At 33.5% G+C, this 144,179-nt stretch overlaps 1 protein-coding gene across 3 annotated transcripts; it reads left to right on the forward strand.

The window, feature by feature from the left end:
- Positions 1-44,193: 44,193 nt before the first annotated feature.
- On the forward strand, positions 44,194-97,190 carry SLC35B3 (solute carrier family 35 member B3). 3 transcript variants are annotated; one of them, XR_007949393.1, is made up of 11 exons: positions 44,372-44,650; positions 62,122-62,403; positions 66,325-66,446; positions 69,384-69,538; positions 72,289-72,396; positions 74,905-75,002; positions 82,432-82,524; positions 82,952-83,063; positions 91,705-91,838; positions 92,800-92,869; positions 94,116-94,129. XR_007949393.1 is itself a non-coding variant. In XM_051970714.1 (10 exons), the coding sequence occupies exons 2-10, from the start codon at positions 62,203-62,205 to the stop codon at positions 94,264-94,266; spliced, it is 1,110 nt and encodes a 369-aa protein (XP_051826674.1). In that variant the 5' UTR covers positions 44,194-44,324; positions 62,122-62,202; the 3' UTR covers positions 94,267-97,190. The 3 variants fall into 3 exon arrangements, 2 of the variants coding, with proteins under 2 accessions (XP_051826674.1, XP_051826673.1); XM_051970714.1 differs by lacking the exons at positions 44,372-44,650; positions 91,705-91,838 and adding an exon at positions 44,194-44,324 and having other exon boundaries at positions 94,116-97,190; XM_051970713.1 differs by lacking the exon at positions 91,705-91,838 and having other exon boundaries at positions 44,394-44,650; positions 94,116-97,190.
- The last annotated feature ends 46,989 nt before the right edge of the window (positions 97,191-144,179 follow it).

Consider the following 144,179-nt stretch of genomic DNA (forward strand, 5'->3'; position numbering starts at 1 on the left):
ACTCTTCTCTCATTAACCTCCACCCCTGCAGGTGCACTCAGGCTAGGGCAGCATTCCATTCCACTATTTTGTTCTATTACATTCTGACCACTCCCATTAGGATTCAACTAAACTAATAGGTCCAAATATTTTAACCAAAGTTCTTATGGTTTGCTAATACAGATTAAGCTATTTCTAATTTTAAAAAGATCTGAAATTCATTGTACGAAGCTCCCAAAGGGGAAATTTCTTTTTTAACAGTATAAATAGTCTTCTCTGTGACTTATAGTCTTAAGACAGATGTAAGGGGTACTGGAAAGTTAAGTGAATTACCCAAGTAACATGTATCAAAAAAAAGATTTTAACTCAGATCTTCCAGATGGAGGCTAGCTCTCTAGATACTCTATCATGCTGTTTTTCACTTCATCTAATTTAGGCCATTATGCTGTTGGCATAATATTAGTTATTGATTATAGCAAGTAATTTTTTCCAACATTCTTATCCATAGTAAATTATATGAGCTGCTATTACTAATCATGACCTCCCAAATAAAGTCCAAACACCTCAGTAAGTCTCTTTCTCTTTCCAAGAACTTCCCCCTTATTCTCTTACAAGTAGCCTGTGCTCAGTGCTCAGATTATTCCCCAAAGTTGCACACTTCATCTTCACTTTGTTTTTCCTTTTATGCCTAGTAGGGTCTCTATCCAACTATACCCATGAAGATGCTAACCACCTTTTAGGATATCTCTTTTCACCTCCTCCATGAAGCCTTTCTTATTGCATCTAAATAGAATACCACAGCACTTATTATCTCCTCAGTGATGCATATTCTACTTTATTTATGCAATGGTTCTTTTACTGAAGCTTGCCTTTACATAGTGAATAGAATTCTGAGCTTGGAGTCAGGAAGACTTGAAAGACTCACAGAAAACTTGCTAAAATTTAACTATCGAGTTATAGACTGGCTGTGATCTGTATTTCACCTTGGCAGAACTTTCTATTGAATCATAAAGACTATTAGAGTAGGAAAAGACCTTAGCAATTAAGTAGTACAACTCTCTCATTTTACAGAAGAGGAAATTTAGGATCATATAGGTAAAGTGATTGATCTAAAATATTTAAATCCAGACTTGGTTACTCCCTATATTCTCTTAAATGACTTAATCACTTAACCTCGGGGCCTCATCTATGAAATGAAAAGTTTCTATTTGATGGCCTTCAAAGTCCCTTCCTGTCCTGAATCTATAATCCTATGTTTCCCTAATAGATTGTAATTCAATTTTATTTTACATTATCCTACATTATTTAAAGACAATGAGTATGTCTCATTCATTTTATAACTCTCCCAAATAATAGCCTACAAATAGTAAGTAAGCACTTAATAAATATCTGTTGGATCAAACAAATCCTGGAAATAACTTAACTAGTATATATAAATAGTCTTAAGTGAAAAGTCCTAATATTAATATGATCACTTGATCAACTAGAATTTATTAAGTACCTATTACATGCCAGACACTGTACTAAGTATAGGGGATACCAAAAAAAGGGAAAAAACAGTCCCTGTTCTCAATGAATTCACAGTCTAATGGGAGAAAATTTGCAAATAACTATACAAAACTTCTATATGTATGTGTATGTGCATATGTATTATGTAAAAGTATGTACACATTAAATATGTGTATATATGTATACATTATGGATATTATGTATATGTGTTTATATTAAATATACACGTTTTATTTCAGTCATGTATGAATCTTTGTGATGTCATTTGGGGTTTTCTTGGCAAAAATACTGGAGTGGTTTGCTATTTGGTTTGCTATTTCCTTCTCTACTTCATTTATAGATGAGAAAACTGAGGCAAAAAGGATTAAGTGACTTTCCCAGAGTCATTCAGCCAGTGTCTGAGGCCAGATTTGAATTCAGAAGAAGCCAGACTCTGATTGAATGACTCTGGGAAAGTCATTTTATCCTGTTTATCTCAGTTTCCCTCATCTATAAAATGAGCTGAAAACGCAAATGGCAAACTAGTCCAGTAACTTTGTCAAGGAAACCCAAAATGGGGTCACATAGAATCAGATACAACTGAAAAACAACTGAACAACAAATATATACTTATGTGTCTATATTGGGTGTATATATATATTTGTATATATACAATAATAGTTATACATTCTTATGTTTGTTTTTTAGACATATTTCAAGACACTCCAGTTAAACCTTTTTGTGAATGTTTCAGGGTAAAATATTTTTCCCCTTTATGATTTCATGGCAATTGTTCCACAAACCAAGTCACATGGTATTCTTTTATAACATGCCTCATTGAGATATCACCTAAAATAAGCCATTGTTAAAATGTCACAGAATTAAGCTACTTGATTTACCCTTTAGCAGTAACTATCCATAGATAGTTACTTTCCAAAAGTAAAAGGCATGGATGGCATTTCAGAATTGAAATATGTTTTGTGTATCTATATATGTATGTATACATACATACCTGCTCTGAGATTGTCTCCAAGTTATGATATATACAATATGATAAATTGGAGTTTTTTTCAGAGGGAAAACACTAAGAATAACCATATAATAATATGTTATCTCTAACAATAAGAGTATCCAATGAAATATCTTTAGTCTCCAGAAGGAATCCAGGTATCCATTCATTGTGCACACTACAGAGCACTACACAGCAAAAGTAACTGGTTTTCATTCCCTTTGAAATCCTGTAACTTGATTCTGAGTGACACTGCTGTCTATCCCAGCCTTACTCCAGATGGAGGTTGCAGGAATAAGGTCACTGTATGTTTAATGCTGTTTTTTTTCCCTTGACTATTTATTTATCCTGCCAACAAGTGCTACTTGAAAAAAATCCATTACCAAATTGTGTTCACAAGTTATCAGTGATTAACTCTGAAATAAATACCATGTACTGAACCTTTGGAAAGTAACTATCCAGTTGCTTAATCCCTATTCAGAGATTAAGAATTGTCACTCAGAGCATGAAGTAAAAACAGTTGGTAAATCAAGTGGTTTATTTCTATGGCATTTTGCAATGGCTGGTTTTCGATGACATCTCAATCAGGTATGACATAAAAGGAACACCATATGATTTGGTTTATGGAGCAGTCACCATGATGGAATCATGAAAAAGAAAAATATCATATTCTGAAATCTTCACAAAAGGCTTACTTTTAGTCAGGATTTCTTAAAATGTTTTTTTAATTGAATATAACATGTCATTTCCATAAGAATTTATAGCTATTGTTATTAATAGAGGCTTTTTATTCTAAGATATGGACACAGACAACATGTCTGGAGATATGGAGGGAATTCTGATCTAGATATTTCTTGACCCTTATCCCAACCCACTATGACTAAATTTTTTTTCAAAAAGTATTTTCAATTACTAGATCAAGAAGAGAAACTAAAAAGCTATCACCCCTTTGCTCTTCTACTTCCATTTTGGGAATGATCTACTATATGTCAAACTTGGATATGCCAAGCCATTACACTTCACCATCTGGTTAACCTTATCAGGAAAGCACTAGAAAATAGATCCAGAGCATTACAGTTTCATCTGTGCTACAGAGTTATCCCAGCCATAAAGAGTTACCCAAAACTGAGATAAATTGTTATGGAGACTGGAAATGGGTTGCATTAACTGCACATGATTGAATTCAAGCAAGAGTACCGCACCTGCAACAAACCACAGTGCATGATGTTAGGAATAAGGATACAATTGAAGAATCACAAATGCTGTACATTCAGCTGGCTTAACTAGTTATATTTTCCCATCTTATAACCTGACACACATCAAATATTTCTAAATGTAAATGAATTGGGGTTTAAAGCTGAACAGCGCCAGTTTTAGAGGACAGGACATCTCTGTGTGCAGTTGACCGTGTTACTGCAATGCAATTTAAAGCCTACATTTTTCCATTCTTTTCTGGGTCAGATATTGCATAAAGTAAAAGCCAGAAAACTGTCAAGCATAAAATTGAAATAAAAACAAAAGCTTCTGTAAGCAGAAGAAAAGACTGCCAAAATTCTTGGATTCACTTAAGACATAAGAAAGGAACCACACACAAAAATACCCAAACTACTACTTTTTTTAAGATTGTATTTCTATATTTCAGCACAGGCTGTATCCCTCTCTAAATGCCCAGGAAATTTTACCTATACTGATTCTAACCTGGGTCAGATCATTAGATCATCTATCTATAGGTAACCTGGTGGCATTCCTATATGGAAGCTTACCATATTAACCATGAACTTAGTGTAAATACCCAACAACCTAGATCTCCACAGCTCAAAAGTCCACAGCTCAAGTGACCCATTTGCCTCAGAATCCCTGGCAGCTGGAATTAGAGCATTCACTGCCATATTCAGCCTATATTGTCCCCATAGAGCCTCCAGAGATTAGGAAAAATAATCAATTCCCAAAGTTCTGTTTAAGTTGAAGAAATACAAAGCTTTCTTGTTTATTTTACCCTTGTCCCTATCTCCTAAAATTGTCTTGTATTTCCTTAACACATACATGTTTAAGGATAGGATTTAGAATATATACAGAGAAGTCATTTGGGGGATGAAAATTTGCTGAAACTAAAACACAAAATAAATAAGCTAGACATTGATAATTGAGAATTGATTATCTGATGTATTTCAGGAATAGTAATCTCATTTCCCTTGTAGTTTACCATTGTGATAGTTCAAAAAAATGATGTTAGTATTCTTCTTCCTACAATGGATATATAGATATAAAATTACATTCAGACTCTACATACCAGAGTACATCATGTCACTCTCAACCAGTGTCATGGCTTTTTTTTTTCCGTTCATGCCCATAGAATTCCAAGAACTTTCAAAATGCATTACCATGCAAATATCTTGGGTGCCTTTACTACACATTTATATTGCAAGGTAATCAATAAATTATTATTTCAATATTTATTGGAATCTCAGAATAAGAAAGAAGATAGATTACACAAATCCATCTTAGTTGATTAATGGAGACTCCAGCAAAAGGCACACACTGATGGAGTGGGTCAGTATGCAGACTATATTACTGAATATTTCAGCCAGGGCTGTAAATATAGTATCTGTTTCTCTTAGGGACTGTCACACTGAGTGCAGTATAAAAGGCAATAAATTTCAACAGATTAATTAACTCTTTGGTTACTGGGGCTGTGTGTCACCGATCCTGGCACCTAATAAAAAATCCTTTAATGCCAAGACATAAAGAAGGGCCTCTTTGGAAATGAGTTATTAACAGCATTTCGTGAATAGATGGAGAAATTGTAGGCTAGCCATTTAAGTGTCATAAAGTGCAGCAAAGGCTGCTGGAGGCCTCTGAGGGACGCCAGGCAATACCATAACAATCAAATCTGAGATGGAAGAGGGATTGAGCTGTCCACTCAGAATTTTTATATTGTCAAAGAGCAGCGAGGAAATAATGTGATCAAGAAGTGAATTAACCTTGTGTGTGAAAGAAAGGGGATGATCTGATGGAAAAGGCCGTAAAGTAAAACTCACTCCATAATGCCTCCATTGCAGGCTAGTCATGAGGGGCCCCTAATGTCTGCAGGCTGTCACTGAACAGATCCAACCCTCTAAGTACTATAAACCCATTACCTGCATTAGATTGTAATTGGAATACATTTATTCACGCTTTTTTAGTTCTTTGGGGTCCCAGTGTTGTAGACCCACAGAGCATTAATTCCTATAAATGTTCTGCCTTTTGCCGACTCCTGCAAAGAACTAGACAGGCTTCTGTGGCAATTAATACTCAGTGAGGGAGGAAGGAATTGCTGTATATACAGCACAAGATTTGTATCCATTTTCTGTGTCATACAATATTGTTTAATTTAGAGCCCTAGGTGCTGCCTCCCCCAAAACACTCTCTGGGTGTATTCTGATAAATGTATAAATGTCAAAGTAGAAGAAAAGAAAAAAAAAAACTTCCAGCTATTTCCTCTCTCTCTCTCCCTCTCTCCTTCTCTCTCTCTCTCTCTCTCTCTCTCTCTCTCTCTCTCTCTCTCTCTCTCTCTCTCTCTCTCTCTCTCTCTTTCTAACTTCTAACAGGCAGAAAATGGTAAATGCCAAAAGCTAACAAATTGTTTTCTAAGTAATCTTTGAAAGTCAGTCTGTCATGAGGCAGATCTCATTTTCTCTGATTAGCTTGCTTCTGAATATAAGGTCATTTTAAGACTCACTCAGAACTCACTGTGCTCTGTAACTCAGAAACCTGCAACAGCCAATTGTTTAACTTATTCCCATAGCCTTTCTTTTTGGCATTTTATTTTTTTAATTTATTTTGTATTTTATTTTCCCCCAATTACATATAAACACTATTTTTAACATTCATTTTCAAAATTTTGATTTCCAAATTCTCTCCCTGCCTCCCTTCCTATGTCCCTCTTTGAGAAAGCAAGCAATTCTATGTAGGTTATATATATAAATAACATATATATATGTATGTATATTTTATATATATACATATATCTACACACATATAATATATACATATATATGCAAATAATGTAATCATGATTATGTAATCATGCAAAACATATTTCCATATTAGTCATGTTGTAAAAGAAAATATAGACCCCCCAAAATTGAAAGAAAAATAAAGTTTAAAAAGTATGCTTCAATCTGTATTCAGACACCATAAATTCTTTGTCTGAGAAAGAATAACATTTTTCATCATAAATTCTTCAGAGCAGTCTTGGACCATGATATTGCTGAGAATATCTAACTGATTGACAGCTGATCATCTTACTTCATACTTGTTACTTTGTATACAGAACATTCACTTTGCATCAGCTCATGTAAGTCTTTCCAGATTTTTCAGAGAGCATTCTGCTCATCATTTCTTATAACACAAGAGCAGTCCATCATGATCCCATGGCACAATTTTTCAGCCATTCCCCAATTGAAGGACACATTCCCAGTTTCCAACTCCCTTGCCATCAGAAAAGTGCTGCTATAAATATTTCTATATGTAGATCCTTCTCTCCCCCTTTTAAAATCTCTTTTTGTATATAGATCTAGTAATGGCACTGCTAAGTCAAAGGGTATGCATAGTTTTATAGTCCTCTGGGCATAGTTCAAAATTGCTCTAAAGAATGGTTGAATGAATTCACAAATCCACCAACAATGCATTAATATCTCATTTTTCCCACATCCCCACCAACATTCCATTTCCTTATCTTTCCTATTAGCTAATTTAATTGGCATGAGTAATAACTCAGAATTATTTCAATTTGCATTCCTCCAACCAATAGCAATTTAGAGCACTTCTCATATGGCTATAAATAGGTTTGATTGTCTCATCTGAAACTGTTCATATCTCTTAATCATTTATCAATTGAGGAATAGCTCCTATTTTTATAAATTTGATTCAATTATCTATATACTTAAAAATGAGGTCTTTATCAGAGAAATTTGCTTTAATTTTTTCACAGTTATGATTGCTAAATAAATATATTTCCTTCCATCTATCTCTCCCTCATTTATTCTATCTCCTTTCACCCCATCCTTCTTCAAGCATTTTGCTTCTGATTATTTCCTCCCCCAAATTGCTCTCCCTTCATATCACCCCTCCTCTTTCTCTTTCCTTTTTCTCTCCTATTTTCCTGTAAGGTAAAGTAGATTTCTACACCCAATTGAGTGTGTATACTATTCCCTCTTTGAGCCAATTTTGATGAGAATAATATTTACTCAGTGTCCCTTACCCCCCTTATCTTCCTCTCCACCATAAAAGTTTTTCTTTGGCTCTTTTATGTGAGATAATTTGGCCCATACTACCCACTCCATTTCCTGTTCTTTCAGTACATCCCTTCACCCCTTAAACTTTCTTTTAAATAACATTCCTTCAAATTTGGCTCACATGGGTGTCTTCTGTGTATATATACTCCTTCCAACTGTCCTAACAAATGAGAAAATTCTTATGAGTTATAAGTATCCTCTTCTCATGCAAGAATATTTAACCTTATTAAGTCTTTTATGATTTCCCTTGCCTATTTACCTTTGTATGCTTTGTATTTAGAAGTTTGTATTTAGAAGTCAAATTTTTTTATTCATCTCAAGTCTTTTCATCAAGAAAATCCTCTATTTCATTGAAAATTAATTTTTCTCTTGAAGGATTATACTCAGTTTTGGTAGGTGATTTTTGGTGTAATTCTAAATTCCTTTGCCTTCCAGAATATCATATTTCAAGCCATGCAATCCTCGAAAGTAGGAGTTGTAGATCTTGTGCTATCCTGACTGTGGCTCCACAAAACTTTCTGATTGTTTCCAATATTTTCTCTTTGACCTGAGAGCTCTGGAATTTGGCTATAATATTCCTGGGATTTTTAATTATGAGATCTCTTTCAGAGATCATTGGTGGGTTCTTTTTATTTACCCTCTGGTTTTAGAATATCAGGGAAGTTTTCCTTGATCATTTCTTGAAAGATAGTGTCTAGGCTCTTTTTTATCACAGTTTTCAGGTAATACAATAAATTTTTAAAAAAATTATCTCTCTCAGGTCTATTTTCCAGGTCAGTTGTTTTTTTCCCCCAATGAAATGTTCCATGTTATCTTCTTCATTTTTGGTTTTGTTGTATTGTTTCTTGATTACTCATAAAGCAACTACCTTAAATTTGCTCTATTCTAATATTTAAGGAATCCATTTCTGAGGCAGCTAAATGGTTCAGTGTATAAATCCCTAAAATCTACCTTAAAATCAGTAGGAGCTAAGTCCAAATACTGCCTCAGACACGTCACACTTCATAGCTGTGTGACCTGGGCAAGTCACTCATCTCCAAATGCCACATACACACACAAAGATTATTTTCTTCAATGGACTTTTGTACCTCTTTTTCCATTCTACTTTTTAAGGCATTCTTCTTTCCCCATTAGCTTTTTGTACTTCTTTTACCATTTGGCCTATTCTGTTTTTTAAGGTGTTATTTTCTTCAGTATTTTTTCTGTATGTCTCCTTTACCAAACTATTGGCTTGTTTTTCATGTTGTTGTTGGTTTTTTTTTTTTTTTTTTTTTTTTTTTTGCTTCATTCTCATTTCTCTTCCCAATTTTTCCTCCACCTCTCTTATTTGATTTTCAAAATCCTTTTTGAGATCTTCAGTGTCATAGGACCAATTTTTTTTTTTTGGAAGTTTTGGATGTAGGAACTTTGCCTTTGTTATATTCTTCTGATTGTGTATTTTGATCTTCCTTGTCATCATAGTAACTTTCTATGGTCAGAATTTTTTTCTGTTATTTATTCATTCTTTCTAGTCTATTTCTTGACTTTTCTTTATTAAAGTGAGATTTTGCTTCTATTATGGAGGGTGCATTGTCCCAAGTTCCCGGGATTTTGTCCTTCTATTTTCAGAACTAGTTCTAAGGACTTATAAGTTTTCAATTCTTCTGGTTGTATGAGGTGCTTTTACTTCTCTCCCAGTCTGTGCCTGGTGTGTAAGTGACCACAAGCACTCTTTCCTGTTCTCTTACTGTGACAAATATCTCTCCTTCACTGTAGCTATAAGCTCTGATGTGCTAGTGCTCCTCCAAAGACTGCCACCAAGGACTACAGCCCAGATCTGCATATGGGCAAAACAACAAAGTCCTGTCCTCCAGTGCCAGCAAGGAACCTCCTGTAATTTCTGTCTCTGGTCTGAGAACTCCGAAAGCAACTACTGCCATTGGTAAGTTCCTAAGGCCTGCTTCTAGTTAGCTGGAACGCTGTTTGCATTGATGCAGCCTACACTGGACTACACTTTACTGTCACCCAGGTACAATTGACCTTTTCTGTCAGCCTTTTAATTTGTCTTTGCTGAAAAATAATCTCACACCATTTTTTGGTTGATTCTGCTGTTTAAAAAATTATTTAAAGTTGTTTGGAGGTATTTTGCAGAGAGATCAAACAAGTAACTGCCTTTTCTCTACCCTCTTAGCTCTACCTCTATAGCCATACTTCTTTACCCCATAACTAGCCATTCATGTTCATCGGTGGTAAGATAGATATTTTGTAAATGTTTTAACATTTTTCAGTTCAGTCTCCTAATGATATTTTAGGAATATTTATATTATTTGTATTTTGTTAGTATTATTTGTGTAGCATTCTGAAATATTATTTGATAAATTATTATTACTGGGCAATAATTATATATTACATCTATTTATAAGCTACTTGGCAAGCCAAAGAATAACTCCTTTACTGATCATGTCTGGATAATTAAGGAAAAAAATAAGGGAGGGAAGGAAAAAGGAAGGAAAGGAAAAAGGGAGAGAGGGAAGTAGAAAGAAAAGAAGAAAGGAAAAAAGGTTCAGATTGAGAAGGGAAAATGCAAGATTCTGATGAGAAACGGGAATGTAGGGGATCTTGCAGTGCCAGACCTCAAACTGCATTGCAAAGCAGCAATTATTAAAACAACTTGGTACAATCAATCAGTGGAACAGTTTATATTGTACATATGGTATTTTCTTAGCATTTAATAAACAAAAAGACTACCTACTAAAATAAGAGCATACTATTTGACAATAAATAAGTTTAAAAAATCCATTTCTGGGAAATTTAGATAGTTGTAAGGAAGAAATCAGATTAGATCAGATTTAGATCAACATTGCACAGCATATACTAAGTTCCAACTCAGTTTGTTACCAAGATGTAAAAGATCATATTATAAACAAATTAGAAAAATGTGTAAATATCAAATCAGATCTATTAGGAGAAAGAAGAAAAGTTCTTGAACAATCGAGCAATAGAGAGGATCACAGAAAGTAAAACTTAATAATTTTGATTATATAATATTAAAAAGCTTTTGCATATACAATTTAGTAAGGCTAAGATTAAAAGGAAAACAATTGACAAGGAAAAATCTTAAGATAAAAGTCTCATATGAAGACATAGAAGTAATTAAATTTATAAGAAAAAAAGATATTTCCTAGTTGATGAAAGATATGAAACAGATGGTTTTCAAAGAAAGAAACCCAAGCTATCTATTGCTATATGAAAAAAAAATGCTACAAATCATTATTTATTGAAGAAAGAGAAATCAAAACTACTCTGAGATTCTACTTGATACCCATCAGAGTGGCAAAAATGACAAAAAATAAAAATTACTAGACATTGTGGAAAAACAGGCACATTAATGTATCCTGGTGAACCTGGGGTTACATTCTGGTATAACAGAATATGTATAACCATTCTGAAAATGAATTTGGAATTTTACACAAAAAGTTACTAATTATGCCCTTTGGCCCAACTATATCAAATATATGCTCAAGTCCAAAAGAGGTCAGAGAAATAAGAAAAAATTCAATATGTACAAAATATGTATAAAAGCTCTTTATTTGTGGTAGGAAAAAAAGAAAAACTAAAAACTAAGAGCATGTCAAAAATTGAAGAATGGTTAAATAAGATGTAGCATATGAATGTGATGGAACTATTATTAAGCTGTAAGAAATGAATAAATAGATGATTTCAAAGACATTCAATGACTGTGGGCCATACCTATGGGGCAGGCATCCCAGGGCATTCTAAGGACTTGTGGCCCTTGCCATCAAACCAATTCCTATACCTTTAGGACTTCTGCCTTTCCATCTGCCATGGGGCTGAACTTTCTTATGCATTGTGTTTTACAGTTATTTTTGAGCTGCTTGAGAAAAAGAACTAGCTTCTGGTTTCATTCTTGTCCTCAACGCAGTGCTTAATATAGACAAATAACTAAATAAACATTTGTTCAGAGATTCATTTTCATTTAAAAACATTATGAAATATATTGAAACCAAAATAAATAATATAAAGAAATATAATTATTTAAATTTAATTTGATATTTGGTGTTTACATGATACCAAAATTCCAAAGAAAATTTAAAACAATTATTAATGAACTAATTATCTTGGTATAGAGCCTAAAAACACTCCCTAGCATCAGAAAGATGTGGGTTCAAGTCCTGACTTTAAAATTTACTGTATATTCAAGAACAAGTTACTTAACTTCTCAGTGTACTAAGAGATATAGACTGAATACTTTTTTTCTTAATATTTACTTTTTAAATTCAATTTTGTTTTACATTCAACTACAAAATCTCTTTCACTCCTTCTTTTGCTGAGAAAGCAAAAAAAAATTATTACAAACATGAATAGTGAGCAAAACCAACTTATACATTAACCATATTCTCTCCCCCTCAAAAAAAAAGTCATGGTTTGTAACGAGTCCATCAACTGTCTAAAGATATGTAACATACTTCACCAATGAATAGTCTGGAATTGTAGTTGGTCAAGATATTAATGGTATTACTAAGAGTTTCTAAGTTTTCCAAAATTGTTTATATTTATTTTATTTATATTTTACGTTTATTGTTATTATATATAATTGTCCTCTTATTCCTGCTTAATATGCTTTACATAAGTTCATTCAAGTGTTCCTAGGATTCTCTAAAATTCAATCCTTCACCATTTTTTAGAACATAAATGTGTGGACTTGTGATGGAGAGAGCCATCTGCGTCCAGAGGAGACTTAAGGAACTGAGAGTGGATCGCAAAATTCTCATGTACCAGAATAAGTACAACCATTCTGAAAAGTAATTTGGAATTATATACAAAAAGTTACTAATAATGCATGCCCTTTGGTACAATTATATCTATACATGCCCAAGTCCAAAAGAGATGAAAAGAATAGGGAAAAGTTAAATATGTACAAAATATGTATAAGAGTTCTGTCTACTTTTTGTTATTGTTTATTTGCTTTTTGTTTTCTTTCTCATCTTTTTTCCCCTTTTTTGATCTAATTTTTCTTGTGCAGCATGACAAATGTAAAAACATGATAGAAGAATTGTACATGTTTAACATATATTGGATTAAGGGAAAGGATGAGGAAAGAGAGGGTGAAAATGTGAAACATAAGGTTTTGCAATAGTAAATTTTGAAAACCATTTTTGCATATATTTTTAAAATAAAAAGCTATTATTTAAAATTATGAGAAAATTTATGAGAAAAATTATCTGGGATCTTAGAATTTATCAAAAGCTAGGCTATTGCTTTGATTCTATACATTATAGACCTAATTTGGTCCACTGGTTAACCTCTCTACTTCTTATCCAATACCAAATTGTTTTGATAACTACAGCTACAGATATTGATACTGACCCGTTCCTCCCCATTTTTTAAAATTCTCTTAATATTAATGACCTTTTTTGTTCCTTCAGATAAATTTCTTATTTTTTCTAGCTCTATAAAGTATAAAGTAAACTTCTGGTGGTTTGATTGGTTGAGCACTGTATAAGTAAATCTCAGCCTACTCATGAGGAATTAATATTTCTCCAATCATTTAGATCAATTTTTATCTGTGGAAGGAATGTTTTATAATTGTGTTCATACAGTATGTATATGAATATCTTAGCTGGTAGACTCCCAAATATTTTACATTTTTATGGTTATATTTTAAATGAAATTTATTTATCTCTCTTCCAGATGGATTTTGCTGGTAATATACAAAATTCTGGTTTGTGTTAATATAGTTTATATTCTTTAACTCTGATGAAACTTAATTATTTTAATTAGTTTTTAAGTTTACTTTCTAGGGTTCTATGAGTAAACTGTCATATGATCTGCAAAAAGTGATAGATTTGTTTCCTTTGTGAATTTACTCATTTCTTCAATTTTTTTCCTGTCTTATTATTATCATCTAATTGTTATTACTAGCATTTACCAGCACTCTATTTAATAATAATGGTGAGAATGGATACCTTACTTTATTCTGATTTTTTTTTTTGGAAAGGTCTCTAGCTGATGATGCTGGCTCTAGGTTTTTGATAGATACTATTTATCTTAGACATGGTCTATTTCTATGTTTTCTAGTATTTTTAAGTGCAATTGATAGTGTGTTATCAAATGCTTTTTCTGCATTATAATTATAATCTGATTATAATCATATTATTTTTGTTGTTTTGATAATAACCTGAACCAATTATGTTTATAGTTTTTCTGACATTGAAATGCATTTCTGGCATAAATCCAGTCTATCCATGGTGTATGATCTTTGTCATAGTCATTGTCATAGTTTCTTTATTAATATGTATGTATGTGAATATGTGGATACATATATATATGTGTATATATATATATATTATATATATATATATATATATATATATATATACAATACTTATATTAATTTATTATCTATGCTACTACCTTTCCGCAAAATGAAGTTTCTCTGTTTATGTCTCAGTTAGGTCTATTTTTTAATTTTGTTTTCTATGAAATAATGATTATTCTCCCTGTCTTTTTTCCTTCAGCAGAATCAGAAGATTCTGCTATAGTCCCTTATTTTATTTCTGTGTGTCCTCTTTCAAATGTTTCTTATAAACAGTGTATTATTGGATTTTAATTTCTAATCCATTCTGCAATCCTCTTAGGTTTTATAGGTAAATTTATCCAATTCATATTATTATGATTATTAAATATATATTTCCCTCAATCCAAATTTCTTATACTTCTTTATTGTTGTTTCCCACCCTCTCTTTATTTGGATTCTTACTAATTCCTCTTTTAATAATTTTCTCTCCTATTTCTCTATCAAATGTATTTCTGTATTCAATTGTGCATATACGAATTCCTCCTTCTTTGAACAGTTCAGATAAGAAAAAGAATTTGTTTGTTGCCTGAGCTTACTACTCTATCTTCTTTAATACATATAGACTTCTGGAATTAGAGTAGGCAATGAGGAAACCAAACTATCACTCTTTGCAGATGATATGATGGTATACCTAGAGAACCCCAGAGATTCTACTAAAAAGCTATTAGAAATAATTCATAATTTTAGCAAAGTAGCAGGATACAAAATAAATCCCCATAAATCCTCAGCATTTTTATACATCACCAACAAAATCCAACAGCAAGAGATACAAAGAGAAATTCCATTCAGAATAATTTGATAGCATAAAATATTTGGGAATCTATCTACCAACGGAAAGTCAGGAATTATATGAGCAAAATTACAAAAAAGTTTCCACACAAATAACATCAGACTTAAATGATTGGAAAAATATTAAGTGCTCTTGGATAGGCTGAGTGAATATAATAAAGATGACAATACTCCCTAAACTAATCTATTTATTTAGTGCTATACCAATCAGACTTCCAAGAAAATATTTTAATGATCTAGAAAAAATAATAACAAAATTCATATGGAACAATAAAAAGTCGAGAATCTCAAGGGAATTAATGAAAAAAAAAAATCAAATGAAGATGGCCTAGCTGTACCTGATCTAAAATTATATTATAAAGCAGCAGTCACCAAAACCATTTGGTATTGGCTAAGAAATAGATTAGTGGATCAGTGGAAAAGGTTAGTTTCACAAGACAGAATAGTCAACTATAGCTATCTAGTGTTTGACAAACCCAAAGATCCTAACTTTTGGGATAAGAATTCATTATTTGATAAAAACTGCTGGGATAACTGGAAATTAGTATGGCAGAAATTAGGCATGGACCCACACTTAACACCATATACCAAGATAAGATCAAAATGGGTCCATGACCTAGGCATAAAGAACGAGATTATAAATAAATTAGAGGAACATAGGATAGTTTATCTCTCAGACTTGTGAAGGAGAAAGAAATTTGTGACCAAAGATGAACTAGAGACTATTACCGATCACAAAATAGAAAATTTTGATTATATCAAATTAAAAAGCCTTTATACAAACAAAACTAATGCAAACAAGATTAGAAGGGAAGCAACAAACTGGGAAAACATCTTCACAGTTAAAGGTTCTAATAAAGGCCTCATTTCCAAAATATATAGAGAATTGATTCAAATTTATAAGAAATTGCCATTCTCCAATTGATAAATGGTCAAAGGATATGAACAGACAATTTTCAGATGATGAAATTGAAACTATTACCACTCATATGAAAGAGTATTCCAAATCATTATTGATCAGAGAAATGCAAATTAAGACAACTCTGAGATACCACTACACACCTGTCAGATTGGCTAACATGACAGGAAAAAATAATGATGAATGTTGGAGGGGATGCGGGAAAACTGGGACACTGATGCATTATTGGTGGAACTGTGAACGAATCCAACCATTCTGGAGAGCAATCTGGAATTATGCCCAAAAAGTTATCAAATTGTGCATGCCCTTTGATCCAGCAGTGTTTCTATTGGGCTTATACCCCAAAGAGATACTAAAAAAGGGAAAGGGACCTGTATGTGACAAAATGTTTGTGGCAGCCCTATTTGTAGTGGCTAGAAACCGGAAATTGAATGGATGCCCATCAATTGGAGAATGGCTGGGTAAATTGTGGTATATGAATGTTATGGAATATTATTGTTCTGTAAGAAATGACCAGCAGGATGAATACAGAGAGGACTGGCGAGACTTACATGAACTGATGCTAAGTGAAATGAGCAGAACCAGGAGATCACTTTACACTTCGACAACGATATTGTATGAGGATGTATTCTGATGGAAGTGGATTTCTTTGACAAAGACTCAGTTTCAATTGATAAATGATGGACAGAAAACAGCTACACCCAAAGAAAGAACACTGGGAAATGAATGTGAACCGTTTGCATTTTTGTTTTTCTTTCCGGGTTGTTTTTACCTTCTGAATCCAATTCTCCCTGTGCAACAAGAGAACTGCTCAGTTCTGCAAACATATATTGTATCTAGGATATACTGCAACATATCTAACATATATAGGATTGCTTGCCATCTAGGGGAAGGGGTAGAGGGAGGGAGGGGAAAAATCGGAACAGAAGCGAGTGCAAGGGATAATGTTGTAAAAAAAAAAAAAATTACCCTGGCATGGATTCTGTCAATATAAAGTTATTATAAAACAAAATAAAATATTTAAATATATATATATATATATATAGACTTCTGCTTGTACATCTATTTTATGTTAGAAATGGTCACCATTCTTTCTCTCCTTTTCATATTCCCCACAATGTGTTTCTCTTCCACTTTCAGGCCTTATCTACTTAGATATCTTCTATGACTCCTGAAGATAATAGATAGTTGTAGGTATACTTTCCCCATGTAAGGTTTAAGTGTCTTTAGTTCCTTATTTACCTTTATATGTTTCTCTTGACTTCTTAGTTTGTATGTCAAATTTTCTCTCTCTACTCTTTTGTAGTAGTGGCTGCTAATTCTTATGTGATACTGTGATTCCTCAATAACCTGAATTCTTTATGAGTGCTTGCAGCATTCTCCCCTACTACCTCCCCAAACTACACACACACACATTTTGACTTGGGTATTTCTGGAGTTTGATTATAATATTCCTAAGAACAATTTATTTCAGTAGGTGACTGGTTAATTCTTTCAGTTTCTTACTTTACCCTTCTAGTTATGAGATTTGGCAAGTTTACTTTTATCATTTCTTGAAATATGATCTCTATACTCTGTTTTGGCCATGGCTTTCACATAGGCCAGTGATTTTTAAATGATCTTTCCTCAGTCTGCTTCGTAGAGCAATTGTTTTTCCTATGAAATATCTCCTTTTTTTTCTATTTTTCCGTCCTTTTAACTTTATTTTAATCTTTTTATGTGTAATGTAGTTAGTAGCTTTTATATAGTTAATCCTTATTTTCAGGGAGTTAGTTTTGGGGAGAAGGTTATTTGTATCTCTTGTTCCAAAGTGTTCATTCTCTTTACCATCTTTCTTCCATAGTTTACATTTATTTTCCTAGTTATTTACTCTACTACTCTCATTTAGAGAGGTAGGTAGTACAGTGGGTAAAGCACCAAGCCTAGAGTCAGGAAAATCTGAATTCAAACCCAATTCAGACACATACTAGCTATGGAACCCTGAGCAAATCACTTAACCCTATTTGCCTCAGTTTCCTTATCTGTAAAATGAGCTGAAAAAAGAAATGGCAAACCATTACAGTATCTTTGCCAAGAAAATCTCAAATAGGGTCTCAAAAGGTTGGACATGAAAAATGAAACAGCATTCTCATTTAATTTTTAAATTTTTTTTTTGTCAAAAAACAAAACAAAACAAAACAACCTATGGCTTTGATATCGTCCAGAAATTTTGGTTACACTTATCCAAACTACATTTTTTTTTTCTTTGAGGCTTGGCTTATATTTTAGTTGTTTCCTCCTTCTAGATTTACGTCTTGAACTTCTCTATTGCCATAATAACTCTTTGTGATGGGATTCCTTTTTGTTTGTTCATTTTTTAGGCTATCTCTATCCTATTTTATCCTATCTAGTCTATGGACTTTATGTAAGAGATGGGCTCTGTGTATTTCGGGGCAGGAGAGGATATCTGAATTCAGTTTTTATTCTTGCAACTTCTTGCTGCTTCCATGACTCAATCAGGAGACCTTCAAGTTTTCAAGCAAAATAATGTAATTAAGGGCAAAGTATATTCACTGCCCACCTGGTTTGAATTCTGTACACTTTTGATTCAGGTTTGGGCCTTTCAGCTTGTTCTTGGTTGGAAGTTTCAGTTCACTGTTGTTGGATTCAGTCACTATTAGCCCACCTAGAAACTCTACAACTTCAGATTAACTAAACTATAGGTTTCCCTTTGGAATTTCTACCTTGATTAATATACTTGAGGCTAGAACTGAGTCCTTGCTCTGCTTTTAGGATCAGAATCACATAGTTACTGTTTGTTTCTGAACTCCCTCCTAGCTACTACTCTCTGACCACTACTCTCTGCCAGCTCTAAATGCAGGACTCCTCCTCAGTCTTCTCAGGATCTTTAACCTAGAATTGGGTAGTATACAATAGAGCTGCCAAAGATATCTATTCCCATACTCTTTGCTAATTCAGTGATCCCTAGGGATCTCTTCCTATCTCAGTACCCAGATTCAGTCTTCTTTCAGTCCTTAAGATCTAGAATACTCCAGGTTTATTATTTTTCTGATCAGATCCTGAACCCAGTGTCCATAAATCTATCTGTACTTTGGAAGAAAAATGACTATGACTTTTTCTGATCAAAATTCAGTTTGGTATGCTTTCTAGATCTTTCTAGATCTTTGGGGAGGTTTGATGGGGCTGCTGAGCTGTGCTTCTTCCCACTACTCAGCCTATTTCCTTCTATCTCACAAACTGCATAAAAATCACAAAACAAACTTTTTTTTCAAAACATTTTATCATGAGACATTTTTTATACTTCAGTTTCTGGAATATATCAACCATATTAACATTAATTTCTATCCCCTCTAAAACATACATCTGTCTCTTAACCTTTCAGACAGCTTATAACCTCACACAATATGCATCATGACTACATTAAATTTTACTTGTCCAAGTTCATAACGATATAATTTAGTATTATATTTTGTGGTTCAGATGACAAATGCTATAGGAATTTAAAGGGAGATTAAGATTAGAACAGATAATGAAGGATTTGTGAAAAAGAAGCAATTTAAACTTAAACTTAAAAAATCAGCAGATTCCTTAGCTCTATTCCAAGTCTTTTTTTTTTTTACCTGCCCTAATTAATCTAACACATTCTGGCCCTACCTTACATCTATCACTGAATATCCTGCCCATTGGTCTGGGTCAAAGAGATTTCATCAGAGACGCTGATCTGCAGCTGTCTTTCATTCTCTCCCTCTGGGGGCACCAAGCCTGGAACAATATACTTGAGCAAGAAATCCAACCACTCCATACTTCAGAGTTATCTATCACCTATTCATGGAGAATAGTCTGTGATATAAAGCTGGGACAAATGGTTACTACTTGTGTGTCTAAAAGAATGTGAAGAAAATAATTTTGCATGCTTTACTTTGTAAAAAATGAGCAAAATTTGAATTTTAAAAATGAGAATGAGAAAAAAAATATTTCATCAAAATCAAAGGTTCTGGAATGAACATGGTGTATTCCTGAAACACGAGAAAATTGATAATGACTATACTGACCATTCATTCAAAAGAGATATATTAAGAAACCACTAGGTCCAAGTGTGTATGCCACACAAAGAATGATACAAAGATATACATAGGCATTGCCCTTACCCAATTTAGTGTTGCTATTCAAGGAAAGCAGAGTAACAGATGTAAAAAGACTATTTAAGCCATGGAATGGAAGAAGAAAACATCCAACTCTGTACACTTCCCTTAATCTTTCTCATTTTTCTTTTTATTACTTAAGTAACACAGTTTCACCATCAACCATGCAGTTTTGAACTGACAAGATCAAAATCTTTTATGTGAAGTTTCCACCACCAACATCCCTGCCAATTATAGATATGGTCTAAATCAAAAAAAAGGCAAAAGATGCTAACTTGGCTGATTCTGATTATTTTTTCATTGTAAAATTAATAAAAATCCCCTTCCCTTAGAAATTCCAAAAATGTAGAAGTAAAACTCAAAATAGGGCATTTTTGCCTATTTTGAAACTTGATGTGCAGACTGAGAAATCCATACTAGACAGTCATGCAAACCCAGTATCTGTTTTCACCCTAGAGCTTCAAACCATCCTTTTCATCCTACTTTTTTTTGCCTGACCTCTAACTTTAAGAATGAGTCTTGAGAATGTTGAAATAGGAAAGCACAATGATTGCTGGGATAGTCTTATGCATAGAAGCATCTTAATCAGCTTTTTATCTTAGGTATGCTTTTATGTATGGTTTCAAGTTAATTCTATGGAATTGGTACATACATTTAGGGATATAATCTCATTTGGAAAATTTGGAAAAGTTAAATATTTTGAGTTCACTACCAATTCTAGCAAAACCAATAAGTAACATTTTCAATAAAACTATGAGGTTAAAGACCAGAACCATTTTTCTACAGACAAATCTTATTGCTAGTCTGATGAACATAAATTATCCATAGAAAATACAGCCAATTTTTGTCCTCTGCCAATAATGAATGTCAATATATCATTGGCTAACAATAAAATCATCTAATCAGTTACTGTATCACTGACAGATGGAAATTTACAGACATTAGCACAGTACCTGCCACAAATGTCCAGTAGTAAACCTATTTATGTAGCATTTGTAATGCAATGATTATAACTGAAGGGATACAAATTGCAAAAGCTAAATGTGCCTGCTAAATGTTAAATCAGAATCATAGAACTGGAAGGGAACTTAGAAATTATTTATGTTTTGTTCAGTGGAATTGGTGAAGACTTTAGAGGCAAAGTACCTAGGTTCAAATCCCAGATCTGTCACTTACTCCCTGGGTGATCTTAGGCAAATCATTTGAACTCAGTTCTTCCATCTGTAAAAATGAAAGGATTAAATCAAATCACCTTCATTATCCACCACAAAATCCATGAGTTTATGAAATCCTTTACTCTACTAATAAAGAAAATGAGGCCTAAAGAAGAGATTAGTGACATCTAAGATCACAATTTAAACAAGGACAAAAACAATGTTTCAGCACCAACTATATATGAGAAATTGGTACCAGTAGCCAAGAGGACAAGGCACCAAGATACTCCTTTTTTAGAAACAGGTCTAATACTTATTAACTACATTATAGAATTAAAAGGGGATTAAACTATTACCTTCAAACATGCATTTTTGTTCATTTTCACTTGCAAATGAATAATTTCCAAGGCTATTCCAAATGGCCACATGTATTAATACCTCCAAAATCAGGACACATCAACTATTTATTAGTGGTTACTTTGTTCCAGGGAGTTTATTAACAAACCAGCTGTTGAGGCCTCTATCTTTTGCAAAAGAAGTATCCCTAAAGAACAGGCTTGAACCAAGGATGAATCTTTTCATCATAGCTTTCGGTCTTATTTAACAGATTGTGTCTCAGAGGGACCACCTGGCTTAATATGGCCAATTCCATTTAAAGGCTGTGATTTGGCCGTTCAACTTCCCTAAGTAAATCTAGTATCTTCACTAACAGTGAATGTGGCAATAAGCATCATTGATTTTATGTTTGATAGGCAAGACTTGAAGTATTCCAACACAACAAGCATCAAGTCCCAATAGATAGAGGGATTCCAGATTTGGCTATGCAGTAGAGCACTGTTCCAAACTGAAACTATCTTGGTTATCTATTGAATTTGATAGAATAATGACAATGTACCCATGTCTACCAGCCAACAGCAGTGATGCTGGTTAATGATCTGTGTAGACTGTCATCCAAAGAATCCTTAATGGGGAAGTGCCGCCATGTGCATAGCTCTTGGTACTCTCAGTGCTCTCATCACTAATAGCCTTTAAGATACTTTGAACATTATCTGTTACAGTGAAGCCTACCATGAACCAAGTTTCTCCACAGAACCAGGTGTTCTTCATAGTGCTTATGCTAAGTAGAATACTGTTGGAAGTACAGCTTGTGTCTAATGTTCAAGCACATAATAGTGCCAGCTGTGCCCCCAGTTACTCAGCCATCCATGCTGCTACAGGGGTGGTCAGAATTACATGGATTGCTATTTTGTATGCCAGCAAAACAGGCTGGTTGGATTTCATTTATACTTTTCTGATCACAGAACCTAAAATTAAAAATAGTAAACCAAAGAGAAATGGCTTCTTCTCCATGATGACATGCCAATGTTGACAAAACTGAAGTGCTTCCAGTTTTTCTCCAAGCAAATATTGTTCCAATGGGTCCTTTTTCTCTCTGTAATAAATCCATCCGGTTCATGCTGCAAGAACACATCATCTGTAGCAACTCAAGTAATATTTGCCTTTTGCCTTAATCCCACAGCTGGTATTATCAAGTGGTCAAATTACCCAAAATTCTAATAGCTCAAAACTTATGTGAATATGATTTTGATATGTTCACCTCATAATAATTATATGCTGACAGTTTTAATAAAGATGTATAAAGTAGCCAAAAAGAATACTTCTATAGTTGAAAAGAGAAGAAAATCACTATTGTAAAATCAGAGTAAATAGATGTAACTTGATTATCCTTATATCTTTTTTTTTTTTAATTTGTTTATTTGTGGTGACTAATGGTCCAAATTTCTTATGGAAGAAATGGTTTAAAAGGAGGGGCATATAAGGAAATGGATTTCTTATTGTTGCCTTAGATTTAACAGTAGACTTAGCAATTTATGGACTTGATTATACCTTCAAAATGAACACTAACCCAGTAACTACTGCAGTAGAAAGGTACTAAATTTTTATGATATAAGATAATCAGGTTGGCTACCAAAGATATAACAGGCATGTTTTCCAAGAAGAAATAATTCATGTTAAAATAGCTGAATAACAAAATTCTTCTTACAAAGGCAATTTCCCCCTTTTGAGGACGTTTTCACCATCTTCCAAGTTTATTATTGGGGAAAAAAAAACAACAACAGCACAACTGTTTTGCATTAAGCCCTACTCTTTTATTTTCCCCTTTATCTCAAACAATGATAGTAAGAATGCCTTAGGATATCTTAAACAAGTAAGTGAACATAAAAGGACTTCCTAAAAAAACAGAGTTGTCAGCCATTAGTAATGAAAGTATACCTAATATTTTATATCCTATTGATCTCATTGTAGAACAGAGTAACCTTTTTATGATTATCCTCATCATTGAGAAATACCCAGTATTAGATAACAGTTGAGAAATTACAATCCATAGTATCCTCTCTATATATAATTGTCATGTGTCTATATTTTTAAACTATATCAATAAAAGAAACACTATTAGCAATAGGCATCTCTAGACTTCTCTTTCTATTCAAATATGACAATTCAAGCAATCATATATGTATTTAAGTGAAACATATGTCCAAAAAGTGTCTGAAGTTTTTATATTGGAAGAATTTTTAAAATACTCTAATCAATTTTAATGTTATATATTAAGTTCATTCCTAGCAGACTAGGTTAAAGTCTCATGTCCCACAACTCTCCACTTCTTTGAAATCTAACTTGTAAGCAGAAAGAATACATAATGTGAGAGCAATATGCTTTAAATTGTTATGTAAGCAAGACTTTTGTACAAACAATATGTAAATTTTCAGAATACATTTTCTGTGATGCACTGGATATTTGTATTCACTTATTTAGTTGTAAGCAACCTACTGTCTTTGATTACTACTGTAATCAACCTACTTCCCATGAATTAAAGTGTATTTTAGAAAATTAATGGTTATATAGAATCATTTTGCTTAATATAGCAACAAGTAAAGGAAAAAATAGAATCCAGCATGTAATTTTTTTTTAATTTAAATTTTATTTTATTTAATAATAACTTTGTATTGACAGAATCCATGCCAGGGTAATTTTTTACAACATTATCCCTTGCACTCGCTTATGTTTCATTTTTTCCTCTCCCTCCCTCCAGCCCCCCCCCCCCAAGATGGCAAGCAGTCCTATATATGTTAAATATGTTGCAGTATATCCTAGATACAATACATATTTGCAGAACCGAACAGTTCTCCTGTTGCACAGGGAGAATTGGATTCAGAAGGTAAAAATAACTCGGGAAGAAAATCAAAAATGCAAATAGTTCACATTCGTTTCCCAGTGTTCCTTCTTTGGGTGTAGCTGTTTCTGTCCATCATTTATCCATTGAAACTCAGTTAGGTCTCTTTGTCATAGAAATCCACTTCCATCAGAATACATCCTCATACAATATCATTGTCGAAGTGTATAATGATCTCCTGGTTCTGCTCATCTCACTTAGCATCAGTCCATGTAGGTCTCTCCAAGCCTCTCTGTATTCATCCTTCCAGCATGTTATTTTAAAGAAAAACAAAAATCTAATATAGTTTATTTAGTCAAATGATAGTTTTTTACAGTGACGATTTAAAAAAATGCCTTAAGTTAAGATATTCAAGTATTACTGGATGTGTTATAGGTGAGGCTCCTTCAGAGATAGATCCTTTTGATACTTCAATAAATGAGTCCCTTGAATGGGGCTCAAGATGGATTTGACATATTCTGTCCCATTCAGTATACTGCAGGGTTACACTGAAATCCTATTGTCATTTTCTAGGATTTTTTTTGCTCCCAAAATGATTCAGAAGTTCCTGATGTGGAGAGTCTAGCTCAATAAATCAAATGTTTTCATCTATGTGATAAGGCTACCTCAAACATTAGTTTTACAATATAAATTGTCACATAGAAATCAAGATTTTATATATTAGTGTATGAAGTAGTTTTTTAGGTTTTCAAATATCTCTTATAAATCCAGAAAACGCATTCTATGATTTATCAGAATATGTATTCCTTTTTTCTTAATTCCATCTCTTCATGTGATATAATTTAACCCATTCTACCTCTCCTTTCCCTCCTCTCCCAGTGAAATCTTCTCATTCCTTAATTTTTTTAATTATCGCATCAAAGTATCATTTTTCCATGTAAAGATAGAGACAATTTAACCTCATTGAATAAGTTTTATTTTCTCTTTCCTGTTCACCTTTTTATGCTTCTCAAATCTTTTATTTGAAAACTGAATTTTCTGTTGAGCACTGGCCTTAGCATCAGGAATATTCAAAATTCCTCCTTTACACTGAATGTCCACCCAATCCCACCACCCACTAAATATATATATATATATATATATATATATATATATATATATATATATATATATATATATATATGCTCAGTTTTGCTGAGTAGTTGATTCTTGATTGTAAAGCCATCTCCTTTTTCCTTCTGGAATATATTCTAAACCCTCCTATCCTTTAATGTAGTAGTTGTTAGATCTGTGTAACCATTATTGTGGCTCTTTGATATGAGAATTGCTTTTTATTTGTTTGTTTTCTGGCTGCTTGCAGTATTTTTTCCTCAACTTGAGAGGAATTTGGCTATAATATTCCTGGAAATTTTCATTTGGGCATCTCTTTCAGGAAGTAATAGGTGGATTCTTTCAATTACTATTTTACTTTCTGGTTGTAGTTTATCAGGGCTCTTTTTTAAAAATTATGGTAGTCCAATAATCCCAATTGGGGTTAAATGACTTGCCCAGGATCACACAACTAGGAAGTGTTAAGTGTCTGAGGCCAGATTTGAACTCAGGACATCTTGACTTCAGGGCTAGTACTCTATCCAATGTGCCACCAGCATCCCCAATCTAATAATTCTTAAATTTTATTTCCTCAATCTATTTTCCAGATCAGTTGTTTCTTCAATTTCTTTTTCATTCTTTTGATTTTGTTTGATTCTTGGTATGTTGTAGAGGGGGAAAGAGCAGTTACAAGTATTGAAGAAAGGTCACCATCCTGGATTTCTACTAAAATCACAGAACCTGTTGAAGAAGCATCAGATCAGCCAAAACAACAGACTGAGATATTTGAAAAAGAGGTCCTTGTTGAAATACCTGTTGCTAAAACCCTGCCAGATATAAAAGACACTAGCAGTGATATGATTGTCAGTGAGCTAAAGTTAACTTCTGAAGCAGTGACAGCTCCAGAAGAGGCAACAGAAATAACCGAAGCCTCTTGTGCAGAAGAGACTACTGAAATGGTTTCTGCAGTTTCACAGTTGACTGACTCTCCTGATACTACAGAAGAAGCTACACCTGTGCAGGAGGTTGAAGATGACACACCAGATTTAGAAACTCTAAAGCAACGAACTCAGGAAATAATCCAGGCAGTTATAGAAAAAGTTAAGCAATCTGAAGAAACTGAGATTACAGAAACGATTATTTCAGGGGACACAAAAACAGTTCAGAGTCTTGACAAAGGCTATGATGCAGACTTCCCAAAATCCAAACATGAGAAGACAGAATCCCTCTTGGCAAGGGACTTCCAGAGAGACTCGTAGATGCTTTCAGTGTGGAAAAGTAGGACATCTGAAAGCTCAATGTTGGTATAGAGATAGAATGGGAAGACAAGGTGGGAGAACAAGACCCCAAACCCCATGTCCAAAATGCAACAGAGGCTTCCATTGGGCCTCAGAATGCAGACAGATTCAGGGAAACGGGATGAGGGGCCCAGCCCCAGGGCCCAAGGCAAAAAACACTTGGGGCATGATGGCAGCCAATGGTGCACCCAGAGAGTGCCTAGAAGTCCAGTACCCAGACATGACCAATCAGCCAGAAAGCCATATGATGGGAGAAGGGGATTACACAGTCAACCAGCCAGGAAGCAACCTGATGGCAGAAGGGAATTACAATTGGGGAGAATAGAGCTGTATGCAGCTGGGACAACTGAGATACCCCCTGGAGAGGTGAAATCTGTTCCTCTCCAGCCTATGGATCCCCTACCTCCAGGCACAGTAGGCTTGACCATTTCACCTCCTTGTATGTACAAAACAGTGTCCATCCACACACTGATGTGGGAAACTGGGGAATGTGTAGATAATATCCCAGTCACTAATACAGGTAGACAATGTGTGACTTATCACCCAGGAGACGTAGTAGCATCAGGTTTACTCATACAGAATCCTAATAAGCAGCCTCGTGATAGTCACCCAGGTTCTGACTCCAGACCACAAAATCAAGGAATATACTAGACAGCAGCAGTAACGGCTGACCGACCTATGCTCACTATCTATATAAATGGAATTGAAGGATTCATTGGAAGGATTGGTAGACACAGGTGCCGATCGTACAGTTATTAGAGGTGCCAGTTGGCCCAGTCACTGGCCAAAGATTAAAGCAGATACCTATATGTCTGGAGTAGGAGGATCAATAGCAGCTGAAGTTAGTGCTGCCCCTATGAGATGGACTTTTGAAGGCAAAACAGGAGTTTTTACTCCTTTTATAGTTGAAAAAATCCCCATCAATCTGTGGGGAAGAGACGTTTTACAACAATTGGGGTTAAAAATGAGTACTTCGGTTTTTTAAGCAGGGCTGCTGTTGAAGGCCTGCCAACACTTTCACCTATTCCTATCCAATGGAAAACTGATACACCAGTGTGGATAGAACAGTGGCCCTTAAGTAGCGATAAAATTCAGGCCTTATTAGATATAGTATAGGAGCAGCTTGAACAAGGGCATTTACAACCTTCTCTAAGTCCTTGGAATTCACCAGTGTTCGTTGTAAAAAAGAAATCGGGAAAATGGAGGATGCTCACTGATTTAAGAAAAGTGAACGAACAGATGGAAACTATGGGAACTCTTCAGCCTGGACTTCCATCTCCTACTCAGCTTCCTAGAGAATGGCCTCTTTGAGTTATAGACATCAAGGATTGTTTCTATTCCATTCCTCTGGATAAGGAGGATATGAAGAGATTTGCCTTTTCGGTGCCCAGTGTCAATTGGAGAGACCCAGAAAGTGGTGAATGGAAGGGACCAGATAGGCTAACTGCTTGGGGGAGAGGATTTGCTTATATTTCCACTGATGAAGAAAGAATCAGATGGCTGACAATTTATTGACAAACTGAATGACTGATTCCTCTCTCCTTTTCACTTAGTAAAGTTGGCACTTCTTCCTCTTGTACTTTCCTTTTCATCATAGTCTGGGCATAATAAGCATTTGTGCCCACTGTGGCACAGCGTCTAATGATCTCCTCTAAAGAAGCATTTTTGTCTAGCCCCCATATAATTCTCTTGCAAACCTCATTGGCATTTTCCTTAGCCAAATGTCTGGTCATTATTTCTGTTGTTGCATTATCTCCAATAGTTCTTATTACAGCTGTTTGCAGACGTCCCACAAAATCTGCAAAAGGTTCATTGGGACCTTGCTCTATTTTTGTGAAAGCATTATTTCCATCTTTCTGTCCAGGGAGAGAATTCCAAGCTTTTATTGCAGCCTTAGAAATTTGCTCATAGACTGTTATGGGATAATAAATCTGTTCTGAACTCTCTGTATACTGACCTTCACCAGCTAGTTGGTCAAAAGTGATTTGTACAACAGCTCCTTTTTGCCTATTGCGTTGGGCTTGAATCCTACATAATTCATGAAACTCCGAAAGCCACAATAAATTTTGTCCCGGTTCTAGACAAGTTTTCATTATGGATTTCCAGTCATTCGGGGTTAGGATTTCATTAGACAAATTATCCAGTAACATCTTCACATAAGATGATGTAGCCCCATAAAGAGTGCAACCCTTTTTCAAATCTTTAATTTTTCCCAAATTAAAAGGAGTGTATTTTCTCTCTTTTTGACCTGAGGAGTTGAGCTCTTCAATCACAGGATATGCATTTATAAAATCAGATATATCTTCTCCTTCATTTTTTGCTTTAATTAATGCTTTTTCTAATCTTGTCAAATTCTGCTTTACAGGAGAAGCTGACTGTGTTTCTGTCTCTCTCCCTCCCCCTTGTTCTACCCATGAAGGGTTAATTGCTGGGGGATGGTCATGAGATGTGGAATCACCTAATTCCTCCTTCTGTGAAGTATCATACTCAGAATTGTAATTAACTCCATTCTCATCTGATTTGTCCTCCTTTTCATGGAGTCATTAAACTTTCACTTGCCCAATTCTAATTTTTAAAGTAAGGGAAATTATTTTTCATTGTAACAAATAACTAAATTATGATTGAATTTTTTTCCCTTTCTATTTCGCATTTAGGAACCAGTCCTTATAAGATCCCTCAGTCTCTGAAGGATAGGGCTGATGAGATTGATCTAATCCTCTGAGAACATTCTCTTCAATCTAGGACAGAACCCACCCAACTAGAAGAGTTTATTTCTGATTAAAGTGTAAATAAAATCTAATCTGGGTGAATTCCAGCCCTAAAGTACTAGGCTCAATGTCCTTGAAACACCATTATCACTACTGTTCAACTTGCAGGGTCTGGGTTAAGATGGATATCTTTATCCAGATAGTTGAAGGCCTCCGAGTTTCATCATCAAACCAGTTCCCAACAGCAGGAAATGAAGGCTTTTTGGTCCACCTCCTCATCCACTGTCTCAAGAGTTCACCAATCTGGTTGCGGTCCAGAGTCAAGGATACCTACTTTTCCAAAGATTAAATAATGATTAAATAATCACTCAGTGACTTTGTATTTGGTTTCCCAGAGAAACCACTGACCACCAATTTATTATTTGCTGAACTAATTAATAAATTCATTATTAATTACCTAGAAATTCTTGCCTTTTCATTTTTCTCAAAAAGCTTTTGTACTTCCTTTTCAATTTTTCAATTTGGCCTATTCCACTTTTTTTTTCCCCTGAGGCAATTGGGGTTAAGTGACTTGCCCAGGGTCACACAGTTAGGAAGTGTTAAGTGTCTGAGGCCAGATGTGAACTCAGGTCCTCCTGACTTCAAGGATGGTACACTTTCCACTGCTCCACTTAACTGCCCTGCCAATTATACTTTGTAAGTTGTTTCCTTTTTCCATTTTTGTGCTACCTTTTCCAAGCTTTTTTGTTGTTATTATTCTTTTGCATAATTCTCATTTCTTTTCCTATTTTTTCTTCTTTCTTATTTGATTTTAAAGCTTTTTTTTTTTTTTTTTGCTGAGGCAATTTGGGGTTAAATGACTTGCCCAGGGTCACACAATTAGGATGTGTTAACTGTCTGAGGCCAGATTGGAACTCAGGTTCTCCTGACTTCAGGTCTGGTGTTCTAACTACTACACCAATCAGCTGCCACTACAACTTTTTTTTTTTTTTAAGTTTTTTGAGCTCTTCCAGAAATTCTATTGGAGCCCGAGACCAATACATATTTCTCTTTGAGACCTGGCATTTAGGGGTTTTGATACTGTTGTGCTGTTATTCTGAGGTTTCTGGGGCTAGCAGACCATCTGCTAACTATGCCAGGGCCTCCAGGCCTCATACCAATTGTACTAGGAAGTAGAAACCTCACATCTTTGCTGGCCTATTGTGTCAGAGCTACAGAGCATCAGTTGCTAGGTTATGGTACCTCTCACCGGCTTTCCCAGATACTACCTGTGCTAGACTGTACTCCCCTTTTTTTCCCAAGTGAGAAAGAACTTTCCTGAAATCCTTCTAAATTGTCTTGGATGGGAAAATTATTTGCCCTATCTTTTTTGTGGTTTGTACCACTCCAGAATTTGTTTTGAGGCACTTTTTAAGTGTTGTTTGACAGATACCTCTCAGATTGGCTAGGATGGCAGAAAAAGATAATGATGAATGTTGGAGGGGATGTGTGAAAACTGGGACACTGGTACATTGTTGGTGGAATTGTGAACAGATACAGCCATTCTGGAGAGTAATTTTGAACTATGTTCAAAAAGTTATCAAACTATGCATACCCTTTCATCCAGCAATGTTTCCATTGGGTTTATATCCCAAAGAGCTCTTAAAGGAGGGAAAGGAACCCACATGTACAAAAATATTGGTGACAGCTCTTTTTGTAGTGGCAGGAAACTGGAAACTGAATGGATGCTCATCAATTGGAGAATGGCTGAATAAGTTATAGCATATGAATGTTATGGAATATTATTATTCTATAACAAATAATCAGCATCATGATTTCAGAAAGGCCTGGGGAGACCTACATGAACCGATGCTAAGTGAAATGAGCAGAATCAGGAGATCATTATACACAGCAACAACAAGACTACATGATGATCAATTCTGATGGACGTGGCTCTCTTCAACAATGAGATGATTCAGACCACTTCCAATGATCTTCTGATGAAGAGGGCCATCTACACCCAGAGGACTGTGGGAACTGAGTGTGGGTTCACAACATAACATTCTCACTCTTTTTGTTGTTCATTTGCATCTTGTTTTCTTACTCATTTACTTTCTTTTTTTGATGTTTTTTCTTGTGCAGCAAGAGAATTGTATAAATATGTTTATAATATTAGATTTAACATATATTTTAAAATGTTTATCATGTATTGGATTGTTTGCCATCTAGGGGAAGGGCAGGGGGAAGGAGGAGAAAATCTGAAACACAAGGCTATGCAAGGGTCAATGTTGCCAAATTATCCACGAATATGTTTTGAAAATAAAAAGTTTAAAAAAGAAAAAAAAATAGCATTACAGCCTAGAAAAAAATAAAAAATAAATGCTGTTTGGAAGGGTTTGGGAAAATTCAGTTCTTGCCTCCCCTAGTTCCATCTCAAATCTTTACCGGAAGGATCCCAAGTTTGTGCAAGTTATTTTCAAAACACAATTTGTTGAATTTGTTCTTCAGTCTTCATTTACCCATGTTGAGCTTAAGGAATTTTTGAATAATCTTACCTAAGCTTTTACAACTGGGCTTTATCACTTTCAAGTAAATAGTAGGATTAAAAGGATGATGAAGAAGGAAACTTTCAAAGGATTCACCAAAGTAATTTGCTGAAAGAGAATGGCCATCAAAGGGGAAAGTAATGGGGGATAATAGAGCTCAATTCCTGGGGGCAGCTGGGTAGCAGTAGATAAAATACCAGTCCTGAAGTCAGGAAGACCTAAGTACAAATTTGGTCTCAGACACTTAACACTTCCTAGCTGTGTGACCCTGGGCAAGTCACTTAATGCCAATTGCCTCAGGGGGAAAAAAAAAAGCCTGGGCAAGAAATTAAAACTCCCATAATCACCCAATCCAGGGATAGGAATGGGAATTGGGGATAGTAAGTACAGAGGGAACACTATATTGTAGTGTTCTTTTTTTCTAAAATATGATGGTTCTCTCTAGGAGCAGGTTTTTTGGGGAAGTTTTCTGGAGGCAGCCTTAGTTTCAGTTCAGAGTAATAATCACTTCAAATGCAGCCAGCTGATAAAAGTTCAAATCTTTTATTGTCTCTTCCAAAATAGCCCAGTTAGCTTTCTTTGGTTCTGGGAGCTCTCGTTGCTAGTCTTTTGCCTCTGCCAGCTTCCATCTCTAGCTCATCTCCTACTCCTGGCAATCTTCCAAACTGACTGACTCCACTGACTCAGCTCCTTTTTGTGCTCTTTTAGAGGTGTTAACTCAAAGGTTGACTCCTCCTCCGAGAGTGGGATTATGGGAGGTGTGAATCTCATTCTTGTGAATCTCATACTGAATTCTGACTTGTGAATCTCCCAAACTTGTGAGCTAATGTGTGAACTCTCAAAAGTGCAAACCCAAGCACACAAGCATTGCTTCCATCAATTCCAGTGAGTCAACACCTTGTTTCAAGTTCTGGCTCATAACACTACACTACAAAGCAATGATCTTCAAAACAACGGATAATGATGTTTTTAAAAAGAAAAACTGATAAATGGAACAAATTAGAAAGGCATGGTGTAGAACACTTGGACACAAACTACTTGAGTAAGGAGTCACTATTCAATAAAAATTGCTGGCAAAATTGGAAAACAATCTGGGAGAAATTAGGTTTAGAAAATCATTTTATACCACAGTAAATCATAAATTGATGCAAGATCTAGATATAAAATGTCATAGCAAACAATTAGAAGAGAATGGAATGAAACACTTTTTAAAACTGTGGAGAAGAGTTCTTCACTAAACTACAAAAACCAAAAAAAAAAAAATCAGAATAAATAAAAGGGATAATTTTTATTTCAGAAAATTGAAAAAGGTTTGCACAAATAAAATATATATATATATTTATCATTAAAGGGGAAATAGTTACCTCTTAGGAAAAAGAAATCTTCCCAACAAATTTCTTCGATAAAGATCAAGTATCCAGCATGAGCAGGAAACTTCTACAAAAATATAAGAATGAGAGCCATTCCCTAATAGAGAGAAACTATAGATAGACTATATTAATAGGGAGATATAAGTAGGCAGTTGCCAAGGAAACAAATCTAAACTATCAGTAATTCACATTTACAGTACTTTAAATTCCAAATGTTTCTCTCCTGTCTTGTTTCTTCTCCTTCCCCCAAACAGGCAGCAATCTCATAAAGATTATACATTTACAGCCCTATTAAACATATTTCCACATTAGTCACTTTATGAAAGAAGAATTAGAACAAGAGGGAAAGACCATGAGAAAGAAAAAAAAAAAAAGATGAAAATAGTATATTTTCATTTGCCTTCAGTCTAAATGTGAATGGCAATTTGAACTATCTTGGATTACTGTACTGCTGATAAGAGCTAAGTCTGTCATAGTTGATTATCACACAATGTTGCTGTTACAGTGTACAATGTTCTCCTGGTTTTGCTTACTTCATGCAGCATCAGTTCATGTAAATCTTTCCAGGCTTTTCTGAAATCAGCCTACTCATCATTTCTAATAGAACAATAGTATTTCATTCCATCCAAAAACTACAACTTATTCAGTCTTTCCTCAACTAATGGGCCTCCACTCAAATTTCAATTCCTTGCTACTATAAAAAGAGCTGCTACAAACATTTTTGTACATATGGCTCCTTTTCCCTCTTTTATCATCTCTTTGGGATACAGACTCAGTAGTGATACTGTTGGATCAAAGGGTTTGCATAGTCTTACAGTTCTTTGGGCATAGTTCCAAATTGCTCTCCAGAAAGGCTGGATCAGCTCACAACTCCACCAATGCATTAATTAGTGTCCCAGTTTTCCCACATGCCCTCCAATGTAATGTCCAGGTTTGTTCTTGATCTTAGTGGACCAGCCTTGATCTTAGTGGAGTAGTAAAGGAGGCAGAAGAGCCACCAGGAGGATGGTCAAAGATAAAATGTCTCATTTTCAGTCCTCTTAGCCCTTAAATACCATACTGTAATTACATCATCACTGCATATGTATGAATTATGTATGTGTGAATTATGTGTGTGAATTAGCAAACCATTACATCACCATACTAAGTACTAAGTACATGTGTGAACTAGAGAACCATTATATTATCAATTCCACTAAGTTAACACCTTGTTTCAAGTATATTTTCCAGCTTTTCAGACCTCTACATCTCCTGATTTCTTTTGTTTTAAAACACAAGTGGTCATTTCCTCCCTGACTTCTCAGGAAGGTGAGAACACCAAACCAGATATTGTTAGCAGGTTTCCTCTGGACTGAACAGGTATACATAAATCCATCAGCATGGGAGGTATTACACAAGCACATAGTAATATAACACAGGCTAGTAATGATGTAACAAACAATATGAATCAACATGAGGAATTATACATGTCCATAAGTCCTAGAAAGAAGATATATAAATAACAATCACACATACACCTCCTTCAGCAACCAAAAGACAGTCCAAAACCAATCTATTTTCTAGTACTTCACATCAGGGAATCCAATGATTCCTGCAGGTTTTCAAGTCCTGCAACAGTCTCATCAGCAATTTTTGATGTTCATGAATCAATTGCCATATGGCATATGTAGTTAGAGATGAAACCATCAGATGTTTCTTGGGTCTTCATCTTTCTCCAATGAACAAGGCGAATATGGCTCATTGGCACCCATCTGATTTCTTCTCCATCTGTAGAGAAACAAACAAACCCTCTCCCCCAAGCAGTTAACCTATCTGGTCCCTTCCATTCACCACTTTCTGGATCTCTCCACATCACCTGGCGACTATCTATAGTGAAGCTGCTTGCACTGGACATTGCCCTTCTGGTGGGTTATAAAACTTATCTGCTGGAGCCAGTGAATCTTTATTTAAAAAATCAAAAAATTAATAGTATAAAGAGTTAAATTTAAAAGTTCTTTAGGGTTACCTGTGACCCCCCCTTCTTTTATTTTTGGAGGAGCATTTTGATGTCTCTGTTTCTCTATACTATTGCCTATCCTTGAGAATTAAAAAGTATGCCAGTGGTGTGTAAAATCTGATACTGTGCACAAAAGTATGCAAAATGTTAAGAAGGTCCAAATGAACCTTTTGCTGATTTCGTGAAGGCTTCCCCTCTATCTTGTCTTCCTGGAATGGTGCCCCATGCTTTGATAGCAGCAGAAGCAATTTGCTCATATGCTGCTACAGGGTAATAAATCTGCACTAAAGTGTCAGTATGAGGACCTAAACCTGCTGGTTGATCAAAGATGACTGGTACATTAATTCCAAGTTGCTTATTTCATTAGGCTTGTATTCTACAGAATTCACTATACTCAGAAAGGCACAAGAAGTTTTGTCCAGGTTCTAAACATGTCCTTGCTACATATTTCCAATCACTAGGGGTTAAAATTTCATAAGCCAAATTCTCTAATACCATCTTAACATAAGACAATGTAGACCCACAAAGAGTGCAAGCCTTTTTCAGATCTTTGATAATTTCCAGATTACAAGGAGTGTATCTTCTTCTTTCTCGGTCTGAAGAGTCAAACTCTTCAATCACAGGGTATGCTTCTATTTTCAAATCAGATGAATCCTGTCCTTCATCTTTAGCTTTAATTAGTGCCTTTTGTAGTTATGTCATAGTGGGTGGACAAAACTGCTGCATGGGTGGTGCTGATTGGGAAGCACCATACTCTTTAATTTCATCAGCACTGTACTTAACTCCTTTCTTGTCCAATTCTTCATGCTTTTCAGCTGCTTTGTCCCTCCTACTAGTTCTCCTTTTTCCTTATTTTAAAACTTATGGGATTCCTTAAAGCCAATTGTATTATGTTGTATATGTAGAATATTTCCTCAGGAATTGAATCAGGACCATTATCACTGTGATATTCAATTAATTGTTCTCCTACTAGTTTCCATTTATCTGGCACTAATTTTTCTTCCTCAGAGAATTAAAAAGATGTATACTCTAATATTTCCAAGACTCTAATGATTTGTTCCCAAGTTAGCAACAAACCTTGCTTCTTTATTAACCTATGCTTATTACACACTTCCCTTAGGGTGGGAAAGTCTCTTTTCTTAGTATTTGCCCCATTTCAGCTGAAAAATGAAAGTGACTAATTTACTCACCCTATTTCCAGGTCACAAGGACTTCTCCACTGAACTCACTGATTGTGTCAGTCAAGCTGTTGAGTATAGGTCCTTACTTCCAGAGCCTTAAAATGTAGTTTGCTTCTTTTAGTGTCCTATCTTGGGCGCCAAAATGTAATGTTCAGGCTAGCTCTCTGGAGGATCTTGGGACCAGCCTTGATCTTAGTGGAGGAGTGCAAGAGGCAGGAGAGCCACCAGGAGGATGGTCAAAGATGGAATGTCTAATTTCCAGTCCTCTCAACCCTTAAATACCTATTGTAATTACATCATTACAGCATACTGAGTATGTGTGAATTAGCAAACCATTACATCACCATATTAAGTATTTATAAACTAGAGAACCATTATATTATCAATTACACTGAGTTAACACCTTGTTGTAAGTATCCTTCTTTCAAGTATATTTCTCCAGAGTTCCAGCCCTCTATACTTCAACCTTTATCATTATCTTTTCTGGAATCTTAGCCTATTTTACAGGTGAGGTAGTATTACATTATATCGATTACATGCATTAATTTGTATTAATCAATAGAGATGTAGAACATCTTTTTTCATTTAACTACAGAAGACTTTAATTTCTTCTTCTAAAAATTTTGTTCATATTCTTTGACCATTTATCAACTGGGGAACGATTTGTATTGACTCAGTTCTTTGTATATTTTAGAAATGAGGCCTTTATCAGAAACCCTGAGTGCAAAAATTCTCAGCCTTTTGCTTTCCTTCTAATCTGGATTGCATTGGTTTTCTCTGTTCAAAACCTTTTTAATGCATTCAAAATTATCCATTTAGAAGTTCATAATGCGTTACTTTTCTCCTGTTTGGTCACAAATTCTACCCTTCTCTATAGATCTGATAGGTAAACTACTCCTTGCCCTGCTAATCTGCTCATATTATCATACTTTGTGTCCAAACTATGTACCCATTTTGAACTTATCTTGTTAAACGATAGATGCTACTCTGTGGCTAGTTTCTGTCATACTATTTTCCAGGTTTCCTGTCAATTGTCAAATAGTGAAGTTTTATACCAGAATATGAAGCCTTTGGTAATATCAAACAGTAGTCAGCCTAATCTATATCTTGCCACTGGACTTAGATGACTATGGAGGACAAAGTGAGGCAGGTAACCTTTCACAGACCTCCATCACTTAAATTCAATTCATTTGCATGTCATCAGATCATATCTCTGTTGTCATAATCCTCTTCACAAGTAGACTCCCAAATATTCTATGTAGTCTGTAATTAAAGTAGAATTTGTGTCTCTTGCTGCTAGAATTTATAATACATATAAAAATTGATTTATGTGGAGTTATTTTTCATTCCAAAACTTTGCTTCTGTTTCAAATAAATTTTAGTTGATTCTCCAAGTACACCATTATATCATCTGCAGAGTGAAAAATTTTGTTTCTTCATTGCCTAGTCTATTCCTTCAATTTTCTTTTCTTCCCTTATTGCTAAAATTAATATGTCTAGTAAATATTGAATAACAGTGAGGTATAATGAGCATCCTTGTTTCACTCCTGATCTTATTGAAAAGGCTTCTTAGATCTATTATAGATAATATATACAAATGGTTTTAGATAGCTATACTTATCATTTTAAGGGAAACTCCATTTATCCATTTTTAAAATAAATGGGTGCTATATTTTGTCAGAAGCTTTTTCTACATCTAATGAGATAATCATATGATTTATGTTATTTTTGGTATTGATGTGGTCAATTATACTGTTTTCTTAAAATAGAAGCAGCTCTGCCTTCCCGGTATAAACCTGGTACATTATTCTTGTGATAAATTGCTGTAATCTCTCTGCGAATATTTTACTTAATTTTTTGCATCAATGTTCTTTAGGAAATTTGGTCTATACTTTTCTTTGTCCATTTTGGCTCTTCCTAGTTTAGTACTGTATTAGCACCATATCTGTGCAACAGAATTTGATAGAACTTCATTTATTTTTCCAAATAGTGTATATAGGTATTGGAATTAATTATTCTTTAAATGTTTGGTAGAATGCACTTGTAAATCCATCGATGCTGGTGGGTTTTTCTTAAGTTGTTCATTGAAATTCATTGAATTTCATTGAAATTAAGTTGTTCAATTTTTTTTTCCTAAAATGGAGCTATTCAAGTATTTTATTTCCTCTTCTGTCAATTTGAATAATTTACTTTTTGTCAACATTCATCCATTTCACTTAGATTGTCAGATTTATGAGCATATATATAGTTGGCTGAAATAGTGCCAAAATAATTTCCTCTTAATTGGCAAATTCACCCATTTCACTTTTTAAAAAAATTTTTTTAAAGCTTTTTATTTTCAAAACATATGCATAGTTTTCAACGCTCAACCCTTGCAAAACCTTACATTTCAAACTGTTTTGTTTCTCTCTTCTCCTCATCCCCTCCCCTAGATGATAAGTAATACAATATATGTTAAACATGTTCAATTCTTCTATAAATTTTCCAAAATTATCATGCTGCACAAGAAAAATCAGATCAAAAAGGAAAAAATGAAAACCAAAAAAAACAAAATTCAAACAAACCACAACAAAGTGAAAATACTATGTTGTGATCCACATATAGTTTCCCACAGTCCTCTCTCTGGATACAGATGGCTCTTTCCATCACAAGCCATTGGAACTGGCCTGAATCACCTCACAGTTGAAAAGAATCGTGTTCATCAGAATTGATCATTGTATAATCTTGTTACTGTATATAATGTTCTCTTTGTTCTACTCACTTCACTTAGCAACAACTGATGTCTCTCCAGGCCTTTCTGAAATGATCCTGATGATTGTTTCTTATAGAACAATAATATTTTGTAACATTCATGTACCATGACTTATTCAGCCATTCTCCAACTGATGGGCATCCACTCACTCAGTTTTTAATTCCTTCCCAATATAAAAAGGGCTGCTACAGATATTTTTGCACTTGTGGATACTTTTTCCTTTTTTATAATCTCTTTGGGATATAGGCCCAATAGAGACACTACTGGATCAAAGGGTATGCAGGGTTTGATTGCCCTTTGGGCATAGCATTCTGCTCTCCAGAATGATCGGATCAGTTCATAACTCCACCAAAAACGTATCAGTGTCCCAGTTTTCCCACATACCCTCCAACATTCATCTTTTTCTGTCATCTTGGCCAATCTCAGAAGTGTAAAGTGATAAGCTTAGTGTTATCTTAATCTGCTTTTCTCTGACCAATATTGATTTAGAGCAATTTTTTATATGACTAGAAAACTCATTTCATTTTTGATACTGGTAAGTTGATTCTCTTTTTTAAAATCAAATTAACCATAAAATTTTGGGGTTTTTTATTGAGTTTCATTTTTCATAAAACCAGCTTTTCTTTTATTTATTCATTCAATAGTTTTCTTATTTTCAATTTTAATAATCTCTTTGATTTTCAGACTTTCTAATTTGATATTTAAATAGGAATTCAAAATTTGTTCCTTTTCTAGCTTTTTTAGTTGCACACTCAATTCACTGATCAGTTCTTTCTCTATTTTATTCATGTAAGCATTTAGAGATATAAAATTTATTTTTCAAATCACTTGTTTTTTCAATGAGTTAAATTATATTTTCTTCTTTTTTTTTTTCATTCTTTTGATTTGTTCATGTGATTTCTGATGTCTCAAAGAGTCATTAGATTTCATTGGCTCAATTTAAATTTTTAAGGACTTTTTTTTGTTGTTGGTAGCTGTTGTACCTTCTTTTCCATTTGGCCAAATGTATTTTTTAAAGAATTGTTTTCCACAGTCAATTATTGTCCTTCCTTTTCAAAGCTGTTGTCTCTCTCTTGCATATCTTTCATATGTTTTCCCAATTTTTTTTAACCTCTCTTATTTTATTATTTAAATCTGTCTTAACTTCTTCCAAGAAGGCTTTTTGGGCTTGAGACTAATCCATATTCTCTTTTAAGGTTTTGCACGGTCACCTTTACCTTATTATCTTCTTGTGAGTTTGTATTTGGATCTCCCCTCCTTTGTAGTACCTTTCTATGGTTGTAGAGGACAAAAACTCTGAATAGGTGTACTTGAATTAGACAACCAAGCACTTAAGGTTAATTATCTATTTGATATGAGACAATGATTCTATTAGCATATGTTCGGATAAATAGCTTTTTTCACAGTTGATGTTGGCTGAATGTTTGGCTAAAATAATCATAGGCAAGGAGTAGAGGATGCGGTGAGAAAAGCTAGAGTCACTTTGCTGTAGCATAAGGAGGAGAAAAGTTGGTGACTTTGGACTGGAGAATCCAGGATACATCATTGGCTATCCTCGTGGCAGTTTGTCTGCCTCCTTCACTTCTCCCCCTAAAGACCAACGACTTTAATTTATCCTAACTCTGACTGACCCCGAGGCCCTCCAGGGAGCTACCTGTACTCCATATATTCTTTTATGTTATTTCCTCATATTTTAGCCTGTTTTGTAACTTTTAAAGTTGAGTTCTGTTCCTGAGGCATGAGAGACATTGTACCAAGCTTTTATTTTTGCTAGGAACCAGAGGTGTGATCCCTGACTAGTGCCCACTAGGCTGTGACAGTCCAGCCTAGTCACACATCTGTTGGGCTGGGATTTCAAGGCTTACAATTTGCCTGCTGCATTGGGTCTAGAGGCATCACAATTGGCATTCTGTGCCATTAGCCTGCTGAGCTAATCAGCATCAGAGCGTTCAGAACAGACACAAATGGGAAAATATACTGCATTATAGAATATAAAGAATCTATATGTAATGATTCTTATTTTTATTTGCAATCCTCCTTTTCTTGTCTCTGTTTGTGTAACTATTCATTTTAATGATTTTATACTCAATAGGTACACAACAATGAGGTAAGCACAATGGCTCTGTAGACCTTCGGTTTGGCAGTCAGTCTAATATTTCTCTCTCCCCCACTTTCTTTCTGAGCCTCCCAAACACTGAGATAACTCTAGCAATGCATGTTTCAATATCATTATCAATGTGAAAATCCCTAAAAAGTATATTGAGTACTTAATAAATATATTATAATAAATAAATAAATATATAAAAAGTATAAGGAAATTTATACACAGCTGTCTGATGGAATATATTGTTTGAATTCCAAATAAACTATTGCTAAAAGGATTATTTTATAGAGAATTCACATAGGGCAAGCACTAGCAAATTGGTTAAAAAACAAAAACAAAAAGGCAATACAAAGACATTCTTAAAGTCCCTCTTAAAATTTTTAGAATTGATTGTATGATAGGGGAGATAGCAGCACATTTCTGCCCAGCAAGGCATGCCTTCATCAGAGAAGGTGCTGTGCTCTATGAGCAAAGCAGATTTGAATTAGCTCAGAAGAAATACAACATGCATAAAGTTAGAGAAGCTTTCCCAAATGTTAAGAGGATTTGTGTCTGACCTGTGGTAGAGCATCCTGAACTCTTATCAGTCTGATCAGCCACAGACACACTGTAACTTAACTCTAATATAGTAATGTCATTTTGATCCTCTTTAAGAACGAAAAAACCAACCAGCAAACCAATTAGCAGTTAAATGATCTTTTCACCCAAACATATGGATGCTTCTGCTTCTGTGCAACTATGCACTTGTGGCTTCTTCTCCTCACAATTCACTTTTATACAGAATAAAAATGCTCCCTGAAAAAAGAAATTCCAGAAAAGGCATTATATATGTTTCATTTCTCAGTAATTGCCTGTCCTGAAAGCAGGAAAAGTTAATAAAGGAAATGAAACAGTTCCCAAGTGATGCTCAACTTGTAACATCCAATAAGACCAATCATTAGATGAAGGACTAGTAACTCTAAATCTGACACAGGACTTCTTTTGGTGCAAATATATTGTCTTAGGACTTACTGCCAACAGAAATCCCTATGGCTGATGCATTTCTATGTAAAGATCTTTCAAATACAACTTGAAAGAAGAATGGCTAAGAATGTTTAGTAGGAATGAGTAATATAATTAAATTCATCCCCATAATGATTCCAATATAAATTTAAGAACACCAGACTTAAGTGTTCTTGTGATTGGAAAATCTAAGGAAAAAACACAGTGAATCATTTTTCTAATCAAAGGAGTAGAAACAGGAGTCAGCTAACAGCTCTTTCTTTAAGCCTAAACAAGCTAAGTTGAAATTCCCCTGTAAATTAGAAGAAAATCTGAATTTAAGCACCAGCCTGACTTGAAACTGTTTCTGGACAAGAAGCAGTTCACCCATCCAGCAGATCCAACTCACTAGACAAAGAGGAGAAATTCAAGCAAGCAGAATTTGGTCACTTGTCCCAAATAAAGGTTGCAAATTCGGACTCCAATCCAGTCTAACACTGGCTTTTGAGAAAACAGGTCACAGGCTCAGATCAAATAACAAGTCTCAATTCTATTACTTTAAAACTATTGGACCTTCCAAGTTGCTGACAGGGTTGGGGAGCAATAACAGTCTACTGGACCACAAGCCAAGGGCAAGCATATAGTTGTGTTTTCTACATACAAAGAGGGATCAGATGAGAAGGGGAGCAATTCAACTTCGTCTTAAATTTGCAGAGACAATTTACAGGTAGCTGGTCTGAGCTACCTGGGAGATCCTTTAAAAACAAAGCACTCAACACCAAGCAAAGATGTCAGAATGACTGAATCTATATTCCATATTAGTTGCATCAGCATTTTGTGGCTAGCAAAGAAAAAAAAATTAAGTGAAAATGCAACTTTTTAAAAAAAAATCTAACTCCCAAATAATGACAAAAAAATACTTTCGGATAGAATAGTCTGTAACCTTAAAGACCTGCTTTGGGCATTGAAAGGTTCAATGATTTGCTTGAGTTCACATCTTTCTGACTCCAATATTGGCCTTCTGTTACTATTGATCTGTGATCTATTTAGAGAAAGCATATTGAAGTAGAAAGAAATGTGCATTAGGGAAAAAAAAAAAACAAAAAAAAAACTTGGATTCAAATCTAACTTCTAATTCCTCTAATGCCTCTATGAGGCATTTTCCTTATTTCTAAAATAACAGACAATACCAGCTATCACAGTGGGTTGAGTCCCAAAACCTAGTTCCTACGTTCCCATTTACTGCCTTTGGAACATTAGACAAGTCAATTTAAACTTTTTGGGACCTCAGTTTTCTCTTCTGTAAAAAGTAAATAGTTGGGAGTTTGTGGCGCAATAGATAGAGCTGGGCCTGGAATCAGAAAGATTTGAGTTCAGTTCCAGTCTGATTATTTTCTAGTTGTGTCACCCTGGGCCAGTCACTTATAATGGAGAAAATATCTCCGAAAATTTCGGTGAGAATCAAGGAAAAAAAGAGATAATAAAGTAAAAATTATAAATTATGCAAGCCACATAGTAGTGCTATATAAATATTAGCAATTATTAACTCTAGCTCTATAATGCTAGGGCTTGTAAAGTGCTTTGAAAACTTTTCAGTTAAACACAAATATCATCTAGTACTATTCTAGTGGGTAATCTTCCTTATCTCACTCTGCCAGGTAAGCAAGAACTTGCTGTAGGTAAACTAAGGTACTCCCATTTCCCTAATCGTGAGGCAGATTTCAGACCAGCTGGATCAACTAACCAGGAGGGACCAGGCAGGGCCCTAGGGCGGCGGAGGCGGGACCAAATGCTAGCACTCGGGGCCACAATTTCCCCTCCCCAGTTACCATGAAGTTGGGTTAGGGAGGAGAGCGCCGAGTAGGAGGATGAGCATGCTCGAGCCACTCGGCGCTCACCATCCTCCCACGCCATTTTCCGCAGCAAAGAGCGGAGGCCGGCTAGTTGCCGCTACGTCGGCGGCCCCCTCCGCCGCGCCTCGTCCCTCACCCAACCGGGAGAGGGAGCAACCACAGCGCGTGCAGCTTCGAGGTAATGAACCCCGATCACTCCCTGGGTCTAAGGGAGGGGGTAGGGTGACCGAACGGGGAGACCCCAACTGTACGGATGGCAATGGGCGGGGCTGGCGCTGTTCTCGCTTTCGATTTTGCTGGCTGGATCGCGCTCGCGCGCATATAGACACATACGTACTATAACGTACATACGCACGTACGCACGTACATATACACATACGCGGAAACGGAATGCGAGCGCCGGGATGCGGACCGTAGCAGAGGTGGCGGCGGTGGTAGAAGGTGATGGCGACGGAATTGGGAGGGCATGCGACTGATCCTCCTGGCCTCCAACCACCTTCCCAGGTGACCACTTCGGCCTTAGGTGGGAGTGGCCTCTGCATTCTGCCCCAGCTGCAAGGAGCTATCCCTTGCCCACCTCTATCCCCCTCCCACATACGTACGCCTCTCTTCCCCTTAACCCATTCGACACTTTGCTCTGTAGCTCAGCCCCTTGCTCTTATATACCAGCTGGGTTCGAGATGGTCGCACCTATCGTTCTTCGGTTTTAATTGACACTCCGTGATTCTAGGGCGAACAGTATCAGTGAGTGCTTCACTGCTAAGCACAAGTGTTGAAGAGTGTTGCTTTAAAGTTATCCATGAAAGTCTTGTTAAAATACCTGATAACTATCGGTATATGAAGCCCTTTTTAAAACACAAGTGAGCGCTATCTACCTATGTAGACATGCTCCCTAAGTATATTATACATACAATCCAGAGTATTGAATATATTTTATGTTTATGTACGTATATTGTATGTTATATAGTATACGTATATACACATGTATGCTCAGTGCTTTCACTTGTGTATGTACATATATTATTTATATAGTTATTTTTAACATAGTATGTTAAGATAATTTAAGTCAAATCATCAAGTCAGCAATCACTGTTAAGCAGGGCTGTGTGCCAAGCTTTGAAAATATGAAGAAGGGCAAAAGACCATCCCTTTTCTCAAGCTGTTTCCAGTCTAAGTGGGTGTGTTTTTAAAATAATTGGATTTCGGTCACTTATATTTCTCACCTCCCAAACCCTTCAACTTGATATAGGGGAGAAGGGAAACACTTTAAAAATCAATTGTTTGACTTGGCTCTCCTGGTAAGCACTTAAAGAAGTCCTTAAAAATTTAGACAACTGATATTTTCTGCCCTAAAGTAGATGTTTTTCAGAGGTAATCCTCTGCATTCGTAACAAAAGAGTTTTAGATTTTGTTTTTGTTTTTCCAAGAGATTCATATAGCTATGAAATCACAAATCTGTACTAGGAAAAAAAAAAATTTTTTTTTCTAAAACTAAATAAGGTTCATGCCAAATCTTAACTGAATTCTTAAACAGTAGACAATAATGGTCATATTAGCTTTGGATATAGTTTTAACTATGAGCAGTGATTGTAATGATTACATTTCTACCACATGCCTCTTCTTTCCCCATCCCCATACTCACATCTATATTGTATCATGACTAGAGCCAAGCTTGCTTGTCTGCAATGTCATGATCTTTTGGGTTTGGACTATTTGTGACAAACTGCTGCTTCATTGATGGGGGTCTCTTTGAAAACTAATAAGTAAAAACAGGGCCAGATTAATAATAATTGTGGACTTTCAGAAGGTTGATTTTCATTGTAGATATTACTGGTATCAGAAAGTGCAATGTGACAAAGTACACATGATATTTTTGATTTAAAGACAGAGGACCCAGGTTCAGATATTCAGTTTCAATTCAATTCAGAAATCATTGAATAAATGTCTGCTATCTAATGTTCCCTAAGGTCTTTTCCATTTCTAAATCCTGTGAACCATGTGTGCTAGGAACCCTTCAACAAAAGAAATATTGGAAGTGTAACTCTGCCCTTGGGAAACTGAAGTTTCTAAATTTCTTAGTTGACTTTAATAGTAAGCCTTAGGGCAGTGGATTCCCAGTTTTGGTTTTACATCTTATAGCACTACATGTTTTCCTGGGTGTGGGAGCTCCCATATTATTACAACACTGAGTGATTATAAGAATTACCAGTTGTAAGCATTGGGAAATTATAAAAACAAAATTAATTTTTCAAATGAGTATATGTCAATTAGAATTCTTCCTAAATAAGTATGAAGTAAAATAAATGGGATTTCATAACTTCTCCAAATTGAAGCCATTGATCTAATTACCTTAGAACTTCAGTTGGATTAATTAAACATTAGTCATACCAATAAATATTGGTGGGCATAATTCCTTGGTTTAATATTCATTATAAAATATGACATTGAATAATTTTTGTTATTGAATAAAAACTATTGAGAGTCTTCTTAAATTAACCAAAATACTATTTATATTCAGGAATTTTGTATCTAAAATGTGTATTTTTGAGCTTTTAAAAACATTTTTGTTAAATTTGTGCATTTTGATTTAGGCTACTTTAAATATAAACTAACTTTTCATTTAAGTTGTTCTGTGATTTCATGCATGTAATGTCAAGAATGATACAAATACTTCTAAGTTCAGATGTGCTTTAAGTTTGTGATTGGAGTCAATATGTTATTAAATTTTATTTACATTCAGTGAGTGGTTTATTGAACAAAGTTTTCTATCACTGCTAGCTGAAAAGACTCTTAACCTTTAATTCTGGAAGTTCAGATCCCCGCAAAAAAAATCATGAAAAACATACATACATACATTAGACTCTTACCACCTGCCTGAATTCCCTTTAAATTCCTCTTTTATCCTGACTCACTTGTTTCTAATTTACCTTGTTACCTGATTTGGAATCACAGAAACATAGTTTTTGAAATCTGGCTTCTTTGACTTTTTTTGCCTTTCTGCTTATATTACATTAAACAAAATGAATGTGGTATTGTATTGTTAACTACTCAAAAGATTCTGTTGGGAAAAAGAGACAACTTTAATTAAATAATATTTTCAGAATTTTTACTAAATAGAAAGGTCTACATAGTTGTACATAGAAGAAAAAAATAGGACAGGACGAATGTGAAGTAGAAAAGAATTGACAGCTATAAGCAACACCACAACAACAGCAACATCACTTCACAAATATTCTAAACTTTTTTCATTTACCCCCTCTTTTTGGCCAACAAATTTTTACATGACCATGAGAATATAAGCATGCAAAACTGGTATGCAAATCAAACATTTACTAAATATCATAATTTTGTGACACTACCACCTTTAACATTCAGTTATGAGATCTCAAACTACAATTTAAGAAGCTGGGTTCTAGATGATCTGAGGATTTTGCTCACTTTAACAAAGCAGGAAGATGTACATGATCTCCTCCTTTCCCCTCCTCCTCCCCAACAGCACAGAACTGAAGGATGCTTACCTAGTTATATAATTTAAGAATATGATTAAGAAATTTGATTTAATATATGGGAGACCCAACCAATTTGAGAATCAGTCAACTAATATTTATTAAATCCCTAATGTGTCAGACACTGTGATAAGCACTTAGGATTGAAAGGAAAATAATAATAGTATTTATATACCCCTCTAGGTTTGTGAAGAGCTTTTCAGACATTTTATCCTGGCAACATAAAAGAGAGATAGATGCTATTATTATCCCCATTTTACAGATGAAGCAATAGAGACAGACAGGTTAAGTGAGTTACCTAACATCACACAGCTAGTAAGCATCCAGTGTACCACCTCGCATTCTGAGCAGAAACAATCTGTGCTTTAAAAGAACTTTAGTTGCACATATATATGTATGTGTATAAAAGATGCATGCAAGTAAAATACAAGATAACCTTGAAAAAATTATTAGGAATGGGAGACAAAGAATGGCCTCCTTCAGTAAATGACACGAGTTGACTCTTGAAGAAACAGACATTCCAAGAGGTGGAGATGAAGAGGAAGTATGTTACAGACAATGGGGAACTGCCAATACAGAAAGGGATGAAAGATTGAAGCATGGTGGGGAATAGCAACTTGATCAATTTGGCTGGGCCAAAGGGAAATGTGTGCAAAATAAGATATTAGAAAGGAGGAACCATAATGGAGCCTTGGTACACTCCAGTGTTGATAGGTATGATGATATGAATGATAAGCAAAATAAATTGAGAAGAAACAGATAAGTAGGAGAACCAAGAGAATAAGGTCTGGAAAACCCAGTGAGTATCTAGGAAGAAAAAGTGAACAATAGTACCAAATGCCATAATGAGGTGGAGGAGGATGATTGAGAAAATAACTTAGCAATTAAGGTATCATTGGTGACTTTGGAGATAGAATTTTCAGTTGAGTAATAAAATATGATACCATTTAGAACATTTAGAAGAGATGAGAACAGATGGAGGTAACAAATGTAAAAGAATTTCTCCAGTTTGCTTGAGAAAGGGAGGGAGGAGGTGGGATAGGGAAGGGCTTCTTGAATTATAGCAGGGCTAATAGTATCTAATGGAAATTAGTATTGGATGGGGTAACAAAGACAAGCATCTTTTAGGCATCAGATTATGGTGGACCTCAGGTATTTGAGAATGGAAAGAATAGCTCTGATTAATAACACTTTTAAGCAGAAACAAATTATTGTGGCTTTTAAATGGTAGATTTCAAAGTATTGCCTAGAAATTAATAAAGCTATTGCCCAAGGTAAATATCCATTTTCATATCCATTACATTTATTTTTGGCCTAATCCATAGGAATGCTTAGTTTTTGGCACAGATTTTTCATCAGTTTCCAGAGAGACATAGCTTCACATGGGCAACATAGTTATGTGTGATTGGAATACTTGGCAATAAATATGGAGAAGAGGATCAGGTGAGGATGTGGAGAGAAATCTACAAATTAATCAAATACTGCCAACTAAAGATATCAATTTTTTTTTTATAATAACTTTTTATTGACAGAACCCATGTCAGGGTAATTTTTTATAACATTATCTCTTGCACTCATTTCTGTTCCGATTTTTCCCCTCTCTCCATCCATCTCCTCCCCTAGATGGCAAGCAGTTCTATATATGTTAAATATGTCGCAGTATATCCTAGATACAGTATTTGTGTACAGAACCGAACAGTTCTCTTGTTGCACAGGGCAACAAGATCTTTGTATCTCTTGCTGTTGGATTTTATTGGTGATGTATAAAAATGCTGAGGATTTATGGGGATTTATTCTGTATCCTGCAACTTTGCTAAAGTTATGAATTATTTCTAATAGCTTTTTAGTAGAATCTCTGGGCTTCTCTAGGTATACCATCATATCATCTGCAAAGAGTGATAGTTTGGTTTCCTCATTGCCTACTCTAATTCCTCTAATCTCTTTCTCGATTTTTATTGCAGAGGTTAGTGTTTCTTATACAATATTGAATAATAATGGTGATAGTGGGCTACCTTGCTTCACTCCAGATCTTATTGGGAAAAGTTCCAGTTTTTCCCCATTGCATATAATGCTTACTAACGGTTTTAAATATATGCTCCTGACTATTTTAAGGAAAAGTCCATTTATTCCTATACTTTCAAGTGTTTTTATTAGGAATAGATGTTGGATTTTTTTCAAATGCTTTTTCTGCATCTATTGAGATGATCATATGGTTTTTGTTTGGTTGGTTATTGATACAGTCGATTATGCTAATAGTTTTCCTAATATTGAACCAGCCCTACATTCCTGGTATAAATCCTACTTGGTCATAGTGTATTATCCTGGGGATGATTTTCTGTAATCTTTTTGCTAATATTTTATTTAAGATTTTAGCATCAATATTCATTAGGGAGATTGGGCTATAATTTTCTTTCTCTGTTTTCAGCCTATCTGGTTTAGGTATCAGTACCATGTCTGTGTCATAAAAGGAGTTTGGTAGGACTCCTTCAATCCCTATTTTTTCGAATAGTTTATATGGCATTGGAGTTAATTGTTCTTTAAATGTTTGGTAGAATTTACATGTAAATCCATCTGGGTCCTGGAGCTTTTTTCTTAGAGAGTTGGTTAATAGCTTGTTCAATTTTTTTTTTCTGAGATGGGACTCTTTAGGATATTTACTTCTTCCTCTGTTAGTCTGGGCAAACTATATTTTTGAAGGTATTCTTCCATTTCATTTAAGTTGTCGAATTTATTGGAATAAAGTTGGGCAAAGTAACTCCTACTTATTGCTCTAATTTCCTCTTCATTAGTGGCAAGTTCTCCCTTTTCATTTTTAAGACTAACAATTTGATTTTCCTCTTTCCTTTTTTTAATCAGATTTACTAAGGGTTTATTTATTTTGTTGGTTTTTTAATAGAACCAACTCTTAATTTTATTAATTAATTAAATAGGTTTTTTTTACTTTCAATTTTATTGATCTCTCCCTTTATTTTTAGAATTTCAAGTTTAGTGTTTGACTGAGGGTTTTTAATTTGTTCCTTTTCTAGCATTTTTAGTTGCAAGCCCAATTCATTGACCTTCTCTTTCTCTATTTTATGCAAGTAGGCCTTTAGAGAGATATGAAATTTCCCCTTATTACCGCTATGGCTGCATCCCACACATTTTGGCATGATGTCTCATTATTGTCGTTTTCTTGGGTGAAGTTATTAATTATGTCTGTGATTTGCTGTTTCACCCAATCATTCTTTAGTATGAGATTATTTAGTTTCCAATTATTTTTTTGATCTACTTTCCCCTGACTTTTTGTTGAATGTAATTTTCAGTGCATCATGGTCTGAAAAGGATGCATTTACTAGTTCTGCCTTACTGCATTTGAGTTTGAGGTTTTTATGTCCTAATATATGGTCAGTTTTTGTATAGGTTCCATGAACTGCTGAAAAGAAAGTGTATTCCTTTCTGTCTCCATTTTGTTTTCTCCAGAGATCTATCATATCTAATTTTTCTAGTATTCTACTTACCTCTTTGACTTCTTTCTTATTTATATTGTGGTTTGATTTATCTATTTCTGAGAGTGCAAGGATGAGATCTCCCACTATTATAGTTTTGCTGTCTATTTCTTCTTGCAGCTCTCTTAATTTCTTTTTTAAGAATTTAGATGCTACACCACTTGGTGCATATATGTTTAATATTGATATTGCTTCATTATCTATGCTACCCTTTAGCAAGATATAGTGCCCTTCCTTATCTCTTTCAATTAGATCAACTTTTGCTTTTGCTTGATCTGAGATCAGGATGGCTACCCCTGCTTTTTTGACTTCACCTGAAGCATAGTAGATTTTGCTCCAACCTTCTACCTTTCCTCTGCATGTATCTCCCTGCTTCAGGTGTGTTTCCTGTAAACAACATATTGTAGGATTCTGGCTTTTAATCCATTCTGCTAACCGCTTCCTCTTTATGGGGGAGTTTACCCCGTTCACATTTATAGTTAAAATGACCAATTCTGTATTACTTGCCATATTGTTAACCCCTGTTTATGCTTTTCTCCCTTCTTTCCTCTTACCCCCTTCCCAGTATTAAGCTTGTGAGCACCACTTGCTTCTCACAGCTCTCCCTTTTTAGTATCCCTCCCCCCGCCTTAGAGTTCCTCCCCCTATCTTACCCCTTTCCCTCTCAGTTTCCATATTCTCTTCCGCTTAGCTTATTCCTTCCCTTTTCACTTTTCCCTTCTCACTTTTCAATGAGGTGGGAGAAGTTTCACCATAACTTGAATATGTCTAAAATTTTTCTCTTAAAGCCAATTCTGATGGCAGTAAGATACTCACTATATTCATCCCCCTCCATTCTTTCTCTCAGATATAATAGGTTTCCTTTGCCTCTTCCTGAGATGTAGTACCCCCCACTTTACCCCTTTTCTGGTACAATGCCCTTTCCACCTCTAGTTTCTAGAACAAGGTATACATGTATTCTTTATATATCTTTATAGCAAAAATATAGTTCCCAAGATTTCTTTTTACCTTTTTAGGTTTCTCTTGAGTTCTATATTTGTGGATCAAACTTTTTGTTAAGTTCTGTTTTTTTTTCATCAAAAATAGGTTGAATTTGCTTATTTCGTTGAATGACCATCTTCTTCCCTGGAAAAAGATGCTCATTCTGGCTGGGTAAGTTATTTTTGGTTGCATACCGAGTTCCTTATCCTTTCGGAATACCATATTCCAGGCCCTTCAATCTTTTAATGTGGATGCTGCTAGATCCTGGGTAATCCTTATTGTGGCTCTTCTATATTTGAATCGGGTTTTTCTAGCCACTTGCAGTATTTTTTCCTTTGTCTGAGGGTTCTGGCATTTGGCCACTATATTTCTTGGTGTTTTGATTTTAGGATCCCTTTCAGTAAGTGATCGATGAATTCTTTCAATGTCTATTTTACCCTCTTTCTATGACTTCTGGGCAGTTCTCTTTGATAATTTCCTGGAAAATAATGTCCAGGCTCTTTTTTTAATCATATTTTTCTGAGAGTCCAAAAAAAACAAAAAACAAATGGAATCTGCTTTTTTGGGGGGAAGGGGCTGGGTGGTGTTACCAAGCTTCCTCTACAGACTGCGGGGGGGGAGGGGCAGCAGCAAGGCACTAACAGGACAGTGATGGCTGTGCTGCACCTGGGCTCTGAGACTCCGAGAGTGCTGAGACACTGTGGGGGAGGGGTGGCCAGGTCCTGAGAGACTCCAGCTGTTTGGGGTTGTATTATTCACCCCCCCGTGTTTTGAGCTTCTCTGCTTGTCTGCTGACTTGCTGCCAGGGCAAAGTATCCAGTCCTGTAGCAAAGCTCTCCCCGCAGAGACGGCTGAGATCACACCCCACTCCCCTCCGGTCTGTTCGGCTGTGAGCTGCCTTCCAGGCTCTCGCTGCTGCTGCCTGCCCTCAGCCTGCGCCCAATCTAAATCCGTCCCTGCCCTTGAGCAAAAACAGACCTCTCCTAGCAAATTTCAAGGATGTCTTCTCTTTGTAACTATTTGTGGGTGTTTTTTTCAGTCAAGCATTAATTCAGAGGCTTGTAATGAAATGGATTCTGAGAGAAAAAACGGAGCTTACACAGCTGTGTGCCTCCTTTCCGCCATCTTGGCCGGAAGTCCTAAAGACATCAAATTAACAATGCCTTGGTATCTAATAAATATTTGTTGCATATGCTCATATAGTAAAGAGTTTGAGTTCCAGTTTATCTATAGATCCTTACTCTGTGATTGCAGAAGGAATATTGTCTCAAGGATCCCACTCATTCCCCTAACTAGATATTCTGCCTCTCAAAAGCAAATAATCATGCTATAAAAGGCCTATGACAATTCTCTTTTGTTTTTACTATATTATCTGTATTAGTGGATTCACATTTGACATTGTTAAATTAATTGAATGTTAAAAGAAAGTTAAAAGGAAGAGAAAGTAATGACTTTAGTGAGGGAAAGAAACATACTACTGAAAGATACAAAGAAAAATATACTTAAAAAATCTAAGCTCAATAGATTCTTTATATATTAGTTGAATCTGTAAGGTCACACTTTTTTTTCCATTGGCTTTTGTTTATTTTGGCTGCCTGGAAACTTTTTTCTAGATGCTGAATCAAGAAAACTAGTCTAAAGTCCATTAGATCATTTGAAAAATAACACTAATCAATGTTGATTATGTTGGACATTATATTATTACTTCTTATACACTTAATGTTAAATTGTAAAAAAAAATAAAGTTTAGAACTTCAGATAGCTTACTTATACTTTATAATATATTATTTAAAAATAAGTATTATCAAGGCTACTTCTTTTCCAGGATCCAGTCAGATTTTATTTTAGACATTTCAAAAGTAAATAATAGTTTAAAATTTTTGTTGTAAACACAATAATTACAAAGCTATAAATTGACATGCTTTTCAAAAGTTTATTCAGATAAAGAGACTAAACAGAGTAGGAAATAACTTTTTTTTAATGCCAAAGAAGAATAAAAAATTAAGTTTAATAAGTTTAAAAGTTAATAATTGGCTGAAGGATTCTCCCCATTTTTATATATAGAGATAGCTATTTCTATTTTAAAACCTTCTGGGGAAAAAATATTCTAATGTGTAGCCTTCAGAAAGCCATCCTAATGTTAAATTTGAAGAATTGACTTACCTAATTTAACCTTATCTTTCAGCAAATCTTAATTGGAAACACAGCAGCCAGTTATTTTTCATTTTCTTAGTCTCTGACATAGTATTTAAAAACATTAATTAAAACAACTTTTGTTTTTCTCTTCTGGCCAAATAATCTTTTTATTCTCTATTTTTTTTTTAATTCACCTTTATTTTTCCAGTCATTTGGTTGATTTTCCATTTCTTTTGGACTTTCTTTTGCCTTCAACTAGTTGTTTCCTTCTACACAACTAGAAATACAGTTTATCAACAGTCCTATTGAGTACTCAGGATTGTTCCAGGAGAATAAAAAGAAAATAATTGACTTTTTATATTACTCTTTATAGTTTGCAAAATGCTTTATACACCTTTTATTCTCACAGCAATCTTGTAAATATTAAAGATATTTTTCCATTTTACAGATGAGAAGACTGAAGATATCTATATCTATTTATATGTATAGATATAGATATCTTCAGTTTATATATATAATTATTATATATTATTATATAAAATAACATAACTATTACATATAATATAATTATATATATAAATATAGCGATATATAGATAGATATATATATATATATATATACACAAGATCTGGTATATATTAACATTTTTCTTGGGTATTTCTCCCCCCACCCTTTAATATTTTATTTTTTCCCTACTACAAGTAGCACTTTTAAATTTGACTTCTAAATTTTCTCCCTTTCTCCCCAACTTTTTATTAAAAAGGCAATCCATTTGATATAGGTTATACTATATTATTATATAGGTTATATTATTATATAAGTATATAATCATGCAAAAAAATAATTAAGAAAACAGATGCCTTGAAGGGGGTACAAGAAAAAATAAATGCTTTGATCTGCATTCAGTTTTCATCATTTCTTTCTCTGGAAATGGGTAAAATTTTTCATCATGAATCCTCAGAATTGTCTTGGTTCATTAGATTTCTAAGAATAGCTAAGTCATTCACAGTTGTTCATCGTAATATATTGCTGTTACTATGTTTAATATTTTCCTGGTTCTGCTCTTGTCATTTTGCATCTGTATGTCTCTAGGTTTTCTCTGAGTGCATTCATTTCATTTTTTATATAGTATTCTTATAAAATAATATAGTAGTATTCCATCATAATCATATCCTCCACTTGTTCAGCTATTTCCCAATTGATAAGCATCCCCTCAATTTCCAATTCTATGCCACTATAAAAGGAGCTTCTATAAATATTTTTTAATATATTGGTCCTTTTTTCTTTTTTCTTTTTTAATTATTTGGAAATACAGACCTTTGGGGATAAGTGGTATTGCAGGATCAAAGAGTATATATCATTTTATAACCCTGTAGACACAGATCCAAATTGTTCTCCACAATGATTGAATACAGTAGTGAACTGTACATTAATGTCTCAATTTTTCTATCCCCTCTAACATTCGTCATTTTCCTTTTCTGTTATATTAATCAAGCTGATAGGGTTACCTCCTATTGGTACTTCAAAGTTGTTTTAATCAATAGTGATTTAGAGCATTTTTTCATATGACTATTGATAGCTTTGACTTCTGAAAACCCTAAAAGTTGAGAAAATTCTTAGGAGTTACAAGTATCATTTTCCCATGTAGGGATTTAACTAATTTAACCTCATTGCATAACTTATGTTTTTTTTTTTTTTTCTATTTACCTTTTTATGTTTATCTTGGGTCTTGTATTTGAAAGTCACATCTTCTGTTCACCTCTGGTTTTTTCTTCAGGAAAACTTGAAAGTCATCTATTTCATTGAATATCCATTTTTTTTATCTGAAAGATTATGCTCAGTTTTATTGAATAGATGATTCTTGCTTCTTTTTTTACATTGGAATATCATATTCCAAGCCTTTTTTTATGATTTTCTTGCATCACTCATTTCTTTTCCCAATTTATGCTTTTCCTGTTTTATATGATTTAAAAAAAAAAAAAACCTTTTAAAACTTCCAATAATTATTGTTGAGTTTTAGACCAATTCTTATTTTTCTTTGATCTTTTGAATGTGGCATATTTGATTGTTGTCTTCTGGGTTTGTGTTTCCTGTCATCATAGTCACTTTCTTTTGTCAGGTTCTTTTGTTGTTGTTTTTGTTCATTTTCCCAGTGTATGTCTTGGTTTTTAATTTTATATTAAATTTGGGCTATGCTCTTGAGACAGAGGGAGATATGTCCCAAATTTCAAGTTTTTTTGTGCAATTGTTTTAAGAGCTAGTTCTGAGAGGGTCTCTAAGTTGACTTCAAAGTAATCTTCTGAAAAGAAAGAGTAGCATTCCTTATGGAAAAAGAAACAGCATGAATAAATAGCAGTAAACAGATAAGCATGGATAACTAGAGACAGTAAACAACAAAATTACTGTCATTTTATAGGTAATGACATGATACATCCTACCTTTTAGAAAATTAATATGACAGAATTATGTACCCTGGATTGAAAGTAGACAGGACTGGCCAATGATATTTCATCATTGAGCAAGCATTTTTTTTAAGTGCTTGCCAGGTGCCACCAGACACCACCCATTGGGAATGCACAGAAAAGTTTTTTAAAAATTAATCTCTGTCCTCATAGAGCTTACACTTACCTGCATAAAAATGCAGATGACATTTGGTAATTGATCTCATGGGAACTGGTGAGGTCATAAGTGAAATGGCAAATAAAAGGACAATACAAACTTTGGAGAAAGCAGTTTCAGTTAGTGATTCTTCAGTTGATTCTTTCATCCCTGTTAACTGTTGTTAACTCTTCTGCTCTTCACTGCTAAAATTTTATTTTATATCTTTGTATTGTTTATATTAGTAATATCTTTACTGTATATCTGGCAATAGGTCATATAAGATAATCTCTGAGGGTAATTTAATTTTAGCCAGGTCAACACGCTGAACATTAAAAAATTGAGTAAAATAACTGACTTTGTCTTGACCTCATTCTTATTTACAAACTAAAAAAATACGAGATTTCTTGTATTTTCAATTCATAAGTGAATTCTCAATATAAAATGAATTAATACAAAAGGAACAAAATTATTTTTATACCTGTAGAAGCTATTGCTGTTAATATTATTTAGAAGTCCCTACTGAATAGAGCTTTTTATATTAAAAAAATATAAGTGATCTTTTATTTTTATATTGCTTAAATCCTCCTATATTATATAACTTTCATCAATTGATTTTCTTTAAGTCCTTTGGTAAAACTTAAGTGAATCAATAATTTCAAGGATATGTTACCTCCTCTATCAGTAGAGATTATAATCTATTCATGTCTTCTTCCTCGTCCTGTGTGGTCTCTCTTTAAAATCTTAGAGGCTTTTTTGGGGGTCTTTGCCTTTTTTGTAGCTCCTAATATAGCAGGCCATACTACCGTATATACTTGAGTATAAGCCGACTTGAATATAAGCCAAAGCCCCTAATTTTAACCCAAAAATCTGGGAAAACTTATTATATCAGTAGGTTTAGGTAGCGCACCGGTGCCTGCAGAGGAGGAGAGCGGGTGCCGGTATACGTATGTAGAGCAGTTGCCAGCATTAGTATACAGTCCGGTTACCGACTGTGATACTACAGGAACAGCCGCATCACCGTAGCAACGGCCGACCCTGTAGTATCACAGTCTGCACTCGCGCTGTATACTACACAGCATGGGGGGCATTCAAAGGGATATTTACACATGTTTTATCTAGTGACTCGAGTATAAGCCGAGGAGGGGATTTTCTGCCCAAAAATTGGGCAGAAAAACTCGGCTTATACTCGAGTATATACGGTATATAGTTATGTATAATCTGAGATTCATAATACCGGATGTCTCATAAGCATCTCATACTCAGCATGTTCAAAAAATAATTTTGCTCCCTAAAAAGGCCTTCACTCAAACTTCCCTATCATTGTTGTCAGTTATACCATCCTGTCAATTACAGCCCACAACCTCTGTCTGTTTTTCTTTCCTTGCTAGATCTTTTTCCAAGGCATATCTGTTTACTCTGGGGTAAACACAGTCCATCGGGCTGTGTCTGGGTCCTTTTCTCTTTCTCTGTATACTATTTCAGTTGGTAATGCCATCAACTCTATGGTTTCATTTTTCTGTATTGATGGTTCTTTCATCCATTTATCAGTTTAATTATCTTTAACTGCTATTGAAAATATTGAATTGGATTGAATCGTGGCTATCTTGAACTCAGCATATCCAAAACTGAACTTGTTACCTCCCCATCACCAACCCAAATCTTAGCATCTTCTAAACTTCTTTATTACTAGTACCATGGTATTTATTCCAAGTCACCCAGGCTTACAAAATAAGTGTTGTCATAGTCTTTTCCCCTTTGTCTCACAATTTCCAATCAGTGTCAGTTCCTTTTGGTTTTATCTTTGTGATATATCTCATGTATGCCTCCTTCTCTTTTCTGGCACTGCTACACTCTGGTTTAGGCCCTTTTTATTTCATACCTAGACTATTTCAATAGCCTTCTGGTTTTCCTACTATAAGCCTCTTCCCATTGAAGTTCTTCCTTAGCTTCCATAGTTATCTTCTTAAAGCTAAGGGCTGACCATGTCATCACTCTACTCAGTAATAACTCCATGTCTCCCTGTTGCCTCCAGGATCAAATATAATCTTCAGAATTCAAAGCTCTTCATAAAATGCTTCCCACCCTCCTCACCTTTTCTATCTTTTTATACCTTACTCCTTTTTATCCTCATGTAATGTTTGATACAGTGAAACTCTTCCCTTTCTAGTTCCTTGTATTATCTCCTGACCCCAGGCATCTTTACTGGCTGTCCTCATCTCTCCATCCAGGCTTCATTTAAGTCCCAGGTAACATAATACCCCCACAGCAAGTCTTTCCCAATCCCCCTTCATTCTAGTATCTTCTCTGTATTTATTGTCTCAAACTTAACCTTTGGGATTTAGGTTTTATTTTTTTGTTTTTTGCTTATTTGTACATAGTTGTTTGAATATTTTCTTCCCCACTAAACTAGGAACTCCTTAAGAGTAAGAACTATCTTTTGCCTTTGTTTGTATCCCTAGGACTGAGCAGAGTGCCTTAGCACATAAGTCACTTTATTAATGTTTATTGATTGACCAGCAGAAAGCATTTCGTTATTATTGTACACAAAATGGAATCTGAATGGGTTAAATGATCAAAATATTTAGGGTCTGTACATAGACATCTGATTTGGAAATGATTCTTATATCAGTAATTACTCATTTCCTACCTACAAAAAATAATCCATATTTTATGATATTATTTTAGCACTTGTCATGTCTGGCACTTTTTAACTCTTAAAGCTCTTTTGACCTAAACATTATGATTCTTTTATATTTAGTAAACATCTCTGTGAAATAGTTTATAACCACAGTTATTGTCATTATTTTTATATTTTTTCCATTTTTCAAAGCTAATGCCTCATTTGAGATTGACTGGAAGCTACTTCACGTTAACACTGTCTTTTCATCTTTATTGTTCTTTTAATGTGTTCTTAATTTTGAATTTGCCCTAATTAGCTGATGATTTAATAACTATGCAAAGATAATTCCAAAATTACTACCATATTGGTAATCAGACATGTCCCATCTAAAATAAAGTCAGATTCATTTTTAAATATTACTATTTGGTAATTGCTATGCCTTAAGCCTTTCAGCTTTCCTTGGCAAAAAAAATAATAATAATAAATAATAATAATGCTTATAATATATGGACATGATGCTGCTTTAATTTTTAATCATATTTATTTTCATCTACTTGTATATAATGTTACCAATTATTGCTTATAGATTGATTTTTTAAAGATAATTTTCCACATATTTTTAATAGAGTTTTATTTAAATCATTCAGCACAATGCAATTTGCTACATAAACTGCATCAACCTTTTACATGAGTCCTTCAAATCTAGGTAACAAAATAGACTATTAAATAATTTTTCTTATTGCCTTGAACACTTGATAAAGACTATCTTTGCCAATTACTTTTAGAGTCTGACTTACAAGCCATTCTTCCATTTAGCTATAGTTACCTTCTTCTGTCTTAAGGTTTCTTTCTTATTATGAATGAAAGTTTCTCCAGAGGCGTAGCTGCTTGTTGAATATTAAATAAACAAAGCACTTTTAGAGTATCAAGTTAAATTAATGCATGAAAAGATTCTTTAAAAAAAAGTATTTGACTATAAACAGACTCTGTCCTACTCAGCTAGTCCTCTAATACTCTTACAAAAGTAAGAGCAATTGGGGATGGGTTGGCTTTTTTGTCAGTTCCATTGGTAGACATGACTAAAAACTTTAATCAGTATATGCATTTTTTTTCCCATTTCCTGTAATGTTCTCTTCTTTAAAATATAATCGTTCTCTAGGAACAGATTTCTTGGGGGGCTTCTAGAGGCAGCCTTAGTTTCAGTTCAGAGTAATAATCACCTCAAATGAAGTCAGGAGTTAAAGTCCAATCCTTTATTGTTTCCTTTCCAAGTCCTGTGTCCTTTCTTGGGCCTGGTTAGCTTTCTTAGAGGCCTATCTCTCTCCTTGGTTCTGAGAGCTCCTGTCGCTTGTCCTTTGCCTCTGCCAGCTTCAGCCTCCAGCTCCCTCTGAATCCAAAGCCTCCAGCCAGCACAATGGTGGAATATCAAATGGATCTGACTCTTTCTCCAAGAGAGTGGGCTTGTGGGAGCTGTGACTTGTGAATCTCCTCCACTGAATCCTCCCTTGTGAATTTCCCAAAAGTCTCTCCTGGGCTTATGGGGAGTGCCTCTTTATATATCCTCTCTTAAAGGTGTGAACTCGTCCACAAAGGTGTGAACTCCAAAGGTGTGAACTAATGTGTAAACTCTCTTAAAAGTGTGAACTCTAAAAGTGTGAACTAAGTACATAAGCATTGTCTCTATTAATTCCAGTCACTTAGCACCTTGTTTCAAGTTCTGGCCCATAACAATTTCCCTTAAAATTTAGTGTTTAAAAATTATTATAAAATAATAATTTGCGGATACTGTGCCACAATCCATTGTTCTTTTTAAAGAAATTTTAAAAATCAGTAATAAAGATAACAACTTCAGACATTTAAATACCCTATCTGATTTGAGCTTCACAACAATCCTATGAGATAGTACTATAGGCATTATTATCCCCATTTTACAAATAAGAAAACTGAGGATTTTTGAGAGTAAGTGACTTGTTCAGGGTCACACAGGTAGTATTTATCAAAAGTAGGTTTTCTAGGATTCTCTCTGGTGCTAATTATTGAGGGTGCTGACAAAAAAATCGTTCATGGAAATAGTTAATGAGTTGGATTATTGTGCCATTTTAAAAAATGTTTGTTTGGAAATAGTTACATGAATATACAACTGCAAAAGTTATATTCCATATTCTTTGTACAGTCTTTGAAACTTTACATGTAAAAACTAGGTATTTTTATTTTTAAAAGGATTGCCTCAAAATAAAAATATGATTTTTAATTCATTGTTTTGAAATAAACTAACATAAGAAACAATGTATTTTGTAACTTGAATGTTATTTTGACATAATGCTGAAAATATGAGTTTTATACTTATGTATATTATAAACTCTCTAAAATGTATAACCCTAGGATTAAGATAATAATTTAGTATTAACTATTAGTTTGTCACTGCGGAAATGAGTATGAAACAGGCTGTTTATATTGTACCTTTATCATCATCTTAAACAGGAGAAGATGAATTATGATCATAGGCACACATATTTTGATGGTTTTATAAGGTAAATAAATACTTTTATATTGAGAATGAGTGAGATCAGTTTGTATAATGCAATGTTTAATGTAAGATAAAATAAATTTGAATTTCACACATCTTTTTTTTGTCTCTTTGTCTAGGACTTTGGTCAGCATTGTAAGAAAGAAATCAAAAATAAGGAAGGTAGCTTCACAAGCACTGAATGCATCGAACTAAGAACAATGGATCTGAAATTCAACAACTCCAGGAAATATATTTCCATCAGTGTCTCTTCCAAAGCCCAAACTATGTCACCGCACATCAAGTCAATAGATGATGTTGTAGTACTTGGTATAAATCTCAGCAAATTTAACAAACCCACTCAGTTTTTCATATGTGTTACAGGAGTATTTGTATTTTACTTAATCTATGGATATTTGCAGGTAAAGAAAAAATAATCCCATTTTCATTTATTTCCTTTTTTATTAATGCTATTTGTTCTTATGCAATAGTACTTAAATATACATGTGTACGTGCATATTTATGTGTGTATACACTATTTGGCTGACTTAGTTAAATCCTAAATTTTAAGTAGGTAAAAGTTTTATAAAATTTACTTTTTACATCAATTTTCCAGCTATCTCTACAAAGATAAAGTTAATTCTGCAACTCAAGTAGAGGAACATTATGATTTTCACAGAAATCTGGGCAGTAATTTACAGATTCTTATTAGTGATAGAAAAAGTTATAAAATTAGATTCTAATAAATTATTTGAATTACAAATTTAAAATTTTCTTTGGACGTGTGGAAAAAAGTTTAAAGTAAATGTAACTTAGAAGGTCATTATTTGTGCCCTGAATAATCTCAAAATTAATATTATCAACTAACAGGCCATCCAATTAATAAATATTTATTAAGAGCCTACTTAATAGTGCCTGGCACTATGCTGTGCTTAACCAGAGGACTAAAAGGAAAGGCAGAAGACAGACTCTACCCCATAAAAAGCTCATGATCTAATAGGAAAGCACATGCAAACGAATTATATACAGAATTAATAAGAAATAAATCAACAGAAGGAAGATACTGGTATTAAGAGGATTTTGAAAAACTACCTGTATAAGGGGGATTTTAGCTGAGACAAGGGAAGTCAGAAGGCAAAGATGAAGAAGGAGAACATTTCAGGAATGACAGACAGCCATTAAAAATGTCTATATCCAAAAGACAAATCTTTTCAAGGAACAAGAAGGAGATCAATGTCTTTGGATTGAAGATACTGAGAGTGTTAGGTATAAAAAGATTGGAAAGATGGGGAATGGAGAGGGTGACCACTAGTTCTTATGGATCTTAAAAAACAAACAGACTTTTATATTTGATTCTGGAAATGATAGGGAGCCATTGAAGTTTATTGAGTAGAATGACATGATAGGCCTGCACTTTTGGAAAATCACTGACAGCTAAGTGGAGGATGGACTGTGGCAAACTTATCAGTCAACCAGACTATGAAATAATCCAGGTGTGAGATGATGCGGCGTTAGAGGAGAGAGAGAGGAATGAATATTTGAGAAATCTTTAAAATCAATAGGTCTTGGTAACATATATATGGAGGTGTGAGAGAATCAAAAATGACATCTAGTTTGTGAACCTTGTATCTGTAATCATAGAGAAGTTTGGAGAAGAAAATAAAGAGGGTTTGGGGGGAAAGATAAGTTTAGTTTTTGACATTTTAGTTTAAGATGTCTACAGGATATCCAGTTAAGATGTCTAATAGTTGGAGATGGAAGAGTAAAGATTAGCAGAGTGATTAGAGGCTAGATAAATATATTTGAGAATCATTAGCAGAATGATGATAATTAAATCCATAGGAAGTGATGAGCTCACCAAGTGAAATCTTATAGTGGGAGAAGTGAAGAGGGCTCAGGACAGTATAGTACAGGGGTCCTTAAACTTTTTAAATAGGGAGCCAGGTCACTGTCCCCCAGACTGTTGGAGGGCTGGACTATAGTAAAAACAAAAACTTTGTTTTGTGGGCCTTTAAATAAAGAAACTTCATAGCCTTGGGTGAGGGGGATAAACATCCTCAGCTGCTGCATCTGGCCTGCGGGCCATAGTTTGAGAACCCCTGTTAGGTTATGACCTGCATATTGATCCAGCAGAGGAGAATCCTAAGCATAGGGCCAGCTTTTACAGTTACTATGCTCATCATTGGAGATACACAAACAACAGAAAAATAGTCTCTACCCTATTTATTAGGGGAGACAACCTGTTTACAAATAAGCATATCCGAAATAAATGTAAGGAGATACTAACAGGTGGGGGAAGTGGGAATGGTCAGGAAAGGATTCTTGTAGAAGGTTGAGTAGTTTTGAAAGACAAAAGATGATTTCATAGGTGATGGTCAAAGGAAATTATCCAACAAATCCATGCAATGATACAAAGACAGGGTGAGTGTCATGTCAGTTACAAAAGTTTATTAAATCCTTAAAATTTTTAATATTTATACATAATAGAAATTTTACCATATTGAAATGTCTAAAGAAGTATAATGAGTATCATTAAAATAATCCTCTTTGAAAAGTTCATTTACCTGCCTCATCCAGAATCTGTTTTTAAAGCATTTCTTATATTACAACTACTTATTAAAATTTACCAATATGGGAAATTTACCAGTTATGGTTTTGATTAAAATTGACTGCTATAATTATATACATTTTTATATATGAATTGATATGAATATCTTGTTTTTTATGCATATTTGTTCAATTCATCTACAATATTTTTACATAATGAGTTGTGCCATCATTATTGCAGAAGAACAGGAATCATTGATTTGAATAATTTTCTTGAGGACACATTTGTTTAAGTAATAAATAGAAATAAAAAGTGGTTATCTTCCTTTTACTCCTTTAAAGTAGCATGTACAGAAGTCAACAAAAATTATTTTAAAAGGTCATTATAATTTGATTCATTTTTGCCATATTTATTTTTTAAATCCATATTCCTATGAAAATAGTTGTATATAAAAATATGATATTAGACTTCATTTAAAGTAAAAGTCAAGACCTTTGGCAATGAAAAATCCGATAGATTAGTTACACATCGTACTAGTCATATTTTATGTTAAATGCCAAACCATACTTTTGAAAGCTGTGATTTCATTTTGTTTTCTTTTACCTAAAAGAAAGCAAGGCAGTTTACAGATCGATATGTAGAAAGGAATTAATAGTTCCTTTTTAATATAATGCCAAGACACTTTAAAATCTTTTTCATGATAATCAGTGAATGTCTAATTCAATATATTATTGCTTTTTTAAAATTTTTAAGCAAAAAAATTCTTAGTACCTTATTTGATTTCTGTTTTTTTTTTTTTAATTTTAAGCATAGTTATTTATTTGTTGAGTACATTTATAGCTATGAAGATTCACATTTGCTAAGCTCATTTTCAACTACAAAATCCCATTCTTGTAGAATGAGTCATGAACATAAAAATCTCCCAATTCAGACAAATTATGGTCAAGTCAGTCTGGTTTAAGAAATTTGAATTATAAGATTATTTTGAAGAAAATTCTTTCTAATTTTGTTATGATTACTGTCTGGATGACCAAAGGAGACATGACTAATCAATAAATTTATTTTGTATATATTATGTGCTTCAAAAGTACTTTAAAATATCTTCCTTAAGCTGGTTAAGCATTCCCATTCCAAAGGGAACTATTTATGCTATTAAGTTGATTAGCATGCTAATATTTGTAAAAGCCAACTAAATCTTGTTCCATATCTAAAATATTCCAGTTCTAAATTATTGGGATTCAGGTCAATTAGATTTTATAAAATTCATGATCATTAAGATACATCTTAGCAATCATTTAGTTCAACCAACTGAGTGTTTTTATAGAGAAGTGTAATATATACAGAAGCTTGAGCTCTTATATTCTAACAAACTATGCTATCTATTCAGTCAGTGTCTTGGGATTGTTGGAATAAACTAGCCTTTGATTGTCATTTTGGCAATTCTTTCAATTGCAATAATTATGTAATATTAAATTTTAGAGGGAAGAATGAAACACCTGCACAAACCCCATTCTTCTGTTTTACTGAGGATTTACCTATATATCATTTAAAATCGGTTTTGTGGAGAGTAGCATCTTACATTATTACTGCTGTCTTCTGTAGAATAGCTTTCAGATTCTGTGTTTGATTAGGTTCATTCTGACTTACCTGTGTCTGATTATATTCTCATTTATTCGATGTTGTTATTCATTGTCTTTGGCTCTGCCTTTTAAATGTTGTTTCTTGAGTTGATAGTGTTTAATTATTTGTAAGTAATAATATTGGATCTTAAATAATTTTATAAATTTTTTGACAGGAATTGATATTCTCAGTGGAAGGTTTTAAGCCCTTTGGCTGGTATCTTACTTTAGTTCAATTTGGGTTTTATTCCATATTTGGACTAATAGAACTTCAACTTATTCAGGACAAAAGAAGAAGGTATGATTTCTTTTTTCATAATTCACTTATGGATAAGATTTGAATTTGGGACAAATAGTCTTCTAGGCATTTTACACATAAAGATCATATTTGATACCAAGAACATAAGACAAAATTTTCAAAACAATTATCAGCTTCTTAAATTCTAACAGTTGGACTTTAAACTCCTTATTTTCATCACTAATTAGACTGTTTCAATTCTATCATCTTACTTTTAAAAATATTTATTCTTCAAGTAATGCTCACAGAAATTATCTGGGAAATAAAAAATTTTGTAGTTGCATACTTTTAATGAATATAAAAATACAGGTTCTACTCCTGATTGTCTTGCTTTTTTAAAACAAAATAACAGTCAAAGATTTTTTTTATCTTAAATAGACATTTTTTTTTATCTTAAATGAAGTTTTATTTGTGGGTAAAAGTTTCAGTAAAGTGCGGAGTCACAAACTGAAGTATATAGTATAATAATAAAATGATGACATGGAATACTTTTCACAGTGTTAATTAAAATGTATTTGACTCAACTTTTTTCATATTCATGCCCCACAACAAAAGAAATTTTAGTATAGTAAGAATTTTTTTTTTCTGCATCTTGTTTTTAACAAAGGCAACTAGATTGAAAAAAAAAACTCATAAAATTCTGTTAAGAAATATTTGTAAATAGTTTATAAGATATATGACTTCTAGTAGTCTCAAGTTTGTGAAATATTGGAAATACATGTTCTCTGATATTTTCTGTTATTATATATCTTTATATTTAAATGTGTATATTTGTAGATTGAGAAGGCTATAATACATCTATAAAACAATCATTATTATTATTTGATAATACATAAATTCTGGCTACTAAAATTGATAAAAATGTCTAATTTTAAAATAAAAACAAAACTTTGTTGCTAATATAACTGCCAACATCACAGTACTTATTATCTAGGAGAGTAGCTTTTTTCATTAATTTTTTCTTCCAATAGTCTTCTTTGTTTAATTATCATGGTAAGAGATGAATTATAGCAATGATTATCAAAATTCTTTAGACTACTAGTATCTATTGTTGGTTCCATATCTAAAATTCCTAAGCTCCAATATATTGTTTGGGTTGATTGGAAGTTGATAAAATAGAAACATATTACAGATATATTGCTATGATGGTTGCAAAAATTTCATCTCTTTTGAATTCTATTGCTGATTTTGTAGAACCCCAGGGTGTTTTATTTATTTATTTATTTTGTTGCTAAAGGATAAGACAAAATTCTCACAGAGAATTAAATAGAGACGCTATTAGAAATATTTTGAAGATGTTTAAAAGCCACTGGCTTCCTAGTTGCTCATGAAAAGTTAGCTGGTGCAATTTCATTAAGTGAAACATGATATGTAGAAGATGAAAGTTGTATTAACTCAAATTTTAACACAAGTTGCCAAAAGAAGTACTTTTGCTAATTTTAGACTTATAAATGGCATTTAAAGAACTTCAAGACTTCCATAAACTTTAAGTAAATACATTACCCATAGGTTACATATTTTAAATATTTTATATTAAAATTATACATTATACAATTGTGTATTAAATATGTAATATTGTTTTATTACATATTTTTTAATATTTTAAAATAAGAGTATTTGATTTCATAATTCAAGTACAAGTAAAGAAATATGGTATTCTGTCAAAGGGAAGGATTTGTAAACTAAATAAACTAATTTATAATGTAGATAAATATGATGCTGAACTAAAAATTTTCATTAAATATCTATTCAAGGTATATTTTATGACCAAAGTATAAAATCCTCCAAAAGTGGACTTATGATTAAAGCACAGATAGCTCCTAAATTACAGCATCTCTTTGGGCATTTTTAAACTAAAAATGTGTACAATTTTAGATATTTATTCATTTTTTATTAAAGCTGATGCTATTCTGTATTATTTATGAATGTTATATCCTTTTGCTTTCTTTTAACTTTCTTTTTATCCCCTTTTTGAACTATTTTATTTTTCAGCACTTTGACCAAAGACTGAAATTAGAAGCAAGGAAGAGAGGAAATCAGAGCACTCAATTTTTTTTAATAGTTTAATAGTTAATGAAAAAGAAGTTAAAATATTTGTAAAATAGATTTAATAACTAAGTATTTAATTTATTTATTCTCCTACACCAAACTTTTTTTGACCTTTATAATTGAGAACAGATTGTATTTTATATTTTCAGCTTGTAATTATTACACAACATAAGGTCATGTATTCTTTAATAAAGAAAATTTTAAAAAATCAATATAGACTTTTTTAAAGTTTCAATAAAACATTATTTTCCCAAGAATTAGGAATTTATGAAAGTAAATTAAGTCAATAAATAATTTTGACTGGAAAATACTTTTGTTTTCTAGGTATTGTTTGCCAAAGATAAAGCAAATTTAAAATGTGTAAATCAAAGATGTTCTAATTCTACATTTATTAATTGTTTATAGAATTGTACTCTGGAAAGAGACAAGTTGTACACTTAAGTAGATATATAGACTATATCTACAATAATCCTAATTGAAATTTAGAGGTTAAATATTAAAATGGTTATTTGGTATTACATAAACCACAGCAAAATAAATTTTAGTGACTTTAGTAAGGTAATTTTTTTTCTGTATCTTCTCATATGATTTATATATTTGTAAAAAATAGTAAATAAAAATGTAAATTTTTCACAAACTTTTCATCATTTTAAAAGTCAGAATTATTATTTTTCCAACATACTTCCATAAAATGATTCAAAGATATTAGGGTCATAATTTAAACTTAAAAAAAAAAAAAAAAAAAGATTTTTTTTTTTTTTTTAGTATTGCTAGGCAAAAATTCAAAACTTATTTACTAAATTATTTTCCTTTTGTGAACACATCTTGAGTTGTCTCATTATTAATTTTGTCCCCAATCTTCATTTTAATGTTAATTGTATTTCACAGGATACCAGGAAAAACCTATATGATAATAGCTTTTCTAACCGTGGGTACTATGGGTTTGTCAAACACTTCCCTAGGCTACCTGAATTACCCCACCCAAGTCATCTTCAAGTGCTGCAAATTGATTCCAGTTATGCTAGGAGGAGTTTTTATTCAAGGTAATGATTGATTTTTAATATTCCTTTGAGCTAATTAAAGATTATCCATTAAAGTTTTTTTAATAGCATCTGACATTAGAAAAAAAACATTTAGTTTCCATTAAAAAATGGAAAATGTTCATTTCTAATTTTTAAATTATGAGTGGTATATTACAAAAAGGGCATAATTTTCAAAACAAAATACAATTATGTATCTTGTTCCTGAAGTATTTGACATGTCTTTTGAAGTACTTAACCTGGATGCATTCAGTTCAAGTATCAGGATTTTTTCCATTTTTCCTAAATTTATAAAACTTTTAGGTGTTGTGTTTTTAATAAACACATATTTAATAAAAAATAAATAATTGTTTTTATTAAATTATTTGAGATAATTTGTATTCATTTTTAATCTCCGAATTTTAGTTTTTTCTTGATTATATATAAAACAGGCTTTGATGAGGAAAGCCAATCATCAAACAAATGAGAATAGTTCAGAATTGAAATTTAGGAGAATTTCTTTCATTTTCTTCAATTATTCACTTTTATTCCTACATTGTATATATTTTATATAAATACAATGTTATATTTATATTGTTTAAAATTGATATTAAAAAGAGAAGACACAAGGAGAGCCCTCTACTCTTTCAGTTAAAGGAAAATAGATGTAGCCAAAAGTATTTTATCTGTCCTAATCAAGTGGAGAAGTATATAAAAGTACAAAATATATTTCTATTTCCTTTTGGAATTCACCACACTACAGCAAAACAATGAAGTGATTATATAAATCTTATTTATCTGGTGCTCCCCACCAATCCACTCTCATTAGTGTCTCTTTCTAAATGCTGGAAAGAGACAAGTTGCACACTTAAGTAAAGAATTAACTCAAACACAGCTGTTTTTTCCTTAAGCTTATTTTTTTGATTCATTCTGGTCCCTATAGAACTGTACATGGAAATAAGAGTTTAAAAAGAAAATACTTGCAAAAAGAAATTTAAGGCACTCTTTGTTTCAGATAAAAATCCTAAGAATAATCTGTCTTAAGATAACTACATATTAAGTAAGCTTTTTATAAAGGTTTACTTTTTACAAATAACTTTCACTTCTGGAAAAATAATTTATAAATGAAAATGTAGATAATACCCACATTTCCTTGTGACTTACCCCCAAATGCTGAGACATAAATAATAAAGAATTTGACACTATGATCATGATATAATAGCCTTCTCTCATTCTCCTAAGTGGTAATGATCTTCAGACTATATACATACACACACACACACACACACACACACACACACACACACACATACATACATACACACACACACATATGTATTTGTTTTACGACTCTCTGATGAACTTTTCTTAAAATGCTTAATATAATAGTTATGTGCCTTGTGTCTTAACCCCGTTAGAGAGTTTCCTTCTTGAAGTTAGGAATTAAATTTAACCTAAATTTTCTACCTTCCTAGTATCTACCACAGTGCTTTTATAAGCAGCTTATGGTTAATCAATGTTTGTTGACTGATTAACTGAGATAAAATCATTAATACTTGATGTTTTGTCAGTGACCAAACTCATTTATTTTCCTTAACACCTCAGTGTTAGCATGTAAATATTAAAACATAGGTGATCTTTGAGCAATTTTTAAAAATACATCATGTAACTATATCTCATATAACTGGAAGCTTAGTGACTCTATGGGACTTGAATATTTTATTAGCCACACTGCCTAAATCATCACTCCACTAATCTACAACTGACTAGCTGGAAGAACCATAAAAACATACATGTGTTTGTGTAGTTTTCTTGCGAGTTCAAAAATCATTGCCCTTGCTAATAAAGTGCCCCATCCCCCTCCCCCTCCCAATTAAGTTCATTGAAAATTCTCTTCTTCCAGCAGTTAGATTACAAATTTGAGAAAAAGAACTTTGTTTTTCTTATTCTCAATACAGAATCACAGAAATAAAACACAAGAAGGTAACTTCAATGGTTATCTGGTAGTTACAAGCCAAAACCATTAAACCTTTGAATGAGTTCATTGCTTTACATCAAATGGGTATTCAGTACATGGCTATTGAATGTTGGATATCACTAGTTTTTCTCTAGAAATACTTGATAAGTATAGTGATAAACAGGGAAGTCCATCCTATGCTATTCAGAACATTTTTAGTGTTAACCTATTGGAAAATATTTGAAGATATATTTATACCTTAGAGTCCCTTTGTATTAATGTGGATGTGGATGGTGTAGAGTTGAAATCTCACATCAATTTATCGCATTTATTAAATGCTTAAAGTTGTGTTAAACTCCCTCTTAATGGAAAAGTTATGGCTTCCCAAGATCACACATGTTGTGGCTGAATTCAAGCTACAAGTCTTACTTTCTGATTTTATAGTGATGTTTGAAAAAGTGGCTAGCTGCTCTACTTTATTCAGTGTAATACGTCATGGACTTGTTATTCCATTCCAACTCCTCAAAGTCTTCATAAACAAACTTCTAAGTTGTTATATATAGTGCAGTTCATCAAATGGTAGCTAATCCTTTGCTGATAAATATCTATGAACTTGATGGGGAGACATGGATGCCATTTGCCTACTTGGTAAAGGCCTGGCAGATCTCATATTCCATGGACATAGCCTTGAAGAGCCATGATAATATATATAAGGATTTATGCAGAAGACCTTATTAAATTTAAAGCATAAAACTATATTAAGTATATATATATAAAATGGGAATACCTGATATTTATAAACTGTTGTTTTATATAGGAAAGCGTTACAATATTGCAGATGTGTCTGCTGCAGTGTGTATGAGTCTTGGGCTGATATGGTTTACTCTAGCTGACAGTACGGTTGCACCAAATTTCAACTTGACAGGTAAACTCTTTGTTCTCTTGGATTTTGTAATCATTTTCACGTTTGCTTGAAACTTATAAGAAATATGGATGATGATCTGGTATAAGTCCAGAATAATAATTAAAGTCATTTTGATATAAGCTTGTCATATGCTATATATGAAGAATTAATTTACAAAGGTCATAAGAAATAAGGTTAGTTGTTTTGGTAGCTTTTGGTTAGCCATTGGTAACCAAACATTGGTAATCAAACATTGGTTCCCATGTGAACCATAGTTTTGCTTCATGGTCATAGTAACTGACATTCTTATAGAATTCTAAAGTTTGCAATTTGCGTTATATACATTATCTCATTTAATCTGAAAAAAAGAAATCTACAAGATATCTACCAAGCGTAGACATTAACCTCTCCACTGTAAGGAAGAGAAAGCTGAATCTCAGGGAAATTAAGTGACTTAATCATAGTCACTCAACTACTAAAATTCAAACTGAGATCATCCTGAAGCTTCTTCCAACAAAAAATGCAGTATAATATGCTGCTTTTCTAATTTTTGATGGTAATCTCATAATTATATAATCAATTATTTTTTAAGTTTTATGTTTGTGTATATATACATATGTGCATGCACACACACACACACACACACACACACACATATGGGTAAATGGTAATAAATACACCTTTGAATCATCTTGATTTAATTTTAAAAAGTTTAATGTTCACATTGTCAAGAACAACCAGTTTTACTGACTCACTTAAGATGGATATGTGCTATAAAATTAAATAGAATGAAAAATTTTGGCTGTCTCATACAGGATGATAAAATCCAAATGTATTTAGAATTTTTATTGATGAACAATTTTTCTCTTATCATTTTATGTAGAATTCTGTAAATAAGGTTTATAATTTCTTAAAAGTAACTAGGATAAATACTGTTATATATTTAGAAATAAATAAATATTCTAAAATGTGGTAACATCCAAAATCTCATTCACAATTTAAGAATGTTATAAAAGGATTAAAATGTTACTTTGGATTAATTTGCATAGTTATATTTTGTTACCTTTAAAGTAAAGTATTGAATTTACACTTTTACTGAGTGTAGGAAATATTTTTCATTAAGTACCCCCACATTAGCCTCAAAAAAGATACACCTGGCAGAAATAGGAGTTCACAGACAAGTTTGCTCATGGAATCCCAAGAGGAAAAGAATTGATAGTCCAATCACATTTAAACATCATGGTCCACAATCTTAAAATAAGTAAACTTGAACTTCAAAGGAATAACAATATATAAGCATAAGCTTTAATGAGATAACCAATAAAAAAATATGCTGTTTAGATTACTGCTAATTATTTCAACCAATTTCATTATCTTTTTTTAATCAAGATTCAAAAAAGCTCTTAGCTGACTATTTACTAGATTGCTTACTTGAATTGGCAATAAAAATGGATTACATGAATGAATATATTGTCCATTTAGAATCATACTGTGTAGACACTGAACAGCCAGTGATGTATGATCCCAAGAGGTAGAACCCTAGCACATGTCTGCTTTACATTTCTGTGCTTAGAAGTGTAATTGACTCCTATTGCAATAAGATTTCTGGTCATGTTGATCCCTTCTAAAAATCTAGATAGCTTTCTGTTACCTACTGAATAAAGTTGAATTTAACCTTGTATTCAAATCCCTATAATATGGTTTCTCCTCTACTTCTACCTGGCCTATTAATTGCTCTTATATCTCTGCTACTGTTGTATCTTATTTATAAAATAAGCCCTTTTCTTTCCCCATTGAAATCCTACACATCCTTTTGCCATACTCTGTATGAAGCCTTACCCTATCTCCTAGTTAGTAATGATCATTTTGCCCTTGAATCTCAATTCTTTTTTTCCCCTTAAATCACTATCTTAATTAATGGTGCAATATATCCTTTTGTATTGTAATTACTTATGTATATGTTATTCACAGACCCCAACTTAGGAAGTTTTAGATATTTGCCTAGACTGCACTGAGAAGTTTAACGATGAGGATCACCTAGCCACACATGATTCTCAGGTTAGACTCGTTACTATCTTACTAGTTCAAGGACGGTGCACTTATCCACTATGTTTTACTGTTGTTGTTTTTTTTTTTAATAGGAGAATTAAAAGCTTCTAAACGAATGTTGTCACTTTAGGAAGCCAGACAGATAAGAAAAATTTTATTGCTTGAATCTTTTTTGTAATAAATTCTATGGAATGTCATCATTATTGAAGCCAAAGGATATGATTTTAGGTCCAATACAAGATAAGCTTTTTAATAAAGAGATCAGTCTTTTTTTTGTGTATCGCTTAAACTAGATGTAAAGGAAATTTGACATGAAACTTAAATGAACATGACATGGCAAGACTGTATTTTCTTTATGTGAAAATTCAAGTTTAAAGATAAGTTTTAAAACCTGAATACTTTGTTGTGTTTCTTATGTTTAAATAGAGACTTTTTTTTGTTTTTTTTGTTTGTTTGTTTTTGTCTTTTACTTTCTGGAAGGTGTGGTCCTTATCTCCCTTGCCCTCTGTGCAGATGCTGTTATAGGAAATGTACAAGAAAAAGCTATGAAGATGCACAATGCTTCCAATTCAGAAATGGTAAATATGAACTCAAGCACACTTGTTATATTTTCAAATATAAAAATTCAAATGCAATAATGTACCTTGTTTTATGTAGTAGTTATCTTCCTGAAAAATTGTTGGTGAATTTTGTTTTTGATAGATCAGCTAATTTTATGTCCACTAGGAAACTAGTCATTTTAAAGGAACTTCTAAGTACTTTTATGAAGGAAAAAAAATGCAGTGTAAATAGTCTACTCCTGTCTAATCTATTTTATTGGAAATAGACTTATTACTTTGTCATAAAGTAAGATAAACTCTTAAAATAGTTAGATGTTTCTCTTTGAAATAATGTTTGGATTTATAATTACAATTTTTTCTTCTAAAACATAGCATTCTTTTTTCATTTTTTTTATAGCTTGAAAAAGAAAATTGATATATGTGCTTACATCATCATGTAAGTGAAAGGCAGTATGCTTTGTGATTAGATCACTAGACTAGATCTCCAGACACTTGAGTTCTACTTTCTGGCTCCACCATTAAGATGCTGTATATATATTTGCATATGACTTTGAACTCCTATCATTTTTCTTTCATAGTTGGAAATGTTAGAAGATAATTTTGTAGTCTCACAAGCTCACAAAATAGTTGTGAGTTATGTATACTGTCCCTAAAGTAAAAACATTTTGAAGGAATGTTTTGGCTTTTAAGATTAGACAGTAGTAGTGCAGTTATTCCGTAGTATTTAGTAGAAATCCAAGGATCAGGATTTTAGGCATTTACCAATTGGAAGAGATCCCATCCATCTCCTTGAATTACACATGACCTCTTACAGTATTAGGGTTCCAGTTTAGAAAGTTGTAGAGAATCTCACTCATCTTTACTCTCTTTAAAAATCATAGAGAAGACCTTACTAACTAACCTGTCTTATAAAGCTGCTACATTTAGAAATTTTAAATATTTATATATGGAAGGGGAAAAATTTAATGTACATAATGTGTAACTTTTTACCCCTGAACATAAATTTACCCCTAAACTACCATTTGACCATTTTAAATTGAAAAGTGCTTAAAGAAGAATACATATTTGGGAGTGTAGGGAAGGGTGGGAAGAAGCAAATGTTTGTAAATTATATATATAAACACACACATGCTTAAATATTAAGTCTAGTATAAGTGAATCATTATGAATATATAGTCAGAAGTTGTGCCAAATTTAAGTGATCCAGATCTTTCCATTGTAAAAAACATTTAGTCTCAGAAACTAGGTAATTGGATGAAATCTCATCTAAGAACTAAATCTTAACTGTACTGTATCATGCAAATATGAATCAAGAAATATAAAGACATTGTTGGTAAAAAGTGATTGTATTTTCCTCAAGTATTTCCCTCTAATTACTCTAAGAAGCAATCTGATTTTGCTGAGAGGTGAGGGTGGGGGTGATTGGAATCAGAGTACTTATGTTCAAATCTTACTTATTTCCATAAGTAAGTCTAAGGTTCTAAATATAGATTCTATCTGGTTCTAAAATCTATGATTTCCCAAAGAAATTTTAGATAAAAATTCACAGGAATTAGTCATGACTAGAAAATTCTATATTATTAACATTAATTTGCTCTGGCAGTATCTAGAAATGACATTAAGTTTTATCTGAAAGGATTCTATATTTAGATAGGATTTTTAAAGATCTTGAAGCATATAAACATGTATATGTATGTATGCATACCATTATTCTTTTGAAGTGACTCAAAGAAAAATAACATTCTTTTATTTCTCCAAGTACCTATCAAAATTAATGAGAAAAGTAACTGAAAATTGCAATGACAATGATACCAATTTACTACTGCAAAAAGCCAAAAATTAAAGTGGGGTGGAGGGGGACACACATATATGATATTATATGATAATTTTTCACAGTTATGAAAGTGGAATGAACAATCAGTTTATCAGGTATATACAATGAGCTAGGTACTGTACCAGGCACAAAAACAAAAAATAAATAGTTACTGCCTCAACCAAGAGAAATTTCTGAAGAAAAGCAATAACTTCTAGGATTAGGATGTGACAGTGGAACTGGATTTTCAAGCAAATTAGGGTTTTTTAAAAAGATAGAGATGAAGAGTGAATGCATTCCAGTTGTGCTGTATTCTGGCCTTTGCCAAAGTATGAAGATAAAAAAGATGGGAAGTCATATCTGAAGAATTGTAAAAAGGCCAAGACTTCTGTGCCCAAAAGGACATTAAAGAGAGGGATTTATAAAATGACTAGAAAAGTAGTTACAAATGAAGTTATAAAGGGTTTTAAATGCCAAGGGTTTATATTTGGTCCTAAAAGCAATAAGTTGCTACTGGAGCTTATTGAACACAGATCAAGTGTGTACTTTGGGAATATCACTTTTGTAGCTGTGTGAAAGATGGATTAGAGAGGGAAGAAGTGAGACAGAGAGACCAATTAGAAGGCTATTGCAATAGTCCAGACAAGAAGTGGTGGTGGTGGTGGTAGTTGTCATGTTGATAATAATAATGATAACTGGTATTAAAATAATAACGACTCTGGCCAGATACTGTAGGCAAATGGCTATATAAGAAAAAAAAAAAGTTGGGCAAATTCAAGATATGTTAAAAAGATTTGGCAGCTACCTTATTGTTTAGAGGAGAAGAAGAATGAGGAGTGAAGAATGACCCAATAGTCATGGGTGTATATGTATTGGAAATTGGGTAGTTCAGAACAAAATCAACAAAAATAATGTATTCCCTTTTGAACATAGTTTAAAATACTTATAGGATATCCAGTGATGCTCAATAGGTAATTGGCAATTGGCAGTGTGGGACAGGTGTGATACATAGGTCTGAACCTATTGGACAAAATGAGGTCACCACGAGAGGAAAGTTAGAAGAAGAGAAGAGGACCCAGAACAGAACTTGAGGGCCATACCCACAACATAAGTGATGGTACTGCAAAGGAGACTAAGACAGGTAAGAGAACCCAGGAAAAACAGTGTCATGAAAAACCAAAGAGGAGAGAGTCTCTCATGGGAGAATATGTTCAATTTTATCAGATACTAGGGATTGAAAAAATTTTATTGGATTTGTCAACTAAGAGATCTTTGGTAACATAGGAAAGATCAGTTTCAGTTGAGTGAGGAAGTCTGAAGCCAAATCCCAAGGACTTGAGAAGTGAGTAATGAAAGAAGTGGAAACAAGTATAAACATTTTTGTGGCTGCCTAGTTAAAAAAGGGAGGAGAGATATAGGATAATAATTTGAGGATAGTGTGGTTAAAAGATGGTTTTGTTAAGGACAGGGAGACCTGGATGTTTTTGTAAATAGTAGGAAATGAACTAATCAATAGGAAGTGATTAAAGATTAGAAAGAAAGGGAAGATGATTGAGTGGTAGTCTACCAAAAGAAATAGGATGGGAGAAGATCAAGGGGAAATTAGCTTTGGAGAGAAGAAAGACCATCTCTTTGACCAATACTAAAAGATGAAAGAATGAGGGATGATGTCAAGAGCTGGTGAAACAAAGAATAAGCTCACACAGAAAATGGCTTCTGTTTTTGCAGTAAAATGTGAAGAGAGGTAATGTGGGAAATGTCAGGAGAATAGAAGAAAAGATTTGGAGTAGCAGCAGAATAAAGCGAGGAAATCGGGGTCGAAGCAAAAGATTTCTCTGCAGCAGTGAGAGAGCCCAGTTGAGGGCTTTCATAGATAATGAGTGAATTCATTTGATTCAGTTGTGACTTTCTCTGGCATTATTTGGTAGCATGTGACTTGGAGTGTAAGAGGCAAACTGGGTTTCAAATGAAAAGAGCAGATTTTGTTTGGAACTTCAACAAACTCAAAGCATTCATAGGTCTAATTTTGTGAATTTCACTTCCAAACATTCTTTTTTTTGAAAAGTCCTTCTCCGTTTTTACTTAAAACTATATTAAATGCTGTTAAAACCTGATTTATGACTTCCATTTGAAGGTATTCAGATTCTTTAAATGTTATGATCCTTATTTTATGTACAAAAGATCAAAATAATAATGAGAAGAAAAATTCAAATAACTTTTATCAATGTGGACAAGGCCAAAAATATGTAGTAGAAAAGATTTTTTCAGAGCAGTGTTCTGAAGAATAGTAGCAGAAAGTCAGTGTATTGTCTCAAGGCACTAGCCATAGCATTGGCCTATTTCTATGCAAAATAGAAAATTATAATGGATTCTTATTTTAATAAAAAATTGTATACAAATGGCAACAGATACTTGGTCATTAAAACTTTACCTAATCAGAGTTAGTAGCTTTTTCTTAGTACTGAACTGAAATGGGTGATTAACCTCATTAGAAATTACTTTAGAAAATAATCAGAGCTTGTAAAATTAAGTGCTTAATCATAATGAGCAATATGGGATTTCAAAAGCTGAACAAAGCCCAGAAGCTCTCTATAGTTTTCTAGTGAACAGTCACCAGCTTTTATAATCTCCATATTCTCTAAGTACCTGTAGAGAAATACCAAGAATAAAGCATTTGCTATCTTGTTAACATATTCCAGAACCAAAAAGAGAATGAAATACAAATTGCCACAGAATTGAACATGCACTAATAATTGAGAAAAAATATAATTAAGAAAACTTTCAGAAGCCCAAGAATAGAAAATGAAATGATTTTAAAAAGTAAATGTTGAGTTCAGCAGGAGCTTTAATTTATATTAGTCAGAAAACAAAATAATGACTAAATTCATTAATGTAAGCCAGAGAATAAATACACTAAATGAGATTCTTTGGGTAAATTTTGAAGGCATCACAAATTAGTTAAGTACAATATGGAGTAGCTCCTAGTAACATCCAAAATGTTTACAGAATGAAAATAAATTTATTTGCAAGTGACAACTACAACTTTTTAACCAGCTTATATAATTAATGTGTTGATTCATTTTGAAAATTAACATAAAAGTGATGTCAATCAGTCAACGAACATATAATAAGTATCTACCATGTGTCAGGCATTATTCTAAGCACTAGGAATAAAAAAGCAAAAGCAAAAAAAAAAAAAAAAAAATCCCTACTCTCAAGAAGCTTATAGTCTAATGGATGAGACAACATGCAAAAAACAAAACAATAGAGGATAAATTAGAGGTAAACTTAAAGGGAAACCTCTAAGATTAAGGAAGAAAGCCTTTTTGCAGAAGGTGGGAATTTGACTGACATGTAAGAATCAAGGAAAGTTAAAAAAAAAATGTGGAGGTGGGGAGGAAGAGTGTTCCAGGCTTGAGATCACCCAACAAAAAAACAAGCTGGCCAGTGTCATTAGGTCACAGTATATAGAGGTAGGAGAGTAATATGTAAGAAGAATGGAAAAATAGAAATAAGCTATATTATAAAGGGTTTTAAAAGCCAAATACAAGATTTTATATTGGATCCTAGAAGTAATAAGTAACCACGGGAGTTTATTGAATAGTTGGGTTATTTGGTCAGAACTGAAATTTAGAGAGAATATTTTATCAGCCAAGTGAAGAATAAATTAGAATATGGTAAGGTAAGGCAGGAAGATCAACCATCAGGATATTGCAGTTGTCAAGGACTGAGATGATGAAGGTCTGCGCAAGGGTTGAGACACTGTCAGATGTAAGAAGAGACTATATAGAGCTATTATAAAGAAGCAAAATAACAAAGGTGGACAGAAAATGATGAGAGAGTAACAAGTTGAAGATGTAATCATTGTTAGCTTAGGTGACTGAAAGGACAATGGTACTTTCAAAAGTAATAGGAAAGTTAGGAAGATGAGTTTGGGGTTGAATGGGAGTAATGTGCTCAATTTTGGATAAGTTCAGTTTAAGTTGTCTATGGAACATCTTGCTCAAGCTAACTGAAAGGCAGTTGGAAATAATAATTCTAATAATAGCTAATATTTACATAGTTGCTTTGTGCTAAGCACTTTATAATTATTATCTCATTTGATCTTTAAAACAACTTTAAGAGGTATTATTATTATTCCCATTTTCTAGATGAGAAAACTGAAGCAAACAAGTTAACTGATACACTTTAGATTACACAGCTAATGAGTGTCTAAGGCCAGATTTGAATTTTCCTTCTTGACTCCAGGCCTAGATATCCAGATCCAAGATATAAGACTAGAAGTTGGCCAAAAGGTTAGGGCTAGACATATAAATCTGAGAGTCATCTTGGTAGAAAAGATAATTGAAGCAGTGGAAACTGATAAGATGGCCATGAGAACAGTATACAGAGGGAAGAAAAGAAGGCCCAGGAAAGAGCCTTGGGAAACCCCAATTTTTAACGGATTTAGCATGGATGATGACCCAGCAAGGGAGACAAAAAAAAGCAGTCAGTAAGCATCTTGTGGGACCAGACCAATAAAATCTTTTTGGTAGATGGCTAGCATAACACTGTGTAGAGCCTACTGAACCACTGAGAACCATGAATACTGAACCATTCTAATCTGTGCTCCTTGTGTTACCAAACCTCGACTACATATGACTTAAAATTATCCTATGGCAGAATAGTGATTTCAAACAGTATGACATAATGAAAGGAACATGTAGCTGGGAGTAGGGAGAGCTTGATGATTAGGTGTGTGGCCTTGTAAACTGCTTAGCTTCTCTTAACCTGTGTCTCATCATCTGTGATATGGGGTTTGCACTACTCTAACCCCAGGTTCCCTTCTATGTCTAAATTTTTGTGTGTATGTGACTTCGTTGTGAGGACATACAGGGCAATGCAAAGAAAAGAAGTGGAAACAAAAACATGGGAGAACTGGTGCCAATAAATATTATTTTGGAATTGAGCACAAAAAGCTTCTAAATGGTATATATGCTTTATTAGTGTTCGTGGTATAATTATATACCGCTGCTAGGCCAATCAAGAGATTCCTTTTTAAAACTATAGTCAGAATAAATTCCAGATCACCATCCTCACTTCAAATAAGGCGTTCTTGGCTAGGAGGACGTGGTTAAGCAGCAACCCAATACCCTAAGAACTGAGATTGTTAGGCAGGTAAACTGTAGTCCATAGGTTGGTTGAGGAATGGAGACAGTTTAATGGAGACAGTCTTCTATGCAGTGCTTTGCTATTTTGTTTTTATTATAAATGTATGTCAGTTTAAAGTATTTTTAGAAAGATCTATGTATTTTTTTCTTTGTCTTGGTGTCCTGTTCCAAAATGTCATCTTCAAATGCAACAGCTGCCTGTAGATATTAGTAATAAATGCATGTAAGTGAATATGTACTGCAGGGTTTTGTTTATTTTAATTTAGTCTGTAAGGTTTTAACAGTTACTATCAACCATCATTTTTAGTATGTTAGTTTACACAGTAACATTGATGTTTGCTTCACAATGTTTTGTGCTGTAGACTTAATTGAATAAATTAATCGAGCCACATATTGAGAGGCCTTAATTTCCTATGTTTGGTTTGATTGTTCTTAGAACTAGATAATCTTTTTTTTTTTAACCACTTTATTTCATCCATTCCAGGTTTTGTATTCCTATTCAATAGGTTTTGTGTACATTTTATTGGGACTGACATGCACTACTGGATTAAGCCCTGCAGTAGCATTTTGTTCAAAGGTAAATGCCAGTTAATCACTTTTTAAACAAACATCTGCCACTAAATAGTTTTCTATATACTTTTAAAGCTCCCCTTATTGGAAGAGACAGTTACTAATGTAATTTGGAAATTTCTTTAATTTAACCTTATTATGACCTGTGTTAGGACATTAGAAATTTAGATTGTGTGATTTATATTCTAATGTGTTTTGTTCTTGCTACAACCTAGCAAATTAATTTTTTAAAATTACTATGCCAAAGTTGTAGATTTTTAATTTCATTATAATTTTCCATTCTTTAATCAAAATTAAATAAGGATCTTTGCTTGAATGCATTGTTGAACAGCTTATTATTGCTTCAGCAGTTGATTAAAATCTGTATTTTATTTCATCTTGTAATACCTCAGGGTTTGTTTTGCATTTTCCTAACAGGTTTTTTGTTGTTGCAGCATCCAATACAGACGTATGGTTATGCATTCCTTTTCTCCCTTACTGGGTATTTTGGAATCTCCTTTGTTCTGGCTTTGATTAAAATTTTCGGTGCTCTTCTTGCTGTAACAGGTATGAGTAACTTATGTTATTTTTTTTTTAATATAAGCATTTTAATACTTTTCTAAATGTTATTTTTTAAAAACAGGAATATCCACTTTTTAATAGCAATAACTAACTAGAAATAACTAATTCCATTAGCCTTTTTTTCTTGAATGATTAGTATATATTGTTGATTCAGCTTTCTAAGAGAAACTGTTTGCTTTTTACATAATTCCTATGTTCCTAAAATTTTATCATAAAAAAATAAAGCAAAGTGATAATACAAAAATGCCATCTTACATGGACAATGAGAGGTAATACAGCATAATGAAGAAAGGACCAACTATTGAGTCCGGAAAATTTGAATTCAATTTGTCTCTCTCACACATATTAGCTTTATGAACCTGGGCATGATATTTAATCTTTTTGTACCCCAGATAATTCCCTATAATTGTAATCTGTAGAATATTGTTCATCTGTATCACCAGAAAGAGATTATACTGCTCTCCACCTCCATATATGGATGTGTGTGCATGTGTGTGCATGTGTGTATATGTGTGTGTTTGTATATATCTTTCATGTGAATATGTTCAGTTATTTCATTTATATATTTTAACATTTTAGGATTTAAAGATAATCAGATGATATTTTCAAGCCAATCAATCCCTTTTCCAGCATCAAAATAATTCAGAATCATTGAATTTTTACAAAGCAGTAAAAATTTTCTTTTCTCTCATATTGTCATTCTTTTACCTTCTTCAAAAATCAAGTAAGTCAGATCAAATCAGCAAGCATTTACTGTGCTATTCATTCACTCAGCCAAATTGTCATTTATGTGGCACTCACTTTGTACCACTGTGCTAAGCCTTAGGGATACAAATAGAGGGGGAAATTTTTTTGATCTCAAGGATATCACATTCTAATGAGGGAGACAACATGCAAAGAACATGTATATAGCAAATATGTGTGAAATATATGCAAATTGCAGAAAATCTCAGGAGAAAGGCACTTACGTTGAGGGGGACAAGGAAAGGCTTCTTCCAGAAGCTGAGACATTAAGAAAGCCAGAAAACTCAAGAGAAAAGTAAGAAAAGGAATAATATTCTAGACATGGGAAAAGGGGGATAATCAGTGAAAATGTATAGAGTCAGAAGATGGAATGTCTAGGTGCAAGGAACAAGCAGGCCATTGTCACTAGATCATAGGGTAGAAGAATAAGAATAAGATGATTGAAAAAGTCAGAAGAAACCAGCTTATAAACATCTTTAGAAATCAAGCAGAGGATTGTGTATTTGATCCTAAAGGTAATGGGGAGGCACTCGACTATATTGTCTTGAGGGATGATATAATCAGATTTGTACTTGAAGAAGATTGCTTTAGAAGCTAAATGGATAAAGGACTAGAATGGAAAGAAACTTTAGACAAGGGAAACCAATCAGCAAGCAGTTACAATATACTAGAGTGGTCACAGTGTCAGAGGAAAGAAAAAGATTTACACAAGAGATATTATCAAGATAAAAATGGCAGGATTTGGCAACAAATTGGATCTGGGGAGTGAGAATGAGGAATCAAAGACATTAAGGTTTCAGGCCTGTGTAACTAAAAGGAAGAGGTGCCTTCAATAGTAATAAATAAGTTTGGAAGAGGGAGAGATATTTGAGATGTCCTGGTTCCTTTAAGTCCCAATTAAAATCCTATCTTCTATAGGAAAACTCCCCCAACCATCTTAATTTTTGTACCTTCCTTAATTGTCTTATTTATCTTGTGTATAGCTTTGTATATATTTGTTTGCATGTTATTTCCTTTATTAGATTACATTCTCTTTGAAGGCAGGGACCTGTGTCATATCCCCAGAATTTAGCATAGTGCTTGCCACATACTAGGAACTTAATAAATATTTATTGGTTGGTTGATTGGTTGATTGATGTTCAATAGGTAATTGAAAATGGCAACTGAAGGTCAGAAGAGAGGTTACGGGTACAAAAATTGATATGAGAATCATCTCCTCACTGATGATAATTGAGTTCATGGGAATTGAATAATATCTCTTTAAATTTTGTGTAGTCTTTTTCCTTCCACCAAGCAATTCCTGATATCTTACCTTAATAACAAACTTTATCAATTATTTGAAAAACAGATAAAAATTGAAAACTCTTAGTTGTGTAGCTCCCATAGAAAGGACCGTCTCCTTCTTTGTTCATCACCCTTAAAAATATAGCTATTGTAAAATTTATGAATTACTCTATTTTACATTCTTCAGTACTTAGTCACTAACTGTTGTCCCTTTAATCAATAAATAAATATTCATTAAATGCCTACTATGTGCCAAGCACTCTGCTAAGTATTTCACTTCCACTAAACTCATTAGATCTTAAGTACCTTGAAGTAAAAAAAAAATGTATTTATCGTTTTGTACAACTCTGTCCCTATTTCACTCCTTTTCTCTGCTTCCTCTACTCCTACTCACATCCTGCTGTACTGGAGAAAGTTATTCAGCTATCTTGACTGAGTCCTCTTGATTGAATACATGTTTTCTGACCTGAGTCTGATACCACATTATGACAAAGTCAGACTTTTTACCTTCCCAACTGATTCTCCTGTTTCCTAGAATAGCTATTCCAAACCTGTTCTCTCATCAAGCCTTCCACCCCACCTCATTCCCAAGCCTCTCTATTGAGGACTTTAACTCATACTTTGCTGAGAAAAGGTATTCTCTATGAAACTGCCCTTTCTTTTTTTCATGTCATAGCCCCTTGAGTTCATCTCACATTCCTTCTATATCTGAAGAAGAGATGGCCCTTCTTCCTAAAACCAATTCCACTTCTTGATAGGATCATTGTTAGAGATGGAGGGGATGTTCAAGATCATGAAGTTCACTGCCTTATTTTATAAAAGATTTGGAAAGCTTGAAAAGCCTTTGCCTTTATAACTAGTAAATATCTGAGGGAATGTGAGAGGCCAGAACTAATTGACTCCAAATGTACTTACTGCATTGGTTGTATTTATCTAATACAGAAATAAATAGAACAACACATGGCAAACATAAAAAAGTTGCCATTTATATGTGAGAGATTAAAAGCTACCCCTGATGCGTCAGCAACTGCTTCATAGATTCCCTTCTTCTAATAGTATAAGATATAAAGATCACTGAAAAAAAAATCACACGATTGTGAGCCTGGATGATAGAGTTCTAACATTGAAAAAATATACTCCAATGGTATCTTGTTACTTCTGGATTAAATATAATTTTTTTCTTTGTCATTTAAAGTTCTTCACAGCCTAGCTGTGCTTTACCAGCCTTCTTATGTATTTTGCCCTTTGATAAACTCTTAGGCCCAGTGAAACTATTTTATCTGTGACACTCCATCTCTTTTTTAGATGCCTATGTGCTGACTCACTTATACCTGGGAACATGCTGCCTCCTCATCACCATGTCTAAGAATTCTTAGCTTATCTTAGAATTCAACCTGAGATTAAAACAATTTCAGCTTGACCTAGTGAAACAAATTCTTGATGTGAAAAACTGAAAAATGAATGGAGGAAAAGACCTAGCATTAATTGTAATAATGTCTTTGTGAAGTTTAGCATATAACAGTTGCCATACAATGAGACCAAAATAGCCTAAAGATTTGTTTAATCAATAATCACTATAACACCTGAATACAACACTGGTATAAAATATATACCCGTTTACAAAATCATAGAGAGCCTGGCTAAAGATTATGGATTGTATCATCTTATAGAATGGCAAGAAACAATGAAGGGGGGAAAAACGGATTTTAAAGAAAGCCTGGGTTAGAGACCCAGCTAAACAAAATCATTCTGAGCATATTTAAGAATGAAAGTGGAAGAAAGGCAACAAGCAAACAAAAGATGGAAAAGGTCTGCAAATAAAATCTTTTCCCCATCAAGAGCAGTGAGACCCACCCTATTTGTACTCTTGACATCATAGTCTCATAGTCTCACATCATTTAATCAATGATATGCATTTAGAGAAAATGTAAATAAAAGCATCCTAGCTCTGAGCTGGCAGGGATGCCAGAGATCTTCATTTTATAGATGGGGAAATTGAGAACCAGAAAGGTAAAACTATTTATTATCTAAGATCACACAGATAGTAAATATCAGGTATCAATAAATACTAGATGTCACTAATTAGTAAGTAGGTTTGGAACACAGGCTCTCTAATTCCAGATTAGCATTTTTTTTTCAACTATGCCACATTACATGGGGGAAAAAAAAAACAACATAAGTGGGAAAACTGCTAGAATGAATTCAGTATGAAAAGAGGTCTGCCTGTGGTTGATACCTTTTTAAGAATTTTAAGGAATTAATTATCCAAGTATCTAAAAGAGAGTAAGGGTACCAGCCCTAAGTACAATATCTAGCACATACTATTTTATTTGGTAAGTGATTATAAATGCTTTGACTTGATTAAATAAAAAAGGTACAAATCTTGGATACTACCCTCCCAACAAAGAAAACATTAGTAACTACTGAGTCATATTTATATATAAGCATATCAAGAAAGATATAAAACAGGGAAATCTATGCTTGCCAAAGCTATTGGGCACTTTCTTGAGGAAGGTACAATGCAAAATCCAAATTGAAAAGGATTCCTTATACATAGTGATGTCTTCCAGATCTTCCAGTTTATTGATGATAATATGAAGATATTATCAAAGCCTAGAACCTTGAAAAGCTTTCTCAGTGATATCCAATTTGGCCTAACTATCTGCATCAGAAGAACCAAGTAGTACTTTAAGAATGCCTATTCTTTTTTCTGATATTCAATTAAATGGAAAGATAGTCCTCCAGCATTTTATATATATATGTATGTATGTAGTCCCTTTTTTAAATATCAGCATCCTTCTTGTGATAGCATATGACTATACTTCATTGAATTCAGTGTAATCTCTGTAGTCTCTGATGAATTAAAATTAAGGCTTATGCAAAACGCAATAGAAAAATGCAATTATGTACATGAACAGAGTCACTATACACAAGGAATTATGAAGAAGAACTAGAATAAAGAATGTCATTAAATAAAAAATGGGCTAAACAGGGTATATTCTATATCTTCCTTGCTCTTCGTAATGTCAAGAGAACTCAAAGGCCATAGCTAGCATGTTGGATGGACCTTCAGCAATAAATTTGAGGAATGGCATGGGCGAGAGTTGTACAAGATGGGCAGGCATGGATGAATTGCAACATATATGGCTAAAAGAAACATCCACTTAGATGAGATCATAGATCTCTGAGTATTTATAATAAGCTTAGCAATTGTGAATCTGAATTTTTATGAAGCTATTAATATACTTTTCTTACCCATATTCACATTTACAGCAGTCATGAAAGATGCATATGTATGTATATATGACTATATATGTGTGTGTATATACATAGTTGTTTCTGTATATGTATATACATAAGAAATATGGAAAATAAAGTAAATATGTGTATTTGAAAAATACCTATTTCTACATATATATGCATATACATACAAACTCAACAAAAAGACCTACAATAATAAAAAGAAAAAAGTCATTTATTGATTTCTATAATTTGTTTTCATTTCAGTTCAATAAGTAATATTTAATCAAGCTTAAAAATATAACATTTCATGTGTGAAAATTTTAAGGTTTGCTTTTATATGAAACGTTCCCTAGATTTTCCTTTTCCTGATCTTGAATTTTAAATCAATCCTTTAAAAATACAGAAATTAAAAGATGTTTATTTACTGTGCTCTGAAACAGTATTCCCTTGTTTCTTGCATTTTCTTTCATTCTTCTATTAACTGTGGGGACTGGTGAAAATGTTTAATGGAAATTGTATTTCTATTAGGAAAATGAGAACTTATCAAACTTAATTGGAAAACAGAACAAAAGGCATTTAGCTTAGGAAATAGTTATAAATATTTTAATTAATAACTGATTTCATGAAACAGAAATAATACTAATTAAAAAACTGAAGTAATTTAAGTGTTTTTAAATTATTCATCTGTAAACTCAATTTTCTAATTAAAACTGCTTTTTTTTTATTTTCCTTTTTCCATATAATGGAAAAAATCTTTTTCTAATATACATAAATTCAGACAATGTAGCAAAACATTACTTAGCCTTAAAATAAGTAATTATTGAGTGCATACCATGAATAAGCAAGGAATGTTCTGCATTAGAAATTTTTATATGGAATTATCATCATGAAAATTTTAGGGTAGAAAATGTTACTGAGAAATGTCTATAGTTAAATAGTTTGCCACTTTATTTAAAATTCATAGAAAATGTTTTATTTTCTTTTAAACTATTGAGCATGCATTTGCCTATATAGGGAAAAATATAGGGAAATGACTGACTTGCCATTTTATTCAGCCAACTTTAAAAAATCTCAGTTTAGAAATCACAGAATCTCTGACTTCATGATGCCTAAAGACTAACAATCAAAACAAATCTCTATAGCATATTCTAGTTGAACTTAATGGCCAGTAATTGATTATAAATATATTTTAAAAGTTCAAGTAAGTACTATTTGGGCAAAGTAGAGAAGCTCATTTCCTACTTTGGAAATTTTAGAAGAAAAGTGTGGCATTTTTGACAAATAGACAAATTCAGCATGAACAAAGACATACAGAGAAAACAACTAAACATTCTCCATAAATGCTGGAGATTAGGCATTTAGAAATGTCATTCTGGATTTGGCTTTTGGGAAGAAAAATCAAGGCTAACTTTGGATTTTTTAGGTTATTGGCATAAAGGTATTATTATTGAAGCTTAGTGAAGTATCGTGGTTCAGTGGAAAGAACATTGGATTTGAAGTCCAGGATCCTGGGTTGAAATTTCTGCTCTACTATTCACTCCCTATATGACCCTGCAGAATTCAAATATCTTTCTTGGGGCCTCAGTTTCCTGAGATTGGATGAGAAGTGGATTTGTCTGAGGATCTTTCCATCTGCCAGCTCTAAATCTATGTTCTTAGGAATGCAATTACCAAGGAAGAGAGTGTTGAGTGAAGAAAGAAGAGACTCAGAGACAAAACCTCATATGTATATCTGAAACAAATTTCCACATTAGCCATCCTCCCCCCAAAAAATGCTTTATTTTGTATTCAAGACTATCATGAAATTAGATAGTATGAGTCTCAGAGTTCCTAAGTAAAAAATAATTTGTTTTTTATAATATTATAATTATTATATAAATTGTTTTCCTGATTTTGCTCATTTCACTTTGCATGTTTCTTATTATATTCATGGCCCACAATATGCTCAACCCATCAATGGACATTCGATGTAATTAATATAATTAAAATCATCTTTAGTTCATAGAGGTCTTTCCAGGTTTCTCTGAATCCATGCCCTTCATTATTTCTTATACTATAATAGTATTCCATTAATTAGTATACTATACATTGTTCAGCCATTCCTAAAATGATGGATACCACTCATGTTTCAATAATTTGCTCTATGAAAAGAACTGCTATAAAATTTTTTTGTATATGTGGGTCCTTTCCTTCTTACTTCCAAATTTGATTTCTCGATTTCTTTCTATCTGAATAGGAGGTAAACTGCCCAATCCCCACATACCTACTACAGCTAAATCCCAGATTCACCATACACCAAGTAATGATCAAAAAATCCAATGAGAAACTACAATGACTTCTCCAATCTTAGAATTACACAAAAAGTCAGTCAGAAGCCCACAAGCAATAGGAAAAACAGTCCCTCTAGTAAAACCAACTTGAACATGAGTAGGATGGAACACATATTCTGCAAAGTTCTGTGTTCAGAGGCAACAAGAGCTGTGGGCTCCTCTGGGAACTAACCACCAGGCTAGTCAGAAAACTCCAAGAAGGAGTAGCAGGCTGAGACTAGTAGTATGCTCAAACTGGGATCCCCAGGCTCCCAGCCTCAAAGTTCTGTAAAGAGGTTCCTGTGAAGTTAATGCTTTAAGCTTCAAACATCAAGTGGTAGAGTGTGATGCAGAAGGTTGAAGTTAAGGTAAAAACCCAGAGTGAAAATAATTAAAGCATAATAGCCCTCCCAAAAGTGCAGTGGGAAACAAAGGTGGGAAGAATACAATGCTCAGTCCCAAAAATAGGAAAGAAGAGATGAGTAAGTCAAGGTAAGTGCAACCAAAATTAAAATATATTTAAATAGATATATATAGAGATATATGTTTGTTTATGATATGTGTATTTTTTTTCAAAATTTTAGTTCCCCAAAAAGGAACTAGTAACTTCATAACAACTACAAATTCAAAGGTTTAAAAGAAAGGGATTTTTTTCCACAATAGCTATATGAGTAATGGGGGAGGGGAGAACAAATATAAAAAAAATGAAAAAATGAAATTAAATCTTTGGAGGAAAGAATTAAAAGGGAGGATGAGTTAGCTTAAAAGAGAAAGTGGTAAATTATACCCAAGAAATGGAATAACTGAAAACTATAATAGAACAAAGAACAATAACTCCATGTGACAACAATAAATAATAGAACAAAGTCAAAAAGTTTTAAAAGCAGAAAAAAAAAAGATGTAAGCTATGTAATATCAAAAACAAGTGACAACTCAGAGAGAAAATTCATTGAAAAGTCATTGAACTCACTGAAAAACATATACTTTTTAAATAACCCAAACTATTTCAATAAATCATGAATTTAAAAAAAATCCATATTCAATAGATGTGGCATGCAAGCAAATGAAAATAGAAAGAATATCCAGATCACCTCTTGAAAGGAACCCCAAAAGGAAAAATCTCAGAAATGACATAGCCCAAAGTCAGGATCACACAGAAACTTGGCTTCTTCAACAACAAGTAAGACAATTTAACTGTGAGAGAAAGATGTTCATGGGCAGAATTTTTTTGAATTTTATTGACTTTTTAGTGTCATTTCCCAATCTTTCTTCTACTCTCTTTGTTGTACAACTCTAACAGAAGTAAAGTTAAGCAAAACAAACACATTATCCATGTCTGATTGTATAAATTTCATTACAGAATAGACCTCACCACCTATTCCTGTCTGCTAAGAGGAAGAATACCAGACAAGATTTGTCTTTGTACTGACCTAGATTTTAGGGGAAAAAAATCTCTCATTGTTTTCCTTTACATTATTATAGTCATAAATTGTTTTCTTGGTTTTGCCTACCTCTTTTTGTGCCAGTTCATGCATGAAAGGGTTCCCAAATTTCTCTGAATTCTCCATAATGGAATTCTCTTATTTCATTATATTCATGGACCACAATATATTCAACCCATTAGTGGTTTTTTATTTTATTTTATTTTATTTTTTTATTGTCACATTTCTTTTATTGCCACAATAAATCTGTTGTCGCAATTAATTAAAGTTCTGGAAGAAATTATCATGATGTCACTTATTTCAGTGTTAACATCACATTTTTTTCCCTATTTTTCTTTTTTTTCTTTAACTAATACTTACGTTCTGAATCCCTATTCCAAATGTTTACTGACTCAGAAATAACTCCCATATAAATAATAATTTCTTTCCTGCCTATTCAGATATAACCCATTTATTATAATTAAAATATAATGTGTATAATTAAATAGATAATATTTTTAAATGTTTATAATCACTTAATTGCATTTTAGAGCAAATATTCGTAGGTCATACAGAAGAAAGAAATCTATTATTTTATCATTCAATTGATATCTTGATAGTTACCTCATTATATTTTCTCTTTTATATAATAATTTCAATAAGAATCTTACTAGCAAGAAAATAGGCACATATTAAACTGATCTTTTCTTTTTCCTATAGTAACAACTGGAAGAAAAGCAATGACCATTGTGCTTTCCTTTATATTCTTTGCTAAGCCATTCACATTTCAGTAAGTACTTTGTCTTCTAGTTTTCTTGGCTTGTATGTAATATAATGCTTATTTCCCCCTAAATAACCATTAACTGTAGCTTTTGACTTTCTATTTCTTTTATATATGCCTTAATTTATTATGACTTAGAAAATATTTTATAACGAAGCCTTTTGCTTGAATATTTACAGATATTCTATACCATACTCTTTTTTTTCTACGAATGAATTCTTTTGAAAGTGGGTGAGCATAACTGGGAATCCTGAATATTAGTACTGTATGCTGTATATTACTGGTAATAAGTGATTGTTTTTTAACACAAGAATTCAAAATTTTTCTTTCCAATACAGGAAAATCATGTAGCTGTGCCTAATATATTGATTTGGTATTAGTTTTCTGTCATAATATGATACATGCTCATCCTTCATATTCTTTAATCTTTCCTCATGATGTGATAGTAATCCCAAGTTTTTGAAAGCTGAGCCAGCCAAGTACCAGCTTTGACTTTTCTTAATGTTAAGGTCTGAGATCTAGTGAAGATAATTTCATCCCCAGGCTGGTCTCAGGGTGTGTTGTACAGACATTGCAACTTGGGTCGGTGTAGAAAGCACATATATCAATGAGATCCTTGAGCCCATTGGTAATCAGCATTGTCTCAAATCTGCTCATAGATCTGCAACTCCTAGACATCAGACTTACCTGAATTTTAAATGTTTCAGTTGCCTTAGAATGAATTTCTTGGGTTTCAGAATCATTTTAAAATGAAAAGGCCGACAGGTTAATCATGACATTTTAGAACTAAAGCTAGAGGAAGTAGAATACTAGAAGAAGTTAGAGCGCTAGACAAACCAGGCACATGAATCCAGACATTAAAAAGTTATAATTTTACTTTGAAATACAAAATTTCATCCACTATCTCTGTTGTCTTTGCTTTATAAATTTAAAAAGAAAATGAACTTCTTGAGTTGACAGCACTTTAACTTTGTGGTATTTGTAAATTCCAGTGCTTCTGGTGCAAGCCCCATCTCTCAATTTACATAAAAAGAAACTGAAGTCACAAAGCTTCTAAAGTTGATAAGCTTAGAATCCAGGGCTTTTTCCATTACCATGTAAATATGGTTTAATAATAATAATATAATAATAAATGTGTAATAATATAATAGAAAACATCTGTCTTTGAATGTTATTACATATGCATAGCCAAGTTTATTTATTTACCATGAATTGTGACATTGATATTCTTGATCTTTTTTTTTTTTTCTCCCAGGTATGTCTGGTCTGGTTTATTAGTTGTGCTTGGTATATTTCTAAATGTTTACAGCAAAAATATGGACAAAATCAAGCTCCCATCACTATATAGTCTGCTAAATAAAAAATTCGAAGACAGAAAAACAAGGACGTTGGCACAAACAGTATAGGCAGTAATTTATACTGTCTCAAATGAAACTTTTTTTGAGGGAACAATTATCAATTCAATTTCCAAAGGGATCTTTATAAAAACCAAAGGAGGAAAAGGTAAGCTGTGCATTGTGGCTTAAAGATGAACTTTTTTTTTTTTTTTTTTTATGAAATCAACATTCTCTTCAGAACACTTGAATTCATATTACTTTTGAAACATTCAGCAAAGCCAATGTGTAGCACATTATAAGAATAAAACATCAAGATGAAGGACCAAAGTATTTGGCAGCTTACGGATAATTTCTATTGGAAATGAGACTTTGCAAGACCAAGACCAATTTGGATACCATATTTGTGTCATATCTAAAATGTCATTAATATGGAATTTGTAGATTTTCTTGCTTTATTATTTTCATTGTTTGATTAGAGTTATTAAAATTGATTTTTTCTATTATTATGATACTGATGACCAACTTTATACTTTAAACTCTTAGGAGAATGGTTATTTTAAATGAAAACATATTTAATGATTTATAATGTCTTAATATAATTATGTATTGAAAGTTGAAAATGAAAATTAGATTGTCTTTAATGAAACAAAAAATTGGGGGATTTTTCTCTCACTTGAAATTTAAAAATCTATTGTCTAATGAAACATGCCTTTTAATTACTCTATAAAATGTGCCTGGAATATCTATAGGAGACACCTTTATGCAAAAGTTAAATGAATATCAATAAAAGGAATTGTTTCTGCCCACTAGGATGATTCTGAAAAATTAATTTATCCCAGAAGGGCTTATTCACTTAACTATGGTATAAAAAGTTTGTCTTAAAATGATTATAGTTTATTTTTCTTACAAAATATGAGTCAGCTTTGAAACAATAAAAGATGGTGCAGTTATAATTGAAAGTTTGGTTTTTCATGTGTACAAAAAATAGTATACAGGCTCTTAAATAGCAGAAAAAAAATTTAGGCTATTTATAGGCTATTTTAGGTTCAATAACTGCCACTAAAATGTTATTTTTAAAATGTCATTAAAACAGGGATACAGCTTTGGAATGACTGAGTTTTTGAAGGCAATGCCAGGGTGGGTAGTACAAACTTAATCAGACCCTCACAAAGGGGAAGGGCTAACTATGGGTCTGCCAGCCTTACTATGTTTGGAGTGTGTCATCCCCTGAAAGATGGCCAATAGATAATATTGATTTGGGGAGAAACAGGAGTTTACATTTTGCCACCCCAACTCATAAAGAATTATTATTTACCAATGTGTAGATGGAATCATTGATATTTTATAATATTAAAGTGTGTACAAAAAGACATAGGGAACTGTCTACACCAATAGATCACAGTCTTTCTTAGTAGATAAGGTCATAATACCATAGAGCCACAACTGGAAGATCATCTAGTCTAATTCCCTCCTTTTTCAGATAATGAATTAAGGATAAATAGGAATTAGTGTATTGCTCAAGGACATAGGAGGACATTTTGGGAGGTTAACTCAGGTTCCCTCGATACAGTACTTAGTGTAGTGAGATATCAAAACACATTGCTGATAAGGGAATTGTCTGATTCAGCAGAATAATCAGCAGACAAGAATGAACCTAAGTAAATGTTTGTAACCTCAAGCCCAGGACTTTATCCATTAAAACATAAGTCCAAAAATATAGCACTTAGAATTTGCTTATATTTAACATAATCCACATTTTTTAGTCATTTACTTTTAATTATACTAACAGCTTTTCAAATCTCTAATATATAGCAAAGCTTATTTGAAACAATATAAATTTGACTTCCCAATACAAATAATACTGGTCAAATCAAATCAATGTCTGTTCCACCAGATAATTTCACACATGCTTCTTGGATGTCAGTCAATAGTCAATTTATTGATTGCTCTCCATGTGCTCAAGTCCTATGCCAAGCAGTGGGGATACAAAAAAGAACAAAGGACAAGCCTTCCCTAAAGGGGCTCAAAATCTCATGGAGGAGACAACAGGCAAACAAATATGTGGCAAACAAACTTTATACAGGATAAAGAAGTAATTGAGAGGGAAAGTACTAGAATTAAGAAGGATTAAAAAAGGTTTTCTATGAAAGGTGGGAATTGTTTTGAGGCTTGGAGAAAACCAGGAAATAGAAGTGAAAAGGGAAGAATATTCCAGGCATTAGAGAAACCAGAGAAATTTCCTTGAGCCATGATGATATGTCATGTTCAGAGAACAGTCAGGAGACCAATATCACAGTATGTGGATATTATAAGGTAGAAATATACTAGAAAGGTATAACTAAGTCATGAAGGGCTTTGAATGTCAAAGATTCTATATTTGTTCCTATAAGTAACAGAGCCATTATTTATTATTATTTTATTAAGTCTAAGTTTATTAAATGTGGAGTTGGATTGTTGACATGGTTGGACCTGTGGTGTTGGAAAGTCCTTGGTTGACGGAATGGACAGTAGATTGAAGAGAGACTTAAGGTAGACAAACCCACCAGCAAGCTATTGAAGTAATGTAAACTGAGGTGATGAGGACTTCTACCAATATGATGATAGGAGGAGGAAAGGGGATATATTTGAGGGACATTGCAAAGGTTAAATCAACAGATTAGATATGATCATTAACCTTGTCAGTTATTATAATGGTTGTCACTAAATTTCTGGTGATGGCAACTTAATGAAGAACTGATCATCAGTATTTGAAAATTTTTACCTTTTCTTAGTCACTTGTTTGAAAAGTTCAATTCTAATCTTTCAAAACTGATCTAAGATTAAGAAGCATGATGACTTTTAACATGTATTTGTAAATTCTTCATATTGTTTGTAAATGAACCATGAAAAATCATGTATTCTACTCTTCTTACCTTAGAAGATGGATAAATAAAAAATGTCCTTTTGGGAGAAAGCACCTAATAAAAAAGTTGTTCACACAAAATCCTCAATAACCTGTTGTCAAGTTTCAATTGCTTATGTAAAATATTCTTTTTTTTTAAGCCAAGCCTAATGCTTAAGTTAAATTTTTCTGCCCTTTGTTTTCATATGTAGAAAGATATTATGAAATCAAACTTATAATATTAAGTTATAATCTAAAATAGAGAATATTTTTAAAGAAATAGAGTTGTGTCATTACTTATACTAACACTAACAATTTTTTTTTTCAAATAGAGGTGTTAGGATAACTTGAATAATTAAAATTTATTCACAATTTAAATAGTAAATACCTCTTTGCAAACAGATAATATCGAATATTAGAAAACATTTTCTTATATAAATAGGTTAAAAGTTATCTGTGTAATCTTATTTGCAATTATTCTTATTTCCATTATTAATGAGTTAAATTCAATAGTATACTGGAGGGTTACCTCATTGTCCTTTATTTCATTCAATTCTTTCCTTTTAGAACCAAATCTATTTGAAACTATGCCCATATATCACTATGTTATGTGTTATAATTTTTAGATTCTAGCTCTGCTTCAGCCATTATATTGATCCCTTAATTCACTACTCAACTTTTCTTGCTCAGAATCTTTCTCTCCTTTCAAAATTCAATTCCATAAGCCTTACCTCAGTCTCCTCAGCTACTGATGCTTTCTCCTTCCTTGAATTACTTTGCATTGTTTATTTATATGTGAGAGTGAGCTCTTTGGGAAAGGAACTATTGTCTTTAAAATCCAGAATCTAGTGTGGTATCTTACATGTTGCATGTACTTAATAACTAATTGTTTTTATTAGATTATATTATTTATCAAGATTACTTAAAATTTGGCTCAATCTCCCATGTTTCCCACCTCTTCCCTAGAAGGAGTACTTTCAGAATGGCTTAAATAGGCATTCTTTCCAGTGATCCAGATCATGATGAAAATGTCAGTGATATTCAGCCAGAGATTATCCTTCCCAAAATACTTCCAATATCCCTCCTATCCAGCCTCTGTACTTTAATGTAGAGCCACGAAGAACACTCTTTTGTTTTCTAACATATTTCCTGACTGTGATTAGTGTCAAGTACACTGAATTTAGAATTATAAGACAGCTCAAATTTATCTTGAATTTAATTTTTAGACATTTTCCTTATTTATAAAATGAGGATACTGTTCCTCAGATCTCATCTAGTTCTAAATTTTTGATGCTAAATGATTTCTTTAAACTATTTTATATTAATCCTTAATGAAATTTGCCCAGATTCGCTATAGATTATATGTTGTCTATATGCTTAAATAGGTCAATCATCTTTACTTGAAATAAAATCAGATTAGCACCATAGATTCTGATCTTTATGAAGCCATTCTGGTTAATAACCAGCACCATGTTCTCTTTAAAGATTCAACAGATAATTTTTGGTACCTTCTACTTTAAACTGTCCCCAACTGGATTAGGATTTAAATTTACAAGTCTAAATTATCAGATTTGTTTTTCTCTCCCTTTAATATTATAATGTAGACTCTTTTAAAAATCTTCAAAAAAATTCCCTAATCCTTTTAATACTCAAAACTCAGATTTTTCTCCACAAACCTATTGCTGCTATGATATCTTTGGAGCTCTACAATATAGACAATTAAAATTTCCAAAATTAAGTTGATCTGTATGATTTAGTCTGTCATTTGACCATTATCCATTTAAACCTGAATTCTACATTTCCCAATCTCTATATTTTATTTTTATTTGTTAGTGTCCAACATATTGTTGGTATAATAAAAGGATTTTTTTAATCATCACAAGTATTTGAAAGATTTAATATTCATTACTTTATAAATGTCTGCTTACTTATAAAAAAATCTTTATAAATATAAGATAAAGTCATAATTCACTATGAGTCATGGTCTGTTGTTTTAATTTCATGGCATGTAGTTAGAATACTTTTTATGTTATGGTGCAGTGACATTATGAAAAAATAATCACTTCAGTGAACTCCTGTTGCTTCGAAGTGAGCTCTGTATTACAAGGGGTTAGAAAACTTCAGAGCAATGTATAACTTAACAGTTAAAGGGTTTTCCAAGAGTTTATGCCTAAAATGTGTATCATTTAATAGTTAATTATATAACCAATCACCAAATCTCAAAAACATAAATTATTCCTTACTCTATGAATTGTTTATTTCCATTAATTCAGTGATTTGAAGGTATGTAATGACAGAGATTCATGATCATCTAAAGGGCATCTTTCTTAGCTTTGGTCTCCCACTTTTCTATCCCAAGGGCAACCACAATGTGAGGGATAAATAGATGACTTTATCTTAGCATAAGACCTTAACACACAATATTCTGGGGAATTTATTTTTGGAATGAAAGATAATGGACTGTGCTGTACTTAGCATCTGGAAGAATAGTTTCATATCTGCCTATATTTGTTAATTCTATGACCCTGTCACCTAACCACTTTGAGATTAGTTTTCTCATATGTAAAATGACATTAATAAGTAATATCATCTATCTAATAATGGATAACACATATTTATAGTGCTTTAAAATTTGTAAAGTACTTTACAAATATCCCATTTTATCTTCACACTAACTCTGGGAGAGAGATGCTATTATTCCCATTTTGTAGATGAGGACACTGAGGCAACCAGAGTCTATGAATTACCCACTCACAAAAGTAGTACTACATGTGAAACAATTACTGAATTGAGGTCTTCTTGATTTTATGTCCAGTGCTCTATCCAACTAGGTGCTCACAGAATGTTACAAAGATCAACTTAGATAATTTATATGAAACTGAGCTATTATTATGTCCAAACATTAGCATATATCATTGTTTATATCCTAATCTACTTGCATTGAATAAATATAGTAAATATTCTATACCAAGCCAATCCTCTGCCCTGTACAAGTGATCCTGCTCTATTACATTTCTTCCAGCAGATTGCACCTTCTATCATCCTCACTCTATCATTTATCTTCAATCTCTCTGACTGCCATCTGTCTTATTACTAGCTGCAAACATGCCCATGTTCCCCCCATTCTTGAAAAACCCTCATTTAATCCACCTTGTCCCTGTTAACTATTGTACTAAATCTTTTTTTTGGGGGGGGGCATTTTTGATTAGATCCTCAAGAACATTTACAGTAGGTCCTCTACTTCCTCTCCTCTCATTTTCTGATTACCTTCCTATGATTTGGTTTTTGATTCCATCTTGATTCAACTGAAACTTTTTTCTCCAAAATTACCAATAATCTCCACATCCAATAGACTTCTTCCCAGTCCTCATTCTTCTTGACTTCTTTGTATCCTTTGACATTGAATTATCCTTATGTCTTTTTTACTGTCTTTTCTAAGTTTTCAGGTCATCATTTTCTGTAGTGTTCTTTGTTAGGTTTTCCTGGAGGTCTCGGGGGCAGCCTTCTTTTCAGCAGAGTAATCACCACAAGAATAGCTAGGTGTTAAAGTCCAAAAGTCTTTATTGTCTCCTTCTCCTGGTGCTCGGATAGCTTTCTCTTGGCCTTCAGAAGGGACTTGGTTTCAGTGGAGAAAATGCAGGACAGGACAACCATGGTGGTATGAGATGAAGTGAATGAATCAGGCCCCCAGGAGAGCTACCAGGAGCCTGACTGAATGTGGAAGTGAATCTTGTCCAGTCCTTGCTGGCTGTTATATATTCCATTATAATAGATATGAATCTTGTAGAACTATAGTAAGTACTAAGTACATGTACTGAACTAGAGAACTATTAAGCACCATGCTAAACTAGATAACCATTGTCTTATCAATTCCACTGACAACACCTTATAAGAATCCTTGTTTCAGAATTTTCTACTGGTTCTCTTATCTATTTAGCCACTTAGTATCCATTGAATTTTCTTCTGGATCATGTCTACCTATGGGGAGGTATCCCAAAGGGCTCTATCCTGGGACATCTCTCTGTGTACTACACTTAGTCATCTCATCAGATCCCATGGATTAATTATAATCTCTCTGTGCATTATTTTCAAATATACTTACCCACTCTAATCTTTCAGCTGACCTCCAGGATTACATCACTATCTTTCAGATGTCTTGAATTTGATAACTAATAGATATTTTAAACTTAATATGTCCCAATTCCTACACCTTTACAAACTTACCTAATACTTTCAAGCTACCACCATTTTCCCAGGCTCACAATATGCAGTCCTTGAATCTTTACTATCTGTCACACATCTTTCCTCCTTTATCCAATCTGTTGTCAAGACCCATTTATTTCACTTTTGCATATCTTTGTCCCTTCTCTCTGATACTGCCACAAATCTGAACTGGCCTTCATCTCCTCATACTTGGACTATTGCAGTAGCTTTCTGATTGATCTGCCTGCCACAAATATCTCCTTTCAGCTTCCAAAGCTATTTTCCTCAAGCAAGAGACTGACCTGGGTCACTCCCCCCTACTCAATAAACTCCAGTGATTCTTTATCATCTGCAGGATCATATGGCATTCTACTACACATACTCTGATCCAGTGACAATGCTCAGTGAATATAAAACTCTGTCTCTTGGCTGGGCATTTTCTCTGGCTGTCCTCCAGGCCCAGGATGCTCTCTTTCTTTATCACTACTTTCCAGATTCTTTGGCTTTCTTCTTGTTAGAACTAAAATTCAGCCTAATTCAAGAAGCATTTTTCAGTCCCTCTTAGTTCTAGCACTTTCTCTTTGTTGCAAAACCAAGCCATTATGAGCATTAGCATGGTGTCATGGAAAGAGCCCTAAGCTTGATAACAGAAAAATCATAGACAACTAACTCTCTTGATGAATTATTTCAGGCTAATCATTTAACCTCTCTAGATTTCAATTTCCTCATCTCCATAATGAAGAATAATAATTAAATTTTCTTAAATTCTCTTCTAGCTCTCAAGATTCTAAATTGTTTTGTTAAAAACAATTTAAATGTATTGAAAAATCTATCAAGAAATCAACAAATATTTACTGAATACCTACTAAGTACTAGGAGTCCAGGACTAATCTCTTTATTGAATTCCAGTTCTACATCAACAACTGCTGATCAGATATTTTGAGATGGCTATCCCATGGGCATTTTTAATTCAACATTCAAAATAGTACTCATCATCTTTACCTCAAATATTTCACTTTTCCCAAATTTCCCCTTTTCTGTCAAGAACATTAACCATCCTTCAGGTCACCCAAGTTCATAATCTTAGAGTCATGCTCAACTCTTCATTTTTACCCAAATATATCACCAATTGCCAAGTCTTAATCATTTTGACTCTCTTTTGTATTTTTTCCATTCTCTTTACTCACAAAGCCATCACATTAATCGAGGCTTGTCTTCAACACTCAAGTGAATCATAGCTTCCTAATTGATCTCCATACCTAAAGTCTCTATTTTCCAATGCATCCATCACATAGCTAGCAAAGAGATTTTCTTAAAATACATATCTGTCATTTTCCTATTCAATAAGCTAGTGGCTGTTCCCTCCAGCATCAAATATAAACTCCTCTATCTAGTCCTGAAACCCCTTTATACCTTAATCCAACCTAACCTACTCTCCCACTCTTTATTTTAAATTTTATTTTTTATTATAGTTTTTTGTATACAAAACATATGCATGACATATCTAACATATATAGGACTGCTTGCCATCTAGGGGAGGGGGTGGAGGGAGGGAGGGGAAAAATCGGAACAGAAGCGAGTGCAAGGGATAATATTGTAAAAAAAATTACCCTGGCATGGATTCTGTCAATATAAAGTTATTATAAAATAAAATAAAAGATTAAAAAAAAACATATGCATGGGTAATTTTTCAACATTGACCCTTGCAAAACCTTCTGTTCCAATTTTTCCCCCCACCCCCTCCCCTAGATGGCAGCTAGTCCCATACATGTTAAATATGTTAAAGTATATGTTAAATACAACATATGTGTATGTCTATTTATTTATTTATTTATAAAGTTAGCTTGTTGCACAGGAAAGATCGGATTTAGAAAGAAGGTAAAAAATAACCTGAGAAGAAAAAAACAAAAATGCAAGCAAACATTAACAGAAAGAGTGGAAATGTTATGTTGTGATCCATACTCATTTCCCAGTGTTCTTTTGCTGGGTGTAGCTGGTTCTGTTCATTACAGATCAATTGGAACTGATTTGGATGTCTCTCCAAGTCTCTCTGTATTCATCCTGCTGGTCATTTCTTGTAGAACAATAATATTCCATAACATTTATATACCCCAATTTATTTAACCATTCTCCAATTGATGGGCATTGCTTCAACTTAATTTCTAGCCACTACAAAAAGGACTGCCACAAACATTTTTGCACATACGTTTCCCACCCATTGTGTACTCATAGATCCAACCAAATTGCCATTCTTGATGTTTTACATACATAACACTCCTCTTGTCCCTATGTCTCCACATGAGTTGTTTTCCTGCCTGAAATGCACTTCCTACTCATCTCTGCCTTTGAGAATCCTTGGTTTCCTTTAAAATTCAGCTCATGTAACCTTCTATATACAGCCTTTTCTATTTTCTCCAGCTGCTAGTGTCCCCCCTCTCCAAAAGGAGAAAATCAATATGAGCTTATCAGGAGTAAATTGAAATGATGTTTCTTTCAAATGATGTAGCTTTGGATGCACAGTAAAACCAAACCTTTCAACTTTATTTACCTCTCCGAGGAGAACAATTGAACTAGCTTTCAATTTACTTGCAGCTGTCTGTGGTCTTCAGCTTTCATTTATAGTAGATGTTAAGATTAATAATTTAGTACTTCTGTAGTATAATGAGTTAGACTGGCCAATGGCGAGGGGTCAGTCCTTAGAACTGGTCAAGTTACTACCTGACCAATTCCAATCCTACTACACAGAAACTAGTGAGCCAAGAATGATTCTGGGAGTCAGACTATGTGATGATGAAAATTGCTATGGAACCTGCAGAACTGATGTCTTTGATACATTGAGTAGGTGAACATACAAAAGCTATGGCTTATTCATCTCTCAGTCTCTTGTCCTTTCAGTGGAGAGTCAGGCAGTTTGGCTGTGAGCTGCCAGAGTGGGAGTGGGGGGGAGGAGGACATAAGGAAGGGCAGCTTCCTTGACCTACTTACCATGTGTCTGTGAGCATACTATGCCTCTGTTTCTTTGTGTTTTATTATTTCCTGAACATAATCAAATGAATATTCTGAGACAATCCTATTAACCTTATGATCTCAAGAGGTCTAGTCCCACTAGAGACTAGAAGTCATGGCACTGGGTGCAAAAACACCTTGACTGATGACAAACTGAGATAGATGGATCTTAAAAAGATATAAACTAAAGACTATGATAAATTTAAGGAGTATAACCCATTATGGCAGAGAGAAGTGCTAACTAGGACTAAAGAGTTTAAAGCTCAGAGTAGAAAAGTACATCTATGGGGACTTCATGAGGACTCAACAAAGGGTGAAAAGGGTTCTCAAGACCAGGAGTCAGAAGGTACCTTTTATCATATATTATGTTCTCTGTTCTCTTATACTTTAAGTCTGAGTGTACTTTCTCCAGAACCTTGTTATACAAGCAGGGAATACGCCTCCATTCTGAAGGGAGAAAGTTTTGAAACTATTTTCATGATATAATTTCTCAGTAAAATTTTTTACTGATGGAATTCAACTGGTTGACTGTTAATATCGAACATACCTACTTGTAACCATGAATGATTCCAGGAACCCATACTACAATTGATAATATTAGGAGATAATGTGCCACAACACAAGAAATCCAGGGATGCTCAGGGTTTCCCTGATGAGAAGCAGTAATAACTGTCCCCTCTGGGAATCCCAATTTATGAATGATGGTGCCTCCTTGAAGCAATAACTCTAGAAGGGTTACTACAGTAGACTAAATACTACTAATTCACTATGCAAGGATTTCATGTTTATAATTTCAACATATTATTTTAAGTATAAAATCTTTTATGATTCTTAATTCTATCTGTCCAATTTTTAACCACTTTGCCATTTTTGATACATAAATAAAAGGAAGTCACACAGGTTTAAGGACCATTTTGTATTTTTCCTTGTTGCATGGATTTCTATAGGCATATAATTCAAGAAGTATCCAGTCTAATGGCAGTGAACCTTTCCATACTTAACTAGGCTGTTCTTCAGAAGGCAAAGATAATCTATTGTGCTAAGTATGTTCTGAGCTTATCTAGCGCATGACAAGTCAGTACTATTGGGAGGTGATGTGCTACAGCACAAGAAATCCAGAATCAGAGGGGGCCTATTAGCACAATACTCAAGATGGGAATGAATAGGACCATAATTTAACAGCAACAGGAGAATAGTCTGTATTTTGTGGGGAAATTTCATACTATTTTTAATATCTCAAAGCCACTCCCCAAGATAGAGAATTGTCTTTTTTCCTTGTTTTTTTTTTTTTTTTTTTTTTTTGGTAGGTAAAGGGACAACAAAGAAAGGACAGTTAAACAATTGGAGGTAGGGTTCTTTAGATAGAAAGAAGCCTATAGCTCACATGGCTAACTGCAGAAACAAAATCTCCTTCTCATTCATGCAGCCCTATCCAAAAGTAAGAAAATATCGTCTATTAGCTTAACAAAGATACAAAACAATTCCTTTTAAATTAATAAAGACATAAAACAATTCCTTTTAAACAGACAAGCCGGGAGAAATGTACAATTCTTTCACTACACAATTCCCCCCTTGGGAACAGGTAAGGTGGGGAGGAGAGAAGATAGTCTTCAGCATACACTTTCATTATCTGCAACCTACTGGGTCATGAGACCCATGCTCTGATCAAGCATTCCTTTGCTTCTTCCCTAGTAAAAGAAGACAAAATTGGCTTTTGCCTATTATTACGCAGTTCCAAGTCACAGATTATGAAAAATACCTGTGCAGGAAGATGACATTCTGAGTAAGGTGGCCAGGGAAGTGCAGAAAGTTCGGGAGTCAGCAAACACAGCAGTAATGTGAATCAGAATTTCACCGAGTCTCTCTCACTTCTAGTGTCTAATCCTGCCTGCAGAGGAATAACCAAGGCAGGAATTTTGCTTGTCTGAGCCAAAAGAGCTTTCCCGTTGGATGATAGGATAGGAGTCCAGCAGCAATATATTTTAGCACAGAACCAGACCTAGATCAAGATATTGCAGAGCTCATACCTGAGTGGTGGGAGGGTGAGGCGAGGAGAGAAGGGGCAGAATAGGAATTACACTGCCTTGAATCAGCCCACTTTAAAAACGATGAAAATTTTTAAATCTTCTGCCTATCACTAGAATCCCGGAATAATATAATACTCAATGTCTTCAAGAAAGCAGCAATAGGACCATCCTAGACCTTCCCACAAGAAGTGTAACAGAATTCAGCCCTAAAATCAAGTACAAAGTCAGGAAGTAGATTTTAAGAATGGACAAATAAAAAGGAATTCTACATAATCAGCTCTTATGATGGGCAGGGATATTCAACAAACAAATGCAGAATGATTCCAAAACATCTACAAGCAAAGCCTCGAAGAAAACAGTTTGGGCACCAATACAGCCAGAATTCTTAAAATAGATGAAACAGGAGTTTAAAAAACAATTTAATTTTTTATATGAATGAAATGATAGTTCTTGAGGGACAAGTTGAAAAATAAGTGATGAAAGAATTGGAAAGGGAAGTTAGCAACTAGGCACAAAAGATTAAAAACCTTGTGCAAGCAACAACTACCTGAGAAATAGGATCAATCAAATAGAAGCCAATGATTTCACAAAGCAATAAGAGATATTAAAACAAAGACGAATTCAGGGGAGAGGGGAATGTAAGGTATAACAAAAACAACTGATCTCAAAAAGAAAATGACAAGAAAAAATTTAAAGAATTTTAATTCTACCTACCTACATATATATATATATATATATATATGTATTTTTTTTTCCCCAAGAAATCTCAAAACTACTAAATCGTTTAGAACCACAGAGTAAAATAAAAACAGGAAGAACTCACTGGTCAACTTATGAAAGAAATCCTAAAGTTAAAATGCCTAGGAACATCATTGCCAAACTCCAGAATTTCTAAGTCAAATGAAATAAAAAAATTTTCAAGTAGTCAGAAAGAATTCAAGAACCAATGAAGCACAGTTAGAATCACAAACATTTTAAAAGCTATCACTCTAAAACAGTAGAGAGTTTGAAATATGAAATTCCAGTAGGCAAAAAGTATGGACTTACAGCCAAGAATAAATTAGCCAGGAAAAAAATGAATATAATGCAAGATGGAGAAAATTGGATCCTTAATGAAATAGAAATAATGAAATAGATTTCTGAAAAAAATAAGAACTACATTTAAAAATTTGAAGTTCAAGCACATGAATTAAGAGAAACATAATTATGTGAATAAATAATAACTAATAAAACTGCCTACATTCAAGTAGGGGAGATTTCCTTTAATCCTGTCATCATCAGGCTTCATAGAGAAGACCTGGTTCAGTTGTGTCTTGATTTTAGAAAAAGAATGGAAAGAGAGGGAATGAAGAAAGTAGTTGTGGAGGAGGAGAGGGAAAGAAAGGTTAGGAGAAATTATTTCATATAATCAGGTGCAATAGTAGACATGTATACAAACTGACATTTGATCCTTATTCTCCTCTGAATTGGTCAAAAGAAGGAAGAATACACACATACACTTGCCTACACATACACACACTGTTGGGCACAGGAATACATTTCACTTAAAAGGAAAACAGAAAAGGGAAAAGGGGATTTAGAAGGAGGGTATATTAAGAAAAGGATTAATTTGAGTAGATGGCTCCTAAATTGAGAAATCGATAAAAAGTTATGGTACATAAATATGATGAAACAGTATTGTGTTGAATTATTCTTATACATGTAATTACAAACCTGGATTCCAAAAGACTAATAATGAAACATGCTACTCATTTCCTGATAGTTAAAAGAGTCAGAGTACAGAATGAAAAAACAATTTTTACATCGCCAATGCAGAAATTTACTTTGACCCTAATATGTTTGTAATGGGCTTTGTTTTTCTTATCCTCTCAATTATGGGAAAAGGTAGGAGAAATGAGGAGATGAAAGGATGAGAAAGCAGACTTTGATGTTTAAAATAAATATTTTAAAAAGAGAGAAAGGGTAGGAATAAGTTATAATTTCTTGATCAGAGAAATAACTGTATAGTGAAGGCATCACACAAAATATCCCTCCCTGCTAAAAAGAACTAATGAAATGATGTGCACCTGAGAGAGGGATAATGATTTAGGATTAGAAATGAAATTTACTTGATTTTTTTCTTTTGTAGTTGTATCTAATTTCATAATGAGATGTGATTTTTCAACTTAATTTTCCAATGACGACCTGATAAGCACAACTTTCTGAACTTTCCCCAACCCTTTTGGGTTTTTAGATGATAAGCAGTATGTATTCTGAAGTTGCACTAAGCAAAACTGGAACTGTGAAGCAGCTAGGCTTCTCTAAACAGATGCAAAGCTTCACTATTATTACACATTCAAACAGCATCCCCAAATGGGCATGAATATGCAAATGAGCCTGCTGTCATGTCAGAAAGCTTCATTACAATTATATGAATTTGAACTTAAAACTACCCAGAGAGCTCTTCTGTAAGTCTGTTTACATCCCCTTCCAGAGATTCCAGAGCTAAAGACTGCACTGAGGCTGCTGAGATTCCACACTACTTAGACCTTTCACTAGAAGTCTTCACACTGGGTCTTTTTCTGTTTCCTACAAGCTGGGATTAAGTTCTTACTTCTTTTATATCTATTTAATTTTGCTTTGCCAATACATTCTATTGTATGGGCTTTTGCATGGTGTGCAGGTCCTTGCAGCTCTAAATCTTCTCTCCTCCAATGTTAACAAACAACAGAAATTTTGAAATTTGTTCATTAGAGCACTAGACATGGAGTCTGGAAGACCTTAATTCACATCTTTTCACAGAATACTCATTGAGAAATCCTGGAGAAAGCACTTAATAATCTCTGTTAGCTTCAGTTGTCTCACCTATAAACTGGGGATAATAACAGTACCTAGTTCTCAGAGTTGTAAGGATCAAATGAAATAATTGATAAAAGGGCTTTACAAAGTGTATGTCTATCTCTCTCATATATACATATATATACACACACACATACATATCTCTCACATATATATATATACATACATACATTGGTTTTATATGTTTTTTATGTGTATATGTATTTATATGGAGAGGGAGGGAAGCTATAAATGTTTATTTCCTTCCCTTCTCTTCCCCTTCCTTTCCCCTTTATTTATCCTTCTGGAGAAGTATGGGTCTGAAGCAGAATCCATTATTTCCTTAAGTTTAAACTTTACTTGTGGTTCACTTGGATGATTTTGGCCAAGTATTTATTGTCTACTTTAATTTCCATTATTTAAATAAAGGGGAGAAAGAGAATGCTTAACAGATAAATGTTTATTGATATTGTGTTTATTATCCAACTTTTCAAATCTCAGATCTTTTTTTTTCAGACAAAGTACTATATAGGCACAACCTCCCTCTTGAACTTCTGAAATTGAGTATTTTTTAATCCACTCATGACAGTATTTACCCCTTTTGCATTTTGTTTTATTAAATTCTTTACAATGTCTTTGTTGGAAAAGAGCTTTCACAGACACATTTTGCTTTGCCAAGTTTTATACACACACACATACATACATACACACACATACAAACACAAACTATATGTGTATGTATGCATATATACACATATATGTAAGTCAATCCATATAGATATGAGATAAATGAAAAGTCCAAGAGACATAATTTCTGGGTAATTAATAATCAATTTATTAATTATGGCTAGCAAATAATTAACAGTTTGAGGTCAGTGGCTTTCACTCATAAACCAAATCCATCCCACACTCCTGCCCAGAACATTGAATACTTTGGAAAAGGAAATGTACCTGAGGTAGAAGACCACTCTGACTGGTTAACAAGCAATGAAGGGGTGTACATATTATGGAAGAGATGGGCCAAAAGTCCTCAGCTTCTCCTGCTGAGAATGTGACTGAATCATAAAACTCAGTCACCGTTAGCAATCTGGACAAAAGAATGCTTCTCTACCCATGTTATTCTGTCTGGTTTTTCTCCTTCATAAACTGGATCACTCTGATTTCTAATGGAAAATTCCAAGGACAAGTGTTTATTTTCTAAGAACAAGATCTTGCCTAGATTGGATTATTTTTGTAAGGTCTTCTAGTTATGTGGGTCCCGGGGTATGTCCTGAGAGGAATTGGACAATCTCATCTATCAGCAATGTTCTTGAGGCACTGACTGAATAATCTACAAGGGATTGCTTTCTGAATGAAGAATAGAAAGAGAAAATCTTAATCTTAATTTAATAATTGGTAATTAATATGAGAAAAATAATTTCTCAAAGATGTTTCTGAATATATGTATACATGTATATAACACATTCTAATTATATTTGTATATATGTCAAATATGTGAATGCATGTTTAGTCATTTCTGTCATTTCTGAGACTTGCTAACCGTTGACAAAGATACTAGAGTGATTTGCCACTTCTTTCTCCTTTTACATAGGAAACTGAGCCATACAGTGGTAAATGACTTACCCAGAATGACACAGCTAGTTAAATATCTGAGGCCATAACCTGCCACTTTGTCCAGTGTGCTACCAAATTACTGCACACACACATGCAAGCATACAAAGTACATATGTGTACATGCATATACTCACACATATACTCATACATATACATGTATAATTTTTGTGTATATAAACCAAACTATAGGATTGTATATATGTATATAATTATTAATTATTTTATTTGCATACTATTTATGTATACATATATATCATATATGTCATAAATGCCAAATATAAGGGCATTTTTATCAAATAGATAGTCACATATACATATATACACACATTTGTGTATACAAGTAATAAACACAATGAAAATATTTCTTAAACTTGTCTTTGACATCTAGTATGTTATCTGATCTTTGCCTACAAATTTGATAAGCATTTTATCTATGCCTTTACCCAGATTAATTTTTTTAATTGCTGAATAGCTCCTAACTAAGCACAGATTTTTGAGGTACAATCTCCTTCCAAGTTGGCTACACTATTCTTTGGGTTCAGCTATCCAATCACTTCCAAACCCGTCAAATTGTATTATCCCTTAACCTAAATTTCTCAACATACATGTATACATACAGTTGTAGTAAAATAAGTTTTGTCAAATGTTTTACAAAAATTCAAAGAAATTGTGGATTGAGATTTCACTGGTATCCTGAATCTCTTGGTAATGGAAACTTCCTCTGTCAACTAGGGACACGCCCTTCCCTGCAACTTAAATCATCAAGCATAATCTGGAGCACTGAAAGGCTAATGACTTTCCTCTGTATTACAGGGCCATAATTGTCAAGAGGTGGGACTTGATTTCACATTTTTTCTAATTTTAAAGTCAACTCTCTCTGAATTTTGTCATTCTGCGTCTATTGCTAAAAATATAGGAAACTATATAAATAACATTTCCTTGATCTATGGTAAAGCACCAGAACATAGCAACTCAAATTTAGAGATATAACAGACTGTAAAAGGCATTGAAATAGATCAAATCTTTATTTTTTTTTATTCATTTATTTATTTATTTTTTTTTTGCAGAGGCAATTGGGGTGACTTGCCCAGGATCACACAGCTAGAAAGTGTTAGGTGTCTGAGACCAGATTTGAACTCAAGTCCTCCTGACTTCAGGGCTGGTGCTCTATCCACTGCATCACCTAGCTGCCCCAGTAGATTTCAATTTTTACAAAGGAGGAAACTGAGGCACAAAGTGGTTGAGAAATTTGCTCAGAACTACTATGTGTTCTTTTGTGTCTGAGGAAGGATTGGAACACGTGTTTCTGCCTCCAAGTCAATTCCCTATCCAGTATCATGCTTCATTTGTAGCAGTTTAGTAGTACTCCTTTAAAAGAGAAAGAAAGGTTAGCCTGGGTAGCCTGTGATATAATATTCTGATTATATCACAACCATAAAAAAATCTAAATCATTCCCCAAATCTCAAAGTTAGAAGAGATGTTAACTATCACCTAGTACAGCCACCTTCATCATTAATGATTACCATCTCTCACACTCTTGCTGAACAATAAGATTACAGAAAGCTCCTGATGATGAAGAATTCCAAACTTATGAGGCAGTCAATTCAGTTTTTAGATGCCATAATTTAAATCACAATTGGTAATAAAATATGCTATAGCATATTAATGCCCATCATATGTTTCTTCTTTACTATTTTGAGTCACATAAACTTTTTTAATACTATCTTTCGTGATTCTGATTCACAACAATACAACATTTGTTAAAGAATATTTGTATAAAAAGTTCTTTTAATGGAATGTGGAGCACAGACCTTTTCTTTTTTTTTTTTTAATTTAAATTTATTTTTTAAAATGTTTTCCCCAGTTAAATTCAAAACAATTTTTTACATTTGTCTTTAAGATTTTTGAGTTCTAGGTTCTCTCCCTTATCCTCACCCACAATTAAGAAACCACATTAAAGTCATGCAAAATATTTCCATAAAAGTCAAGTTGTGAAAGAAAACAGATCTCCTCCCCCTAATGAAAATAAAAACCCTGAAGAAAAAATAAGTTGAAAAAGAGAAAGCTTCAATTTGTATCAGACACAATCAATTCCTTCTCTGGGTATGGATAGGATAGTTCATTGTAAGTCTTACTGAGTCAATGAAATTCAATGGCAGGACAACAGTCAAGACTGGCAATGGTCCAGAATGACCTAGATGTCTTTGAAGGCTGACCAAGCTCTAAGTGCTGATATCCAACTGCTTTTCGTAGTCTGGACAAAAAGCATTCTTTGCATTAATAAATCACATTTATGAAGTGCTTTTGGGTGTCCATGTGTAGAAAATGAGGCTAACTAACTTGCTTATGGTTATATAGCTATCCTGTGTCTGAGATGAGATTTAAACACAAATTTTCTGGTCCCATATATTTAGTAAGCTCAGTTTCTATAATATTCATTTATTTGTTGTTATACAGATTATTAAATTATATCCCTTTCCTTGGGATGTTGGACTTTTATAAGTGATTTTTGACATTATTTTGGCCCAAACCAGATTGCCATGCCAAATGCCAGCAAGCTCTCTAATATATGACTGATGCAATGTATATTTGAACATTACCTCCATTTCTATTTTCAGCTCTTTTCCAATCCCAGCTACCCAAGATTTAAGTTCTTTGAGGGCAGAGACTGTTTTGCTTGCTTGTATTTGTATGCAGAGTTTTAAACTAATATGTAAAGGGCTGAAACTCTGAGCAGATGCACTTGGACAACCGAGCACTTAAGGCTAATTACTTATTGGACAATACTCTATTAGCATATGCTTGGAAAATGGCCTGCCTCACTATTCTGTCCTGGCTCTATCTGTTGGTGTAGACAGAGAATTGTAAAGGGGATTAGAGAGGTGGAGTAAGACAAGCCAGAGTTACTTTTGGGCTGGAGACAAAGAGGAGAGGTCATGGAGATTCCTGTGTCCATTCCCCTTATTAAAGACCAAGAATAAAGACCAAGGACTTTTGCTTATCCTGATTCCAGCTGATTCTAAGAAATCCAGGGTGCTAACTTGGTCTTCACACTAATATATAATATATAATAAGTATATAATATATAATAAGTTCTTATATGCTTTTTCTTTCATTCATTCCTTCTTTTGAGTAACTGGGGATTTGTAGAAACATCTGCCTTTTCCCCCCAATCCTCTCAAAGGCTATAAACTGCCCAAAATAAAAATTATGAATAAGAGGGAAGATAACTACAGCTAGAGAAAACTAATGATGTAACAATTGGATGAATCAATAGAAATAAAATCATAAAAGCAGAACTTATAGTCTACATAATTAATATAATTGGCAGAATAGAAAAAATTGGAACCACACTGATATTCCTAGTGTTTAGTAGGAATAAAAGAGAGACTAGTTGATTGGTAATGCAGATACAAATTGAAGAATAAAAGACAAAAAGAGAATCTTTGATCCAGGTTTCCTTTCACAACATGACTATTATGGAAATATTTTGCATGAGTACACAAGCTAACTTATATCAAATTGCTTGCCTTTTCAATGAAGGGGGTGCAAAGGGAGGAAGGGAGATAATTTGGAACTCAGAATTTTAAAAGTAAATATTAAAAATTGTTTTTACATGTATTGATAAAATACAATATTAAATGAACTATGGTTAAAAAGAGAAGCAGCAAGCATTGATATAAAAATGATGATCTCTATACAAAGCATATTGATCTTGAGGACACAATGTTTAGAAACAATTTATGAATTATATGTTTCTCAGAAAATCATGACAAGTTGAAAAGTGTGAACTATGCAATAAATATTATAAGAAAACTGAGGGATTTTCCTAAACACAAAAAAAAGTGCAAATAAAAAAAGAAGCAAGACGTCATCTCCAAAAAGGACTTAAAAACAAACAAGCAAAAAATATAGAACAAACTCCAACACAGTGTTAACAAAGCACTTGGTACATAGTAAGTAGGCAATTAATAAATGCTAGCTGACTGACTGAAATGTTATGATCAAATTTAACATCTCTAAAGACAAAAAATAAACTAAGTAAATGGTCAGGGGAAAGACCTTCAAACATAAAGGAAAGGAAATTCTTTGTTTTGTTTTGTTTGTTTTTTGTTTAAATCTAGAATTTATATCTATTGCTTATCTAATATCTATTGTTACATGATCTACCATTGGCATTTTTATTAAAGATTTTTATTTTCAAAACATATGCATAGATAATTTTCAACCTTCCAAAATTCCTCTCACTCCCTCTCCTAGACAGCAAGTAATCCAATATATGTTAAACATGTGCAATTCTATACCTATTTTCACAATTATCATGATTCACAAGAAAAATCAGAAGAAAAAGGAAAAAATGAGGAAGAAAAAGAAATGAGAAATACAAGAAAACAACAATAAAAAAGTGAAAATACTATGTTGTGATCCATACTCAGTCCACACAGTCATCTCTCTGGGTGCAGATAGCTTTCTTAAGCACAAGGCCATTGGAACTGGCCTGAATTACCTCACTATTAAAAAGAACCACGTCCATCAGAATTGATCTTCATATAATCTTTTTGTTGCTGTATACAATGTTTTCTTGATTCTGCTTACTTCACTTAGCATTAGTTCATGTAAATCTCTCCAGACCTTTCTGAAATCATCCTGCTGATCAATTCTTATAGAATAATAATATTCCATAAAATGGAACCAACTTATACACCAACTTACTCAGCCACTTTCCAACTGATGGACATCCACTCAGTTTCCAGTTCCAGTTTCTGGCCACTACAAATACTTCTTGCTGCTGCAAATATTTTTGCACATGTGGATCCCTTTCCCTCTTTTATGATCTCTTTGGGATATAGACCCAGTAGAGACATTGCTGGATCAAAGGGTATGCACAAATTATTAGCCCTTTGGACATAATAATGAAATGAAATTCAATAATGCAATTGAAGAAGGGAGTGAAATAATGTGCTCCAAAGATCACCCCAAGGTAACAGATTTTATAAATCCAAGCCTATTCATCAATGTGAAAGCTAGGTGATAGAGTGGATAGATCATCAGACTACAGTCAATAACACTCATCTTTCTGAGTTCAAATCTGGCCTGAGACATTTACTATTTGTGTGACCTTAGGCAAATTACTTAGTCCTTTTCCCTCACTTCATTTATAAAATGAGCTAGAGAAAGAAATGGTAAACCATTCTAATATCTTTGCAGGAAAACCCCAAATAGGATCAAAAAGTGGTAGATAACAACTGAAAAACAACTAGACAACAAACTCATCAATGAAAAAATAATGGATATTCTATAAAATGGAGGTATTTGAAATATTCTAATAGCAACTAAAAAGCCATTGATATGTTGTTTGCTTTGCAAATACCACAGATGATAGAAACACAAAATGGTATAATGGATAAAACATTGGACTAAGAATCAGGGATTCCTGAATTTGAAACCAGTCTCTACTAACTAGTTGTATGATTCTAGGCAAGTCACTTGATATCTGTCTGCCTCCGTTTTCTCATCTATAAAAATAGGAGTAATATTGAACCTACAAAACAGGATACTTAGGAGCATTAATTAAGACAATATTTGTAAAGCACATACAAGATGTAAGACCGTGAAGGAGAATGTTTGATGTATCCTTTTTTTAAAAAAATAATTATAACTTTTTATTGACAGAACCCATGACAGGGTAATTTTTTACAACAAAATTTTACCCTTGCACTCACTTCTGTTCCGACTTTTTCCCTCTGTCCCTCCATCCCCTCCCCCAGATGGCAAGCAGTCCTATACATGTTAAATAGGTTACAGTATATCCTAGATACAATATATGTGTGCAGAACCGAACAGTTCTCTTGTTGCACAGGAAGAATTGGATTCAGAAGGTAGAAATAACTCGGGAAGAAAAACAAAAATGCAAGCAGTTTATATTCATTTCCTAGTGTTCTTTCTTTGGGTGTAGCTGCTTCTGTCCATCACTGATCAATTGAAACTGAGTTAGATCTTTTCTTTGTCAAAGAAATCCACTTCCATCAGAATACATCCTCATACAATATCGTTGTTGAAGTATATAATGATCTCTTGGTTCTGCTCATTTCACTTAGCATCAGTTCATGTAAGTCTCTCCAAGCCTCTCTGTATTCATCCCGCTGGTCATTCCTTACAGAACAATAATATTCCATAACATTCATATACCACAATTTACTCAGCCATTCTCCAATTGATGGGCATCCATTCATTTTTCAGCTTCTAGCCACTACAAACAGGGCTGCCACAAACATTTTGGCACATACAGGTCCCTTTCCCTTCTTTAGTATCTGGGATATAAGCCCAATAGAAACACTGCTGGATCAAAGGGTATGCACAGTTTGATAACTTTTTGGGCATAATTCCAGATTGCTCTCCAGAATGGTTGGATTCGTTCACAACTCCATCAATAATGCATCAATGTCCCAGTTTTTCCGCATGTTTGATGTATCCTAATCATGTCAATGGTTAACAATGAAGAGAAAAATGCAGATAATCTCTCAGAAAGAAGAAAACTACCAGAGATTGAGTGAGGAGGCAAAGGGAGGAATGCACCAAGGCAAATGAAAGGGGTGAATCTCAATTCAGGGATGGAAGAGGATCAAACTGAAGAACATTCCCATAGTGGAGCAGGGGGGAAGGGAAGGAAGATGGAGCTGGACAATGGGCATAGTCAGCAGGGATTTGGTGCTTATAGAGACTTCTATCTCTCCAACAACATTGTACATCTATGGATAGCTCCATACTTCACCAGAAGAGGAGTCAGAACTCCTATGGGCAACTGCTATCTAGAAGCAAAGTAGAATCTAGAGAGGAGATTTCATGGTAAATGGAAAAGAAAAGGATCATGGAGTAAAAGAAAGGATAAAAATAGAAAGTACAATCAGTAATATAGAGAAAAAATTTCTACATGAGGGTATTTGAATTGGTTTATTTTCCTTATTTCTTGCAAATTTTCCTCTTTGATCTGAGGGTTTCAATACTTGGCAATAATGTTCCTATATGTTTTCCACAAAGGATCTTGTTGAGGTGGTGATTGGTGGATATTTTCTATTTCCACTTTCCCCTCATGTTCTATCACTCTAGGACAATTTTCTTGAATTATTTCTTGCATTATTGGGTCAAGGTTCTTTTATTGGTCACAACTTTTAGGCAGTCAAATTATTCTTTTATTTTCCCCATTTGATCTTTGTCATTGTTCTTGTGTTTCACATTCTGTTCTATTTTTTTTTCATTCTTTATAATGTTTTGATTTTTCTTGGTCTCTCATAGTTTCACTGGCTTCCCCCTGTCCAATTCTAATTTTCAAATAATTATTTTCATCTTTGAGACTCTGTCTTCTTTTCTAGTTGGCTAACTTTTTTTCCCATGAGCTTCTTGTTTTTTGGGGGGAAGAGGGGTGTTTTTTTTTAAGTTTTTCCTCAATGTCTCTCATTTGATTTTTAAATTCTCTTTTGAATTCTTCCATAAATTTTCCCTGGGCAGGGAGCCATTTCACATTATGTTTTGGGGGTAGAGACTTCTGTTACTTCAGGGTCATCCTCTGAAACTGAACTCCAGTCTTCCCTGTTCCCATAGTAAGTTTCTAAGGTGGGATTCTTTCTTTGCTGATTCATTTTTTTTTTTTTAAATAAGAGGTATTAGTGTAGGCATCTCTAATTGTGGGGTAGGAGGAGGGTGCCTCTAGCTTCACTTAAGCTCTTTCCCCTGATCTGTAACCCCAAATAAAAAGCTCCACCCTCTGGTACTCATAGCCAGCAGAGCCCCTGCCCCCCTGCCTCTGCACTCATCAGGTGTGCTGGTTCCTTCCAGGACTATGTCTCAGCAGCACAACTGGGCCTGGTGTTCCTAAACAACCAGGGTTTCCTCCATCTCCTCCAACTCAGATCCTAAGTCCAAGCAGTTCAAGTGGTGAAAGTTTGTGTTTCTTCTAGATGCTCCAGCCATACCCAGCTAGCCCCAGGGCTTCCCACTTAGTATTTCTGCAGAGTTAGCCCAGAGGTGTTTGTACTTCACGGGGGTTAATGCATGGGCTGGGTTTTTTTTATCAGATCTTCTTGGATTGTACTTGGAAGAGCCCTGTTCTTCCTCAAATCTTCTGAATTTTTCACCAGTCTTTGTTCACCCTGAGTCACAAATTTGTTCTGTTTGTGGGGTAAAGCTGGAGAGTTTGAAATTTGCCAACCTACTTTATCATCTTTTCAGAATCCTACTCTTAAGTAAAAAAATATTGAATTGAACAAATTGCTAAAACTAAAAGACTGATGATATCTTTTAAATAAGACTTCTAAAGAACAGCATTATTACCCAGCAGAGTATGAAATTTTTATAAAATTTGATAATGCATTAGGTCACAGAGATGTTACAAATAAATATAAGAAAAATCAAAAATAGTAGATACATTTTTTACAGATAATAATGCCATGAAAATAGTAATTAATTCAGGGAATACAAACAAAAGTCACAGACCCAAAAGAAGACTTAATAATAAAATCTTGAATAATGAGTGGGGCAAAGGACAAATTATAGAAACAATAATTACATGGAAAAAGTGATGATAAAACAATATGACAAAAATTAAATACTCAACTAAAATCTTCAGAGAGGAAGTTCTGTTCCTAAAATATAAATTAATAAAATAGAAAAGGAAACAAATAATGGATTAATATACAGTTTTAAATTAGAAAGCCAATAAATACAAAAACAAACATGCACAGACAAGGAATTTTTTTTTAATTAGAGAAAAATAGATAAACTATAAAGCAAAAAGATAATAGGAATGATAAAGCAAAACTAAATGCTATTTTTTAGAGACTAATACAACTTTAGCCAATCTAATAAAAAAGAAGGGGGCAAAAATATCAACTCAACAAAATAGCAAATGAATAAGGTGAAATTACAACAAAATCAGGAAAAAATAAAAACAATTGTTAGAACCTTCAATGCACAGTTTTCTGCAAATAAAATTAGTGACAAAGAAAAGATATGACAGTGGGAATAGTCAATTTGAGAATTGCTGGAAGACAGGTACACTAGTGCATTCTTGAGCTGTGAATCAATATAATCAATTTAGAATTATGCAAATAAAGCAATTAAAATGTCCATGCTATTTGACCCAGAGATTCAACTATTATGCATATTCAGCAAAGATGTCATTGATAAAGTCCCCAAACATACACACACACACACACACACACACACACACACACACACACACGTAGCCACACAGAACTGGAACTAAAGATAATGTCTTTTGATTAGGGAATGGCTAAAAAAATAAACTGATCCATAAGTGTAATAAAAGATTAATAAGATAAATACAGAGAAGAATGGAAAGATTTATACAAAGTGATGCAGAATGAAACAAATAGCTTTTTTTTAAGGTATGTATATATATTTTCAATATGTAATTTAGTTTTGATGGAGGTTTTTCTTCCTCCTTTTAAAATTTTCCTTCAAAAAAAAAAACAAAAAAAAACACTGTCATGTAATACAGCTTTCTGGGGAAAGGAGAGAAAGAAACACTGAGAGAAATTTAGGCAATGTAAAACAAAATACATGTTTGGGTAAATAATATTTTATTTTTTCCAATTACATGTAAAAATAGTTTTCAACATTCATCTTATATAAGATCTTGAATTTCAATTGTTTTCTCCTCCCTTCCTTCCAATTCCCCTCCTCAAGATGGCAAGGAATCTGATATAAGTTATGTTTGTGCAATCATGTAAACAAATTTGAACAGTAGACAGATTTTGAAGGAAAGAATGGAACAAAAGGGAAAAGCCACAAAAAAGTAAAAATAAAATGCTTTGATCTGCATTCAGACTCCATAGCTCTTTCTCTGGAGGAGGATACACATCTTAATTGATTCGATAGGACATTTTTTTTCTCATTGCCTAGTCTAATTCCTTCAATTTCTTTTTCTTCTCTTATTTCTAAAGCTAACATTTCTAATCCTATATTAAATAAGAAGGGTAATAATGGATATCTTTGTCTTATCCCTGATGCTGTTGGGAATGCTTCCAACTTATCCCCATTACATATAATTTTGCTCATGATTTTAGATATATACTACTTATTTCTATGCTCTCTGTCACTTTTAATAGAAATAGGTATTGTATTATTTGAGAAGCTTTTTCTGCATCTATTGAATTAACCATGTGATTTCTTTGGAAAGTTATTGATATGGGTGATTATGCTATTAGTTTTCTAAAAATTGAAGCAGCCCTACATTCCTGGTGTGTTATCCTTGTGATAAATTGCTGTGATGTTTTATTTAAATTGTTTTGCATCAATATTCATTAGATAAATTGGTCTGTAATTTTCTCCGTTTTGACTCTTCCTGATTTAACTGTCAGCACAACATTTGTCATAAAAAGAATTTGGTAAAAGTCCATCTTTGACTATTTTCTTAATTAGTTTATATAGATTGGAATTAATTGTTCTGTAAATGTTTGGTAGAATTCACTCATAAATCCATAAATATTGCATTTTATCTTCTGTTAATCTGGACAACATACATCTTTGTAAATATACATCTATTTAACTTAGATTGTCAGATTTATTGGCATACAATTGCACAAAATAGTTCCTAATTATTGCTTTAATTTCTTCTTTATTGATGGTAAAATCATTCTTTTCCTTTTTTATACTGGTAATTTGGCTTTCTTTTTTTCTAATCAAACTAAAACAAAGTTTAACAACTTTATTGTTTCTCTCCCAATAAAATTGCTTCTTAGTTTTATTTACTTAGTTCTAAAGCTTTCTTGCTTTCAATTTTATTAGCTTCCCTCTTGATTTTTAGAATTTCTAATTTGATATTTAATTGGAGGTTTTTTATTTTCTCTTTTTCTAGCTTTTCAAATTGCATATCTAATTCTTTTATTCATGCATTTAGTGATATAAAATGTCCCCTAAGTATTGCTTTGGCTATATCCCATACATTTTGGTATATTGTCTCATTATTGTCATTATCTTTTTGTATTTGTCTGTGTAAAATATTTTTATATATTCTTGCCATCTTTGCTTAACCTCTTCTACTTCTGTTAAGTTTCTAGCATTTTTGTCATTTATTATGTCCATTTTTGCATGAAATGTTCCCTTGATATCTAATTTCTTGAAGAGATCTCTTATCTTGCTCATTCTGTTGTTGTCCTCCATTTCTCTACATTTCTCATTTCAGAAAACATTTGCTATTTTTTCTTGCTGTTCCCTAAAATTCTGCATTCAACTGTGTATATTTTCCTTGTTTCCTTTACATTTTTCTTTCCTTCTTTCCTAAGATTTTTTTATAGCCTATCCTACAACTATTTTGATTTCTCTCTCTTTTTTTGGAATTTTTTTAGTTGCTGCTTCCTAAACAATATTGTGAATCTCTATTCTTCTGAACCATCATTTTTCAGGCATCCCATCTAACAGATCTAATCTCTTAACCCTATTCATCACTTTTACTTCATATTAATATGGGATATTATTTAGGTCATATCTGTCAAGGGTCACAGACAGTGGGGAAACTTGGGGTGAGATATAAGACCCTTCAGCTCAGAGGGAACCTGCTAACAATGTCTGGTTCCGGCTCCCTATATGCCCTAAGGTCTCTAAGCTTTCCTAAGAAGTCAGGGGGGTAATGACAACCTGTGTTGTGATTGAAGCAGAGTGATACCGGGTGGAAGAGTGATAGTAGATGGCAAACTACATACAATAGTAAGTTGTTTATGTGGTTCCATGTGCACAGTATATACTGGGCGCATGCCCAGTGTTATTTTGTTACATAAGCCATGAAAGTATAAAAAGGGGAAAGTCCTTGAAATGCTTCATTTTTCCACCATCCTCAAGAGTCCCACCTCATCACTTCTCCACTAGGAAGGGATATTTTAATCACCCCAGTGGGAGGCTCTAGAAAGCATAGTGTGTTTTGTCACTCCAACTTGGGGGCTCTAGAAAGCAGGACACAACATTTGGCACCCAAACTTGGGACTTTAGATGAGGTCCTATATGTATCAGCTTGACTGACATAATCATCGGAGTTTATTAGAGAAGTCCCATCACCCTGGAAGGGTAAGTATAAAAATAGGCAAGCAGGAAGAATCTCTAAGGGCTAATCTAGTCACTTTCATTTTTTTCAACCAAAATGAGGCAAATACTAAGAAAAGAGCACCTCCCCCCCCCACTCCACCCCTCAGGGAAGTATGAAGCATGCTTAGTTACATTAATAGAGAAGCAAGTTTTGTTGGTAACTCAGAAAGTAGATCGATTAGTTCTCAGATGCTCTGGAGTATATGTCTCTGTGGCTTTATAAGGAGAGTTTGGAGCCAGAGATGTGGAAGTTAGTGGGAGAACAACTAACTGAATACAATGGATTAAGGAATCCCAAAAGTTTTAAAAAGAGAAAAGATTTTAACTTGGGCAGCCAGAGAAGGAAGTATGAGGAGAAAACAAGCAGAAGTTGGTGCCTGGAGTCCTGGAGAGTAAAGCATGCATGTTGGGCAGAGCTAAACATTTTTTAGCATTTTACTGATTTATTTTGTTTGTTACTACTCAAGGAGAGTTAGGTGAGAAGAGATTAAGTGTCATGTCTTAAGTACCACGGCCTGGTGGCCAGAAAAGGAATTAAGTACCTTAAGTACCTTGCTGATGAGCATGCTTTTCACCTTCAAAGATTATTTTCAATTCTGCCTACATTTGAGCATGCATCCTTATGTATTTCCCATCTTCTGATCCTCCTCCCTAATCTCTGCTATGTCTTGGCTGCTGAAGGAGGTGTATGTGTGGTTGTGAATTGGTAGTTATTTTCTACACCTTCCTTCTGGGACTCATGGAAATTTTTTATAGTATTTTGTTTATTCATATTGTTTGTTATGTTACTTATTATGTTACTACTTGCTTGTATGATATTACAAATTGCCTGTGTGATTCCTCCCATGGTGATGGATTTAACCAGTGGTATATACCTGCTTCAATTAAAACAAAAGAAAGGGTGAGATGTAGAGGGTCACAGACAGTGGAGAAACTCTGTGTGAGGTATAAGACCCTCCTTTCAGCCCAGAAGGAACCTGCTACCAATGTCTGGTTTGGCTTCCCATCTCCCCTAAGGGCTCTCAGCTCTCCTGAAAAGTCAGGGGGTGGTGACAACCTGTGTTGTGATTGAAGCAGAGTGATACCAGATGGCAAACTACATACAATAGCAAGTTGTTTATATGGTCCCACCTTTGCAGTATATACTGGGTGGATGCCCAGTGTTGTTTTGGTTACATAAGAGTATGAGGGTACAAAAAGGGGAAAGTCCTTTAAATAAACAGACTCCATTTTTCCATCATGCTCAGGAGTCCTGCTTCATCTCTTCTTCACTAAGAAGATTTTAATCACTCTAGCATGGGGCTCTAAAAAGCACAGTATATTTTGTCATCCCAACTTGGGGGCTCTAGAAAGCAGGAGATTTTAATCATCCCGGTGTGGAGGCTTTAAAAAGCAATGTTAAAGTTTTGTCACCCCAACTTGGGGGGCTCTAAAAAGACACAACACCTATCAATTGTTGATATTTACAATATCAGACTTTCCTTTCATCACCAGACACCTTGTAGATAAGCTTCATTTCAGCTTTGGTCCAGTCACTTCATTCACTTCATTAATACTGGAACTATTTGTACTCTGTTCTTCTTCTGCTTTGTAATATGAATAGTAGCTATCATAGTTATTATTTATTCACATTAACATTAGCATTTACAAAGTCCTCTATTGTTTATAAAATGTTTTATATCTTTTCTCATTTGATCTTTATTACAATCCGATGAGGTGGGTATTATTCCCATTTTACAGATGAGAAAAGTAAGACTGTGAAAGACTGAGTGACATTTTTTAGAATCATACAGGTAGTATCTGATGATGAATGTGCACAATGAGGCACTGGAGGAGTATATTTGCAGAAGAAAAAATGCTACATTTGGAAAATTCTTTAAGCTCTGTAGAAGACAGGTAGAATGTTAGCAAAATCTATATTGTCCTGAGGCTACCACCATTGTCCTTTCTCTTTTTCCTGAGAACTTCAATAAAAATAACACAAAGATTTTTGGAAGGAGTGTGTTAACGAATTGCCATATTGGTGACAACAGAGCACAACATCTTTCCTTGGCCAACACAGCCCTATGAGTTTTATCTCCCCTTTTTAGAATATAAGGTCCTCAAGGAAAGCCCAAAGGATGTGCTGGTGCCAATTGAAATAGGCTTGCAAGAATGATTATTCAATTTTCAGTAAAAGCATTTACACTTCAGAAATAAAATGTTATAAATCAGGTCTTGATTTATTGTTTTGTTGCTTATCTAGATTTAAGAAATGGATGGAGAAAATATTAAGAATGTAGATTGAACTTAAAGTATATCATGGATACATTCTACATTTGCCAGCAGACTCTCAGTAGCACTCCTCAGCACCAGAGACATTGGTAGTAGTTCCAGTAAATTAATACTTGATAAGTGCTTCTTCATCATTTAACTCTTTTTTTTCCTAGGTGAATAAACTGAGAGAGAAGTGACTTTTCCATGATCATAAAGGTAGCAAACAGAAAAGTTAGGGTTAAAACCAGATACTTTGCTTCCAAATATAGCTTGCTTGTAAATGAAGAAAAATATTTTCTTTCATTAAAACATGAGGATAACTTCCTGCTTTGTTCTAATAAAAAAAGGTTTCATAAGAATACTTTTCCAAAAGAAAGATTTAGTGAAGGCAAATGGTTTAAAATTCCTTTAAGTAATATTATAAGACTAAATCAAACTGGGGGATTTTTTAAATGATGTCATTTGTTTTTAACACTACAATAATTTCTCAATATGCCCTCTCAGTTCCATGCAATGAAACCTTTTTACAAAGAAAAGAGTTCAACAAAATCAACACAGTAATCAATGCATGGAAGATCTAGATATACAATGCTGCCCCTGGAGAAGATGGAAATATGTTTTATTATTTGTCCTCTGGAGCCAATATCAATTATTACAATTAATATGAGTTCAGTACCTTTCAGGATCTTCAGTGTTTGTGGTTTTGTTTGTTTTTTGGGACTTTTTTTTTTGGCAACAGTGATTGAATTAGAATATGAATCTATAGGGGTTCTCTCTAGGAGTATATTCAGAGCTACCCTTACAAAGATGATTCTAGATCTACATCTAGATCTACAAAGATTTTCTAGACGTCCAAGAATGGCACTCTATCTCAGGACTTTTTTTTAATTTTTATTTTTTTCTTGTTGTATATACACATTCGTTTTTTTTTTAAAAACATTTCCTTATGAATCATGTTGAGAGAAAAAAAATCAGAACAAAATGGAAAAACCATAAGAGAAAAAAAAACAGAAGAAAAAGAAAATGAAAATAGCATGTGTTGGTTTACATTCAGTCTCCATAATTCTGTTTCTGGATGCAAATGTTGCTTTCCTCCAGAGTTTTTTCAGATTATTCCAGGACTTTAAAAATTTTTTCCACTAATGATTGCTTTTCATGGTAGAAATTTTTATGCATCTCTGGGCATATAGATATATGACACATATACAAACAAGTATACAAAACAAGTATAGCTATCACCTATAAATCAAACATTTATGGATAATAAATCATAAAAATTTTATTTAAAATAATTCTTTTTGTATATATATGTATATATGTACATATATAATTGCACCATTTGTAAAGGTGAAGCAAATTTGCATATTAGTGAGGTTAATATGCTTGTCTTCACATAAAAATTAAATACTGATGTAATATTTGAGTATTTTTACAATCCTCACATTCAGTTACATGACTCTATGTGGGATTGCAAAACACAATTTAAGAAGCTTTGCTCTATCCCAAGCACCAAGTAGTTACCTCTTCAGATACATTAGTATTTCTTTTGTGTATAGAAAAAATACCTGTCCCATGCCTAATTTATATTGAACACTAAGTGCTTTTTTTAGTCCACTCCTTTGGGGGAGGTCTTAGAAGTAAATATAAGTGTAATCTTCAAGAAATTTGTCATGGTGGTTGCCTGATAAGGGCTAAAACAATAGAAGATTATAACCATACTAAGGAGAGCAGATTATCAAGAAAAAGCCCAAGTATTTGGAAGTCAATTCATTCCTTCCGATTTAAAAGTAAAAAAATAAACCATCTTTCTGAACTCTACTTCTTGAAAAAACAAATCCAGAAATCTTTTTGAAAATATTTTGAATATGGATGTGACTATAATCAAGAAAGGTTATAATGGATAAGGCAAGAAACTACTAAAATTAATGAAATACTAACCTGTATCACTAGAGTCCAGATCCAGGACTTAATGTGGTCTGAATCATCTTCATTAAGATGAATCACTTTCATAAAGAGCAAAAGAGTCTCTTAAGGAGATCAGAATGGGTACATTGTCCCAATTTTTTGAGTCAAGGAAGAGTTATCAACGACAAGAGTTGTTTCATTTTCATTCATATTATTGTAGCCAAGATGCATTCTCCTAGTTTTGCTTTATTTGCTTTGTATCAATTCATAGAAATCTTCTCTTGGTCTCTAAATTCATTGTTTTATATAGGGCAATAATATAACTTTACATTCCATCATTTACCAATCATTAGGCACATACTTTGAGGCAATTGAATGGTACAGTGGATAGTGTTGCACCTACTGTCAGGAAGTCTAATCTTCATTAATTCAAATGTTCTCTGACATTTACTAGCTATGTAACTGTGGGCAAGTCACTTAACCTTGTTTCCTCAGTTCCTCTTTGGTAAAATGAGCTGAAGAAAGACATTGCAAACCATTTCACTATCTTTGTCAAGAAAATCCCAAATGGAGTCACAAAGAATCAGACAAGATTGAAATGATTGAAGAACAACAAAGCACATACCAAAATTTTTGTTATGAATATATGTGAGACTTTTCTTTCTGTATCACTGTGACCAAAGGGCATGAATAATTTAGTAGTTTTCTAATATAGTTCTAAGTTGTATTCTGGATTTGTCTAATTTCAAATGAATCTTATGCCACATTTTACTTCATATATCTTTTCTTTAATAAATACAATAAATAAAGCAATATTTATAAAATTAGCCACAATCCCAATGTGAGGAACTGAACATTTAATCAAACAACCTTTATCAAATGCCCTTTAGAGAAAATCGTTCTTCATTTCTTAAATTTCTTTTCCATCTTATATCTTGTCACTTTCTCTACTCCTCTCCAAGGAACAAAGGATCATAGAGTTAGAGCTGGAAGTCATTGCTTTCAACCCTTTCATTTTACAGATAAAGAAGTTGAGACACAGAGTGTTTAAAAAACTTGCCAAAAGTGACAACAACTCTAAAATTTTGAGATAAGATTTAAACATAGATCATCTTGACTCAAAGTCCAGTGACATTGTCTTATCTTTCCATTTTCAAATGGTTTTAGTTCCAATGGTCTTATGATGGAGAAAGCCATCTACACTCAAAGAGTGTACTCAGAGAGAGGACTATAAGAAGTGAATGTGGACTACAACAGAGTATTTTCACTCTTTTTGTTGTTTGTTTGCATTTTGTTTTCTTTCTCATTTTTCTTAATGAGATCTTTTGGATCTGATTTTTCTTGTGCAGCATGATATTTGTGGAAATATATATAGAGGAATTGCACATGTTTAACATATATTAGATCACTTGATAACTGGGGGAAAGAAAGGGAGGGGGAAAATTAGAACACAGGATTTGGTAGGGGTAAATATCAAAAAATATCCATGCATATATTTTGAAAATAAAAAGTATAATTTAAAAAAAAACAAATAAAAATGGTTTTTCTCAACTTTCTCCTTAGTGGAAGAGAACTTCCTCATTGATACAACAGTTCCCCATTTTTATTATCCAAGTTATCAAAGCAAACTAAAAGTATACTCTACTAGTTAATGGCAAAGAGAGCTGATTATTTAATGGATAATAATTTTCATCCTTATATGAAAAGAAAAACTGCACCAGAGATAGAATATTTGACGTTGAAGAAGAATGTATTCAGGCATTAGACACTTTTTTCATTATGCACTGCATTAAGTGTTTTCCATTTAGAAGACAGATCTAAAACACTAGTCTTATCATTCTTTGGTTTGCAATTTAAGTATAAAATCCTGCCAGTGTTGCAACCATTAAAATAAAACAGTCTTGGAAATTAAGCACTAATTTCCCCCAAAATGGCCATTACTGTTTTTTTCTTCCCTAATTACCATTGTAATGAAGTGGCCAGTATTATGGTAGGAAGTGATTTCAAAGGCAGCTTTTTCTTATTATGAATCATACTTTATTTTTTCCTCCTAATGTGAATCAGGCCTAGTTATAAAAAATCCATGTGCAAACTCCATCCTTCTTGAGACAAAAACAATTTCAGATAAGCAAACCATACTTGTAAGCTTTCAAAGAGTGTAGCTTATCAAGCATTTTTATTGTAGACATATTTCTGATCTCTACTGATCCTTTGTTATCAATGACCGATTATCAGTATTTTGGAAAATGCATTCTTAACAATAATAATTGATACCTTTAATTTGGAAGACTTGAATGAGACAGTCCATGGGAAAGCACTTTCAGTAATATAAAGCATGATAAAAAGCTAAGCTCATCCAAATGCCTCTTGCCATACTGATGATTATGTCCTCCTTTCATTGTTTCCAATGTGTTCAAACTTTGGGTCAGCAGCTGCTTTTACCCTTTACCCTTTTACTCAATCCCCCCCCCCAATTTTTTCTTAAATTGTTTGGCTTTTAAAGAGCTTCATAAGCTTTAAAATTGCTTTTCTCTGAAAGACATTTCCTTCTTTTCTGACCTTTAATGTAAATCACAACCAAACAAAACTTTTCCTCTCAACTTTGATGGTCTCTTTCTTAGGCATATCCAAAGATCGCTTTCTGTGCTGCTTTTCCAAACTATCTACTCTTTATGTCTCTGTCTAGTTAAAATACTCTACCTATGATTACTCTAATTGAAAAGACATGGTTCCTAATCAAATACTCAAATGAATCTGTGATCTCCAATTTCCTCTGTGATCATTAATCTCTAGTCTCCAATGATTCAGATAGCAACCCTTCTATATCTGCCCCATCTAGTGTGATTCTCATCCTTATCATCCCAAAATTTGCCACTGACAATTAAACCAAAGTCCAGGAAACCATCTCCCATGTTTTATTATCTAATCACTACAAAGGTACAGTGAGCTACTCAAGCTGTCCAACTGCCATCTTCTCTTTCTATCAAATATACCAATACACTTATTTAGTGATATCCTTTACCCCTTTGTCTTTCAGACTTCCTTCATGGTTAAATATTGCAGCCCATTCACATCCACCATGCACTTTCCCATTGCCAGCTATGTGATTCTCATCTTTACTTCTTAGAGACACACTAGACTAAGCCTTGGAGAAAGGCAAGTTATAGTGTCTGCTCTCAAGAAGAGAGAATGAGGAGATATGGGGAGAAAATATGCAAATAAATATGTACAAAAACCAAAAAAAGAGATCAATCAGGAGTAGTATAAGAAGGAAGGCACTAAGATTAAGGAATGGAAAAAGCTCCTTGCAGAAGATGAAAGTTTAATTGGGACATGAAGGGGACCAGAGAAGCCAGGAGGCAGAAATGACAGCTGTTTAAAATGCTTAGAGATGAGAGGTGAATCAAGCTCAAGGAACCATAAGGAAATCATTGGTTCTAGATTGCAGAATATGCAGAGGAGAGTAAATTGTAAGAAGACTGACAAGATAGAAAGAGACCAGCTTATGAAGCTCTTTAAAAGCCAAACAGAATAGTTTATATTTGATAAAGAAACAAGAGTTCACTGACTATGGATGATATTGCTAGTAGAACTTTTTTTTGTTGTTGTTTTCCAGTCACTTTCTGGTCATGTCTGACTCTTTGTGACCCCATTTGGAGTTTTCTTGGCAAAGAAACTATGTCATTTCTTTCTCCAGATAATGTCATAAATGAGGAAACTGAGAAAAACAGAGTTGAGTAACTTGCTCAAGGTCACACGGCTATTACATGTCTGAGGCCAAATTTGAGTCTTCCTGACTGTGCCATCTAGCTGAGTCTTAACAAGACCATTTTTCTTAACATTTTGTTTTGTTTGCCCTTCATTCTCAAAGTGGACCAATACAATCAGGAGGAGGATGTCTTTGCTTGCAAGTGAGTTGGATTTGACTGATGCAGAGCTGTGCAAAATCATCAGTCTTACTTTCTCCTCCAAATTTATTGAAATCTAGTGGCAAGACATAGGTCAGAACAACTGTCATTGGCCCTGGATTCAGTGGAAGACCTTGTCCTTTTTAAGCTATGCTTTCTTCAGGTCTCAAGTCTATAGAAATATAATCATATTGAAATAGATTTAAGCCAGGAAGACCAACTATCATGCTACTGTAATTATACAATGATGAGAAAAGCCTACACCAGAGTGGTTTTAATGCCAAATGAAAGAAGAGGGAATATAAAGAAAGTGTTAGAAAGGTTAAAATGATTAGATTTGACTTCTGACTGTGTATGAGGCATAAAGTAATGAGGAATGGAGGATGACACCTAAATTTTTAATCTGGGTAACCAGGAAGATGACAGTAATACTCAAAGATAATTGGGAAGTTAGGAAGAGAGAAAGTTTTAGGGGAAAGAAAGTAAGTTCAGTTTGGAACATATTGAGTTTATGATGTCTATATGACATCCAGTCCAATATATTTACAAGGTACTTGTAGAGATGTTAGAGTTGGACAAGGCAATCTATAAATCACCATCCTAGATCATTGTATCCTTGGGAACTAATGATACATTATAAAGAGGAAAGAGAAAAAGACTCAAGATAGAAGACTGAGAAATCTATGGTTATCATGTGTGATGCTGATAAAAACACAACAAAAGATATAGAGAACAATTAGGATGAGAACCAGAAGAGAGCAGCGACATGAAAATCTAGAGAGAAGAGAATATCAAGGAATAGAGGATGAATAGCAATGCCAAAGGCTGCAGAGATGGCAAAGATGATAAGAAGAGGTCATTAGAGTTAGCAAGGATGTACATAGAAGGCACAGAAGTGAACCACTTCTTCCTGACAAAGGAGGGTGAAGGAAGTGTTGTTAGCAGAAAACATCTGAGTGATGTGAGATGAGAAACAAGGAAATAGAGTCTTCTATTGAGACAAATAGTGACATCACTATTCCAAAGCATCAGATTTACATCTTAATTTGTATGGAGTGTGGGAATAAAGTGTTTTGGAATTTCTCAAAAACAATCCTACTTTCATTCTTCATTTCAACTCTCATTTAGATTACTATCAATCTCAATAATACAATATCTATAAGGAGTCCATTCAAATGCATATTGAAATCTAGGCAATAGACATTCTTCATCTATTTAATCTTTCCTGTGGAGCTGAATATGCCTAACTCCTCTGAATGAATCTTTTCCTGAAGGAGTTTGATTTTGGAGGGTCTTGATGCTTGGTCCCCTTTATTCCTCCCTAACTTATTCCCAAGCTCATTTTCATCAGAAGTTATTTTTTTGATCTTTATGTACATTTATGTAAGCAGACAGGTGGTTTCTCTAATCTGTTACTGCTATGTACAAACTTCATAACTTTTACCCTATGTAAAGGCTTCTTTAAAAAGAGACAAAACTATTTATAGCAGTGGTGGCAAAAAACTGAAAATTGAGTGTTTGCATGTGTGTGTGTGTGTGTGTGTTGTGTGTGTGTGTGTGTGTGTGACAGACACACAGAAGGAGAGAGAGATAGAGATAGACAAAGATACAAACATAGACAAGCAGACAGAAAGAGACAGAGAAAAAGAGAGAGAGAACAGAGAATTTTGCATTTAAAAAAAAATCCACGTGAGAAGAATATAGATTAATGACCCTTTTGTAAATGCAGTTTGGTGACAAAAAAGGTTGGACAAAGAATTTTTGTTTAATAAAAACTGCTAAAATCCACAAGCAAAGAAATATAATTTTCAGATTAGGTATGACAGTTTATTTGGAAAAAGGAAGAGAATGTACTTTTTTCATAAATAAAAAAGGTTTAAATCACATTGTAAAAGATATAAATGGATTCTGCCTTTATGTTTGAATATTTTGGTGCCTAAAATGGACAGGGGGAAAACAAACTTTTGTTCCTAAGATCTTTTAAAATGTATGTGTGAGTTTTCAAATATACATAATGTTGAGTACCAATTCAAATACTGAGAAAAATCAGAGATTAAAGGGTACTGGAGGACATTGAAAGCAGCTAGGTAGATCAGTAGCTACAGAGTAGGGTGTGGCTCAAACCCAAACTCACAGGATATGACGTCTAGGCAAGTCATTTACTTTCTGTACCTCAGTTTCAGCTTAAAATATATATATATAGTATTTAATTTACACTTTAACATAGTTAACATGTATTGGTCATCCTGCCATCTAGGGGAAGGGGTGGGGGAAAGGAGGGGAAAAATTGGAACAAAAGGTTTGGCAATTTTCAATGCTGTAAAATTACCCATGAATATAATCTGTAACTAAAAAGCTATTAAAAATTTTAAAAAAGAATGATAATAATAGTGCCTACATCACAGGATAATTGTGAAGATCAAATGAGATATTGTAAAACACTTAGCACAATATTTGGCACACAGTAGGTATCATATAAACGTTTATTCCCTCCCCACCCTCATTGTGTTCTCTTAGATCATTTACATTAAACTTTTTAGGTTTAAGAGTCTACTATTTACAAAATGCTAAATCATAGAACTGAAGACACTAAGGTGATTAAATAAGGAGTGCTGATTTAATAACTAGATAAAGTTTATAAGTGGATTTTTGTTTTGTTTTGTTTTGTTTTAGCTCAAAAGGTAATGGTAAATTACTAAGTACCATGAAGTACTGAATTGAACTACTAAAACAAGAGTAAAATCCAGTGGGAGAGATAGAAAATGATCAGGAGAAGAAGGACTTAACCAGGGTGGAAAAGTTAGCACCTAAAAAATTGGCCATCAGGAGAGTCAGGTAACAAGAGGGATTCAGTTGTAGTTCTTATTTATCTAATGAAAAACTCCTTCTCACGGGAAGTCAATCAGATTTACCTTTATAGCATGAGTGAGATATCTTGCTCTCTAAGGAGAAGAAAAGCAGAAAAAGAAAATGTGAACTCTACCCTTGATTTGCTATTGGATTAGCTGGTTGGCAACTGATTAGAAGATATTAAAGAACTAGCTGAATTTTTCTGCATTTCTGAGAGATGAGCTTTGCAATTCTTTGTTTTAAAGATAATTGCTGGTCAATACAAAAATGTCACACTTTCTCTTTAGTCTTTTAAAAATGACTGAAAGTGAAAAGCTTGGAAATACTTATTTGAACTAATATTGAGTGAGGTGAGTAGAAGAACCAGAAGAACACTGTACACAGTAATAGCAAGATTTTGTGATGATCATTTATGATAGATTTAGCTCTTCTCAGCAATTATTCAAACTAATCAATATAATCAGTTTAATAGACTTGAGATGGGAAAATGCCCCCTGCATCCAAAGAGAGAACTGTGGAGACTAAATGAGGATCAAAACATACTATTTTCATGTTTTAAAATTGTGTTTGCTTTTTCTTTCTTGAGATTTTTCCCTTTTTTCTGATTTTTCTTTCACAACATGACTAATATAGAAATATGTTTAAAAATGATTGTACATGGATAATCTATATCAGATTGCTTGTCTTGCGGGGGAGAGGTGAAGGAAGGAGGGAGAAAAGAACATTTAGAACACAAAATCCTACAAAATGAATATTGAAAGCTATCTGTATATGTAATTGGAAAAATAAAATACTAATTTTTTTATAAAATGACTGAAAATTAAAAGTTCTTATCAATTCCCAGGTGTTTAATTGTTAAAGAAAAATGTTTTATGTAACTTCACATGTGGTTTCTTAATGGGGGCTGAGGGTAGGGATAATGGAGAGAATCTGGAACCCAAAAGTTAAAAAATTGTTAAAAAAATATTTTAAATGTAACTGGGGAAAATTTTAAATAAATAAATAAGAAAAAGATTTACTCAGTTAGAGGGCAATGAGGTCCAGAGGAAGAGCAGTCAGCAGAGAAGCAAATTGATGGGATGCAGGTGTTTCTGAACAGAACATAGTCTACAATCCAAAGTTGTGAGTTACCCCAGACACGTTTTTTTAAACTTGTGTTTCCATACCAAGTTTATGTGTGTGTCTACTGTGTCCCTTACAGACACTGAGTGCACTGGTGAGTGAATTTATGTGCAGATTATGATATATTGATCATTCTTGCATTTGCTTATATTGAGTACCTGGGATGAATTATTGCTTTTGTCTTTTTATTAAGGAAATGGTTGTAGTTCACATCTAATGGTGTCATCATCAGGAGTAGTAATTTTGTTATTGTTCTGTAAATGGAAGTATACACTAGTATGAGGGTTATATTGATGAATAGAGAGAGTATATTCCCCCACAAAAGAGCCCTAAGAGAGTTTGAAAGTAATTGAATGGTGGTGGTCTTTCTTTGGGTACCTGGTCTTGACAGGTTGAGGTGAATGAACCAATCTAGAAATTCAGTGGTGACCTATGTCCTGTATGGTGGATTATACTGTATGGGCACTTCAAGCATGCACTACTCATGGAAACAATTATTCATATTCTATTTCATTTTCACTTGAGTTTTTGTCTATTTGTGATGGTTACTACCTGTGCACTCTTAGGCAAGTCACTTCATCGTCAGTTCTTTTACATGTAAAATGAGGAGGTTTAAATATATTAAGATCTTTTCCAGATCTACATTCATGAGTTCACAAGGTATTATTGCCTTCATTCCTCCATAATGCTGTTCTGTAAGCCCCAGAGGAGTCTTCAGAACTCTAAAAATATCACCATTTTAGGGAAAATCTTTACAAGTCGGCTTGTCCTCACATTCCAGGGCTTCACTTCTCTCATATGTAAAATGAGGTTGAACTAGATTTAAGATCCTTTCCAGATCTACATTCATGAGATCATGAGGTATTATTGTTTTCATTCCTCCAAAATGCTGTTCTATAAGTCCCAAAGGAGTCTTCAGAACTCTAAAAATATCACCATTTTAGGGAAAATCCTTACAAGTCTGCTTGTCCTCACATTTCTGGGAATCATTATACCACTGTTTCCAGAAGTACAGTTCCCTGAAGCAGACTTTTAAAAGTGTTATTTTTGACAGCATAATAAAGAACTTTAAAATGTTGTTGGCTCTTTATTTCCTCTGCTGAAAGAAGCCCTGGTTATCTGTATATTGTCAAACCAGTCTTTATCAGGCAGGTGGGAAAATTTTAACAATTGAATATGAAAAGTATTTTGCTTATTATTTAGATTATAATTCTTATTAAACTATTTTAAAAAGTAATTCATTATACTACTTTTCAATAATGACTTGTCACCCGTGGGCCTCAATTTTCTCAAGTAAAAAATTAGGTAATTGGTTTAGATGACTACAAAGGGATTTTCCAGTTCTAAATCTATGATCATAAAATCCTAGAATCCTATTATAAGTATTCTCTGACCATCACCAGTATTGGCTTTAAAGTCCATTAAGAAATTATCATTTTAGGTTGTTTCAAAATTCCAGAAATCAAAAAGCTTTCCTTTATCCCATCATATAGCTAGGTGACAGAGCAGATAGATGGCAAGGCCTACAGTCAGGAAGACTCATCATCCTGACTTCAAATCTGGTGTCATACACTTTCTGACTGTGTGATCCTGAGCAAGTCATTTAATCATATTTGCCTTATTTTCCTTATCTATAAAGTGATATGGAGAAGGAAACGGCAAACCGCTTCATTATCTTTGCCAAGAAAATGCCCAAATGGGATGACGATGAGTTGGACATGACTGAAATTTACTCAACAACAACAAAAAAGACTGAAACCACATGCTTAATGTATTTATCTATTGAAGAACAAATGGTTCTAATGAATGGAAGAGTCATAAAGCATGAAGCATAGATTACTGAATTTGAGAAATAGTAAAAAAGAAAAACCCCAAGACAAAATTGAAACAAACAATCTCATTCCTATAATGCCAATGTTTATTTAGTCCATTTATTTAGATTGGTTTTGCTTTAATTGCCAAAATTTTACTCCTATAATTTTCATGTTAAATGAGAACAACTAAATTTTAAGGTTTTGCATGCTCAACATAGAAAGGTGTCGTTTTCAAGTATTAAAGTTTTGTTTAGCAAAAACATTTCTAATTTCTAAATCATTTTAAAGTCTTTAAAACAGCTTATCCTGGCATATAACATGTGGTACACCATGTATTTTTAGTGAAGAGAACTTTGAGAGGTTATTTCATTCAATATCTTGCCTCAAGCTAGGTTAAGCCTAAGTCTTAACAAATAGTTAGATGGTCATCTCTTAATATTTTTAAGAAATTCCTAAGGAAGAAGTTTTCACAGATGTCACTGTCACTCCATTTCAGTATTATATCTGAGATACATATATATATATATATATATATATATATATATATATGTATACTTATATGTATCATTCTGAAAATTTCCTAATAAGTGTAAACAAAATCTTTTCTGTTGCCATTTTTCCTTGTTTCTCCTCCCAATAAAGGCCATATAATTGTCATCCAATGTGCAAAACTGATTATGCTAAATGCTTCTTTCAAAGGTTAAAATGCTGAACTACTGGGGATAACCAAGGTTTTCATTGGAACTCATTAGTTTTGCTTTATTCTCAATCCACAGATTTCCCTTCTAAATCCAGCTATGTATGCATTTGGCCAAATAAAGGAGAGGATAATAAAGATGGTAAATGTATCACTATAAATCCATAACTTTCGCTCCTAGAAGAAACTACTCCAAGTACATGCCTTAAACCTCATAGTTTAAGAACATCATTTTCAAATATAAAGAATAAGATTATCCTACTACTACTACTAATAATAATACCTGATGTGCATGGAGCATGTAGTATTACAAAATGTTTCACATGTATTATCTTATTTGATCCTCTTAATGACCCTATTATAAAGGGCTACATTAATTATAACCAATTAATTTTCCAGATGAAGAATTAGAGGATGAAAGACATTGGGTGACTTGGCCAGTATCACATAGTTAGTAAGCATCTGAAGTAAGATTTCAGTCCAGCTATTCTTGACTTTCAACTATTTTTAGCAATGTGACTACTGCACATTGTATTTCCATTTATACTTTCTCTGTATTATATAATTTTATCCATAATAAAGCTTCCAAAAGAGAGATTCTTAACCTGGAATCTATACTTTAAAAAATCATATATATATATATAAAACTATATCTCAATATAATTGATTTCCTTTGTAATCTTATATATTTTATTTTATGTGTTTTATGTAGAACATTATTCTAAGAAAAAGTCAATATAATTCATAAGGCTTCCCACAGGATCATTCATACAAGGAAGGGTAAGGATTCCTGTTTTAGACAGGAATCTATCTTTTTCAAAATGTTTCCATAATAGCAAATGACTTAACCAAGGTCACACAGCTAATAATTAGGTGAAATGTGACCTAGATCTCCTGACTCTGAATCCATCACTCTATTCACTATTCTCTGTTATTGCTCAAGGGATATGTTTGTAGTATAGAGAACTTTTTTTTTCATTTACTTATGCTATTCTAGAGAAAGTCAGTCTACTGCTCCACTGCAGAACCAAAAATCTGTTTTACTTGTAGTTTTACCCTTAACAAGGACCTGAACTTTCCATTTTATCCTGAAATATCTGAAGTAATGGATGGGCTTCCAGTCTTTCCTGGCATGGTAATGCCTAGGGGAAATGCTATCCAAATAATTTTTTATCATTGGGATGAGTTTGGCAAATGATCATAATACAATACACAGTCTAGAATTAATAGAGGTCACCAAATGATCTGAAGTTAATGGAAATAAGGTGGAAATCATTTACTAAGCCTCCATTATAAACTAAATAATAAACAAAACAAAACAAATTGCTAATATTTCCTGAGTAATAACTAATTTCATAATTTTTGTTAAAAATTTATTATCATGTACGATTTTATTCTTACTATTTGTATGACCTTGGTCAAACCACTTAATTTCACTAAGCCTAAATTTCCTCATCTGTTGAGCTGTACTAATGCTTTTGAAACAAGCTATATTCTACTAAGTGACACAAAATATATATACATATAAACAAATACAAAAATTAAATAAAAACAAAAAGGCATTTGAAACTGGATCTCAATAATGGCCTTCTTTGAAAGCTGATATTTGAACTGAACTTTAAAATAGTTAGGGATTCTAAGAGGTAATATTAAAAAGAGGGCATATCAGAATTTGTAAATACCCTGTAACAAGGCAGAAAAACAAGAGATATGATTTCATACAGAAAGCTAAACAGTGTGTTAAAATGGCATTCTGTCATATCCAAGTTTTAAACTTCTTAGGTTAAGGAGAAAGTATTGAAAGCAAAAAGAAAAACAATTTAAATATTGTGGATCTAGAATAAGGATTACACAAGACCTACAACTACTCAATTAAAGGACCATAGGTCTTGGAATAATATATGTTATAGAGTAAAAAAATCTAGTGTTATGACCAATGATAATTTACCCAGCAAAATTAAGTATAATCCTGAATGGGAAAAAATGGACCTTTAATGAACTGAAAGAATTTCAGGTATTTCTGATAAAAATAGCAGAATTTAAGGGAAAATTCAACATATGACATCCAGGAGAAATAAAAAGTAAACATTAAGGAGCAATTACAAGGAACTCAATAAAGTCAAATAATCTACTTCTCATATATTAAAATATTATAAATTCATTTATTATTGTCATTTTTATTTGGATACTTTTAAGGAAAGGTTTGAGCTGAACTGAGAATGATGATATGATTCTAAAAGAAATAAAACTGTGAAACAACATGTAAAAAGAAGTATTTATATCATACAAATGAGACAGGGAAAAAATGATACAGAAGAGCCTAGTAAGAAGGAGGGCTAGTGTGTGTGTGTGTGTGTGTGTGTGTGTGTGTGTGTGTGTGTAAGAAAGAGACAGAAACAGAGACAGAGAGACAGGGACAGAGAAAGAGAGAGAGTATAAAAGGCTTCTAAATTCAGAGAGAAACAAAAGGGAAAGGGTATAGGGTAGGGAAAAGAATAAGATTCTTCAAGAATGAACAGGGTAAGAAATAGGAGGACAAGATAGTAGGTAGAAGTAAAGCAGAGGAGTGAGGAGGGATAGGAATTGGGTGAAAAAGCTAACTTTGTAACTTTGTGAATTCACACCTCCCTTAATCCCTTCCTCGAGACAACCTTTTACACCCAGCATAAATAGAGCTTCAGTGAGCCTGTCAGAGTCAGTTCAGAAGAAGCCCACTTTCGGAGGTGGAGTAAAATTCATTCCAACTTTCACCTTGGTGCTGGCTGGAAACATTCGGAGTTCAGCTAGAGGCGAAAGACTAACAAGAAGAGCTCTCAGAACCAAGGAAAGCTGAGGCCTCTAAGAAAGCTACCCCGGCCCAAGGAAGGAGAAAATAAATATTTGCATTTTATCAGCTGGCTATATTTGGAGTGATTATTACTTGCAGCTGAAACTAAGGCTGCCTCCAGAAAACCTCCTCAAGAAACCTGCTCTCAGAGAGAACCATTATATTTTAAAGAAGAGAACACCACAACAAGTAATCATAGTTTAGAATGTGAATGGGATGAATTTACCTATAAAATAGAAACTGAGAGCAGATTTAAAATTTGAATTCAACAATATGTTGCTTTCATTAAATTTTACAAAAATGAGAGATATTCACAAGCATAAAATCGTGGTCAGGAGTAGAATTTATTGTGTAAAAAAGCAAGAGTAGTAATGATGATCTCAGACAACATTAAAGCTAAAATAGATTTAACCAAAACAGAAAACTAGGGAAACTATACTGTAAGCCATATTATTCAATATTGTTTTAGATTTTAGATTTAGATTTAGATCATTTAAAATTACTAAACAGTATGAAATAAGAGTATGCCTGACAGAACAGACAGAGGAATTATATGAATACAAACATAAAACACTTTTTATGCAAAGTTAGATCTAAATATTTGAAGTAGTATTTTTTATGAGTAGGTAAAGCCAACATAATTTTAAAATGACAATTTTGCCTAACTAATCTATTTATGTATGCCATCCCAAATAAATTACTAAAAAAATTGTCTTACAAAAATAATGATAAAGTTCTTTTGGAAGAAAAAGAGGTCAAGAACTTCAAAGAAACCAGGGAGAGAAAGATGTAAAGGAAGTCAATTCAGTAGCATCAGATATTAAACTATATTATAAGATGAGAGCATTATTGAGTATGAAATGCATAATTTAGATTTTTTAATTTTTTGTATAACTAAAACTTAGGCAGTCAAGAATAGAAGGAGTGCAGAAAATTGAGGGTGGGGTGGGTTCATAGACAATCACTCAGATAAAATGTAATTAGGTCTGATTATTGCTCTGGTGTAGGAAATGATGAGCTTCTTGATTTAAAAAAAAATAGAAAGACTTGAACTTATGAAGAAAAATGTTATCCACCTTCAGAGAAACAGACAAGTGGGCATAAGCGTAGTACAGTCTTTCATATATGGATAGATATCTGTGTAAATGCATATGTGTATATGTATATATCTATTTGAATATTTGTTTAATTATAGCATTCTGGGGGAAAGTATGAGGAGGGAAAGGAGAATAATAAAGTGAAAGTACATGGGAAAGAACATGTCATGTATATAGCAGAACATAAATGAGGATTCAATAAAAAGCAATACATTTCTATTTCAAGAAAACTCATGAAAGTATCAAAAGAACTAGGCAAGTTTGCCCTGATCCATTGGGAGCTTCATTAAATAGTTCTCTCAGCTCTTAAACTGGGGCAGGGAAGTGGATGTACAAGAGGTTTTCCATGACTCTTTATAGCTTCTCTTATCATGGATGAGCATGGAACTGAGAATCCATTGGTAGAAAGCATGGGTAAATAGAAAACTGTGTGTATCACCCTCCACAAATGATTACTCCCCCTTGTTGGGTCTTAATAATTCAGACAAATAATTTGATTGAAACAATATATATGTGGTGAAGCAACTGGAAAAAGTTCAGAAAGATAGGCTGTAATGATATTGTGAAGGACTTTAATAGAGATAGAAAAGTTAATATTTGATTCTAGAGGCAAGAGGAAGTTACTGGAACTTCTTGAATAGGCTAGTGGCTTGTTCAGACTTACCCTTCAGGAATATCAATTTAGTAATATGAGGAGGATGATTTGTAGAGAGGAGGTGAACTATGAAGAATATCTAGAAAACTATTGGAAATATCTAGGAGAAAAGTAATGAAACTTTTTTTAAAAGTTGTGGTCTTATGAATGGAAAGAAAGTGATGGATATTTAGGATATCATAGGAGAAAAAATCAATAAGTTTTGACAATTGATTGGTTATAGGGAAAAAGAAAGTAAATAATCAAAGATAACTCCAAGACTATGAACCTGTATGACTATAAAAATAATGGTAACCTTGAAAGGAATAAGGAAATAAGAAAGATGTGATCTTGAAGGAAAGATAATGAGTTTTTGTGTGTGTGGGGGGGGGTTCCTTTGTTTGGGCAATTGGGGTTGAGTGACTTGCCCAAGGTCACACAGCTCGGAAGTGTTAAGTGTTGGAGGCCAGATTTGAACTCAGATTCAAAGTCAGGAAGTCTCCTGATTTCAGGAATGATGCTTTATCAACTGTGCTACCTAGCTGCCCCTAAGATAATGAGTGTTTGGAGTCAGAATAGGTGAAAGAAAGAATGAATGAATGGAAAAGCATTATATGTCAGATATTGTGAGTATCAGAGATAAAAATTAAAAATAAAGTTCCCTGACCTAAAGGAGTTTATAGTTTCATAGAGGGACATAAACAAATAACAAATAGAGGGAATAGTGGCTAGTAAAAGGTTTTATTTGGTCTGGAGAATTACAGGGGTAATAACTAGAGCCAAAGAGCAGTTCACTGATAAGTCATTTCCAAAATTATTGATACGTTAACTTGAGAGGCTTATGGGAAATCCATTACTAAACAGTTGGTGACATATAACTAGAACTCAAGAAAGAACTACAGTTAGATATATAGATTTGAAAGCCATCCACAAAGAAATGACAATTGAATTCATGAGAGCTAATCAGAACACCGAAAGAGTAGAGTGAGAAAAAGATGAGAACACAGGAAGATATTGGAGAATAGCCATGGTTTAGAAGTAAAATTTGAGTTTACTTTTACTATCAAGCAAAGGAAGGCTCTTATAGATAAGAAAAAGCCAAGAAGAGATTGTCTCTCAAAGCAATAACAACATAATATTCAGAAAGAGTTAATCATAAAAATACTGCATAAAGATCAAGAAGGATCATAAATAAGAAAAGGCCCATCAGGTTTAACAATTATGAGACATTGATAACTTTATATTCCAAAACACTGCATCTGAATTATATTCTTCTAACAGCAATGTTTTATACTATTTGAGATTTTAAGATGTCTACAATTATACAAATTTACTGTAAAACATAATTTTACTTTAACAGATATAAATAATCCATGAGATGCTTTTCTTGTTTTTCCAGTTTTCTACATTATTGGTTATATTTCACTATTGTTGTTGTTTTTTGTTCTTCATTCTCGAAGAATACCATATCATCAGGGGGTAATGCTATGACTTGCAAGTATATTGGATTTAAGTGAGGAAGGGCTGTGCAAAATCACCATTCTCACTTTCTCCTCTGGAATCATTTGAGTCCAGTTGAAAGATACAGATCAGGACAACTAAAGATGATCCTAGATGCAATGGATAATTGCCTTTTTTACGCTAAAGTCTTTTAACAGCCTCTACTCAGTTTGACAGAGGTGTCGCCCAATCAGTGATTAAAGCTAGATAAGAAATAAGGCAGAGAATGTTTTGTTGTTGGTTTTTTTTTTTGTTTGTTTGTTTGTTTCCTCTTTCCTATAGTATAAATAACAGAAGAAAGAAGAAACTGAAGGAACAATATAGAGAAGTAAACAGAGCCCCCCAAAAAGCCAGAAAATACTTAATGTAGAAAGTTAATTAATGTGAAGCAAAAAGAATTAAATGACAGCCAGGTGGAAAAGGGAATAAACAATTGACAAGAAAAGTTTAAAGACAAGAAAGATGAATGTGAAAATGAAATACATTAGTGTCTTAGAAGGGGAATAGAAGATGGGGCAATGATATATTTATCTCACATGATGAGCAGATCCCCAATAAATTAACAATATTTAATTTACTATGCATAGCCCAATATATCATCCATGAGAAAATATTTCCACAGCCTTAATCTTCATTATTCTTCTAAAGGCTCCTATTAATCAGGTGTTCAAAAGAGACTTGTCTCTGAGTACAGACTCATTAGGTGAAATCATTGAATTGCTAGTCT

This window comes from Antechinus flavipes, chromosome 1, assembly GCF_016432865.1.
Source record: "Antechinus flavipes isolate AdamAnt ecotype Samford, QLD, Australia chromosome 1, AdamAnt_v2, whole genome shotgun sequence".
NCBI lineage: Eukaryota > Metazoa > Chordata > Mammalia > Dasyuromorphia > Dasyuridae > Antechinus > Antechinus flavipes.

Coding starts and splice junctions, on each gene's coding strand:
- SLC35B3 (XM_051970713.1), top strand. CDS start 44,591: ATGGCGACGGAATTGGGAGGGCATGCGACTGATCCTCCTGGCCTCCAA. Junction 62,404..66,324: donor TAATCTATGGATATTTGCAG/GTAAAGAAAAAA, acceptor ATTTTTTGACAG/GAATTGATATTCTCAGTGGA. Junction 75,003..82,431: donor ATGCTTCCAATTCAGAAATG/GTAAATATGAAC, acceptor CATCCATTCCAG/GTTTTGTATTCCTATTCAAT.